This window comes from Muscardinus avellanarius, assembly GCF_963383645.1.
Source record: "Muscardinus avellanarius genome assembly, chromosome: 5".
NCBI lineage: Eukaryota > Metazoa > Chordata > Mammalia > Rodentia > Gliridae > Muscardinus > Muscardinus avellanarius.
The window spans coordinates 3,491,076-3,623,560 of NC_137790.1; the positions used below are offsets into that span (position 1 = coordinate 3,491,076).

A 132,485-nucleotide genomic window follows, 5' to 3' on the forward strand; every position below is an offset into this window, starting at 1 on the left:
TTCTTGTCATTGCACTAAACTGGATTTTTTGAGGTGGAGATAGATTGAATTAGACAATACCACACACACTCACACGTGTATGAGCTACCATCTGGTAGAGTGAGCCTAATGAGCCCAGGACGTCCGAGCCAAAGGTGGACATTGGGACGGTTTTCTGTATCTCATCTCTCTTCGTTTTCTAGATTTGGGAGGGCTGCACTTTGATGCCACTTGCAGGCTGACATATGAACCCGCTGCAGCTCCATGCTTGCTGGCAGAAGTCAGGACACCCTTGGGATCCTTGGGTTCTTCTTGGGACTTCACAAGAAATCAGGAGTTCTTGGGACTGGATTGCTCCTGGTGCAGCCAACGACATGAACAACAGGATGCCTGCGTGGATTCCCTTTCCCCAAGACCCCCAGAAAGACAGGGAGAGGCTCAGGGGCAGGCCCCACAGATGAGGCGCTGTTTTACCGGAGAGGCGCCCAGGCCCCGGGGACCCAAGGTTTCCCCGCCCTTTGCTCCAGAGGGAGGCTCCTTATCAATATTCCAAGATTATTTGCTCCAGAAACACCCTGGAAAAGATAGACCTGAAGAAAGGACGCTTTGACCAACTCTCACGTCTCAGTGTGGGGGGGAATTTCTTACTGGGGCTATGGGGCTGGCTGCTCACCCACACCCAGCACTGGACAAATGAGAAGAGTAGCAGGGAACAAGTCACAGAAGCTCGCAGCCCGGGGGGACACAGGCCCCGCCGCCCCGTGGTGCCCGTGGCGCAGAGGGCTGTGGGAGCAGCCTGCGGTATCAAGAGGGTGTGGTGGCCGTGGTTCCTGCAGGCCCCAGGGATTAGTGTGTTTAAACAGTCCTGTGGGTTGGCAGGGAACCGGAATCCGCTACTCCTGGATAAGCAGCCCTGGCCTGCTCCCTGGGAAGGAGGGTTGTTTGCCCGGGGACTTGGTCCTTGGAGCAGAGCAGGGGGCCCTGCAGTCTCCTCATTCAAGGACCGCCACATTTCAACGTGTGCCGATGTGTGTCACGGCGGGACTTAATACCCAACCTTCACTTCAGAACTTGCATCATAACCATGATTAGTTGTGCCAAAATGTAAAAAACTCACGGGGCATACTCAATATGTCATTTTCAGGATCAGATTACAGAGGAAGGAAAAAAGGCATTGAGATTTATTTTTATATCACCTAATTTATGAATATTTATGAATAAAATAAAGGACTTGCCTCCACGTTTACATTTTTTTTGGTGGTGGTGGTACTGGGGTTCCTGGAAACCTTTCTACCTCCGGGCTACACTCCCAGACCTATTTTATGCTTTTTATTTGGAAACAGGGTCTCTTAAGCCAGCGTGGCTGGCTTCAAACCTGCGCAATCCTCCTGTCTCTGCCTCCCAAGTGTGGGGATTACAAGCGTGCGCCACCACACCTGGCTACTTTTAAAATTCATATTTAGACAATTTTAAGAATATGATACAGGAGCAAGGCAAATTTTTTAAAGGGCCAGATACTAAAAGTTTCAGGTATTAAGAAGAACAACCAGATACCAGTAAAGAAACCAGCCCGCATCACTGCGATGGAGCTGCACTGGTGCCATCTTTTCTCACAGCACCAGGCTCCAGAGAGGAGGGGGACTCGGAACAGAGCTCAAAACCAGAGAGGAGACACGCTGGCCTCACGACCGAGTGTGCAACAGCAACGCCATACTGCCGGCAGCAGCGGCCAGTTCACCGGACGACTCCAGATCAGCGCACTCAACAACCCACCAGGCTCCAGAGAGGAGGGGTGGACAGCAAGCTGAGGTGAGCAGCTGCGGAACAGCTGGGTGTAATTCAGCAGTTTTTTTGGCACAAGGAGCGTCTAAAACTCCTAGGTACCAGGCTCAGCACACCCTGCAGGGACTCAGAGTGAAGCTCAAAACCAAAGAAGAAATACGGCAGCCTCATGGCCGGGGGCGTGGCAGTGGCGCCATATTGCCAGTGGCAGTAGCAGCGAATTCACTGAGTCCACAACAGCTACAGATCAGTGCACTCAACACTGAGTCAAATTGTGGCCCCTAGAGGAGAAATTTCAGTACTGCACCCCCAGGGACTTGCGCAGCTTTGATAATCTCCCTGGATCTGAGATTTTGCAGTCCAACCCAGTGGGGGAGTGGTGGTGGCAGAGATATCACACCCTAGTCACAGCTCCTCGTGGGAGAACGCTCAGCCTGGCACCCCCCCCCAAATGGTCTCAAGCAGCCTCGATTACTCCCTGGGTCTGAGACTTTACAATACAACCCAGTAAAGGAGTAGTGGTGACTGAGATACCACAGACTCGAGATGCAGAGCACCTTAAGTGAAGTCATAGTGACCCGGGGAAGAACCCAGAGAAGGCACAAACTTCTGAAATCATGGAAAAGAGGAACAACAGTAGAGCAATGAATGCCCGCAACCCCACAACATCAGAACCTGATAACACAGAAATTCAGAGATCTCTAGAAGATCAAATCAGGAAAATAACTGTAGAAATAATACAGGACCTTCGAAAAGAATTCAGAGAGAGTCTAAAAGAAATAAAGGATGCAATCATTGAAGTAAAGGCATCAATTCAAAGTATAAACAATCGATTAGACCACATGGAGAATAGAATCTCGCTCCTAGAAGATGATCACTCCAAAAATGAATGCATAGTTTATAATTTTTAGAAAAAAAATTCAACAGCAGGAATTTGACATTGAAGAAATATGGGCCCATTTTAAGAGTGCTAGCCTAAGAATAATTGGAATAGAGGAGGGAAAAGAAGGTGAAATCAAAGGGATCAATAATCTCTTCAAGGAAGTAATAGCAGAAAATTTTCCAAACATAGAGAAAGACGTTGATACACAGGTCCAGGAAACTTATAGAACTCCCTTTAGAGAAGAGGATCCCCATGCCACATAATTGTCAAAATGACTAATGTGGAAGCCAAGGAGAGAATCTTAAAGGCAACAAAAACAAAAGGCCAAGTGACATTCAGAGGACAACCAATTAGAATCACTCCAGACTTCCCAAACCAAGTCATGAAAGCCAGAAGGGCTTGGAGTAACATATTCTAAACTCTGAAAGAAAACAACTTCCAGCCAAAAAATTTCTACCCAGCAAAACTTTCTATCAAATTAGATGGGGAAATAAGAAGCTTCCATGACAAACAGAAACTGAAGGAATTTATGTCTTCAAAACCAGCGCTAGAGAAAATACTCGAGGAGACTGACTACAAAGAAGAAATAGGTAATACATGCCAGAACCAAAGAAACAAGATTTTCCATCCAGCAGACAACTAAGCAAAGAAGAATAAACAGTATCTCAAACAGAAATAAAATCTTAACATGTTAGGAATTAAAAATTATCTCTCTATAATCACACTGAATGTAAATGGCCTCAATTCCCAAATAAAAAGACATAAAGTGGCAAAATGGATTAAAAACCAGAATCCATCCATCTGCTGCTTACAAGAAACACACCTTACAAGTAAAGATAGGAACAAACTCAGGGTAAAGGGCTGGAGCAAGGTAATCCATGCTAACGGAACTCAAAGGCAAGCAGGAGTAGCAACTATGATATCAGACAAGTTAGACTTCAAACCCAAACTTAGAAGAGACAAAGAAGGTCATATTTTACTGGTAAAAGGAATAATACAACAAGAGGAAATAACAATAATGAACATCTATGCCCCAAACATAGGTGCAGCTACTTCCGTAAATCAAACTCTTTGTGACATGAAGCCACACATAAAATCCCAACACAATAATACTGGGAGACTTCAACACACCTCTCACAATACTAGACCGATCTTCCAGACAAAGGGTCAGTAAAGATGCCTCAGATCTAAAGAACACCGTTAATCAAATGGACCTGTTGGACACATATAGAATATTCCACCCAACAACAGCGGAGTTTACATTTTTCTCAGCTGCTCACGGAACCTTCTCCAAAATAGATCACATCCTGGGACACAAAATGAGCACTAGCAAATATAAAAAAAAAGTTACAAAATTCCAGGTATTGAGGGCTGCCTGGCCTTCGTCAACAACTTACCAACTGCTACTGCGGCTAGAACCCAGCCATAGAGGAATGGGTAAGGCTGTTTCAATAAAACTTTCTTTAAAAAGACAGGCAGTTGGCTCATAAGCCATCATTCCCAGTTTCTGCTCTAGTAAATCAGTTTACTTTTCTTTGGTTTAAATAGGTTTGAATTTAAAAATTGGCTAGATTACAGCTATCTCAGCATGGTGTCAAACCCACAAAACAGCTGCTCAGACACTAAGACTTTTAAAAGCAGTTCTGATCCTGACTAAAGTTTTCTGAGGAAATATGGAGAGGCATCACGAGACACATCACAGCCATGCTCGACTTTATGTCCATCTGATGAGCCCCCTCCCTACTGTGACTTGGCCAGACATCCATCATGTGAGTCCTGCCCAGACTCAGCACCAAATTCTTATCCGTGCTGGTCCATCGATTTTTTGCTCCTAACTTTGGTCAAGTTCTTTATTATGAATATAGCCTCAAGCTTTAAAAAATGTCACTATTGACCCGCTATATTGATTGGCACAACAAAATTCCAGAAGTCTGGAGCGCTGGGAGAGGAAATGGAACGTGTAAGTCATTCAGCCTTCCCTGGATTGTTCAGGAATATCTGGCTCAGTGTAAGTTTGGGTAATGAACATGCTTCCAGCCAAGGCCAGTGGCCAAGCTGGCTTTATGTATTCGCGCGTATCCAAGTCGTTTGTGTCTAGACACTCTTTTATGATTTGGGTAATGGGTGAGACGAGGTGGCAAATGCTTTTCCCAAAGTCCTGGGCTGGGTGTTACCCACTTCTCTACCCGAGTCCTCTCATTCAGAGCCTGTCCTGTGCACACAGGCGGCTGGGCGCTGGGGAGCCACGTGGATGAAGGATGAATGGGGCTTCGGTCTGGCTCTGCTGCCTCCCTCCACCGGCTTGCTGTGCTCCTGGGGCAAACTATTCCACCCACCTAGACTCCAACATGGGATGATCACTCTAATGATTAAATGAAATACAGCATATAAAATCCTTCCATATCACCTGGCATCAGTAAGCTTCCAGTGTGATCTGCTTTAAGAAAGGAACCAGAAAAGTAAGAATTCAATCACAATGTGGGTGTGGCTCAGAGATGGGCAGTGGGTGCTCTGGGGAACAGAGTGGTCCCTTTACTCCGGGGGAGGCAGAGGAAGCTGTCATGGAGGAGGAGAGCTGGGGAAAGGTTAGGGTTAGGAAAGGCAGAGCACTGCTGAGGGAGAGGCTCCCAGGAAGGCACAAAGATAAGGGTGTGTTTGGAGAAATGCAGGCGCTGATAGGCTTGCACACCCAGCAGCAGCAGCAGCAGCAGAGGGTGGAGGGGCAATTTTATACATTGGAGCCCTGACCATCAAAATGGCTCGATTTAAAGCTCTGCTGACCTGGGCCTAGGGCACCTTTTCTCTGGACTGGCCAGCTTGCTGTCACGCTGACCCTGTCTGTATCTCCACTGAGGCGGTTACCCTCAGGTGACCTCAGGCTGCTCAGAACCCCACAGTCCCAGCTCCGCAAGACCTGCACTCTCTATTTTATCTCCCCAGCAATGGTTTTTCATCCAGCAACCAGTTTTTCAGGCCTTGGGGGGCATAGGGAGCTTAGTATTTGACTAAAATCCCAGAGGACTCCCATTCACAATCTGGGGCTCCTTCCTCCCGTCTATCTTGAGAATCCAGCCACCTTGGTTGCTTCCAGCCCGGGCCTTTGCCTCCTCAGCTCAGTGAGATTGCCATGCTTGGTGGGAAACACCGGCATCTCTGGCCTTGCTCCTGCATCCTGCCCTCGGACGGCCTGCTGCCTTACTGCTGCGGGGGGCTGAGAGCAGGGTGGGGAAGGACAGGCACAGGGGTTGCATTGCCACACAGTGCCAGATGGGCTGGTGAACATGCTTCAAGAGTGCCGCAGTCATGCGGGCATCAGCCCAGCTGGGCAGAGGGCGGGTGCAGGGGACCAATGAGGTGCCCCTGGCCGGGCAGGTGGCACTGTCAGGTGGCACTGTCAGGCTGGAGAAGGAGGAGAGGGACAGGCAGGCTTTCAGAGGGAGGGCAGAGCTGCTAAGGCATTAGAGGCCAGAATTCAGACAGCGGGGTGGTGACAGCAAAGAGAAGATGCTGGAGGCAGAGGGCATCCTGAAAGAGAGCACCTCTGCACTGTGTCTGTGTGAAGCTCTTGTGGTGCGCGCCTTTGAGGGAGGGGAAACAGGGTGGGGCTGGGCGTTCCAAGAGACAAAGAAGAGATAAAAGCCACCCAGGGAGACAGGCACGGTGGCGGGTGGCACAAGTTTGTAATCCCAACATTCGGGAGGCTGAGACATGAGGATCCCAGTTCTCAGACAGCCTCAGCTACTTAGTGAGGCCCTTTGCAACTCAGTGAGACCCTGTTTCAAAATAAAGAATAAAGCCGGGCCTGGTGGTGCACGCTTGCAATCCCCACACACTTGGGAGGCGGAGACAGAAGGATCACGCAGGTTCAAAGCCAGGCTCCTTGGCTTAAGAGACCCTGTTTCCAAATAAAAATAATAATAAAATAGGTCTGGGAGTGTAGCCCAGAGGTATAAGGGCTTCCAGGAACCCCAGTACCACCAAAAAAAAAAAAAAGAATAAAAATAGGGCTGGGAATGTAGCATGTAGCTCAGAGGTAGAATGCCCCCTGGGTTCTATTCCCAGTTTAAAAAAGAAAAAAAGAAAAAAATCACTCAGGGCAGAGTGGCACTCCTGGTGCCGGCACAGCCTCCTGGCCTGCAGAAGGAGCTCATCTGGCAGAAATTATGCCCTTTTCTTATTGGCATGGAAGCAGCACATTGCGGGTGGCTGGTGCCCTGGGCGGTGGGCCTGAGCACATTCTGCTGTGGTGGATGTGAGGCAGGCAGGGTCAGGCAGATGCAGGATGCAGGCTTCTGGGTAACAGCCCACCAGATGAGTAAGATGAGTCTGTGATGGGCGAGGTGGCTTCAGCAAGAATCCTGGCAGGGCCAAGGTGGGGTGCAGAGGAGAGGGGGATGAGACTTGCAGAGACTGGTGACTCGGGTGCTTGTGTCTTGGTGGTGACTAAGGGTTGAGGGGACACGGGACAGGGAATTGGCCCTTCCGAGGTTTCCAAGGCTTGAGACCCCTGGCTGCTCATTGGTGTCAGGGTTAATCCGGAGGGATTCGAGCTGCACCCGGCAGAAGCCTGAGGACTTGGCCTGCTCTCGAAACCCCAGGGTGGAGCTTGCTCTTGACAGAGGAGTCCCGAATGCTGGATTACATCGAGCACCACCACGCCCAGCTCCCAATCTTTTAAAAAATTCCTGTGGTGGCCATTTTATCGGGAATGACACATTAATCCCTTCCTGGGTGTGAGCCCGTGAGTGCCTAGCTCCAGAGACGCAGGTGGCCCTTTTCCACGTCAGCAGCCTGGCACGACCCGGCTTTGCCAGCACAGGGGGTGGCTGTGTGCAGGAGGTCGCCGGGCGGAAGCCCGTGGGCACAGGGCAGGGCTTCCTCCACCTCCACTCTGCCTCCCCATGGGCTATCTCAGCTCCCTCTCACAAAGGATTCCGAGGTTTGGGCCATGGCGGGGGTGGGGAAGGTTATCTGAACTCATTGAACAAACAAACAGAAGATGATAAAATACCTAACACGGGCTCTGGGAACCGCACACTCTGCAGGCCAGCCTGGGGTGCAGCGCAGCAGGCATGGGACCTCGAGGTGCCCAGCTCCTGGCGATGCTCTTCCTCCTGGGGCTGTGCACCCTCGTGTGGGGCGAGAAACCCTGTAAGTGAACACCTTAGGCGACCCTCCGGGGCTCAGGGCAAAGTCATGAGTTAGCTTGAGAGGAGGAGAAGCTATCAGATCCCTGAGGTCTGGACCCCGGCATGCAGTGCTCAGCCAGGGCTTTCTGCTCTGTAGACCACCAAGAAATGCGGGGTGACCACGGGTGCCCCTGGCACACCGTGTGTTGCTCTTGGGGCCACTGGGGCCGTGGAGGGTCCCGAAGCCCCTGAGCGGGGGCCATGTGAATGCAGGGTGGGCTGATCGCGGGTCTGTCCATAGCCGCCTGCCGGTGCTCCCGGATGGACCCCCACAACAGGAAGAACTGTGGCTTCCCGGGCATCACCAGCGACCAGTGCTTCGACATGGGATGCTGCTTCGACTCCAGTGTTGTTGGGGTGCCCTGGTGTTTCTACCCCCTCCCACAGCAAGGTAACCTTCCGAGAGCCACGGCCTCCTGCTGGGCTGATGGTCAGCAGCCCAACACCCAGCTTCACAGGCAGAGTCCTGAGCAGGCACTTGTGGAGGCCTGGAACTAGAGCTAGCCCAGGCTGGCTGGTTTAGAGACAGTCCAGGCCAGCCTTCCAGAGCTAGCCCAGGCCCATTAGTCCAGAGCTAGCCCAGTCCAGTTAGTTAGAGCCAGTCCTGGCTACTGAGACTAGAGCTAGCCCCAGGGTTACAGAGCTACTCCAGTCTGGTCAGTCTAGACGGACCAGATCAGCATGAAGCAGGACACATCTTACCCATCTCTCTGCCGACACCATTTTCTCTTTCAACAGACATGTGTGGGAACCCATCAGTTTTGCTTTATATATTTGAGGGATAAAACAGTCTTAGGTGCCTGCTAGCTTTAAATCTGTAGCTTTGGAAGGAGCTTCCGAAGGGAGACGGAGGCATTTAATGGGGCCTCAGAAACGGCCCTCCAGTGCCAAGCAAGCTATGACTTCTAGGACTTCAAGGTCAGTGCACCTTGTCCAGAATCAGGTCTTAGAGGCAAGGCTGCACAGATAACAGTCCTGTGTGAAAAGCCCTGTGTATGCCTGGACCTGCCCTGCTGGGCTCACTGGTCCACACTCTTGGGAATGGCTTTCCTGCCCTGCGACTGTTGCTCAGAGTTGCTGGGCTCAGAAAGGTAACCAGACAGGCAGTTGAGGCAAGGACTCCCAATGGGCTAGAAGTGCTGGGTATCAGAGCTCTGAGCAGCACCTAAAGAGGCACTGGCAGCCTTACCTGGTCTTGGCATAGTGCCCCCTCATAGAGCAGGACTGAGTCCAGGGAGGGGGACATGACTTTCCTGCCCCAGTCCTCTGGATCTTCCCACTTAGATGGCCACACCATACAGATTTGCTCCATGGGATGACGGGCCAGTCTTGTTGTTTGGGTCCTCAGGGAAGCCACCTCCAGGCAGGTCCTTGGGATGCATGGAGTTTGCGGATTCTGGTCCCCAAGGGGGCTGGGGATGGAGGTCTGATGCGCTCTGTGCTGTTCCTCCCCGACCAGCATCCGAGCAGTGCGTCATGGAAGTGTCAGCACGCAAGAACTGTGGCTACCCGGGCATCAGCCCCGAGGACTGCGCCTCCCGCCAGTGCTGCTTCTCCGACACGGTCCCCGAGGTGCCCTGGTGTTTCTTCCCAGAGTCCGTGGAAGGTGAGGTGGCCTCGGGCGAGCCCAGCTGGGGACGGACACAAAGCAGGGGCGGGCAGTGCGAGCTGCTGGAGGCCCCGAGTCCAGCAGGGCTTCCTCTGGAAGTAAACACACTCCTGCTTAGAAAGATAAAGAACAGACCAAACTGTCCAAAACCAGGAAGAGAGGACACGGACCCTTGGGTGCTTTTCTTTTTCCTCTGAAGATATGAGGGACCCTAAGAGTAGAACGTTTAACTTCCAGAACTTTCTGAGTGATTTCTGATGTGACCTAAAGGTCCCCCTAGGACATTTCCAGTAATTTGGGGGAATAGGCCCCACAGAGAAGGCCTGGCTCAGGGGCATTGGTCCCTGTCCCTCCCCTGACCCCTCAGAAGGGACTCCTCAAAAACCCACCTGTTGGCACACAAGCCCACCCTGGCTTTGGAGATCAGGGGCTCTTGGTTTCCCCAAGCACTCACCAACCATCCTGGCTTTAAATGTCTAGACTGTCATTATTAGGAGGCGCCCGCTGCAGAGAACCCCCGGCTTGCTGGATGTGTCAAGACAAAGGAGAAAGGCCACGTCTTCGCGGCATTATAAATCCAGAGCCCCTGGGTTTTCTCAATCTTCTCTGGATCTTTTTAGTGGTTCAACATACAGTCTTTTCAAATAAAGACAATTCTTAAAATCTGCTGAGTTATTTTGGTTTCTTGGACACAGAGGAGGTGAAGGTAGTGTGCATGCGTGTGTGTGCATGGTGTGTGTACACATGTGAGTGTTTGTGCTGTTTTACACCCTTGTGTCTACTCTGAGAGCCAGCCAGCTGCAATGGAGCAGCACGTGTGCGTGAGCTAGGGAGCCCCCAGAGCTCCCTGCCGCGCTCCCCTTCAGAGCATACGATGACCTGAGCCCAGCCCCCTCCTGCAGCCACGGGATCTCAGGACGTGACCATGGAACCCCCTTGCTTTTACCAATGGCCTCGCGACCTTCTTGGTTTTGAAAGGTTCTCACGGGCTGCAGCTCAGCTCCTCTTGCTGACCTGAGCCTGAGCAGGGAGCAGCAGGGGCTGGGACTAGGTTGACAGCTGTCTCCTGACTCTGTCCACGTTTCTCCCCTCTGCCTGAGAGCAGCCTTGATAATATGCTCAGGGTGAAGGCATCGAAGTGGCCTGAATTTCACTGAGACGATACCAGCCCTGAGGGCTGCTGCGTGGATAAGTCTCTGTGTGTACTTGACGGGGCCTGGCATCCTGGGCTTGGGGAGGGGTGCAGAGTGAGGGCATGGCTGGGCTTGCGGTGGCTTTCCCCTCCTCAGTGCTCCTCCATCCCAAGCGTCACCCAGTGGCCCACCCCCTTGCCCTGGGAATCCGGGTTTCTGCCTTCCAGGGTGGGGTAGGGCCATGCCACCGCCTTAACCTGAGGGCTGGGGGTTTTAAAAGTGTTTCAAGGGATGGCCTGGCCCGGAACACCTCTGGGGACCCACACTCTGAGAAGAGGTTGCAGCTGGCTGCAAGTTACTGCTGAATCTTCACCTTGCTTTCTACATGCTCCAAAGCTCAGCGAGGGCATTGGAGGCATCAGAGGGTTCCGAAGCACCGGACACAGATGGCGGCGGAGGCCAGCTACGGGCTTGTCCTTCGCCGCGCTCTCTGAACACGTGCCTCAGAGTGAGCTGGCCCAGACCACGTCCTCTGCAAAGGGCCTCTGCCATGGGATACTGGGCTGCGTGACGGACCCGCACCAGCCCCCGATGCTGAGTGTGGCCACTCTGCTCCCCAAGTCCTCCTGTCTCAGCCTCTCAAATGCTGATATTACAAGCGTGTGCACCAGGCCTGGCTCCCCCCTACTTCTGAAGTGAGCCGAGGAGGGGCCTCGTCGGCTCAGAACTCGAGTATTTCTCGTTCCTTGGCCCCCTTTTCACTTTTCTCTCTCCTCTGCCTGGCCTCCTTCTTATCCAGGCCCCCTCAGACCTCTAGGCAGCCCCCTTGCCTGTCTTGCTTCCTTCCCTTTCCAGACCAGCTCCCTCCAGAGGCGCCTCAGTGACTGCCAGCCCACAGATGGCCTGTAGAGACAGAGGCGGCGGCGAGGGCTGGCGTTGGAGTCCAGCCACCACCGATTTGAAGGGAAGCATGATCCAGCCTCAACGCACCTGTCTTAGCCTCCCTACCTCCTTGGGCTTCCCCAGGTCTCTGGCTGGCCGGCCCAGGTGACGAAGGTGCTTTGAGAAGAATGGAGTGGAGAGGGGTTGGTCACCTCACTGGCAGAGGGGTCTAGGGGACAGATACCCCATGAACGTGAGGGTCGACTTCCTCGATGGGGCACTCAGGCTGGTTCTTCATCTCTCAGCCTCTCAGGGCTTCTGTTTGTAAAATCTGGATAATAATGACATATTTAGCAGGGTTGTAGAAGAGATTAAAAATAAAATTTAAGAGCTTCTTGGCCCAATTCAGGCCCTACTGGACAAATGCTGGCAGCTTGGACCTCTCAGTGACCATGTGCAAACAGCCTCTCTGCACACCTGCGGATGGTGGCTCCGCCTCCAGAGAGCAGGGAGCCCTGGAGAGAGTGTCCCTCCCCACCGTCGTGCTGATGTCCCCTGTGTGTGGAAGTCACCCCCTACAAAGCCACCACCATCTCCGGGCTACCAAATGCTGAGCCCTCCACCTGAGGAAACAGGGACGTCCTGCCAGCCCGGAACACTGGTGCCCACGTGGCCTTGGCCATGTGTGTGTCCACTTAAGGCACGTTAGTGAATACTGTCTCATGTGTCTGCTTAAAGGCACCTTGCTTAATATTTATTGTCCAACTGCTGATGCTGAACCCAGGCCGACAGCGCTGTCCCACTCCCTGGACAGTGTCTCTGACACACGTGTTTGCTCACTGAGGCTCGCCCCAGCCTCCTTGACTCAGGACGCTAGACCGCGCTGCGGCTCTGCACGTGGGCATAGTAAACAGCGAAAAGAAGCCTGAAATGCAAAAACCACGGCACGAAGTAGGCGGGAGGACCCTTATTTACATGAACAAAGCCAGAAACAGTGTCGCCCTTGGGAGCTGGGGCTGCGAGTGTGCGTCGGTGATCGAATGTGCGTGCGTGGTGCACGTCTGTGGTCACCCTCGGTGCCATGTGTGCTGATTTGGGGACACGGAGAGGACACGTTTCAGCAAGTGGGGCATTTACAGACAGGAAGCCCAGGAATCCCGCGGCTGATGGTGAATTGTGTTTATCAGTCCGTGTGTCCCCGGCCGTTACCCCGGCACCGGCCTCCCCATGACTATTCGCCCTCCCCAGCCTTGGCAGGAGGAGGCTGGCACATCTCCCTCCTCTCTGTGACTCCAGCCCTGGAGCCACCAGTCAGCCCTTGCAGTGAGGGTGTGTCAGCTCTGCAAACTCCGAGTAAACTACGCACGTGTGTCTGTCCTGTAGCGATTTCAACACCAGGGACCTTGGGTGGGCTTCTTGGCCAGCTCTGCCTGGTTCTGCTCAGGAGCAGCGCAAGGATGTGGCTGGTGCCTCCACTGAGGGCCCATAGTGAGGCCCGGTGGGTTAGTTCAGGGGTATTCTCTGAACAGGGTCGAGCTCAGGATGGATGCTTACTGATGCCTGTCCTTGTTAATAATACATGTCTATCCCAACATCTGAGGGATGCTAACCGGGAAAAACACCTGTGGTCCTGTTCATCTCTTAACAGTGGTCCCAGTTATTAGACACCCACCTGTCAGACCTCTGAGACCCCGCCTGCTCTCCCGGGAAGGCTGAGCCCTGCAGAGTCCCTCCCGTGCACACTTTGGGGCTTTTTCTCTGGAGGTTTTATATATCTGCAGTGCTTGCCTCTGTGTGGTCCTGGCCAATGTGGTCCCAGTGCACCATGATTCCCACTGCAGCTGGCCCCTGGTCCTGCACCTCCTCAGCAAGCCCCGGGGCCATGGCTCCCAGGAAGCCAGAGTGGCCCGCCTTCCCTCTTGCTACACTGGGTTGACGGTGGGTGACAGCAATAGTGCTTGAGCCCGGGCCCCCACACCGGGCCAGCAGTCCAGCCTCCCTTCCTGCTGAAGCAGGGCAGCCTCTAACCACTGCTGCATACCAGAGGAGGAGACCAGCCATCCCCTGCCTGCTGCAGGGAAGGTGGCCTCAACGCTGCCTCTGGGACATAGACAGAAACCCCCAGGCCTCGGGCGGGCCCGCTCCTGTCTCCAATCCCCCTCAGACCAGTGCCCCCACCTCCCTCCCCACTTCCCAAGCTTGTCTGTCTCAGGATGCCACCCTAGGAAGCACCCTGTCTCTTCCTCAGCTTCCAGGGAAGCCATTCCGGCCCCACCGGCCTCCTAGGGGAGCCATGGGACACGCTGACACCAGCCTGGCCAAGGGCTGGCTGTCCTCAAATCTCTTTCTGCTCAGCACTCAATAATGGTTCATGTAATACAGTCTGAAATGTGGCCCAGAGAAGGAGCCATTGCTTTCGACCTGCCTAGGACACAGGGCTTTCAGTCCATGGTGTGTCCTCCAGAAAACCTCAGGCCGTGGCATACTCCCGCAGCTGTCCCCACGCCCTCTGCTGGCCAACCTGAGCACAGACGTCCCACTACCACCTGCAGCCTGCGATGCTTTACTAGTACTTTGATTTTTTTGTAGCTGAGTAGTATTCCGGTGGGATTTTTTTCATGATTTGCTTACTAACTCCACAGTGGATGGACACTTGGCTCGTGTCCAGTTTTTTATTATTATGAATAAAGCTGTGATGAGCAACTGTGAGCCTGTCTTTGAACGCAGTTGGGTAAACAGTGGGCCAGTATCTTTTCTAATGGGTAAATATCTATTAGTGGGATTGCAGGGTAGAATGGTAAATGGTATGTTTCACCTTATAAGAATGTGAAAATTTGTTTTTGAGAGTGGTTATCGTTGTTTCCATCTCGTTAACAGTGGACCAGCCACCAGAGGTTCTTGGTTCTCCAGGACTTGATATCATTAGTCTTACATTGTAGCTACTAAGCACGTTTGATGTGATACTTCATTTTCATCTTAATTTACATTTCTTAATAATAAATGATGTTGAATATCTTTTTATGGGCTTATGTTTTTCATAATCTTCTCTGATAAAGTTAAAGTGTCCAAATATTTTACACTTTTTTTTTTTTTTGCAGAACTGGGGATGGAACCCAGGGGCATTCTACTTCTGAGCTGCACCCCAGCCCTATTTTCTATTTTTTATTTTGAAACAAGGTCTCACTAAGTTGCAGAGAACCTCACAAGTTTCTAAGGCTGGCTGCAAACCTGCGATCCTCCTGTCTCAGCCTCCCAAGTACTGGGATTACAAGTGTGTGCCACACGCCCAGTAATTTTACACTTGACTGTTGGCTAAATGCAGAAAGCAAAAGGAATACTGTTCAAAAGTACAAAAGACTAATGAGAATAATATTAATAATATAAATATAACATTGCAAATTCACCCTAAGACCTTTCACAGGTAAGTTATCTGATGAATTGATGTAATAGTTATTTATTTATTCTAGTGATGGAACCTAGCCGCCCCCCAGCCCTGTTTTTATTTTTATTTTTTTATTTTGAAACAGGGTCTCACTGAGTTGCAGAGGGCCTCACTAAGTGGCTGAGGCTGGCCGCAACCCTGTCACAGTCTCCCAAGTACTGGGATTACGGGTGCATGCCACCATGACCAGCTGACTTAAATTTTTTATACAGCACAAAGGTTCTTCAGAATTAATATTAAGAAGCAAAATAAGTCCATGGTAGAAATTATATTGCCAATAAGGCCCTTATCTAAAATAAAATGTGTTTGTAGCAGTTCACTCTGTCTACAATGCAGAGGCGTGGTGAATGATTTTCCTGCCAAGGATTTGAGAACGCCGATGCTGCTTTTCACCGTGCGAGGCACTCGCAGATGGAGCGGCTGGGGAACGCTGGCTGCGCCCTGTTACTATCACCCCTAAGCCTCACAATGACCCCAGGAGCTATTTATCAGCTCCAGGTCCCTCTGACCTCTGCTGTTTTATGGCTGTATTGTTCTGCCAAGTGTACCTTGGCACCCGGACAGCACTGACTTATGATCCGAATGTTTCCATTACACCAATGAGCAAGTGCAGGGCCCGCCTTCCCACCCGCCCGCCCGCCTCAGCTCCCGCTGCCCGGCTCTACACAGCCAGACGGCCGCAACTGCAGCCTGCGCCCAGACAGCCTGCTCACGCACTCCTTCCTTCCTTCCTTCCTTCCTTCCTTCCTTCCTTCCTTCCTTCCTTCCTTCCTTCTTTCTTTCCTTCTCTTTCTTGCTCCAATGTACTCTCTCCCTCCTTCCCTCCCTCCCTTCCTTCCTTTCTTTCATACTGGAGACTGAACACAAATATGTCCTACCTCTGAGCTACACCCCCTTCTATTTTGATTTTCATTTTGAGACATTAAGATCTTAAGTTACCACATGCTGGCCTCGAACCTGTGATCCTCCTGTCTCTGCCTCCCAAGTTCTGGCGTGACTGGCGTGAGCCACTGCTGGGCTCACTGATGGTCCTAATCACCAGGAGCCGTCTGGGCCAGCTGGAAGCCTGCAGCTGCTGGATGACTGCCTTCCGGCTCACAGTGCAGCGCTGTGCACAGCTGCAGATCCTCACACTCCAGGCCGGTCAGCAGCCCACATCATGGAGGCTCGTCTACTGTACTTCCACGCACACCCCTCTGCGTTGGCTTCTCTGCACCTGCAGCGGGTTCTGGGAGCCTGGAAGGGAGCAGCTTTCCCCAAGTAGAAGATGACTCTCTGGAAAAGATCTAGAAAGACCATGAAACTGAGGCTCCGACTCAGGAAGGAAGCCAGGCTGGCCTGAGCCCAGAGTGGGCGATGGCCAGGGAGTCGGGTCAGTGAGCAAGGCCAGGTCCAATAAACCTGAGTCAGAGGGACCAACCAAAAATGTCTACAGGTGTGCAGAGCAGGGTGAGCATGGCCATGACAAGCAGCAGCCCGTGTTGGTCCATAATGGCACGTCAGCACAGCTGCTAACATGTGGACCTGCTTCACGCTGCAGGCTGTGTCTGCCACCGCTGCCTACGCCCTGTGCCTACCTCCGGCGGCAGGCAAGGAAAGCACTGTGTGGTCCATCAGGAAACTCTGGCCAGGACCCAAGGACACCCACACAGCTCAAATCCCACTAGGTCCTATGGGGCAACCTGTGCCAATCCTCTAGCACCTCAGCCAAGATGAAGGAGAGGGAAATAGAGTGTCTCCAGAATAGCCACTTTGGCATAAGGGTTGTCTGGGGCTGAAGACCATTAAGAAACATCAAATTCAGACGGGGCTCTTTGTCCTTCCCCATCTTTCTCAAAGCAGGACACGCGTTTCCCTTCGTGAAGGTGTGCCTCCTCCCCCTCCTACCGCAGGAGGAGAGCAACCGCATCCCTGAGCTGGCCACCTTGAGTGTGTCTGCACGAGCGAACCTCACTGCCACGGTCTGCACCGCCATCAGTGTCCCATAGCTTTAAATCTCTACAAAGTACAACCCAAACCCCTTTTCCTTCGTCTTAGTGCTTCTCCACTTTTACCGACTTTTGTTAAGGTGGTATGACTTTTGTTAGATGCCCCCAGATCTAACCATTCTTTGGCTTCCTCCTTCTTTTCTATGAAAGCATCTAGGTGCTCAAGTATGAAAATACAAATATCGAGTAAAATGTGCATGCCTCTCTCCTGCTAATCTTCTTCTATCAGTTGCATTTGCAAACTCCAGTTGCAGAATATAACAAGGTGGAGGAAAAGTGGTTTTCGATGGTGTAGGACCCAGGCCATGACCACTGTGTGTCGGTCCATGAGCAGCTGATGCCTGTAATTTGAGTACTGGACACACATTTTCTGAATCTTAGGATGATCTGGCCTGTCCTGATGCTCTGGAGAAGGTATTTTCTTGCATCCCTCTTGGTCTGCCTCATCCTAATGTTTTAGATAACACAACTCAAGCACTCAGTCACATCCTTCTGCTTGGCAGAGCCCAATTCAGGGCCGCCGTGTCCTTTAAGACTTCCTCTGCTAAGAAGAGTGATATGCTAACATCGAGGCCCAAACACCCACATATCTTTTCTCTCAGACAACTGCTAGGGTGTCTGAATTTATTTTTGAAATTACCATTTTCACCCATGTGGCCCATCTTACCACGTGGATCCACCAGGGGGCAGTCACGAGGTCACTGTGAATGCCACTAGAGCGAAGTTCATGATGGCCCTCTGCCACAGGGCCTTATCAGCCGTGCCCACATCCTCTTCTTCCTTGTTACCTCCCAGGCTCCTGGGCTGGAGGCTGTGCACACAATAGATGTTTAATAATATTGACTGATTGTTCTTTGTTCAATGATATTTCTGCCTGTGGGAGCTCGTTAAATATTAACTCTCTGTCTCCTTAAGACATTTGAAAACAAGATATCATAGGAGTGCTATGTGAATATAGATAATCTATTAATGAACCTTGGTGTTTAGCTTCTGCCTGCTGATGGGCAAACAGGGCTATTGGGTCTGGAGATAGGCCGACGCCATTGTAAATAGAAGCCACGGGGGTCACGGTGACCAAGGCAGGCTTTTACTGGGATGTGGCTGTTTTGGGGGATCCTATACTTTGCTTTCAACTTCCTGATGGCCCTAAAGCTTAAGGAGGTGGACCCCTTATAGAATAGAACTTGGTTTTGGTGTGATGGTGAGTGGAAAGAGTCAGCTGAGAGGCTTCTGGCTTGGGTGGGAATGTCCAACCCAATGCCCATCGGCACCTTGGGCACAATTCAGTGGACTCCCTGTGGGCAGAAGCCTCTGCAGGTGGCCCACAGCAAGGGACTTATCCTTAGCTGAGTGAAACCATCTCCTCCTCCATAGCCCACGCCTCACAGGCCTTTACTACGTCAACTCATGATGCCTTGTGGGTCAGATGCAGACTTGGTCTGGGTTATCCAGTATATCCTTTCTGCAGTTTCCGTGGCTCAGTATGTTTTCGGTTCTAGCAAACAAAGTATTTCCCCTTCCTCTTTCTCCTCCTCTTCCTCTTCCTCCTCCTTCTTGTACTGGGTATTGAATCCAGGAACATTCTACCTCTCAGGCACACTCCTAGTCTATTTTGAAATAGGGTTTGGGTAAGTTGCTAAGGGTCTTGTTAAGTTGCTGAGGCTATCCTCAAACCTGTGACCTTCTTGTTTCAGCCTTCCAAGTACTGGGGTTACAGTTGTGCACCACCATGCCTAGCTAACAACGTGTTTCTTAGGGGTAGGTTCTGCTTTCAAATTCCTTTGAATTCCACAATAGCCACTCTCCACTCAGCAGGGATGACCATGGCCAAGATGTGTGGGAGAACTGGGCACCAGCTGGGGTGGCATTTTGTGAAATATGAACTTCCTTCCTTCCTTCCTTCCTTCCTTCCTTCCTTCCTTCTTTCCTTCCTTCCTTCCTTTTTTCTTCCTTCCCTTCTTCTTTTTTCTTTTCTTCCCTTCTTTCCTTTTTTTGGTGGTATTAGGGATTAAACCCAGGGGCATTCTATCTCTGAGCTACTCCCCAGGCCTTTTTATTTTTTGTTTTGGAATAGGGTCTCACTAAGTTGCTGAGACTGTCCTTGACCTTGCGATCCTCCTGTCTCAGCCTCCCAAAATACGAGGATTACAAATCTGTGCCACAACACCCGGCTAAGCATTTTCAATTCTGATCATTCTTATTCTGTGTTTTCATGAAAATCCTAATAGACATTTCTTCTTCTGACCAGAGAGTGCTAAACACTAACCTGTCTGCTCCTTGGGTAATTCGCGGCCATTCTCAAGAGCTCTGAAGTTCCTTTCCTTCGTTTCCCCCGACTCGCTCTGAGATGGCGTGAGTGTGGTGACAGGCCTGCGGTGTGCTTGACCCAGACTCCACAGCACGAACACCGGCCCCCTGTGGTGCTGCCCAGCTGATGCACAGTGCTCCCACCCACGAGCACAGCCAGGTGTTCGTCCTCGGTGGATTTGTCACTCCACTAACTTAGCCACACATTGCCTAACTACAGGGCAGGTTCCGAGAAATGCACTGTTAGGCGATTCTGTCCTTGTGAAAACATCATAAAACACACGTTCATAAACCTGGGTAGTGCCGGTCAAACACTCAGCCTGTAGCCTGGCCTCTTGGTGCTACCTAGAGACGTGGTAAGCGAGAGATACATGGTAAGAGGGCGCTGCCAGTGTAACACGCATGGCGCACTGTTTCACAGTAAATCTCTTTCCTTACTTCTTTCTCTCTTTTCTTTCCTTCCTGTGCTGGGATTGAACCTGGGGCCTTGCACATGCTAGGCAAGTGCTGTACCACTGAGCTCCGTTTCCTTTCTTCTGTTTTCTCCCTCCCTCCCTCCCTCCCTCCCTCCCTCCCTCCTTCCCTCCTTCCTTCCTTCCTCTCTTTTCTTCTTTCATTCTTTCTTTCTTCCTTGGTACTGCAGATTGACTCCAGGGATGTTCTACCACCAAGCAACACTCCTAGCCCTTTTTATATTTTAATTTTGAAACAGAGTCTCTCTAAGGTACCATGCATTGGCCTCAAACTCGACATCTTTCTGTCTCAAGCTTCTGAAGTACTAGAATTACAGGTATGCGCCACCATACCTGGCTAAATTTTTCTTTTTAATAAGTAGAAGGAAGACACACTGATGATGAAAGTGTGTTATAGTAAATACATAAACCAATAACATCATTTATTGTCATTGTAAAGTATTGTGCAACTCGCTAATTGTATATACCTATGGCGCGTTTTTACGTGGCTGGCAGTGCGGCAGGTTTGTATACACCAGCATGACCACAAACACTTGATTGAGTCAGGAATTGTGGTTACTGGGCAACAGGCATCTTCCAGCTCTGTTATAACCTTAGGGGGCCACCGCATCACATCCAGCCTGGCGTCAACATAATCTCTTATATAGGAAATCTTAAGGACGCCACTAAAAATGAATAGAATATAGTAATTCAGCAAGGTAGTAGGATACAAGGTCAATATAGGAAAGTTAAATGCATTGCTATTTGCTAACAAGGCAAAGCTGAAAATAAATTTTAAAGCAACTCCACTTATAATAGAATCCAGAAAGAATAAAATAGTTTGGGTAAGTTCAGTAAAAACACAACACTAACATATTGCACTTGTACACTAACAAAATATTGTTAAGAGGAATTAAAGAAGATCAAAACAAAAATGGAAAGGCAGCCTATATTTTCATATTGTATACTGTTAAAATGAAATATTGCTCAAATTTATGTACAAATGCAATGCAATACTTATGTATTATGCAAGCTAACTATTTTGCAGAAATTGACAGGGTGATTTTACAATTGATATGGGAGTTCAGAAAACCACATTAGTTAAAACAATACTGAAATGGAACAGAGCTAAACATCTCACGCTTTCTGACTTCAAAACATTTTATAATATAAACTATAATAAATAGGAAAATGTGATACTGGCATAAGAATAGATCAACAGAATAGAAAGTAAAGTCTAAAATATAGATCTTATCTTCATGGTCAATTAATTTTAATAGGGATTATAAAATAAATCGTTATTAACTTAAAATAGATCATAAATGTAAATATAAGCAGTAAAACCAAGAACCTCTTAGAAAACACAAAAGAGCTTTTGTGCCCTTGGGTTAGATAAAGCCTTAGATATGACATAAAAAAGGTACAATTGGGCCGGGTGTGGTGGCGCACGCTTGTAATCCCTGTGCTTGGGAGGCGGAGACAGGAGGATCGCGCTGGTTCGAAGCCAGCCACGCTGGCTGAAGAGACCCTGTTTCCAAATAAAAATATAAAAATAGGTCTGGGAGTGTAGCCCGGAGGTAAGGGCTTCCAGGAACCCCAGTACCACACACACACACACACACACACACACACACACACACACACACACACAGAGCACAATTGGCAACCCTCCTGTGCTCAGGAAGGTCAGCAGCCTACAGTGCTACACCGTGTGTGTGTGTGTGTGTGTGTGTGTGTGTGCTCGCGCGCGCACACGTGCACGCGCGTGAATTCGCATGCGCAGGGCAAGGCCAGGGCCAGAGCCCCTCAGCCCTTTTAATTTTTTATTTATTTTTATTTTCTTGCTGACGCTACCTCCGAGTGTCACCCCCAGCCCTATGTTTTATTCTTTATTTTGAAACAAGGTCTCACTGAGCTGAGGAGGGCCTCACTAAGTAGTAGCTGAAGCTGTCCGTGAACCACGATCCTCCTGTCTCAGCCTCCTAAATGCTGGGATGACAAGCATGTGCCACCATGCCTGGATTTTATTTTTTATTTGAAACAGGGTCTCACTAAGTTGCTGAAGCTGGCCTTGAACCTGTAATCCTCCTGTCTCAACCTCTCAAGTACAGGGATCACAGGTGTCTCCAAGCCACCATGCCCGGCCTGCGGTCCAAGTCTGACGTCTCTGCTCTGCTGGGCATTCCTGGGAGCCTGGGCTGATGCCACAGTCCCACCCACAGGCGCTTTGGAGCCAAGGGCATCGCAGCGGCCCCAGAGTGAGCAAGGCGTCCCCGAAAGCGCCCCCAGCTGGGAGGTGGCACCCTGTGCACCACGGGCCATCCCGAGTCTCCCCTGGGTGTGCTGGGTGGACACCAGCCCAGTACTGGGCGGGGCTCAGGGCCCGTGGGGACCCTCCTGTGGTTTCTGTGCCACATTGGCACAGCATTCAGCCTCCCTCTGGCCCCCATGGGCCACTTGCCCAGAGACAGGAGCACCCTGAGTCACCACTTTGTTTGCTTCTAGAAACTTCCGCATTCAGGTCCTGAGCACTCAGGAAGCATCTGGAAGTTCCTCTTCAGAAGCGAGGGAAACTCTGCACAGAGGGAGGGCCGCACCCAGGACAGCTGCTGAGCCGGCGGTGACAGTTGGTCTGCGGGAGCTCCCGGAGGCGTCGCCTCTCCTCCTCCCTCTGACTCAGCTGGGTCCTGTAAGGAAGAGTGACAGCCTTAGGAAACAGAGAGGCAGAGGGGATGCCGACCCTCTGTGCCACACTGACTAAGTCTGTGCGGTGGTGAGGTGGTGAGTTTGCAGTCTGGAAAGCCCTGCTGACCTGCCATGGAGGCCCTGGCCCACCCTCGGGCACCACCCTCTCTCGGGCTGGGAGAGCTGGGTGACCCTGTGGCACTGCGGGGGGGGGCAGGAGCCCACGCTGACTCAGCCCTGGTCTCCCGTGCCCACGGCAGGCACCTGTCAGGGTGGGGCTCGAGCCCCATGACCCTGGCCTGCAGCTTCTAAATCCCTGGAACTTGACCCCTGCTGGTGCCTCCCAGCTCTGCCCCCCCTGCCCCAGTCTCCCTCCTATCAGGGCCGGCCCAGAGACCCTGGCTGCAGCGCCCCACCCAACAGGTGATGAGCGTGCATCTCCGGGTGCCTGGCGTACTCTGTCCTACTAGCCGGCACTGTGACAGGACAGGACACCGAGGCACAGGCAGAGTGAATGTCACCAGGCCACGCAGTTCGGGGTTGGGAGCAGGTCTCTTGGCTTCCTGTCTTAATAAGTACAACGTGACCCTCATGGGAGACTCTCCAAGGACAAAAAGTGTTGCCTCGTGACCCGCCCCTTTCCCCCAAGCTCTGGGCGGGGTGGGGGGTGGGGCTCAGGGGGCGCTAATGGAGTTAATGAAGCAAGCTCTGCACACAGTAGGGCGGCAGGGCCAGCTTCCTGGGGTGAAGGCCACACACCTGTGCTCTCCAGCTCCCAGGCGATGCTCAGAGTGGCCAGGAGAAATGCAGCACTCAGAGATGCCCCCCTAGGCTCCTCCAAACTCTGTCCTTCTCCGCCAAACCATGGGCTGCCTGTGCCTTGCTGGAACCTGGCCCCGCTCTACAACCTGCTGAGTGGGAGGCCAAATTAGCAAGACTCTGTTTCAAAATAAAAAATAAAAAGGGTTTGGGTGTAACTCATAAGTAGAATGCCCTTGGGTTCAGTCTCCAGTACCCTCCAAAAATCATGTCTGTTTGTGAACCTGTGTCTTCTCTCTTTCTCTCTCCTTCCCATCTTTCTCTCTCCTCTCTTCTCTCTCTCCTCTCTCCTCTTTCTCTCCTCTTTCTCTCTCTCTCCTCTTTCTCTCTTCTCTCCCTCTTTCTCCCTCTCTCTCTCCCTGTCTCTCTCTCTCTCTCCCTGGAATATAAGAGTTTCAGGGAGGTGGAGGTTCAGCTTAAGAGGCGCTGTGACGAAGGGTCACATCCCAGGAGGAGGGCCCGGGACGGTCCCTTTCTGGCCTCTTCCTTCCCCCTTGCTGGCCGCAGGGGAGAGCATGCCCCAGATGTGACTGTCTGGGCACAGGCGAGGGAGCGGGAGGCACGGAATGGGATGCCCGGCTCCCAGGGTGCACGGCTGGCTTCCATTACGTGGTGGAGGAAGCTCCCCAGCACACCTGGGCGTGATTCCGGATCTTCCTGGCCACCCCACACTACTTCACCTGGGTAAGTTTGAGCAGCCCAAATGTTCTTGGGAAGATACTCAAACCACACCCCGAGGATTCCAAGTGGAGCTTGCGCAGAGCCTAGGAATAGTTTTGCTATGACCGGGCCTCAAGAACACAGGGAGGAGCCAAGCACCTGGCGGATTTGCCTGAGAGGGCAGCCCCCACTCCTGCCAGCCATGAGGCCTGCGAGCAAGGGGCTCCCATGGGTGGCCTGGGGCTGGCCAGCAACAGGCACCTTCGATGTCCGGCCTCAGTTTCCCAGGCATAATTATTCCTATCTTATCTTAATATGCTGAACTAAGAGTTTCTATGATACAGTACTTACAAAAAAGAAAGAAAGAAAGAAAGAAAAAGAAAGAAAGAAAGAAAGAGAAAGAAAGAAAGAAAGAAAGAAAGAAAGAAAGAAAGAAAGAAAGAAAGAAAGAAAGATCAGGATAAGTCAGTTCCCATTTGGGTCAAAACTTAGCTCCAAACCTAAAATGATGTTCAAAGTGGATAGCTCTGGGCAGGAGAAGTCTCTTGTATAATTTGATTTTGAAAACCAAGTGTGTATTTCATACTTATATTAAAATGCTCTGAATATATGAATGTCTATATTTTTATATTTTTATTTTTAAATATATTTTTATTGGTGCATTGTAGTCAAACATTACAATGGAATACAAGACTTGTGAGAATATCCAAGCACACATCTTCCAATTAGCCTTTATCCAATCCCCACCCCACTCCCTCCCCCTCCCTCGATCCCATGCTTGATTTAGTGTTTAACATTGACATATTCATTTATGTACATCATGTGCTTTAAAGAGATTCCATCCTCCCCCATCCTATCCCCTCTGATTGGTCACCTTAACTGCTCCTCCATAGGGCCCCTTCTTCCATTAGATTCCCTCCTATTACCCATTTCTTCCTAGTTTTGCATATTAGGGAGAGCATCTGATTTTTTTTTCTGTGAAATTTCTTTGTGTATGCTGCTTTGCAAGTTTCAATCCCACTCTTGAAGGCCCCAGCACTGGCCTGGCCACCCGGTAGACTCTGCTTCCGGCCTCGCTGTCTCCAGTACCGGCCTTGTCTTGTGGCAGGCTTCAATTCCAGCCTCAGGGGCCCCAGCACCAGCCTTGTCTTTAGGCTAGCTCCTATCTTGGCCTCGCTGACTCCAGCTACAGCCCCACAAAATGGCAGGCACCGATCCCTGCCTTGATGACCCCAGCACCGGCCTACCCCCTCAGCAGGCTCCAGTCCCAGCCTCCAAGGCCCTGGCACCGGCATTGCCTCATGGCAGACTCCAACCCCAGCCTCACTGGCCCCGGCACCAACCTCACCTCTCTGCAGGCTCTGATCTCTGCCTCCTAGGCCCCAGCAATGGTCCTGCCTAATGGCAGGCTCTGTTCCTGGCCTCACTGGCCCCAACACTGGCCTCACCCCTTGGCAGGCTCCAATCCTGGCCTCGGAGGCCATAGCACTGGCCTTGCCTCACGGTAGGCCCCAATCCTGGCCTTGCTGGCCCTGGCCTCACCCCTCAGCAAGCTCCAATCCTGGACTCGCTGGCTCCAGCACCAACCTTGCCTCATGGTAGGCTCCAATCCCAGCCTTGTTGGTCCCGACACCAGCCTCACCCCTCGGCAGGCTCCGATCCTGGCCTTGCTGACCCTGGCACTGGCCTCACCCCTTGACAGGCTTCAATCCCAGCCTCAGAGGACCCAGCACTGGCCTTGACTCATGGCAGGCCCTAATCCCAGCCTCACTGGCCCCGGCTCCCATCTCACCCCTTGGCAGGCTCCAATCCCTGCCTTGGAGGCACCAGCACCGGCCTTGCCTCACAACAGTATCTGATCCCGGCCTCGCTGGCCCTGGCACCAGCTTTGCCTCACAGCAGGCTCCGATCTCGGCCTCGCTGGTCCCAACACTGGCCTCACCCCTCGGCAGGCTCCGATCCTGGCCTTGGAGGCCCCAGCAGCACCGGCCTTGCCTCAAGGCACGCTTCGATCCCGGCCCTGCTGGCCCTGGCACCGGCCTTACCCCTTGGCAGGTTCCGGACTTGGAGGCCCCAACACCAGCCTTGCCTCATGGCAGGCTCTGATTCCGGCCTCACTGGCCCCAGCACCAGCCTTGCCTCATAGCAGGCTCTGACCCCAGCCTTGCTGGTCCTGACACCAGCTTCACCCCTCAGCAGGCTCCAATTCTGCCCTGGAGGCCCCAGCACCGACCTTGCCTCATGGCAGGCCCTGATCCCGGTCTCACTGGCCCTGGCACTGGCCTTGCCGCCTGGCAGGCTCCTGTCCTGGCCTCCGAGGCCCCACCTCCAGCTTTGCTGTCTTGCTGTGCATCGGGCTTGTTCTCTGCCACTATGAGCAGGTCGTCTACAGATGTTCACTTTTTTCTCCCCCCTTTTTTTTGGTGGTACTGGGGTTCCTGGAAACCCTCCTGCCTCCAGGCTTTACTCCCGGGGACCCACTTTTTTTCTCTTTAATATATATATTTTAATTTGGAAACAGGGTCTCTCAAGCCAGCAAGTCTTGCCTCAAGCCTGCATGATCCTTCTGTCTCCACCTCCCAAGCACTGGGATTACAAGCGTGTGCCACCATGCCCGGCATTCGTCGATTTTTTTTTTTTAAATATGAGGGAGCAGTACATGTCTTTTGCGGAAGCTGGGACCCCAGATACCCCAGGACCTCCCTCCAAAGGCAGAGGTCCACAGCCTCACTCCAGAGAGCAGGCTCTGCTGCTCCATATGTACCCTGGCTTCCCACTCTGCGCAGAGGAGCGTGGTGGCCATGGGGGCTGATGACTCCCAGAACCTGCAGTGCGGCGGCCCACCCCGACCATGCGGGGCTCCCTCTGAAACCCCCCAAACCCTTTTACCACTTAGCATGTTGTCCAGAAATCCCGATCATGTGTGGGAGGAGCAGTCTATTTTGGGGAGATTTCCTCAGAAGTTCACGGTGGACTGGATCTGACTGCCCCTCCAAACTCTGGTCACCACCATTGCCACTGCTGCCACTGCCATCTCGGTTCTCTCCCGAACACCCTTCCCACATACTTTGTTTTCCAGAATTCCCGAGCATGTATGGCATTAACGGTATACCTTTGAAGATATTTATTTCAAATTATGATATGGATTGGATTGAATCTCTGCCTCTACCCAGTGCTAACCACTGCTGCCACTGTCACAGCCATCTTGGTTCTGTTCGAGCACCCTCTTCACACAGCATGTTGTCCCAAGTTCCCGAGCGTGCGCGGTGGTAACATTCTACCTCTGGGGCTATTTCTTCAAAAGATCCAGGTGTGTTACGTCAGATCTCTGCCTCTCCTGAATACTGGCCACTGCCATTGCCACTGCGTCCACCATCTCAATTCTTTCCCAAACTCCTTTCCCACACTGCATGTTGTCCAGTATTCCTGAGCATGCGCGACGGTAGCATTCCACCTTCGGGGCAATTTCTTCAGAAGATCAGAGTGGGTTGGATCAGATCTCTGCCTCTCCCAAATACTAGCTGCCACCGCCACCGCAGCCGCTGCTTGCCGCCATCGCCTTCCTCCTAGGTCTCCGCTGAGCTCCCTCCTTACAGGTGATGTCCAGAATTTTTAAGCATGTAAGGAAGAAGCCGTCCCCCTTTGCAGGGATTTTTCCAAAAGTTCCAGGTCAGTTGGATATGTTTTGTCTGTGTCTTCAGAATCTTGGCTGCTGCCATGGCCATCTTGAACCCTCTCCAATATTTATTCTTTTTTCTTTTTTCTTTTTTTTTTTTTTAATAAGAGAAGACAGTACGTATGGTTTGAAGAGGTTGTGGAACCAGGCACTCGGTAGCAATGAATTTTTTCTCCCTTCCAAGAGCGGAGTCCCGCAGCCCCACCGCGCAGAGCAGGGTCTGTTGCTCTAAGTGCACAGCGGCACTGAGTTCCTCGGGACGCGTGGCTCGGCCTCCTGCTCGGTACTGGGCCTTCCCGGGCGCGGGCTGGGCCACCCGCCACCCGCCTGGCACCAGGCCTTCCTGGGCGCGGGCTGGGCCACCCCATCATATATTTTTAAAGATATGATAAATAATAAACGTGGTTTTACTGGGGAAAAAAGCAAAAAAACCCCAGAATTTCTACCTTTTTTTGGTGGTACTGGGGTTTCTGGAAGCCCTTCTACCTCCAGGCTACACTCCCAGACCTATTTTATACATTTTAATTTGGAAACAGGGTCTCTTAAGCCAGCACAGCTGGCTTCGAACCTGCGCGATCCTCCTGTCTCCACCTCCAAAGCGCGGGGATTACAAGTGTGCACCACCACACCTGGCTCGAATTTCTACTTTTTAAGAGTTACAGAAGCCAGGTGTGGTGGTGCATGCTTATAATCCCAGCATTTGGGAGGCTGAGACAGGAGGATCGCGGTTCATGGCCAGCCTTAGCTACTTAGTGAGGCCTCTGCAACTCAGTAAGACCATGTTTCAAAATAAAGAATAAAAAATAGGGCTGGGGTTATAGCTCGGAGGTAGAATGCCCCTGGGTTCCATCCCAGGACTGAATAAAAGACAAAAAAAAGAGTTACAGAGACGCAGCCCCTGGCTCATAGTCCTGGCTCTGCTGCCAGTGTCAGGAAGTTCCCTGAGTAGGGACCTCGACGTTCTGCGTTGCTTCTGGTGAGCGGTCCAGATGGGCAGCCCTAAGGTCTCTGCTCCACCCAGTGCCTGCAGAGGGAGCCCTGCGCCCTCCTGCTGAGCCTTCCTCCCTTCTGGTAGAGAGGACAGCCCAGCTCCCCGCTGGAGGAAGAGATGGGCGTGTCCGGGCTGTGCAAGCCTTCTGTCCACTTTACAACTATTTTTAGAAGAGAAACGGGTGGGTGCGAACTGACAGGAGCCCTCCCCAAGCAAACACGGGCAGAGAAGCTGTGCAAACACAGCGGTATAAAGAGAACCTTCTGGTGGTACGGGGCATCCCGTGAGTGTTCCTGAAGCGCGCTGTCATGGAGGTTAAAGGGCTCTGGCTGCTGCTGCTGCTGCTGGCCTTGGGGTCCCCCCGCTCGGCCGGGGAGCAGCAGTACATCGGCCTGTGTGAGTACAGCTCTGGCCCCAGGGAGGGAGGACAGATGGGGAGGTGCGCAGCAGGAGGAGCCTTAGGTGCCCTTCTGTGGCTTGAGGGCTGGGGAAGTGGGCGCCTCCACATCAGCTTAATACTTGCCCTTGCTGGATACACATTTTCTTGTGACAGCCCAACAGAGTGGGTCATACTGGTCCCATTTCACAGATGAGAAAACTGAGGCTTGAAGAAGGCAGCTCTCCCTCCTGTCAGTGATGAAATCAGGGCTTGCACCCTGGGTGGCATGGGGGGCAGCTAGTGCTCACGCCCTCCCCCTTTGCCTTTGTGCCTGGGATTCCTGAATTACAACATAGGTCTTTTTTTTTTTTTTTTTTTTTTGGTACTGGGGATGGAATCTAGGGGCATTCTACCTCCGAGCTATACCCTCAGCCCTATTTTTTATTTATTTTATTTTTAAAATTTTTTTGGTGGTACTGGGGTTCCTGGAAACCCTTCTACCTCCGGGCTACACTCCCAGACCTATTTTATACTTTTTATTTGGAAACAGGGTCTCTTAAGCCAGCGCGCTGGCTTCAAACCTGCGATCCTCCTGTCTCTGCCTCCCAAGCGTGGGGATTACAAGCGTGCGCCACCATGCCCGGCCTTATTTTTTATTTTGAAGCAGGGTCTCACTCAGTTGCAGAAGACCTCACTAAGTAGCTGAGGCTGTCCTTGAACCGCCATCCTCCATCCTCTTATCTCAGCCTCCCAAATTCTGGGATTACAAGCGTGCGCCACCAGATATGTCTTTAAACCTCATTCTGGTGCCTTTACAAAACTAAAAGGAACGACAGATGAAAAAGGGGTCCGCTCCCGGGCATTTCCATATAACCCTGATGTGGCCAAGACTGAAGGCATTATTATTCATTAGGGCCTGGCCCTCCCCAGGGGATCTGCTGAGCAGAGCGGGGAAGGCGCCCCTTTCCACCAGAATCACCCGAGGGCCTGCAAACCTTCTGCCCAGGGGCGCCAGCTACAGAAGAAGGTCTCGGGGCAGGAGCCAGGCCCCGGGCCTTTTCAGAGACCCCCACCCGGTGGATTCCAACAGGACAAAGCTTGGGAGCCCTGGAAGAAAGGACTGTGGACTGGCAGCAACGGAGGAGGATTTAGGGGAGTTTATGTGATTTTGATTCTCCCAAGGGAGAATCCAGTGAGCTGATGAGCCAGGTGGGCTCTGGCTGCACACATAGCCCCGTGGGCGGCCTGAGCGACAGATGGTGCGGATGTACAGCGGGGGCTTGACAAACCCAGTGGCACGGGCGGACCCCCAGGTTAAGAAAGCCGGCATGTCCCGTGATTCTCTTGGTGGAGTGTATATTTCTGGTCACACTTTTTATTTTAAAAAATGGGGAAAAGCCGGGCGTGGTGGCGCACGCTTTTAATCCCAGCATTCAGGAGGCCGAAACCGGAGGATATTGGTTCTCGGTCAGCCTCAGCTACTTAGTGAGGCCCTTTGCAACTCAGTGAGACCCTGTTTCAAAATAAAGAATAAAAAATAGGGCTGGGGTGTAGCCTGGAGGTAGAAGAATGCCCCTGGGTTCCATTCCAGTACTGAAAAAAAAGAGAAAGTTTTGTGGATCAAAATAGGAAGGGGAAGTTGGCTTCTGGGTCCAAACCCTGGATTCCTATGAGTCCTGAAGCTGGAGCGTACTCAGGCCCGTGTCTTTGTCTCACATGCTGACAAGGTAAGACAGAGGTGTCAGGTTCCCGTTTAACATTTAACAGACCGTTTCTCCTCCAACATCCCTGTGGGAAGCCCAGGTTCCTGAGGCAGGGTGTCCCCACCTTTGATCACAGGAGCCCGGGGGAGGGGGGTGCAAGCTCACCAACGGACTGACCCCGAGCCACTACGAGCTCTGTCCCTGACGGACTTCCTTTGGACAGCGGCAAGCCAGTGTGTGGTCCCAGCCGAGGACAGGGTGGACTGCGGCTACCCCGAGGTCACCCCGGAGCAGTGCAACAATCGAGGCTGCTGCTTTGACTCCAGCATCCCACAGGTGCCCTGGTGCTTTAAGCCTCTGCAGGAGACAGGTAAGGCCAGTGTGGCGGCACTGCAGCCGCGGGGCGGTGCCCAGCCGGTGGCCCACGGTAGCCCTGCCCTTCCTGGGTCAGAGGTGGACCCTTGAAATCCCCAGGAGGCCATGCGTGCCTGGGCAGTACACCCAGAATGGTCCCTGTCCATTGGTGGAGGTAGCTATGACTGCTGACTGCCCCCTTTGGTCTCCTGTCTAGAAAATATAAAAGCAGTGGTTTCAAAAGAGTGTTCTGGGTTAAGGTATTGCATAGAGGGAACTAATCCCAGTATTTGGGAGGCTGAGACGGGAGGCTCGCCGGTTCAAGACCAGCCTCAGCAACCTTAGCGAGATTCTGTTTCAAAAGAATAAAAAATAAGAAGGGTTGGTCTCCAGTGTCACTGAGAGAGGGTAGGGGCACTATTTTAGAGAAAAATGGAAAATATGTAGGTTTTGGAAGCTGGACCGATTTTTCAGGCTATTTTAGGCAAACCAAGCATCCAGAGCCTCATTCCTGGGGCCACGGCAGCCAGGTGACTGTGTTGGCTGCGCTGCCCTGTCCGCACCAGGACGGTGTGCCTCCTTCCCCTCCTGTACTGAAGAGGGGGTGGGGCAATTGCCCTGGGGAGCCCTCCCAGGGAGGGCAGTGTGTTTGAGCCAGCAGCAGCTGTCCGGCATGGGTGGTCTGTCTCCCGGCTCCTGCTCCCGCTCAGTCGGGCCCACCCATCACATCTTGGGTGTGGCCGCCTGCCAGCCCTCTGGCCCGCCCCAGGACCAGCTGCCTATGTTCCTCCATGGAACCCGCATCTACAAGAGCCATATTTTACCTTTGTCCTGGGGTCACAAGAAGGGAGCCAAGTTCCAGGCGCCCTGGCCTTCTGACCAAGAACAGAGGCCCCATCCTCAGAGGCCTCCCTCTTTCACCAGAGCCAGGGGAGGAGGCTGAGCCTGCAGAGGGAGCAGCCCATTGCGGTGTGGCTGGCTGTCCTGCGCCTGGCTCCCTGGGGCCTCCATCCTCTCTTTAGAGCGCTGGCCAGCGGCCCCGCCAAGGCCTGGCTCACTTATCACCTGCCCTGGCCACGCGGGTCCAGTTATCTCACTTAGTGGCCGGTATCGGGGTGTGTAGCTGTTCTCCCAAGCCACATGGGAACTTGGCATTTCCCCAGTGACTTGTGTCAGAAAGCAAGAACCCCCCAAGTTGCCCTTGGAGCCTATCCTGCCCTTGGAGCAGGCACTGCTCTCCCTAACACCTTTGCTTTTGTTCCAGAATGCACGTTTTGAAGCTCTGCTGGCCACCCGCCTGGAGATGGGGCCCCAGCACTGCCTGCGGTCCGTTGCCTGCGGTCCAGAGCCAAGGCTGCAGACAGCTCCCGGCAAGAGCGTGTGCTGAAAGTACCCGTCAAAGCCTGATACCTTAAAGAATAAAGATCCCATACTCAGCACCAGTATGCTTCTCCACGGCTGTGACTTTCTGACGCGTGTTTATTGGGCCCGCGTAGGTCTCACTCGGGGACAGTCACAGGTGGGGCAGGGCAGGGGGTCCTCCCCTGGGGAGGGTCTGCAGGGCCCAGGAGGCAAACGGTCCCCCGGGAGCCACAATGCGTGCAAATGTCCTGCTCAAGCCGGACGCCAGACAGGAAAGGCAAGAAGGAACCATCTACAGGGCCATGTAAGATGAGAGAAGACATTTCACAGGTTAGAAAAAATGTTAACGTCATTCTTGGTGAAGAGAGCAAGCCCAGAACACTATCTTAAAATTGGTGCTTTGTCCTGTATTTACTCGCAAGTCAGATTGGTCTCTGGGGTGCCTTATGTGGCGTTCTTCATTTTGTCTCGGTGCCTTTTCTTTTCCTGAGAATGTTTGAGGCTGTGTGAATAGATGAACTCGTGCCCCGGAGGAGTCCTGTCACATCCTCGGGAAGCGTCGCCCCCCTCACCCCTTCCTGGGGCGGCTTCACTGCGTCCTCACTATGAGAAGGATTTGGGACTAGTCACAGTCCTAGATGAGCCGCCTGACCCCCGCCCTGCGGCTGCCTGGCCAGTTCACACCACCTGGTCAGTCCATACCGCGCAGGCAGTTCATACCATCTGGTCAGCCCACACCGTGTGGCCAGTTCACACCACCTGGTCAGTCCACGCCACGTGTCCAGTTCACACCGCTTGGTCAGTCCGCGCTGCCTAGTCAGTCCATGCCGTGTGGCCAGTCCATGCCGTGTGGCCAGTCCACACCACCTGGCCAGTTCATACCACCACTCACAGAGGGAAAATGGTTTCTGTCTTCTCCCCCTTAAGTGGCAGTCTTCACCTTGACCTGGCACTTGGGCCCCCACTTGGAGCTCTCAGACCCCTCAGGTGAGATGCATCCGTCTTGCCTCACTGAGGAGGGGCAGCCTCACTGAGGTGCCACGCCAGGGTGTCTTGGTCTCAGAATGCGAAGCTGCGGGTGTCCCTTCCACGGTCAGCTGGGGTGACTCCTGAGACATGCTGGGACCTAGGAGGGCACTGAGCCCGCCTCCCCATTGCCACTGTGAGTAGAACCCCGACTCAGCCCAGCAGTTCTGGCCTGGGCCTCCTGAAGCTTTGGGCTCTGCCTCCCCCTTGCAGACCACACCTGGCAGGGCCACCCGAGGGCCCGGCCCGGCCTCAGGATGCTGTGCTGTGATGCCACCTTGTGCTGGGGCCGGGGCCTGAGCCCTGCCTCCCTGCACCTGTGCCCGGGGCCCAGGGCTCCGCTGCCAGCACACTCCCAGCAAGACCTTGGTCGGGAACCGCCTACCCAGACTTCCAAAGACTCCCCGCCCTGCACCTGCCCCCGTCCCTGCTCTGGTATCTCTCTGTTGACTCAGATTCCTCCTCCTGTGCCCCACCATGCCTGGACTCCTGTGTCCATCCCCTTGAGAGGGGCATGGCTCCACCCCACCGCCTGCAGCTGGGCAGCCCCGCAGACCTTGGCCGCCAGAGGCACTCCATCTCCCAGCACGTTCCTGCCCCTTTCTTATACAGGACAGTGCTTCATGCATGTTCTAGAAGTTTCACTCTCGACACCCTGGGCACGGCGGGTTAATTTGCTTCCTTAACGCTAGGCTGTGAGGTGGAGAGCTTTGCCGTGTGAGGCTGAGCTGGAAGCGTGAGGTCCGCTCACCCGGCACCACTGTGGTGTGGATGTGTCTACAAGGGTTCATGGTGGGGCTCGGTCCCCAGGGTGGTCGTGTTGAGAGGTGGTGGGGCCTGGTGGGCCATAAGCAGGTCACCAGGGTGGAGCATCGCCCTTGCAAGTGATCAATGTGGGTAGTGAGGAGTGCACTAGTCCCAGGAGAGCGGTGTCCCTGTCCACCATGTGATCTTCGCACAGCCCGCCCCCACTGTGGTGCTCTCCAAGGTCCTGTGGAGCCGGCACCACGCTCTGGACCCTAGCACCATGAGCGAAATGAACCTTCTTTCATTATAAGTGCCCAGCCTCAGGTATTTTGTTATATAACAGGAAAAAAAGACTAATAGAGGCACAGCAGTCTCTGATGTGTCCACTACCCAGGGCCAAAGAGTGAGTCCCCACCCCGGGGCCCAGGTGACTGTCCTTCATCTGCGCCCACCACACCCAGGCAGAGAAGGATTGCAGATTTGAGGCCAGCCTAAGTAACTCAGTGAGACCTCCAGCAATTTGGCAGACCATCTTTCGAAAATAAAAAGTAGAAAGGGCTAGGGGCGTAGCTTGGAGGTAGGGTCTCACTAAGTAGCTGCGGCTGTCCGCGAATCGTGATCCTCCGGTCTCAGCCTCCCGATGCTGGGATTACAAGTGTGTGTCACCACGTCAGCTATTACTTTTGATTTTTAAGCATTGCACTAAAATATTTACCTGGAAGACTGAGTTTTTAGCACCGTTGAAAGTTTTTACCTCACATCAGAGCCCATTGGCTTCACCCTGGTTTGGACTGGATAAGGTCCTTCCACTGAGATCCTCGGGCTGGGAGAAAGCCCCAGCGGGGCAGCGGTAGCTCAGAATGGTCCTTGCAGGGCATGACGCCCAGTGCCAGGACTTCAGCTGGAGAGAAGAGAAAGTGGTCAGAGGTCGCAGGACCCGGTCAGCATCCCCGGACATGCTGTGTTGAATCCATGCGGTAAGGGATGGGGCCTGGGCACTTGCTGTCCTCCAGGCCACGCTGGGCAGTCTCCTCTCCTCTTTCCCCACACTCAGGAGGTCAGAATGTGCTGAGTGTAGAGGTGAACCACACCCAAAGCCGCCTGGAATCTCTAGAACCCCGAAGCCCAGACTTAGCACACAATAAGAAAAGGAAAACCAAATATAAAGCGTCTCTTTCCATCTCCTCACAGCAGGTGGGGATTTCACGGTTACAAACCGTGTTAGCTTTTGTAACTTTATTTTTCCCATAACCAGACTTCTTGCTTTCTAAAGCTCTTGGAAGAAAATCAGGTCCGATCACCTTCTGGTACTGAGTCAAGTCCTGGGTCTGCTGCCCCTCGGGGGTGAACGTCCATTAGAGGGCCCCCGTCAGCATCTCTGGGCTGCAGTGATGGGGCTGTCCTGTTCTCCCCGGGTCCTGAGATGGAGACAGGCTTGATCCTGTCTGCCCCGGCACCCAGCCTCCTCCCCTTCCCCTACCATGGAGACTTTGGGTTGCCTCCTGCCCCACTCTGGGTCCCCAGGCAAGTGGGACTCAGGATCCAGAGTGGGGCCTATATTAGGAAAGAGGAGCAGCCCCGACGGCACCCCAGGGGGCTGTGGCACCTCATAAGTGTTCCCAGTGCTGACAAGAACCCGTTTCTCCATTTGTCTGGTCAGAACACCTACAAGGACCAAACCAAATAATGACCAAACAGCGCCCTCTCCTGGCGGCTGTGAGTGACCATCACCCTGTGTAGCCTGGCTTCTCCACCCACCTTGGAGATAAAAGGCAGACACACAGTGGCTAAATTATCCTGCCTCCTAGAGCACCCCATCCTACACCTCCCCCAGGCCACTGAGGCGACCCTGAACCTGAGGGTCGACCCTTCCTAACAGTCTCCTGGGCACCGCCTCAACTCTGCCCCAAGCCCGACTCTGCCCGCAGAGCTCCCACAGTCTCCAGTGTGAGACATCGCCACACCCGGCGGGAGCTACTGGCCTCCCGACTGCAAGCCCTTCTGGGCTGCCTGGGCTCCATCCGTGCCCTCGTCCTGGGCTTGGTGGTGTGATCCCCAGAGGCACAGGCTCTAGCCCAGCGGAGGGGTGTTTGGAAGTCTGGGGACATATTTCTTAGTGCCATATAAATGTCACATAAGTAGACACGAGCCATGCCTCCTCCCTGCGGACTCTCTGATGTCCTGTCGGGCGCTCCTCCTCCCTGCGGACTCTCTGATGTCCTGTCGGGCACTCCTCCTGGCTACACACCTGTGAGTGGGATTTGAGCCCAGGGCCTGTTCTGTGTTTCATCCTAATCACAGCTGCTGTTTGGTTTGCAGGGTTTGAACACACATACACTTCGTGATGCCTCCCACGGGGAAGCCTGTGTTTATGGACCGAGGAGCTGTGGCTGAGGCCACTCATCCCAGCCTGCGACGGCACACGGGCTGCCCAGCAGCTCCCGGCTCCTGCCTCTGCAGGGGACCCCTCCCCGTGACTGCAGCGGTCCTGTGCAGGGGCTCAAGCCCTCGCTCCTTCATGACTCCCCTGGGGCAACTCAGAGCCTCAGCATGCAGAAATAATATTGTGTTAGACGATACTTTCCTTTTAAAGCTCATGTGTTTATAGGGCATCGTGTGTATTTACTTTTTTAAAGTTTGTGTGTAGACTTGTCTATGAAGCACCACGACCTTCATAGGGTAGCAAAGGAAGTCTGACTCCATCTGGTGTGAAGTGGGAAGGATTTGGCCAGGGCGGGCGTCTCCCAGAGGGGCCCTTTCTTTCCCCTTTGCCCCATCCTGGGAGGACGGTCCTTGGAGGAGACTTTTGCCCACCTCAGTCTGTGTCTGTTTCTGTCTTTTCTATTTTAACCCTGGATTTCTTTTTTCTGTTCTTTCTTTCTCTTTCTTTCTTTCTTTCTTTCTTTCTTTCTTTCTTTCTTTCTTTTTTTGTGTGGTACTGGGGATTGAACCCAGGGGCATTCTACCTCCAAGCTACACCTCCAGCCCTATTTTTTATTCCCTATTTTGAGATGGGGTCTCACTACATTGCAGAGGGCCTCACTATATAGCTGAGACTGGCCAGAAACCTGCAATCCCCTGTCTCGTCCTCCCAAGTACTGGGATCACAGGCTTGTCCGGAGCAGACGGAATCCTGCAGCACCACGGCCCAGCCCTGCCTTCCTCTGCCCAAGTGATGGCTCAGAGAGCTTGGTTCCCATCCCAGGAAATCCTGGTGCTCACCTGCACCAGGGTGTGGGGCTGGGCCCCTGGCCCTCTCGTTCACCGCTGGTTTGCAAATTAATCCCCCCACCCTGGCTCCTGCTAACTAAGGACAAGCCTCATCTTTGCAGAAAGCCTGGAGTTTTCGCTCATCACCCCTTCCCCGAGTTTGGGTCTGATCCCGGGTGTGGGCTGCACACCGCCCCCACCCCTACTCCAGATGCCCTCCAGGGGGGAACCTGCTGGAGGACCCCGCCTTGCCGAGTCCACGCCTGGGACTCCCCAGCACTTCTCGGGGGCGGCAGGTGGAGCAGGGCTCACTGGTGGGCTTCGGCACGAGGAGCCCACAGACGCCAGCTGCCCACGGCCCCAGTGGCCTTCTACCCAGCCACAACCCCACCTCCTGGTGTGTGTGCCCCTAAGGTTCACAGCCACTAGTGCCCCAGGGGGATTCAACAATGAACTGTGGCCTGCTGGATCCAGAGATCGTTAGGATATGACGTACTTTCCTCATTGACCTGGAAGTATTACACATTTCTGGAATCTTCTAGAACCATAGAATGAGAGTTTTGACTTGCCCAGAAGAAGCCAGATGCCAAACCTGGTTGGGCCCTTGGCTGCAGGCAAAGAGAAACACCAGCCCTGGCCAGGCGTGAACCCCAGGCTGCTCTCGCTGGCTGGCGTTAGTTGTGTCCCTCCTCCTGTGGCCGCCATTCCTCCCAGGACTGTGGGACAGACCCAAGTCCTTGAATTCCTCACTCTGTCCCAAGAACTCTTCAACTTTAGTGGCAGAGAGAGGAGGATTTTGCTTCAGATTCAGACACAGAGACAGGATTTTATGAACAGCAGACTTATTGGGGACCCCCGACTAAGAAGCCCTGCGTCCCTGCAGGGGCTCTGGGTCTGTGGGAATGGGCCAGCTGGAAGCAGCCCTGGTGGAAGTGTGGCCCCATGTGAATGCCAGGGCAGATCCCAAGGGGTGCTGCGGGCATGTCAGTCACCTGGGCTCCTGAGGCAGGCTGGCCGGGGTGCCTCGGAGCCCCTCGCTCTGCAGGAGCCTGCCTCCTCCAGAGCCTGGACATCCTCCCTGGCCCTCCATCTTTAGACCCAAGAGGCACTGGGAGGTGTGAGAAAGAGCCAGAGACCCGCTGGGCTTCGAGCCTCCATCAGTAAACCAGGGACAGCTACGGTGGCTGCATCAGGACAATAGCCGGGAAAGCAAGGTGCTGGGGTGAAGCCCCTCTGTGTGCTGGCCCCGGAGGCCAGAGCCTGCGCTGCGCTCAGCCCCAGTTTGCACCCGCGCCTCTCCCGCTCTGTGGCCTGGGAGGGCCTCTCTCCTCCTCCTCAGGTTTGGTTTTGTTTTGTTTTTGTTTGTTTGCTTGCGGTACTGAGGATGGAACCCAGGAGCATTCTATCTCCGGGCTACACCCCCAGCCCTATTTTTTATTCTGTATGTATATATGTATGTATGTATGTATGTATGTATGTATGTATGTATTTGGTGGTACTGGGGATGGAACCCTGGCTACACTCCCAGACTTATTTTACATTTTTTATTTGGAAACAGGGTCTCTTAAGCCAGTGAGGCTGGCTTCGAACCCATGCGATCCTCCTGTCTCTGCCTCCCAAGCATGGGGATTACAAGCGTGCACCACCATGCCCGGCTTTATTCTTTATATTAAAATATGTTTTCACTGAGTTGCAGAGGGTCTCACTAAGTATCTGAGGCTATCCACCATCCTCCTGTCTCAGCCTCCAAAGCACTGGGATTACAAGCGTGCGCCACCACACTCAGCCTCCTCAGGTTTTATTTGGTTTTTAAAATCTCAACATATGAGCCAGGTGTGGTGGTGGACGCTTGTAATCCCAGTGCTTTGGAGGCTGAGACAGGAGGATCGCACAAGCTCGAAGCCAGCCTCTCAGCAACTTGGTGAGATCCTGTTTCCAAATAAAGTATAAAAATAGGTCTGGAAGTATAGCCCAGAGGTAGAAAAGCCCCTGGGTTCCACCCAGTAGCACACACACACACACACACACACACACACACACACACACACACATCTCAACATACACATTCACAGTGTTATTTCAACGGTTACAATCTCTGGCTTGGCCCCCCTCCCCGTCACTCCCCTGGAGCCTCTGTCCATCCCCTGATGGCCCTTTCTTTCCATTACCTCAAGGGTACCAAGAGCCACGGCATGGGTTTTTCTGACATTCTGTACCTCAAAAGGATGTAAAAACATCATGCACCAAATAAAATAAATAAATGCAATAAAATCTAAACGTGTTCTATGCTGAGTGAAAGAAGCCAGATGCAGAAGCCCCCATGCTGTGCGATTCTCCTTACAGGAGACCTGAGAGAGGCAGCTCCGCAGGAGAAGTGGGCAGTGGTCTGCGGCCGGGGAGATGGCCCTCAGTGTTACGGAGCGCGGGCTTCCTCGGCATGATGTAAAGGACCCGGGTTAGTAGTAGTGACGGCTGTAATTCTACACAGCACTAGGTACTAAGGACGACAGCACTGGATGCTTGAAAAGAAAGGATTTTGCATTTGTGAGTGATGTCAAATACATTCCTATGTCTGTACACTTTGGCAACCTCTGACTTCTGGCGTGGAGAACTGAGTTCACTCCCAAGGGCGTGCACACCACGCACTGGCGGGTGGGCCAGCCCATCTCTCTCTGGACGCGGTGGGTCCTGCCTGGTGCCTTCTGAGGTGGCCTCAGAGCTGCGCCCGGGGACCACACTCGGGGCTCAGGAGTCACATGCTCTTCTCTCTGCCGCAGTCCCGGCCCTGCTGGTCTCCATGCTCTCTTGCTGACCCTCCATTTCCCGCGCCACACCGCCTCCCACGCCGTCCTCCAGGAGGCCGCCTGCCCCGCCCCTGTGCTCTGGCGCCCTCTGAGGGAGCCCTGGAACTGATTGCCTGGCCACTGCTCAGCGCCTCTCCCCACCCAACCAACCCAGAGCAGGGGAGATCCCGTTTCCTTCTGACACCTTCTACCCAAAATGGCAGCTGGGCTGCTGTGGATGAATGAATTAGGAGAAACCAAGGCCTGGAGCTCGTGAAGTCACAGAGCTATGAGTGGCCAGGTCATGGGTCACTCCTGCAAGGAGTCGGCCAGATGGCTGGCCACATTAGTTATCTTCAGAGCAGGACAGTGTCTAGTGCAGCGCAACGTAGGGGTACTGCTGACCCGGGGACCAGCAAGGAGAGGCCAGCAAGGGAATCGGCCGATTCCCGTTTCTGACTCCATGGTCCTCCTGCAGAATGAGGCACTCACAGGGACACTGGCTGTGGGGCCAGGGCCCCAGCGAGGCCGGGGAGCTCAGCGCCCCTGGGCAACACTGCTGCCACTCTCCCCGGCAGGGCCTCAGGCTGTGCAGGACCCGTCACTGGACACTGCTCTAACAGTTGCAGTCTGGGGGCATCAGGCGCCCCACACAGCTGGAGTCCTGAGAGCCACTGTCTCCAGGTGTCACCTGGAGGCTGGGCTGAGAGGCGATGCCCTCGTCAAGTGGGCAGGCCCCCAGGTACCAAGCCCCTTGGGCAGGTGGGAGCCAGCGATCAGAGAGGGTCTGCAGCGCACCTGCGGGCGGGCTCGCCTCTGAGCACCTGTTTTACATCTTGGATTATTTTCCCCCGGGGTTTCCAGAAAGGCGTCTGTGGCTTGAACAGAGGTTCTAAGGACAGAATGATGTTTGCCAAATTTTCAGACTTATTAAAGCGTGGTTTATCGCAGAAACAACCACAGTGATATCTGTCAGAAGGGAAATGGCAGCATGGGTTCTGGAACGTCCCAGCGATGCTGTCCACAGCTGCTAACGACAGGACGAGGAGCACCCCGCCTCTGGCGTGGAGCGCTGGCTGCCATCGGCCCGGGAAGGGAGGCTCCTGGAGGAGGACGTGAGGGTGGGTGCCACTTCTTGAGTGGTGCAGGAGGGGCTGGGTGAGGTTATTAGCTGTCGAATTATTTGTTCCACTACTGTGCAGAATACTGGTAAGTTTAATATTCTAATAGAGCTACTTTGACCAAGTGGGGGGTGGTGGGATTTTGATGGGGAAGACAGTGGACAGAAGCCTGGTCAAGGGGCAGAGCCAAGGTGCGGGCGGGTCAGTGGGTGGGGAGACCTGTCCTCAGCTGGCTCCGATGTTTGTGAGGGGCGAGGCCTGTGTGTCAGTGGTCGCCCCCTCACACACACACACAGCTCTTACCTTCTCAAGGATGACACAGTCCTCCCCAGGAGGCTGTGCCCCACCTGATGCCCCCAGAGTGACACTTGGATCCAGGGCTGACCCACCCCTGAGGCCCTGATGGCAGAAGGACCCCAAGCTTGGTGACAACTTCACATCCTTAAATGAAGTGTGCAGGGGCAGTCTGGGTGTGAGGGACACACCTCCCTAGAGCACTTTCTGGGACACAAGAGGATGAACTGTCCTCTTGAGCCAGCAGGTCCTAAATGCCTTCTTCCCAGGGAAGGCAGGAGGGCAAAGTGGACGGGAGCCCCAGCTCCGCTAGACCTCTGAGGCCTGGGCCCGGCCTCCGCTCCGTGCCGCTCTGTGACCTTTGCGGAAGTCGTCTGCTGCCCTTGGAACCACAGCGTCCCCCAGAAGGCTCCGCAGCAATAGTCAGAGGCGACACGGCTGAGCCAAGGGCTCGAACCTCATCGCCGAGGCATTCGGATTTGGAACAGATTTACTGGGTGCTAACTGCTGGCAGGCGTGGCCTCGCTGGAGGAGCTGCGTCACTGGGTGTGGCCTTGCGATTTGATCATTCCTGGCCCCTTGTCTGTATCTGTTTCTCCGCTGCCTTGAGCCCAGCCTTCCTCCACCAAGTCTGCCGCCACGATGTTTCTGCCTTGAAGGCAGCCAGCCCTGGACGGAGCCTCTGAAACCATGAGCCTGAATACAATTCTTCCTCTAAGTTGTTCTCGTTAAGTACTGTGGTCACAGCAACAGAACAGCTGGCTAATATGTTACCTAATCGCTCAGAGCCTCAGACTGCTCACCTCTAGAGATAGTGAAATCAGATGAGACATAGGAGGGGCCTTGACACGTACTACCTCCTAAGAGCCGGGTGCCTCCCGACCCCTCTGAATCCAACTTAACATCTCGAGTGCCACCGCTCCATTAGGAGCAAGGTGTGCAAGGAGGAATACCCCAGAGCTCTGCTGGACCCTGGTCTCGGTTGTGTTGGAAGCAAAAAGGAAGAAGTCGAAATCTGAAAATATTGATGTTTTATTTGATATAGGTCACATTTTCATAAATGGCATCTAATTTCAGAAACAGAGTTCAAGTCTGCAAAAATGCAGGTACAAATCTAAAGAGATAAGTAGAGAAAGATCCCAGGCGGGTCCGTGGGCCGCACATTTAGAAAGCTCACACCCAGGAGCCACCTGGTTCGCTGTTCCGGGGGGGGGGGGGCATCGGTTAAGGGCCTGAGGGGCCCGCAGAGCTGCTGTGATTTGGATCATAGAACACTTCTGTCCAGACGCACACAGCTCATGATTATCTCTAGCAGCGCAAACCTCCCACAGCGCAGGAACAGTGTTTCCTAAGGTAACGGGACTAAACCAATGTAAAGTTATCATACAGCATTATAAAAACATACACAATTCCATGTTAGATAGATCTATGTACACTTTGCACGCTGATTACAAAGTTACTTGCATTGATGTTTGCTTTGGAAGGAGTATCAGAGGGAAACATTAAATACTTCCTCATCAGATAAAAGGCAGCAATTCTCAATCAACTGGACCATGTCGGGAAACGCACCACGAAGACCACAAAGCACAAAATGAGGAGGAAGGAGGGTCAGGCTCCTGCACGTGCTAAGCCCGTGAACACGGGAGTCTTATCAAAGCCTGCCCCACTTTCCAGCAGGAGCCCAGGCCAGGAAAATGCTCTATTTTATTAGCAATTTGGATGACGGGATGTTTTGTGACTTTTTTTTTTTAACTGGCTGATGACTTAACAGTGAGATATTTATGATCAAGCTTTGGAAATCCATGTTCCAAAAGTGATGAGAGGCGTACGAAAGGTCAAGGTATAAAAACCACGTAGCTACCATGGTCAGTGAAACGTTTTTAGAAAAACAAAACCGGATACCGCTCAGATGAAATGGCCTCCTGGGTGTTCGGGAAGAGAAGAGGGCTTTTCCCATACCCTACGGTTTCCCAACTTTCCCTTCAATGCCTGGCACATCTCAGTCAACAGGAAAGGGCATTTGGGGTGCCCTAAGGGGCGATGGATGAGCCTGGCGTCCCCACTGCTCAGCACATTTTAGGAAGCTCCATGTGCCCGCCATGCACGCTGGGTAATCCGCACCTGGGCAGTGTAGCAGAAAGGGCTTCAGGGCATCTTTCAGAGCGACTGGGGATGTGAGGACTCACTCCTTGTCGGCCTCCAGGAGGGCGGCATCTCCCCACTTGGGCTCCTGGCTGAGCCTCTACACGTCTGCCTCCCACTCCCATCTTGAGGAGGGGCCACACCTGCCTACAGAGGTCAGCTCTCACGACACAGTGAACATAAAACAAGCATCATCCCTATCCATGGCCACTCTCAGGCAAGGTTTAGCCCCAGGGCACCCAAAGAGATCTGCAAGTCTCTCTCATGTTTATTCAGCATGGGTATGCAAATGAGAATGGGACTGCCCAATGAGAGAAAATCTTAGCTGTGTGAACCGTTTTGATGTTTGTTGTTTGGTATTCACGTGGCCAGGGCTCATGCCTTTCCCAAGGGGCTCAAAGACTGTCCCCAAACCATGGCTTCCCCCCAGATGAAACTAACCGGCCTGTACCTGTTCCCGCATCTTTGATGTGCACCTGGAACGTGGGGGCTGCGGGTGGCTCCCCAGGAATCAGGGCAGCGTGGACAAGCTCAACCCCACAGTTGCGGGACCCCAACAGCAGGCTCTGTCTCCACTGCACAAGGAGCCCCAAAGACAGAGCGCAGGCCCAGCTGCGGTCTCGCTGTGCCGGCAATGAACAGGAGAGCCTCTGTGCCTCCTCCTGCCTCTCCAGCCTCACAGCGGCCATCCGAGCATGGAGAAGCCCCGAGCCTGTGCTAACAGCACTGCCCCCTTGGCCGCAGCCGAGGCACTGTCCTTAGGGGCATGAAGTATCAGGGTCCTTGCTCTGTGTATTACATGCAAACTTCATGCAAAGTGGGCTTCCTCTTACACTGGGGAGCTGCTAATGCCTGTCTGTGGAAGAACTCCAAATTGGGGGATTCAGATACAACACAGAAACCAGAGCTAAGGCTAACCCCTCTGCTTCCTCCAAGATGAGAAGAGGAAAGGGTGGAATTGATAGCACAAAATGTAGGCTGGCATGGCAGGGTGAGCGCCCAGGTGGGTCTCACGGTTCCCTCCGGATCAGGAGGGGGATTCTCAGGTTCAGCCATTTGTCCTTACCCCAAGCTTCCCTTCCACACTTTCAGTTATCTGTGGTCAACCGTGGTCCAAAAATACAGAAGATATTTTGAGAGAGAGAGAGCGAGAGAGCACACACACGCATAACTTTCACCCCAGCACGTTGGTAGAATTTTTCTATATTATCGTTACTTGCTCTTAGTCTCTTATGCACCCCATTTATAAATGAAAATTTATCACAGGCGGCATCGTAGTATGCATAGGGCTCTGTACCACCTGCAGTTCTGGGCATCTGCTAGGGGTCTCAGGATGTATTCCCCCGCCTCTGGACAGGGAGCAGCACTCACAGGCTGAGCCGAGATTGCAAGAGTGAGCTGGCCCGGAGTGGGGTGGGGGGTCCTCACTCTTCCCTGCTCCCAGGGAGGTTTCCGAAGGAAGGCAGCCCCAAAGGTGAACATCAGAAGCCCCTTCTTTGCAAAGTGGGGTCATCTCTGATGCAGAAGGCCAGAAGGACCATGACTGCAGGGTTAGCTGGACCTGCGCGGAGGAGGGAGGGAGGTCAGAGGATAGAGGGGGATGTGAAGCCACTGTGAGGACATGGCCATGTGGGTCCACACCCAGGCCCCCACCCATCGGGGCCCCTGCCACCCTTCACCCCAACACAGAACTGCATGTGGCTTCTGTGACCTTGCCCAGCCCGCCCTCTGCTGTGTCCTGGAGATGGGAGAACAGCCCAGCCCTAGGCCACCGCTGCCCTCGGCAAGGGACCTTCCCAGTGTGTCCCTGCCAATGTGCGGGGGGCCAGGAGCTAGTGCAGCCCTTGACCCCACTCCCCCAGGTCCTGGTCACCTCGGCTTGGGGCCAAACCCCATGCGGGACTCCTTTCCTGCAGAAGGGGGTCAGCCCACGAGATGTCCCCAGCTGGAGCTGTCCCTGGAGCCACTGACAGCGGCCACTGTAGCGGTGGACAGAACTGAGGGGCCGGGCTGTCAGCAGGCCCAGCTGGGCTGCTGCCAAGGGCCAGGGCAGCGGCTCACAGCAGGATCCTCTGAGCCTGGAGCCTCGTGTGGCATTTTCTGAGGTTAGGGGCACATGAGCTCAGCGGTGGAGGTGGGTGTGGGGTCTGGGAATGAAGGGAAATCTCCCAACCAGGGGGACAACTCCGCGTAAGACCTGAATGTTCTGGGGCAAGGAGGCGACTATTCACAGCAAAGCCAGGCCACACAAGAAATCAGAAACTGTCCCCGGACAGACCACAGGGCATCCCCAGTGCAACCTGACGAGCAATCCCACTCGGCAAGGATCCAGCCAGTCCCTTAAAACACTGACATTGAATGCAAGTCAAAGGTTTTATAGAAAATGTTTTATTAGCAGTCTTTATTTCTCAGAAGTAGCTAACCTCACAGTCATACATTCTACCTTCCCGCTGCCCCGTCGGGTTCCTTTGACTTCTGTAGCATTCTAACTTAGCTGGCGCCTGACGGCAGCCTGGCTGCGTCCCCACCACGCTGTCGCCATCTGCACCACAGGCACAAGACAAGAGAAGGGTCTTTTTGGAGTGGCGGGAAATGAGGGTTTTGAGGCAGGTGCTACTGAGATGGAGAAAATCCACAGAATAACACTTGGACACGCACCTGGAGCGGTTCTGCACACGGGCAAGGATGTGTGTGTGTGTGCACGTGTGTGTGCAGGTACCGAGACACAGACAGGCACACCAGACCCCAGATCTGAAGCTGGCCCGTGGGGGTGCTGCGCTGGGGAGCGAGACCAGGCGTGGAGGGTGGCCCCTCTCCTGAGATAAGGGGCGAGCGCAGCCCCAGGCCAGCTGGAAATGCCCTATGGGCACTCGGATGCCAGGCCACGAGGGGCGAGAGGCACGGGCTGCCCTCTTGTGGCAGCCATAATGAATAACTGAACCAACGGCTGCTAAACTAATATTGCACTTTACACCGGCCGCACCTGGGCGGTGAACGGGAGGTGGGGCAAAGCAGCAGGGCAGGGGCGTGGGGTCTGGCCTGGGCGACACCGAAACCCAAGCTGGGGGGCAGCGGGCGTGTCGCTGAGCTACCTTCTGCAGATGCGGCTTCCACATCTGCAGGATGCAGACAGCCAGGCCTCCATGCACCACCGGGGCGAGCCCGGAGTTCCCTCCTCCCCCGGCCCCAGGAACGGTTCTGTGAAGGCTGAGGAGTGAGTGACAGGAGCCGGGGAGCCGGGAGAGCTCCAGCGCGAGGAAGGACGCTTCACTCCATAAGCAGAATCTCGCATTTTCTCTTCTCACTAAGACTCCAAAGATAAAGTCTGTCTCCTTGACCTCAGACGGAGAAAATGACCTTTCTATGGGTTTCTGAGATGCGTTTTTAACCTAAAAGCTTTCTAGTCCATTTCCTGGAAGTGCCCCCCAAGGTGACAGATCAAATCCCAGCACCCACTGGGAGAGGTGTTCACAGGGTAACTCCCTCCGGGGACAGCCCCCTTCCCCAGGAACTCAAGTCACTGGGCGATATTTAGCAGAGTAGAAGGAAGAGGCAGGAAAGCTTTGATGGTGGGTCCCGGGAGGCCAGCAAGCCTGTGGGATCTGAGCGAGAGCCTGGTCAGGGCCACCTCCCCTTCCTCCCCAGCTAGCTGTCCTGGAAAGGACGCTTTCCACCTCACTGCTGGGGAGGCCACAGGGCCTCTGCCAAGTTTTCATCAACATCCTTTAAAAAATAACCCTGTGTCACCTGATACAGGCCAATCCTCCCAGCAGGCGATCAGCCCTCACCTCCCTGATCTATCCCCTGGAAGAGCCCCCACCAGGTCCTCATTTACTAGGGCATAAAAAGAACCTGTTCACAGTGGAAGCTGGGCACGGGAAGCACGGTCTTCCAGGCAAAGCGTTCCTCCAGAGGGCTTCAGCACCCTTGCAAATCAGATGTCAAACCTCACTATTCCTTTCTGAAATTGTCAAGACACAGCACCATGGTCTCTGCTGAGGGGGAAGCTGTTTTTGGAGCAGAGAGGTGAGCCCTACATAGTTGGGTTCCTGACACGCAAGAACCCCAGACCCACGACGCTCCCCCACGCAGGGAAAGGGCTAGTCAGTCCTGGCCTCACCTTGTAGCTTCTGAGGCACAGCCGACAATCATTTGCTCCCTCCAGCTGTTTTCCCAGCCATCACTACGCAGGCCATCTGTGTGTGCAATGCCCTATGCTTTAAATTAAATGAAGACTTTTTGTGACCCTGGTTACAAACTAAATCTAGAAGGCTATGCCATATCCGTGCAGAACAAGCAAACTCTGCGTGGCCATACTATGTCTTTCATTCCTGTTAACCAAATCAAGATCTAGGAGCTAAGAGATAAAAATAAAAATAAGAATCTCTAAGTATTTTCAAACTGAATTCATTTCTAAGTAAGTCGGGCATTTTGGCCGCCCAGCATCCCAGCTCACACCTGGAATTTCCCTAAGCTCAGCTTCCCAGGTTTGGTGGAGGTAGATGACATGGTCCATGAAGAAAGGAAATGTTCTTTAAAATGAACAGGATGAATCTTTTTCGACACTTTTTTTTTTTTTTAGGCAAAAATGAAGGTGGTCAGGAAGGAAGAAACCATCTGTTTTGCTTAAAATAAGGCGCGCTGGGAAAAGCAAGGGTCTTGCTCGAGCCGGCCGATTCCATCTTAGGACTTTGGGGGAACAGGTTCCTGCCTGGCTTCCTGCAGACCGCCCAGGTCTTGCCTTCCCTGGGGCCGCCATGCTGCGCTGGCAACGAGCGGCGTGTGGCAGAGCCCCTTCAACCTCTACACAGAGTGCGTCCTTCACCCTGGACAAGTCCTCAGCAAGTGCTCAAAAGGTACAATTTCTGAAAAAGAATGACATTTATCGACTTTTGGCTCGGAAAGTGACTTGGTCAGGAAAAAAAAAGAGACAAACCTTAGAAAGACGAAACCAGGAGAAACGACAATCACAGAATGAAATCGTTCCGCTTGGCCTTTCGGCCCAAGACACCCTGCTCTCCAGTGGCCGCCGAGAGGCCTGCTTCCGGGGCCCTCGGGCCAGCGCGCTCCACCCAGAAGGCCGCTCCTCGCCGGCTGCGCCGCAGTTTCAAATTGTGCCCCGGTTGTGGTATTTTTAAATCCCGCGTGTAAAAAAACAACATCTTCCTAGTTAAAGCTAGAAAAAGTAGTGGAGAGAGGAGATCCGACCCGGCCGGCAGAGGAGCCCAGCCCGAGGCCCCAGGCGCCGACGGCATGGCTTCCGGAATCGGGTCAGAGCGGTCTCTGCCATTGACTGCGACTCCCGCAGGCCCGGGCCACAGTCTCATTTGCCTTCTTCCCGGCGGGCGGGCATCCGGCTGTTTTACCTCTCTGCCCGGATTTTGTACCTCAGGACGAGATAGGCGATGAGGCGCAGAGAGATGAAGAAGATGCCCAGCACGATGAAGTCCAGGTAGAGCTTGGCGTTCTCCACGTCCAGCTCCCTGAGGATGGCCTCTGACTTCTGAAAGTGGCACGTGTCATCAATGTCGCAGTGCAGGTCTTCTCGATCCAGGCCGTAGATGGAGAGGATGACGCCCTCAAAGCCATATCTAGGGGGGAAAGCGTGGCGTGAGGGAGGCCTCGCCCAGCTCGGCACCCTTGGCCCGGCCCGGTTCTCCTCCCCACCTGGAGAGCATCCTTCCCTGGAATGCCTTCGCCCCTCTCACCCGCTTCCTACCATCAGCACCTACCACAGCCCCACCAGCTTCCTTTCCTCCCAGCCTCCAGCCCAGACCCTGATGGAAGCAACAGAGGCACTGATTTGGTGCCAAAATGAATCGATGGACCTGGGGTTTCTTCTGAGGCTGCGCACTTTTCAAGGGCTAGACAGGACAGCAGGTCAAGTACTCTGGCCAGGACTTAGGAGCACTTTAACGAAGCCCTCTGTACACCTGTGGCTCTACTCCAGCCCCGCCTGGCCAGAACAAAAGCACTGCTTTTCACAAGAAAGACACTGGCCTCTGGTTTCTTGGCATTGGCGAGCATGCAGATTATCGAAACTGCGTACGAGGGTTTTGTGTCAATTTTGTTTTCCTGAACAATGAGCCTGGTCTGAGCTGGCCTTCTGGAAATGGAGCACTTGTTCCTAACTTGGATCCTGGGTGTTACGTGCGATGGCTGCAGCTGGGGATGGGCAGAGCCCGAGGTGGGCACCGTCCATGCAAGCGCAGCCACGCACTGAGCCACTCAGCACAGGGGAAGAAATCCCACGGCCCAAGGCCCAGAATATTCTTTTTTGAGGATATTTTGGTGCTTATAATTGGTTTCTTCCTGAATTTCTTCTTCTTTTTGTGGTGCTGGGGATGAAACCCAGGGGCATTCTACCTCCAAGCTATACCCCTAGCGTTATTTTTTATTCTTTATTTCGAAACAGGGTCTCATGAGTTGCAAAGGGCCCCACTAAGTAGTAGCTGAGGCTGTCTGCAAACCCTGATCCTCCTGTCTCAGTCTCCCAAATGCTGGGATTACAAGCATGTGCCACCACGCCTGGCTTCCTCCTGGATTTTTTCTTAAGTTTTTACAGACAACCATAACCTTATTGTAGAGCTTTCTTATTTATTAAAAATAATTTTTTTGTAGCACTGGGAATGAAACCCAGGGGCATTCTACATTTGAGCTACACCCCCAGCCCTATTTTTTCCCATTGGTTTATGCAACTTTATTGAAGAAAAATAAATCAATTACTAGCAGAGCTATTAGTTGATCACTCATCCATTGACAACTTGCATCACTTATTCAGTGCTATATTAAACAGTGTATTGGGAGATAGATTAACTAATAGCTCCAAGCCTCCTAACAATTTAAATGAAAATTACAAAATGTTTTGAGACCCTATTTTGGAATACAAAGGGTGTTTGACTTCCAATTTCCATTCTCTGTAGAACAAGAGCAGGTCATTCCTTTATTGACATGCATAAAATACACCACATTTTCTGTTCTGCTGACGCTATGAATTCAACACCAGTTCTCCAGCCACATCAGTTACGAGCATAAAGTATATCATGTAACCTCAAATCTGACAGGATGGAGGCTGCTGGAGCAACGCTGCTTCCTTGGATGTGACACCTGCGCACCCATCCCTGCCCTCAATGGCATCCTCAGCATGTTAGAGCAGCCAGGAGTGGTTCAGTCTCCTAACCAAGTTAGTGAAGACATTGGCCACATAGCACACACGCTGCATTTTTTAAAAAGTTCTGACTCTTGGGCAGCTGTCCTCTTGTAACTACTTTACCGTTCCTAAAAGCAGTTATTGTCCAAAGCTGGAAGAATGTAAGTCTTCTCAGGTGAGCACGTGAATGAATGGAGGGAGGTAAACAAAAAATAAAATTAAAGAAGACGAGGCCTGATAGGGGAGCAGCCGGATAAGAAAATCCAGAAAAGGAACAGTAATTTAAAGTTTATTCCAGCTGTAATGCAGGTTATTCCGACTTCAAGGCAGCATCACATGGCACACTTCTGAGTCCATTCCTGAGATCTTCTGTTGTACTTATCCCCGTCTGTTTTACAGATCCGTGCAATCTCTGGCACTAAGGGGTCACTGGGATTTGGATCACACAGCAGTGAACAAATGGATAAAGGAACTTTAAAAATAGAGCAGGAGACCACTGTGATCTTAGAATACGGAGACAAATGGGGCCATTACTGTTGATATTTGGATGATAAATTCTTGTAAATGCAACCTTAGGGGTAGTCTGTAGGAAAATGAATTGTCAAAAAGAATACACCGCCTTGATATGGACTGTCATTAGGTCCCATAAGTGTGGCTTGCCAATGAAACATATCATCCCCGACTGGACCTGCGGAGCACTGTGCTGGAGGGCCGCGGGCCAAATCACCAAGTTCCTTACTAATCCGTTTCAGCGCCACAGTCTGTGATTTTCGTCTAGCTCCTCACTATCTGGTTTGTGGTCAAAGGTCCGGCCAAAACTCTTGATTATCCGGGCTGCGGGAAGGATGGTCTCTCCGACTCACATCGGCTCTCCAGACACAGGCGCAGAGGGGCCGGGGCCTCCCTCAAGCTGCGGCCTCGGCCTCCTCCCCGTGCAGCAGCTGGTGCCTCCCCGGCCAAAAGGGGCTCACGCGCACGGCACAGCCACAGATGTCCGCTCTGACGGGCCCAGCCCTATTTTTTAAATTCATTTTTTTAAATTATTTTTTAAAGTTTGGGACAGGGTCTTGCTAAATTGCCAAAGGTCTCACTAAGTTACTGAAGCTGGCCTCAAACCTGTGATCTTCCTGTCTCAGTCTCCCAAGTACTGGGGTTACAGACATTTGCCACCATGACCCAGCTAGAACACGCATATAAAATATGGAAACACTCCCACTTAAGGCAGCCCTCAGACATGTCCGTAAAGGAGAGAGGCTCACCATGGCCTCTTCAGGGGGTGACTGGCTATTGTTTATTCTGTCTTCTGTGTGTGCGTGTGTGTGTGTGTGCGTGTGTGGTGTTGGGAAGGGCAGGCCACTCAAAACTAGAGAAAACACGAAAGACATCAACCCTTCCGATCCAGGACCCATGCTTGGCTGACAGCTAAAATGGCTTATTTTTTTTAAAAAAATATATTTATTATCCATAGCTTGAGTAAACATCAGGCTGGTATATATTCAGATTTTAAGTTTAATTTTTTGTGTGTGTGTTTGTGTTTTGGGATGAAACACAGGGGCATTTGACCTCCAAGCTACACCCCCAGCCCTATATTTTGAAACAGGTCTCACTAAGTTGCAGAGCCTAAGTAGCTGAGGCTGTCTATGAACAGTGATCCTCCAGTCTCAGCCTCCCGAATGCTGGGATTACAAGTGTGTGCTACCACGCCCGGCTTTAATTTAATTTTATTTTTGTACTAGGGATTGAACCCAGAAGCATTCTATCTCTAAGTTATACCCCCCAGCCCAATTTTATTTCTTATTTGGGAACAGGATCTCACTAAGTTGCAGAGGGCCTTGCTAAGTTACTGAGGCTGGCTTTGAACCTGTGATCCTCCTGTCTTGGCCTCCCAAGTACTGGGATTACAAGTGTGTGCCACCATGCATGGCGGGTATGAGTGTCTAAAATGATGAATATTTGTAATCCTGGCAGGTCAAGCTCCACAGTGGCTTCTGTGGGCCCTGGCGCTTGAGCCCTGGCACCTGCCCGCCCCACCACTGCTCAGCCCCCGCTGCCAGCCCACCTGACGTAGGAGATGTAAGACATCCACTGCAGGTACGCCGGGATCGTGTCGAAGCTCACGAAGAAGCCCGAGAACAGGAGGACGGGGATGGCCGTCACGGGGCCCACAAACGTCGCCACCTGCGGAGAGGAGGGCCACAGAGAGAGCTTACAGAGGGGAAGGGGAGCCGCCCGGGCCCTGGCTGGAAGGGCTGAGCCCTGAGGGCAGTCCTGGGCTGACCGGGGCCAGGGTGGCACTGAGCACGTCCTCGCCTCCTGCAGAGGGGCCTTACCCCGCCCGGGAGCAGGGGAGTCAAAGAAGAGCCCTGGGGGCCTGGGAGGGAACTTGGGGTGTGGGGGGCACATCAGGAGCCCCATGGCCCCACTGCAGGGCAGCCTCCTGGGCCCGCTCCCCGGGCACTGGGGCAGTACGCCGGCCTCCCCTCAGTGTGGCCACCTCAGCGGGTGCTGCCACCCTGGGCAGGCGGGCTCGAGCTGGACAAAAGCAACCCAGCATGGTGGCCCTGGACTCGGGGACAAGAGTCTCCCAGGCCCTTGTGTGTGTGCGCATGGGTGGTGCAGCGTGTGCGGTGTGTGTGTGCATGGGTGGTGTGGCGTGTTGCATGTGCATGAGTATATGTGATATGCATGTGGTACAGTGTATGTTCATTAGTGTCCTGCGTGGTGTGTGTAATGTGTGGAGTATGTACATATGTGGTGTGTGTATGGTATGTGTTGTGTGGTACATGCATGGTGTACATATGTGTGCATTTGTGTGTTGTGTGTGTGATGTGTGATGCGTGCCGTGGGTGGTGTGCGTGTCTCTATGGTATACAGATGACGAGTGCTGTGGGGTATGTGTGTACGTGTGGTGAGTGTACGTGTGTGGAGTGTTATGTGTGGTGTGTGCAGTGTGGCGTGTATGTGTAGTGTGTGTACGTGTGTGTGGTATATATGTATGATGTGTGAGGTATGTAGGAGTGTAAGTGGGCACCGCAGCCCCTGGCAGATGTGCCTGGTAGCCTGGCCACTCATGTACGTGGTAGGGATGCCCAAGGGGCTCAGGGATACCACTGAGGCAGCGATACGTGGGCTCGGAGCTTGGCCAAGCCAGCTGTGTGACGCCAGCAAACTGCTTCTCGTGCCTCAGTCTCCCCACCTGTGAGATGGGATGGCAAAGCACCAAACCCGTGGGTGTGCTCAGGGCTGAGTGGATACTTCGGGAGTGTGGAGAAGTGCCATGGTGTGCGCGGGCACTCCGCGAGTGCTGCTGTGCAGCCACGGTCTGTGGCAAGCTCACCCATCCTGACCACCCAGGACTGACCACGTGATTCCTGCCCGTGGGAACAACTTATGAGGCTCTGGGAAGCTGGGGACAGAATGACGGGCAGTCTGAGTGGGCAGCCAGACTCCATCTGGTGAGGCGGCACGGGGCCGGCCCGCGGCGCTCCTTGGCTGTACCTGCAGGGATGTGGAGGCCGCGCCGATCAGCAGCCCCAGGGACTGGGCCACAAGCGAGGTCATGGTGCCCAGAGCGGCAAACAGGACGAACCGCACGGCGTCGGAGGGCTGCGACGTCATCCAGTACACGATGCTGCAGTAGGCCACGGGGAACATTATCTGCGGGACGGAGGCCGTCACTGTAGGCTCCCCTCACCCGGCTCCCGCCCCCCGGCTCCTGCCCAGGTCACCTCCCCACCCCTCAGCAGACCCCTGTGCTGGGAACCCGTGTGGCCCACCCTTCTGTGGGGAGCCAAGAGTCTCCACCCTTCCTCCACTGGGCCTGGCCAACACACCTGGAAGGGGACGTCGGCCATGGTCTTGGCTAGGTAGTAGGCCTTCAGGCTGTACCAGTAGTTGAGATGCTCTCTCAGGAAGACCCCCATCTCCAGGGGAACTAGAGACAGGAAAGGGAACAGGGGTCAGGTGGCGACCTGGGCCGCGCCACGTGTGCCCCCGTAAGTATGCAGCGTCCATGCTAAGTGGACCTCCCAACACTCAGAGCACTCAGGGTTTGAGTGGAATGCAGGCTGGAAAGATCGTCAGCCATTTCTACTGCCCCGTCATCGCCTGGAGACCGGGTGCAGTGGTCAGGCGCACACTGAGCCATCCACCGGCCCTCCGCACGCGCAGTTTGCCTGTCCTCTGAGTGCAGCCCCTTCCTGTGGCTGCCTGCCATGCTGCTCTTACTGAGGGCTCCCGGAGGAGCAGCAGCTCTCTATCCCATCCACATCAAGTGACAGAGAGCAGCCCGTGTGTGAGCAGACTAGAGTGGCCTGGAATTCCATCATGAGTCCATCCACTCCAAAGTGAGCTGTCCCAGGCTGCCAGGACAACTGAGCTAGGTAGCTGCAGGAGCAGAATGCAAGGGGCTCCTGGTTAGTAAACCTCGGGATGCCCCTTCTCTCTGCGTTCACCATGCTTAGCAGTCTTCCATTAGAGAGTCAGTTCTTTGGCTTAAACACAGCAAATATAGTAAAACCTGTATCTGACCAGACCTAAAATAGAATTTGGGAACACAAGACCCTGTGTGCTCAGAAAACACATCTATGGGTCACAGCCAGCCCTCACGGCCTCACCCAGCTGATGAGGAGGGGTGGGTCTTCACTCACAGGTCAGGACGGTGGGCATGAGGGCGGCAAACATTAGGAACAGCATGGAGAAGAAGAGGAAGCCGGAGTTGCTCAGGACCTTCTTGGCCTCGTTCCCGATCCCCAGGTAGAGCAGGCCGATGAGGAGGCCAATGCCAATGTGCGAGGTAATCCGCAGGTGCGTCAGGACCTGGGGCAGACACGGCTCTTACCCAGGGCCCCGGAAGCCCATGCGAGGCCTGGGCCTGGGAGCCTCGGCCCTGACTTCTGAGACAGTGGGTCTTATGCTTTACCCTCCCTGTCCTCCAGAGAGAGAAGATGGAGCCCCAGCTCACTCACACCTGCTTATGCACATGCATGGGCAGCTCTGCTGCTATACAAACCAGAGTAATTAGGACCCTCTGTTTTATTCCCTTTAGCACTGGCACACAGAGAACGCTCCCTTCAGAGGAGCGACGTGGAGGTGAAGGCAGGGAGTGGAGATGCCGGAAGCTCCGGCATGAGTGCGATGGGCGCTTGTCGAGAGTTTTGATTCTTTCAACTTATGTCCCAGAGGCATACCCTGCAGCCTCTCCTAGGTAGGTGGCCAGATGTTCACCCACATAGGGGCGTTATTAGGGCTCCTACTCAATCCTCCTCCTTCTCGAAGGGATGGCCTGACCCTGTCCATTCCTCACACCCTGGAGTGCTCTTATGAAGGTGAATGCAGCCCCTCACTGAGGTCAGGCTGGGCCACCTGACCTGTTTGGCTGCTGAGGTTATGAGCGTGGCTGACCACGCCCCACTTCTAACCAGACTGAAGAGCTGCCCTCTGTCTGGCTTCCCTTTTGCACTTTCCTTCACCATGTTCTTTCAGAAGGACAGGTCTGGATGGGAGCCATTCCTCCACCCACAGCCCCCAGATGAGAAGACGGATGGGGCGAGCCACCACCCAACTCCAGCATAACGCAGGAGCAAGACACACACTGACTGTGGTGGACATTGACATCTTGGGATTGTTTGTTACTGTGGCAAATCAGTGATAGCTGACTCATACAAATGGAGGAGAAGCAACCAGAATACTGGGTCAGAGTGAGCCCTGGGGAGATGGTCCCATGGGAGAGCACCAAAGATAACCTTACCGAGTCCCTCATGATGCTGAGGAAGGTCCGCTTAAAGAGGATGCAGAACTGGGTGAGGCAGCTGGCAGAGAAGCTGTGGCAGCCTTCCATGGTTGTGGAATCCTGGAGAAACACCCAAGAGGGAACAGGTGAGACTGAGCTGGGGCCACGTCCTCCATGCTAAGCAAGAGAGTACATGCAGCGGGTGCCCAGTGCTCATGCAGTGCCCTTGTGATGCTACATTACCTTTCCCAGCCCCTTTAATCGTCCTGCCTGCTTTACCTCTTCAGAGGGCCGGTGCCAGAGGAAGGGGTTCACCTCGCCATCCCCCACCAGGTCTCTCTTGTAGTCGGAGTCGCACATGCCCTCCCGCACAGCTCTCACCAGGCGGCCATTCTGATCTCCATACTCGCCGGAGGCCACCTCCATGACTGTGGGGACACAGAAGATGGGTCAGGCCTGGCTCCAGGGAAGATGTGCTGCAGCGCGGAGGGGCCACAGGTCTGTGTTGTTCTACAAAGCCACGCCATTGCCCAGCAGAGCGTTTTTACACAGATGCCTCGTGATGATCACAGAAGGAGATGCCAGGTCATTTATCAACCAGCTCTTAACTCCTGGCAAGCCATCTATCATGTCAGGAGACTGTTTTGTTTTGTTTACTTGGGATTGAATTTAGAGGATGTCTACCTCTGAGCTACACCACCACCCCATTTTATGTTTCGTTTTGAAACAGTCTCACTGCATTTCTGAGGCTGTCCTCAAACCTACAATCCTCCTGTCTCTGCCACCTAAGTACTGGGATTACAGGCCTGTGCTACCACACCCAGCTAGAAGACTGGAAATTCACACACATAGTCAGATAGCCTGAGAAGCATAAGCTCACACAACCACTGGCCATTCTTCCATCCGGTACCCACTGAACGCCTGCTCCAGGCCAGCATCTGGGTTGGAGCTGGGGAGGTGAGCGGAGGGCAGTGGGTTCCTTTGGGGGAGCTCAGCACAGCAAGTGTGATGAGCGCTATGGCAGTCCCAGGAGACCGCAGACCCCACCTGGTGTCCATGACGCCCAAGGACTCTGAGGTTAGGTACCGCCCACAACACTGAGGGTTGCTGGCTCCGCCCCTCTGCCTCCATGGCCTCTTTGTCAGCTCCGCCATGACCACTCTGTCTCCTAACCTCTGTGTTCTCCTTCCTTCCCCCTCCCTGTGTGCTACCCCCTCTCTGGGCCCTCTCCTCAGTACCATCCTGGCTCATGTCCAAAGCTCCTCTGTCCTCCCCCACACCCACCTCCCCCTACCCACCAAGACCAGCTCTCTGCTCTTCCGAGCTGGCACCAGGGCTGCCGAGCCTCGTCTGCCCAGCCACGAGCCAGGACACACTAGGCCACAGAAAGCCACCATCAACGGCTCCAAGTGAGGCCCTGTGCTGCCAGGCAGAGCCGCCCCGTGCCTCTGGTCACCTGCCCCACCTCAGGCACCCAGCTCCCTGGCCCCTGCCCTCTCTGCACAGGATGAGAGAAATGGAAGGCACTAGAAGGGCCCGCCTCACCTCCCAGGACCCCGCCTTCTTCTGTCCGTCCATCCCTGTCCGCGTTCCCACCATGGTGCTGGCTCCAGAGCCCACCTCCCTTCCCCGCAGCACCTGTCACCAGCTGTCAAACAAGCAACTCTAAAGTGGGTCCTTTTTAAAGTGGCTTTAAAAGAATAATCAGGCAACTCCCAACTTGGGGTGTCAGATCAGAGTGAAGCCCACGGAGCGTGGGGGACTCTCTTCTTTTTTGGCTTTACTTACCAAAATCTGCCGGGTTGTGGTAGGTGGGGCAGTTCAGACCTAAACCCCTCAAGTACGGCACAAGATTGGAGACCTTCCCCCGGTACACACACTGCCCTTGACTTAGGACGTAAAGCTGGAAGACAGTGAGGAAAAAAATACCATCAGCCTCAGCCTTCCCTGGCAGAGCGGCCAGAGCCCCCCTCCACTGGTTAGCCACAGGGACCGAGGGCAGGCGAGTGGCCGGGTCTGCCCTTTCCAGGTGGACCCAGCCCACTGTGGGGCGTGGGGTGGGCAGCTGGACTAGGGCTCAGGTTGAGGTTTAGGTGGGAATCCAGAGTGGGGGGCCGGGCAGGGCTGGGCGGGCATCTGGGCAGAAACTGAGGCCTGTGTACCTGGTCAAAGAGCTCAAAGAGCTTGGCGCTGGGCTGGTGGATGGTGCAGACGATGGAGCGGCCGCCCTGAGCCAGGCCTTTCATCAGAGACACCACCTGGAAGCAGGAGGCACTGTCCAGGCCGCTGCAAGACAAGGGCACCGTGAGACACGCAGGTGGCAAGACAATTCCCAGGTCTTGGGGATCTGGAAGGCACTGTCTGGAGGGACCTGTAGCTGCCCCCTTCACTGCTAAAGCCAGCCTCTGCTTTACTGGTCGAAGTGTCTGTGGTGGGGGCCGAGGGGCTCACAGTGCTGCCCACTGTGGGAAGAGCGGGGCTGTTCGAGGGGACAGAATCGATGGAGCTTCCAGAGCATACAGGATGACAGGCCCCACGAGCAGTGTCCACATCTCTGGCCTCCAGCATGACTGTGTTACAGGGAACTCGGACGGTAGAGAGATGGGCACCCCGAGGGGGCGTTCCCCCAGTGCTCAAGTTCAGTCCCCGGGCCTGTGATCCCACAGCAGATGGGACAGCCCACGTTGCCCCCTCTGAGGCCAGTCAGGACGGCGGGGCCCCCTGGAAGGACCTCAGAGCAGAGGAGCCCCTGCCGCCCTGCGCGGGCCAGCAGCCCAGATGTCCCCAGCTCTGGCTCACCTGGTGGGTTCATCGAAGAACATGACTGGTGGGTTGTTGACCAGCTCCAGAGCGATGGCCAGGCGCTTCCGCTGGCCACCTGACAGGCTCCCCGTCCGTGTGTTGGCACAGGACAGCAAGCCCAGTGCGGTCAGGATCTCCTTGACCTAAGGCAGCCGGAGCAGAGTTCCTGTTAGGAGTCATCCTCCCAACCTCACTGCCCACTGGGGCCCATGTGCAAAGCCCTGCCCGCTGCTCCAACCTGCTGGACACATCTCACTGGTCTACAAGGGGCCTGCAAATCGGGGCCACCTTGGGCTGGCCCGGCTGAGCGGCAGGGGTCGTTTCCAAATCCATGGTGCTCTGAGGGCCATGGAGGAGCCACTGTCCGGAGACTGAAAAGCAGCGATGGCGGCAGATCTGAGAGCTAGAGCGTCCTCTCGGGCCCCACTGCTGACCAGGGCACTGACCGCATGTCTTTACCTTTAAGCCTTTCTTAGCACAATACACAGGTGTCCAATAAATATTTGACCAACAGAAGGATTAATGGCCACACAAGTGGATGGATGGTTGGGTTTCTTATTTTTTATTGGAGATGGAACCCAGGGAAATTGTACCTCTGAGCTATACCCCCAGCCCTGTTTTTTAGTCTTTTTATTTCTGAAACAGGGTCTCATGAGTTGCAAAGGGCCTTGCTAAGTAGCTGAGGCCATCCGTGAGCCACAATCCTCCTGTCTCAGCCTCCCAAATACTGAGATTACAAGCATGTGCCACCACGCCCATTTTTTGAATGTTTGGGTTTCTGACCAGCACAAAGAGTTGCTGTAACCATTAAATGAAGCAATGGCTGCAAAGGGCCTGGTGTGACGCTTGGCCCACCTAAGCTCATCACCATTTGCAGCCACGGCCTGCTGCTCACGCGGGGCACGTGAACACAGCACCCACAGGCTGGCCAGACAAGCCCGGCTCTCAGAAAGCCGCCTCTGTATTTATTTATAGGAAAACAGTCCCTGAAATGGCACAGGGCGGCGACCAGGGCTGCGAGTCTGACCAAAGCAGTGATCGCCCCATGCCTGGGCCCTTGGGAAGTGCATGGAGCCCTGAGGTAGGAGAGTCCACTGTGCCCCAGTCCTCCATGTTGGCTGGGATGGGCCACCCAGCATCAGTTTAGTTCAGCCGACTTCGGGCCGGCGTGGGCTGGTTCCGGCCACAGTGACCAGTGCACAGGCCTCTTCTCAGGTGCAGGCACATGGGAAGCGGTGGTCAGGTCAGCGGCCACCTCAGAGTTTGCTCCACAGTTCCCCCCACCTTGTCCCTGCCTGGCAGGGCAAACCTGTGCCTGGCCACTTGTGGTCACTGGAAGTGGACCCCAGGCCAGCGGCTTCTCTAGTGAGATGAGGTCATTCAAAAGGTGGAAGGACTCGTGAGGATGGAAATTTCCACTCTGGACTTCTGAATTATTTATGTGTGGTCAAAGGCGGAGCACCGGTCACAGAGAAAAGCGGAGGCTGCTGCGGGGGGTGGTGAGTGGCCACCGCGGGGGCAGAGACAGGGGTACAAATCCTGCCCGGCCTCCTTCTGAATGCCTGGCGGGTGGTGGGGGGCAGCCTGGTAAGAACCCGGTGTGGCTGTCTGGACGGCCAGCAGGGCGGCGCTGTGGCCTGCAGGGCTCCCGTCCTGCAGTTTCCTCTCCTCGCACACGTCTGCTGGTTTTCCCAGACAGAGGCTGCTGAGGTCTTCCTGAACCATGGGCCAAGGCGGCCGGACGAGAGTGGCTCCAGGCTCACGCTGGGGGCAATCTGCAAATACAGCGCATTCCTTTCCCACCGGTCTTCCCAGAGGTCAGGCTGGAAATGGAGGTCGTGGGGACTGTCCCTCTGTCCACCCTGCACCCCACCGCAGGCCTGGCCCACTTCTCCAGCACTGGCTCAGCATCCACGCTGCTCAGGCTGGCTTTGCAGCTTCCAAAGCAGCGTGAGTAAACAGAAACACTAAGACCTCAAAGCCTCTGGGGCCCAATGGCCAGGGGCCAGGCCGGGCAGCTGCACGTACCCAGGAGACCGACCTCCTAAGGAGGCAGCCTCGTCAAAGGGCTCCCCAGGCCAAGCCGCCTTTTCTGGGAAACCAGGAAGGCCGTGAACAACACATTCTGGTACCCTCTAGAACATTCCATGCCACTGTGCTCTCATGAGATAGAAAGGATTTCCACCTGGGCACACCAGGGGGTTGGCGGGAAATGAGTCAGGGCATGGAACTCTTTGAGCTTTACCCTTGACACCACCCTGTGGGATGGTTCTTGGGGGCAGGAGTCTGCGCCTGACTGAGGGGAGAGGGTGGGTGCAAGCTGGGCCTCAGGTGAGGGGCAGGCGAGGACGCAGAACCGCTTGGACCTGTGGCCGGCTGGGCATGACCTCCGACCTAGCGGTGGGCAAGCTGGAGGAGCGCCTAGCGTCCTAGGATGGCGGGGAACATTTCCTCAGACACTCGTTCCTACAGACCCAGCCAAGAATGGCACAAGGCTCCCTTGGGTCTGTGTCAAAGACCAGGTCTGTGTCTTCCTGAGGCCCGGCTGTGGCTCCGCCCGGCAGGCCCTCCATTCCCCATGGAAATACCACCTGGCTCCGGTCCCTTGAAGTCCAGCAGGCAGCTCAGTTCCCCGTGGTTCTCCCCCAGAGGCTGACCCGGGGCCTGGGAGGTGGGGGCCTGGCTGTTGCTCACCGACGACAGTCTGTGGGAGGCACGCTCTCTCCTGCCCGCCCTGACACCTGTTCTCCCAGCTGCGAGTAGGAGCCAGGCCCACAGAGCTGCGGTGCAGGGCAGCCGCCCACGGCCTCATCCTGGGATCACACTGGCCCTGTGGAGCTCAGACTAAAAGCCGTCGTCCAATTCAGCTGACGTGGCCCAGAAGGCCTTGCAGCCCGAGTCAGAGGAAGCTCAGGGTGCTGGGCAGCGGCTCTGGGAGCCCAAGGGCTCCCCGTGCTCAGCTTTGCTTCACTGTGTGATCCTGTGCATCCATCGCGACGCCCTCTGACACCCCTGGTCTGCTCACCTCCACAGCTGTGATTCTGCAGTCAGCCCCAGCCTTGGGCCTTTGGTTGGGTCCAAGGAGAGAAGCCCCTCTGCCCAGCTGCTTACCCTCCGGAGAGCCCAGGTCCCCCCGGGCTATGGAATGGTGGCCGGTCTGCGGCCTCTTCTTGGAACCTCTGTGGCTGTCACTTAAGCAGGAGCAGCCGTCTGAAGGGCCCACAGGACCCTGGTGGGGCGTCTGCCTCCAAGAGACTGAGCTGCATGCACTTCCAGCCTCTGTGGAAGCTGGGAGGCTGGAGGATGGGGTGACTGGTGTCACAGGTGGTCCTGGCTGGACTGTCCAGTGAGAACCACTTCCAGGCTTTCAGACAGGAAAGGCCATTGCCACTTGGTGCCTCCGGCTCCTGCCAGTCCCACTCCTGGCCCTGTGGCTTTCTTGATCGCTGGTGGACAGGGAACGCTGGTTCAAGTGCAGGACCCTCCTCCTATTGGCCAAGATCCTCACAGGCCCACCCTGCAGACAGTGCTTTGGCCCTTGGTTTCCCCTTGGTCCTCCCTCCTGCTGGGGACCAAGGCTTGTTTTTATCTTTCTTTCATCTAAACGGTTGCATGAGTCAGCGCAGGCAGCTGTAACAAAGCGCCCCAAATTGGAGCTTAAGCAACGGCAATGATTATCTCAGAATCCTGGAGGCTGAAGTCTGAGATCAAAAGTGCTGCAGGGCTGCTCCCTGCTGCGGCAGTCTCCTTGGCGTGCAGACGGCGTCTTCTCCCTGTGCCCTGACATGCTTGCCCTCTGTGCACCTGCGTCCCGAGCTCTTCTTATAAGGACCAGTGAGTTGGGTCGAGGCTGCGCTGATGACCTTTGCCACCTCCATGAAACCCTGTCCAAAAGTTGTCACTTTTGGAGTGATGGATTAGGATCCCGCACATCTTTGGGGGATTCTGCTCATAAGCCTGGTCTTGCTCTCGGCTACAGCCATGGGGAGACATGGGGCTGGTGTGTGGTATCTGTGTCACACTGATTAGAAAAGACTGGAGACCACAGCGGGTCTGTCTCTCTTCACCTACACAGTAAGGTCATACATCCCCTGCCTCTGCGAAGTGACAGGCACACATGTGGCTCCTACCCTGCTCACATCTGTTTTGAGTTTGACTGTTCCATTTCCTTCCCTGCAATCTCAGAATAAAAGAGTTCCATCCACACCAAACATTTCCTAGAGCAACAGGAGTGATTTTAATTCTCAGACACGGTCCCTTCCATCTGCGCGGCGCATTTCACCCCACCCGCATTTCAGGTGACGTGGGCTGGAGCCCGAGAGTTTGTGGGGTCCTGGAGAAGGGGAGAAAGGAACCCTAAGGCTGCCCAATACATTCATTCCCGATCAAGGTGGTTTAAGTTTACTAAGTATGAACAATCCTATGCAACAGGGCCAGGAGAAGGGCGAGGGTAAAACTGCAATGACTATTTCTTCGGCATCTTTTTCTTTCTTTCTTTCTTTCTTTCTTTCTTTCTTTCTTTCTTCCTTTCTTTCTTTTCTTTTTTTTTTTTTTTTTTTGCAGTACTGGAGATGGAACCCAGGAGCATTCCACCTCCAAGCTACACCGCCAGCCTCACTTTTTATTTTTTATTCTGAAACGGTCTCACTAAGTTGTGGAGGGCCTCACTAAGTGGCTGAGGCTGGCTGTGAACCTGCGATCCTCCTGTCTCAGCCTCCTGAGTACTGGGATTACAAGCGTGCGCCACCACACTCAGGTTTCCTCAGCGTATTTAACTCTGGCTTACTAATAATCCCAGCGACACCAAGACACGAGGCACCGCATCACGCCACTGCGCCAACCTGCCCGTCCGCCCCTCTTAGCTGCTGACCCATGGCACTGAAAGGGTGTCAAAAGGCAGAGATGATATTGCAAAAGTGAGGTTTCACCAAACTGATCGTATGCCAGCAGTGTGGCAGGCGAGTAAAGAGGAGGTAAGCGGAGCCCCCCTCAAGTGAGGGGTAAACTGTGCTAGGCACCTGTCCTCGGTGGCTTCTGGGGTGCCTGCTGCGTAGGGTCGCTGCACATCTCTGCTCCCTGGCGGGCGTGAGAAAGTCTCTATCATGCTCAGAACTTGTTTATTTTCTTTTTTAAAGAGGCTGGCTAAAAACATGTAAGAACAAAATTTCTTCTTGCAAGTGTGTGTGGGTGAAGGGTGGTTATTTTTAAACCAACGGCTAATGACTAACCATCTTTATTATTAGTGTTTCGTAAAAAAAGTGTTTCATCTAAAGTGAATTAAACCCCGAAGAGCACAGCACTGCCCCGACCCTGAAGGCAGCGTCTCTGGCCGCCTGAGTGCGGGGGCCGCTGCCCTCCAGGATCTAGGTGAGTCAGAGCCTGGACGCTGGCCTCAGCGCCCGCTGGCCCAGCACCTGGATTCTGGTTGCTGCGGCCCATGGCACACCCTGAGGTGCTCCTTCCCAACAGAGAAGGAGAAGCCAGGGCAGATCAAGCAGAAGCCAGCGCCAAAAGCCCCACCGCACGCTCTGCGGTGGACTCCACGTGCCCTCTGGAGGCCAGAGGCATACTCACCATCTCTCTCCGGCCTTCATCCTTCTCCTGCAGCTTCAGGTGTGCAGACACCTGTGGGGACAAGATAAGAGTGTGGATGGTGGTCGGCGAGGCAAGCCTCAGGGCCACACCACGGCCCCGGAGCCAGGCTACGAGAAACCCCGGGGGTCTGGATTTCCACTTCCCTTGCTGAATAAAGGCAGGGTCATGGGAGAACAGCTTGGGTCTCAGATGCCTCTGGTTATCTCAGATGAATCCCTCTGTACCCACGAGAGACCCCAGGGACCGGGGCCTGGGAGACCTGTCTAGCCAGAGACCCAGGCTGTATATCTAGAATCCCGCAGGCCGCTTCTTATCAGTAGCTGTGCATTACCCGCAGTGGGAGCATTCACACCACAGGGATGGGCAAAGGCTGCCTCTCAGTACCTCTTGTGGATCTTGTTTACCAGCCCAGCACTGGGCCCCAAACTCTGCCTTGTAAGACCCTGGATAAGACTCAGTTCAAATCCACCGCTGTCTGTGTTCAGGGCAACCGGGAGCTCGGTTTCCTCGGGAGCACAATGGGAACATTAAAGCCCGCTCTGGATAACTTTCCAAGGCTCCTTTTCATGGACGGCTTCCACTGCCCACATTTACATCAGGTGGTCTCAGTCACTGTGGGTCGGGCCTTTAAAATAAAAGTGGCCCTGGAAGCCCAGAACCCTGGCACCGTAGTGGGGTCCTGGCCTACCCACAGAGTGTATCCAGACAGTGAGAACCCACTATACAGGCCACCTGGACACTTCTGTGGCCCCCAAAGGTGAAGGGATTTTTAAACTTCCCCTAATACTGCACTTATCCAGAGGACTCACAAGAAGATGCTACAGGAAAACTGCTTAGGAGCGAATCAGGACTGGTGAGCAGGACTGGCCGGGCTTGTGGCCCTGCTTTCTCACACTATCGCACCCCCTACTCCAGCCAGACAGGGCCCGGACCCATAGGTGCTCAATAATCACTGATTTGTTTTTGTACCTGGTGGGCAGGTGGGTTGGAGGGTGAGACCCTCCGGGGCCTAACCAGGTACCACGTGAGCTAAGACTTGGCCAAAGACACGGAAAAGCTCAAGGATGGGTGATGGAGGAAAGTTCCTCAGCCTATGGGGAGCAGGATTTGTGGTCACCATGGAAACAAACACCCATTTCTGTGACCAGAAACCTGACTATGACTTTGCCAAACAAGGTCCATTAAAACTCAGGGTCTTGGAAGTTTATGTTTCAGGCTGCTGATCCAAACAGTGGGCCTGTAGTTGGAAGTCCACTAGGTGAGGTGTTTGAGTGTGTACAGGTACAGGGGCCTCCAAGAGCACCTGGCCCACCTGCAACCATGCCCGGTGGCCCGGTGGCCCGGTGCACGGAGCTCTGTGCTGGTAGCAACTCACCATCATGGCCTCCTGCACGGTGAGGTGTGGCAGCAGCATGTCATCCTGCATGATGTAACAGGACACCTTCCGGAAGCAGCGCAGGTCCCGGGGCATGCCATTGATAAGGACAGCCCCTTTCATGCCGGTCTCCCTGCAGAGCCCAGGAGAGAAGACATCAGCCTAGCTCCTGCACCTCTGCCTCCAAGGCTTGTGGAGGGTGAGCCAGAGAGGTGGGCCCTGTCCCCCCTCCCACCCGCTTCCCAGATACACCATTCGCTCCAGAGACCCTAGAGGCAGAGAGGGATGGAGACTCAAAAAGGACCTAAGGAACCCAGAGAGAGACATGCAGGGGAAAGCGGCGTGTCCATACGAGGCTCTCTGGGATGGCACGTGTACCCTTCTTTGCAAGGCCTCTCTGGGATGGCATGTTTACCCTTCTTTGCAAGGCCTCTCTGGGATGGCACGTGTACCCTTCTTTGCAAGGCCTCTCTGGGATGGCATGTTTACCCTTCTTTGCCTGCCTAACAAAGACATCTGCGGATGCTCCTAAATGCAGCTTCAAGGTGGAGGTGCATACCCCCGCTTTGCAGGGTTAATAAGATTGGCATTTGTTTGGCTTCCAGGACAGACATGTCCACAGTCAGGGCAGGGAAGGAGCCGGGAGGTGCCGTGTGCTCAATGGGTTCCAAAAGACAGGGCCCAGCCTGGACCCACCCCGCCAGGCATGTGGCCCTGCTGCAAGGGCGGGATTCGCTGTGCCCGCAGGTGGGCAGGCTGGCTTGTGCCAATGCGGGGAAGGGGAGGGACCTGGCCCTGCAGCCACTTGTCACGCCCAGACCTGCAGCGTTCTTATTGCTACCACGTGCTGAAGGCAGCAATGGAGTCCAGGAGAGAGCACTGGCTTTAGGAAGGCATTTTTAAATGCTTCTACAGATCCCAGACTAACATTCACAACTGAATGATACTGGCCCTGGCCCCGGGGCCATGAGCTCAAAAGTTCTAAGTAACTGACAAAATCGCAATTCCCCCCATTCTCTTCTGAACACTTTTAATGTGCAATCCTATCTCTTCTCTCAGAATCTCTTCCTAACCTTCACCCTCCTGCTTCTTCCTGTCCCAGAAGTGCTGGCCAAGGGTGGAGTCCATTCAGGATGCCTCCTTGTCCTTCTGCCGGGTGGCCTTTACTGTCACCCACTGTGTGGCCGCCAGCCTGTCGGCACCCTGCGATGTCTCCCTCACAGGTCCCAAAGCTGTGGATGCCAGCACACAGCTGCGCTCTCTGGACTGGGCGAGCACAGCCTCCAGCAGCTCTGCCATGGACAGCAGGTTGCCCTGGAGATGGACACGTGGAGGTGGCTCCATGGCTCTGTCGTCCCCATAGCCAGGTGAGAACTTGGCCCTCCTGGCAGGGCTCGCTCACCTGTATCCGGCCAGAATGTTCATGAGCGTGGACTTCCCGGCCCCGGAGGGACCCATGATGGCCACCAGCTCTCCGCTGTTGAACTTCCCGGAGATTCCTTTCAGAAGGGTCTTGTATCCTGCAGGAAAGCAAATCATGTTGGTGTTCTGACTGTCATGGGACTCACGTCGTTGACTCCCGACGTGGAGCAGGGACGCACACAGCACGCCCGAGCGGGCAGAGGCGTCTCTCTTGCCCAGGTGGAAAAGCCACAGCCTCGGCCAGCACTGGGCCTCCCGTCTGTCCCACACCCTTGCTGGCTCCATTTCACAGGTTTTAATAAGCACGTGCGCAGCACTTCAGCGCGCAGAGCACCCCCCTGTATGCTCCCTCGTCCACGAGGAGCCACCACTCCGACTTCAGGATGGTGCGGCCTGGGCCCCAGGGTGGGTGAGCCCAGCTCCGGCCCCGGGCTGGCTGCTCCTCCCCTACAACGGTGCCAGGTGCCATATTAATCAAACCATTCGCTTAGCATTTCATTTCCAGATCATCTATGCTTTGTATATTTATATAAAAATAAATTATTTATGATTTATTTATAAATAGTTGCTTTATAATTAAATAATCAATATATTATTAATTCCTTAATAAATAATTTAAAGAGCATGTCATCATGCAATAACTTCAGCTGGCTTTGGAATTCCTGCCAAGTCTCTCATCTGATAGCGCCCTATGGGGAAGGGCCATGCGTCCCAAGCAAAGCCACACTAGCTATCCTTTGGGTAGACTTCTAAAAGGTATTACGAGGGGTTAGACAGAGCGAGCGGATGCACGGATATATTACCCAACGCGGAAATGTGGCTCATTGTAGTATTAGATCAAATGAACCTGCGCATGATCGAGAGTCACAGAAACATGACTCTAGTGCCCACACACACTGTTTGAAGGGGCCTCGTGACACAGCGCCAGGCAGGGTACCTGCCGCCCTCGGCTTAGCTCTCCACCAGGCACACGTGCAGGCTCAGCCCGCAGGTTTTCCCCCCTGACTCCTCCCTCACAGCCAGGACGTGAACATTCCACGCCGTCACCCGGTGCCACTTAATTTGGACAGGGAGCCCCTGAGGCCTTGTTTAGGTGAGGTGGAGAGAGCGGAAGTGAGAGGACGCTGGTGGCCCTGCCACTCTGCCTCATTAAGGACAAGAGGGCAGCTGTTGCCCCAGGAGGCCAGGAGTGTCATCCCGGCGGGGAAGAGGCCCAGGAGCAGAGGGAGGCCACCGAATCAGAGCGGCACATGGATCAGCTCCCACTATGACAACGGGCTAGCTGAAACACGCAGGGGAGAGCTGAAGGAGGGAAACTGAGGCAGGCAGGGTGCCCCCAAACCAGCTTCTCACTTAGTAAGACCTGCTCTCGGTAGACGATGGACAGAGGAGCTGGGGATGACAGAGACCCTTCCTATAGGAGGCCAAGCTCCCAGCACAGTGCTCAGCAGACAGAGCTCTGTGGCTTGGGGCCAGGTGCTGGGGAAGTGGCCCCAGGGGCCCAGGTGACCTCACCTGGGAGTGCTGGACACCAAGCATTACCACCCAGGGTCTCTCCAGGCCAGCCTGGGGTCACTCCCGAGCAAACCTTCCTTGAGGCTGCTGCCTTGAGAAGTTCAGCTGGGCCCTGCAAGCCAGAGGCTGCCGAGGTGATGGCTGGGTCTCTACATGGGGTCATGATGCCCCCGCAAGCAGCCTCACACCCAGGAGCTCTGAGAAGACCCATCCCCACAGCCCCTGGGCAGCACCCATCTGTCCACCCAGGCACAGCCTCAGGGCTCTCAGGTCCAGCAGTGTTCTCGGCATGGGCTCACGCTGGGACACCAGATGGCAGTACTGGCTGGAGGAAGCTCACACAGGCTTCGATGCCCCGTGCAATGCCCCAGAACAGGATGGAGTCAGGACGCTGGGGGCATCCAGCCCTTGCATAGAAAAGGTGTGGTAGGGGCACAGGCAGTGGGTGGTCTCTCTACTGAAAGCCACCAGCTGGAGTCGCCAGGCCTATCCCTAGTAAACTGAGGGCAAGGGTCATGTTCTCTGACAGCTCTCTCCTTAGGGAGGGATGCTGTCTCTACAGTAACAAAGGGCAAGTGATTGTGGGGCAGTGGGGTCCCTCATGCAGCCCGTGCACAGCCCAGGAGAGGGTGGGCTCCAGCCCTGCAGGGGCACATCTATCATGCTAGAAGCAGAGCGTGGTGGCACACGCTTGTAATCCCAGCATTTGAGAGGCGGAGACAGGAGGATCGCACCTCAGCTACTTAGTGATGCCGTTTGCAACTTGGTGAAACGCTGTTTCAAAATAAAGAATAAAAAACAGGGCTGGGGGGTGTTGCTCGGAGGTAGAATGCCCCTGGGTTCCATTCCCAGTATGGCAAAAAAAAAAAAAAGAAAGAAAGAAAAGAGAGAAAGGAAAGAAAGAAAGAAAAGAAAGGAAAAGAAAAAAGAAACTTGCTAGACACATTTTGAGACTGGTGAGAATTCAAAGTGGCCCTGGAGGCCTGAGCTGAGTGAACGCCATTCTGTTGGACCCAGGGCAGCCAGGGAGCCCTTAGTGAGGCCCGCGAAGCGTCCAGCTGGAATCGGCCTGCATCACAAGGCCTCACCTCTGGTGCTCAGAGAAGACAGAAAGGTGGAGATGGGCCTCGCTGCCCCTCCACACTGGGACTCCGCTCAGCCCAGTACGATCCAGTGGCCGTGCTACCCCGTCCTGCCCCTCCTTGGCCAAGGAGCATGGGACAGCCCTGAGTTATCATGGACAGAAGTCCTTGGGAGCTGGAGCCTCAAGGCCAAAGATGGACTTGGCTTTCCTCGGCCGCCTTTCCCAGTGTTGCCAGGGATCCCCGGTACACATCCCTGCCCCGCCGGTGCCTCGGGCCACGCTGGCTCAGGATAGACAGGCCCCCGCCTCCTGGGGCTCCCTCCAGCCCCTCTTGTCTCCCAAGGACTTGTCTCACTTTCATCTCTCTCCCCCATCTGTCTTCTCTTCTCTCTCTCCTCCATCTGCCTCTGCTCCTCTCTCCTCTCTCCCTTCTTTTGCCTGAGAAGCAGAAAGCTGCTCACCTTTCCATCTCTGAACATGGGACCCAGGCCTGTGTGGACCCTCAGTACGCACTGCGGGGTGGGTGGGTGGGAGTTTAGCAACCCTGCACATTTAGTACACTAAATGGCACTGAGACTGACAGGCTTCCTCCGTTCTGTCTTCAGTATGGGTCCCTTGTAGACCACCGGGGTTCAGAGAGCTGTCCAGAGCCTGGATGGTGAGGGAAAGCCCACCATGCTAGAACAAGGCTGCTTCTCCTTAAGGGCTGCCAGCCACACCTCCACTGAGGGCTGCTGGGGCCTGGAACCTGACTACTGCCCCAGCATGCACTTGACCTTGCTTCCTGGCCCTGTCTCTGTCCTGAAGGCCCCGAGAAGGCCAGCTCCAGGAGGACATGCCCAGGGCTGACTTCTTCATCACCAAGGCTGGGGTGCCTGGAGCCGTGCCTGGCACACGTGTTATTAAATCAGAACTCACAGAGCTCATGAGCAGAAGGTGGGCCGGGTGCACACTGGAACCCAGAGGGACAGGCGCTGTCGGGGTGTCCCCTTGTCCCTCCTAGCAGGAGCCCTGCAGGCCCAGCTGCCTGCCCATCCCAAGGGTCCAGCCACAGGACACATCACTGCTTCACAGGGGCCACTGGTGCAGGCCCAGACCACCCCGAGTGGATAATAAGACTGAGGAGGATGACAATCAAACGTGCCCACTGGCGTTATATCAGGGGAACGACTTCCTGAAGCCGCCGTCCTGAAGTACAGTCCAGAAGCAGACAAGTTGCAGATCATCCGTGCACAACCCAACTCTGTCCGCATCGGCACACCGGTGTCCCCAGCCTGATCACAAGTCAACCGGGCCACACTGGAAGCCCACAGGCCCTCCCCATCATCTCAGGGGGACTGCTTTGGAATCCCACCTGAGCCCAGGACTGTTGGCTTCTTTTCTTTTCTTTTCTTTTCTTTTCTTTTCTTTTCTTTTCTTTTCGCGGCACTGGGGATTGAAACCAGTGCCATTCTACCTCCAAGCTACACCACCAGCCCTATTTTTTATTCTTTATTTTGAAACAGGGTCTCACTAAGTTGCAGAGGGCCTCACTAAGTAGCTGAGGCTGGCTCTGAACCTGTGATCCTCCTGTCTCTGCCTCCCAAGTACTGGGATTACAAGTGTGCACCACCTTGCCTGGCCCAGGGCTGTTGATTTCTAAACATAGGAATGTATATTTTTCCTAAAAATAAAATCATAACAATGGTTTCTTCCCTTAGAAATCAAGACAACATTCCTGTGCCCATACAAACAAAGGAACGCGTCCGAGAGCCCTTCCTCTGTGGACCACAAACGCTCCCTCTTCCTTCCCTGGGAGCCTGTGTGCTGCGTGCCCCCCCTGCCCAGTCGCTGCCCCCATGGGCAGCATCCTCCTTGGGGGCTGGTCGGGGCCACGTTTGTTTCTGGAAGCCATGAGAAGCAGAAGAGAAGCATTCCCACCCCAACTTTAACTATCAGTGCTTTACAAGAATCTGTACCATCAACGCCCTCGGAGACTCAGCGGACAAACGGCATTGTGACTTGGGTTGGGCTCTTCCCCCATTTTGTAGAAACATGCACCATGCGCTGCCAGGTGTCACGAAGGGGCAGCGCCGAGCTCTGCTCACTAGGGGCAGGCCTGCTGCCAGCTGGGCTGATGCCCTGCAGCAAGCTGAGTACCATGTTCTCAAGCCAGGCGTGGTGGCACATGCTTGTAATCCTAGTACTTAGGAGGCTGAGAAAGGAGGATTGCAGGTTCAAAGACAGCCTCCACAATTTAGTGAGGCCCTCTGCAACTTAGTAAGACCCTGTTTCTAAATAAGAAATAAAATTGGGCTGGGAGTTTAGCTTGGAGGTAGAATGCCTCTGGGTTCCATCCCCAGTGCCACCAAAAAAAAAAAAAAAAAAATACTATGTTCTCCATATGTTTCAGACAGCATATAAAAGCTCAGAGAGGGTTTGTGATAGTCCAAAGCCACATAGCAGGTCTGCAGAGGAGCCAACCCCAAGGCGGCCCCTCTTTTCACCCAGAGGCACTGTGTCTTTGTCAGTCCGGCAGAGGTGTCCTTGGGTCTCAGCAACCACTCTTTTCTCTTGCCTCCCTCCTCTCCGAGAGGGCTCATTCCCTCCAACCCAGCCCAGGAGTGTGCATCTAATCTGCGGCCACAGGGCCTATTTTACAGATGAAAGAAATCACACACTGTTCCCCAGGAAGACGAACCCTCAGGCCACCCAGCGCCAAGCCAGCCACCTGTGGGCAGGCGTCCCCAGAAGCCAAGGTAGTGGGGCCTTCTAAAAGCTGAAGCCAGACATCCCCCTGCCATGCCCATCCAGATGGCTCTCACTCATCCGATGGACTGTCTTCCTTCTATTCATCTTCATCCTCCAAACACCCCCAATTTATAAAGGAATTCTTGACATGGGGTGGGAAGGTCTTCTGTCTCTTAGAAACACCCCCGCCTGTTCATGTTAGGGACCCAGTGGGTGCTCTTGGTGGCCACTTGGGATAAAAACCTCTCCTGGCTCTGGCCGCCACAGGCTACCCAGCAAGGGCCCTGAGCGGACGAGGCCTTGCAGCAGCAGTGGAAAACGGGGCCTGCTGGCTGAGCCCCTGGGAGCCATTAGGCCCCCGATCCTGGTTACCTGCGGAGATAATAAGCAAGCAGCTCAGCCACGCCGGTTTCACTTAACGAGCTGCAGCGTGGGGAGGGGCACGTTTCTGGAGAGATCCTGGAGTGGGTCAGCTGAGACAACAGAGGTGTGCAGTCTCCTGGGCTGGGCCGGGCCAGGTGGAGAGGGCGCCCCAGAGAAGCAAGCCCTTGTTTTGTGATTGAGCAAACGTCAAATGCCACACTGACAGCTCAGGGTCCTGACGACTCCAGGCGTCAAGGATGCTGTAAATGTGACTGTGGATCGACAACAGGGACACGCCCTCCCACTCACAGTCAGGGTCAACTTGAGTTCCTCCTGCAGAGCACCGTGGTTCCTTATTACCCGTGTTTTCTTACTCGGCAGCCTGCCAAGGTGGCCAGGACAGGAAAAAAATACTCCTCCCGGGAAGCACAAATCAGGGTCCCCACCCTTGCAGTGAGCAGCTCGGGTCTTCTGCAGGGACAGCGTGACACGGAGCCGCCTCAGTTTCCCTCTCTCGCACCTGCAGCCAGGGGGTCCGAGATGGACATTTAAATCCCGCCCCCCCCATGTGCTCAGCAAGGGACATCCTCTCCCCTGGAGGCGACCAGCCCTGCCCCCAGCTCTCCACTGCCACAGGTCACATTCCAACCAGGAAGACTCAACCCCGTCCTCGTGCCCAAGCCCACGAGGCCCTCTGAAATCCCCTTACAAACGCCTTCGGGCTCTGGGCAGCCAGACAGGGGCCAAGAATTTGAAGGGAAGAGCGGGTTCCAGCTGGGGAGGAACTGGGACTCGCGGGGACAGGGCGAGGGCTGACTTTCAGGCCCTGGGTGTCTGTGTTTTCTTCTGGCTGATGGGTGGTTCTCTGCAGAAGGTGGGGCGGGGCTGTGTAGAGGAACCTGGGGGGAATAAAACCCATCCTGCCCCTCTGCCGTCTTGAATGTCACCAGTTGGCTACAGGGGGCTGGGAGGGCTTGGTGGGTTTAGACACTCTGGCCACCCGGGCTCTTTAGATGCCACCGTGTCTAAGCCGTGCCATCTCTACTTCTGTGAACAGTACCATTCAGAGCTTCTGATGAGCCTAGAACTCACCTCAGCTGCAGAAAGCCACAGGGAAGGCGTTTGGCAGGACCCTGGGGAGGGAGGACAGCAGTCTCTGTAACCTCCTGCTGTCCCCAGTCCCCGTTTCACAAGTGATGAGCCCCCCGGGGAAAGCAGAAAGGTGGAAAATCTCAGCCTCCAGGTCTCCAGAGAGGTGTCCAGGGCCAGATGTCCAGGGCCAGCCAGCCACCATCCAGAAACGCCTGGTACCCAGTCTCCCAATCCCAGTGGCGGCGTTGAGCTGGTTTCTGCTCTGAATATCATTATGACTGGGTCTCCAGCTTTACCCAGAAGGCAACAGGAAGCATTCTCACCCTCCTGGGGACTGCTGGGAAAATCCAAGCCCCATGCCCTCACTGGCTGCAACCACTGCTGTGACTTTGTTGTTGATAGAACCACACACCCCCGCCGGGCATGGTGGCGCATGCTTGTAATCCCCGCGCTTGGGAGGCAGAAACAGGAGGATCGCGCAGGTTCGAAGCCAGCCCCGCGCGCTGGTTTAGGAGACCCTGTTTCCAAATAAAAATGTAAAAATAGGTCTGGGAGTGTAGCCCGGAGGTAGAAGGGCTTCCAGGAACCCCAGTACCACCAAAAAAAAAAAAAAAAAGAACCACACCCCTAAGAGTTGACCCTTCCCCCAGCTGGAAGCCCGCCCAAGCGCGGGCCTCTGGGACTTTCTTGTGTAGCCCACAAGGCACACAGTCTCTCTGGAGCTCATCCCCAGTGTAGACACTTCTTACAGAGGCTAAAGAAGCAGGCTGAGGTCACTCTTGCATGTAAAAAATAGAGCAACTGGCCTCAGAGCTCCCAGAGACCACTGAGGGGAAATGAGTGAGATGTAGGAGTGTGTGGCCCTGGGCCCTGCCAGCCAAGCTCTCGGGGAGCAATGGTCATGGCCAGGCCTCCACCCCTGGCCTCAGCTCCCCCTCCGTGAAGGAGGCCCTGCGCCCGAGCCCCTTTCAGCAGAGAAGTCATAAGTCACCTGTGGCTGGATCATCTTTGGAAGCCGAGGGCAATGCCAGCTTCCTATGGAAAGACCCAACAAGGGCTGGGGCTGGGGAAGTTCCCTGCAAACATTCCATGTAAAATTTCACCTCCAGAAGTTCGCTGTCTCTCAGAGCTCAGAGAGATTTCTCTCCCACTAGAGGCAGGTCTTGCATTTCACACAGATGCTGTTCAGTTGACTCCAAGCAAAGACTAAAAAGAAAATGTGTATCTCCCAAGCAAACGATAAAAAGGTGATATACAGAGATCACTGGCTATCTTTAAACAAATGCGTGTCTACATGTTCTCAAAATGGCCAAAGTCCGTATAACCTGTTCATGGAATTCTAGAGCCAGGCAATTCCTAGCCCTGCCAGGTGAGACTCCACCAAACCTCATACCATATACCCCAGGGACCCTCCGTGACGCAGAACTGTGCTCTCCGGAGCCTTCGCTCTTTGCCACAAGGTAGAGGCGCAGCCAGACGTCCCCGCCCTCCTGAGGAAAATCAATACAGACGTCATGGGATGTGAAAATTACAGCAATCACAAGAGTGTCTGATCCGGTTAACACTGAGATACTTCTGATCTCTCCCAAGGCCGGAAACCAGGAGCAGCCGTCAGTTGTGTGATGGGAAAGAGAGGGCAGGTGGGGTTGGGAGACATCACCTGCATTCCGTAGGGGCTACTCGGGTGAGGGCCGGCCATGTTCTGACTGTCCATACCACCGCCCATGTGACTGTCTCCTGTGGTCACCAGTGGTGTCCCTTAGTAACTGGATTGTGTGTAGCCTGGTTTAGACACACTAACATGTCCACCTTGGTACATTCTCCCCACTCCTTCCAAAGAATGCCTGTCTCAGCGGGAGACCATGCTTCACCTCAGCATGCAGTCTAATCATGCCCTAAAGTGGGTGCCGGTCCCCTTCGCCTCTAACTTAAATGCATTCTGCTCTCTGGACCCCAGATGCAGAGTCTGAAAGAGCTAGCTCTCAAACCCGCCTGTGCTCCCAGGGAGCTTGGACACACAGCCCTGTGGGAAGGGTCTGGAGTATGGCCCAGGAGGTTCTGGGGCCAAAGTTTCCAAATCCCAGCACTGGAGCTGTTGCTATAATTAGCTGTGTGACCTTGGGCAAGTTCCTTCAGTTTTCTCAACTGTTTTCCTCATCAGATAATGAGCATGAAATGAGCCCTGGAACTCGCGGGTGTCTGCCAAGACCCAGTGAGACACTGCCTTTGAAGCGCCTCACAGGGAGCCTGGAGCAGGGAAGGTGCCCAACAAATGGCTGCTGGAGTCACAGAGACAAGCCATTGTATCAGAGGCATGCTGGAAAAAGCAAACTGTGTTCAAGAGGGCAAAAGGTCCCTCTTCATTCAGGGAGCAGCAGCTGAATGGCCTCGACACTGCAAGTGAAGAATCGCCCGGGTCTCGCGTGCGTGCAGGGCACGAGGCCCGGCCCCGGCAAGGCGGGCCACCCCTGTGGCAGCTATTTTGGATCTGATTGCTTAAGCCTGAAATCATCACCAAACAGAGGGACACTCTTGACTCCTCACTGGCTGCACAGATGCTGCCGGTCTCTGTGAGTCAGCCCCAGATCTGATTTGCCCTGTGGTAGCCGTGAGAACCACAGTCTCTCCGTGGGCCCATGGTCCAGACAGCCCTGCTAGGATATTACCTGTGACATTGTTACCTGTTGCCCAGGGCAGCAGATCACCTGTAACCATAGCCACCCGTAGCTGGCACTCTTGGGCCCAGGTGCTCACCATCTCCCTGATACTGATAGAGACCTTTGGGGTCTTTAGACACACAGACACTACAGTAGATAGCAGCTTGGGCAGACAACCCTTTCTAGAACCATTCCCGACCCCCACCTCCCACAGCTACAATTGAAAGCCCACACCCATGGGCGGGAAGGCAGCAGGCATCCTGCAGGTGCACTGTTAATACCTCTGTTGGGTGGGGAACTATTAGGGGGCTAAGCTCTCACGTGTGGAATTCAACCTGCCACAATGATGTAATGACCATGGTAGGCCCAGAGGGAAGGAACACACCCTTGTTTCAAAGGACTGGAGACAGGGAGCCCTGGGGAAGGAGTGTCTACCTGACTCCCCAGTAGCTCCGCCTTGTGACGCCTTGTGACGGGTCCACCAAGCTCCAGCTGCCTCGCCCTGGGGCAGGCGGGAGGTGGACAAGAAGCAAACCAGATGCTTGTCAGACCAAGAACTCCCACAGGCCACAGGACCAATCCTGCCCTGCGCTCAGGGGAGGCAGGACAGCCAGGAGTCATCCGGGAAGAAGGGGCCAATCCCGAATGTGCACCTGAGAGGCAGAGGCTGCGAGAACTTGAAGGGGCTTTAGGGGAAAGTGAGGCCCCTCCCCAGGCAGCGGAGGCCCAGGAGCTTGGGCTCAGGAAAAACAACCAAGACAAACAGAAACAAGGAGCCACTCTGCAGTATCCACCCAACACTTCAGCCTCCAGTGAGGCAGAGAAAAGCTCACAAATTTAATTCTAATCCCATTTCAGCCTACTGGTGCCCTCTTCCTATCAGCCATCTCTAAAGGAGCATCGGCCATGGGCACACACATACTCACATAGGCCATGTGCACACACAGATGCACATGTGCACGTACACACAGCACCTGGTGCATACCATGACAGACACATACCATGCACACACACAGACACAGACACCATGGTCACACACATGCCTTGAGCACATTCATGCCATGGGCACACACATGAACACTGTGTACACGCACGCACACACACACACACACACACACACACACACACACACACCATGCTAGTTTATCAAATCGCTGGCCTTGCAGCCCTGCCCCATGCAGCTACTAAAATATAGCTGGAAGTCATTTTCATCTGCCTTTCAGGCATGAAGCAGTTTTCTAAGCCCTGCAGTATTTTTATACTTCCAAAAGCAGAACTGGTCATTTTCCAGGCTTCTAAACCTGGCTAGAACAATTGGGGAAAAAAATCCCTCCAATTGTTCAAATCACGCCAACAGCAGCAAAAGGGCTGCCAGACGGTCTCCAAGCATATCAACTGCTGTGGGGAAAGCACACAGCCATGCCCAGTGATGGCACCCACAGCCAAGGCTCGTCTCCCAGGCCTGAACTGGTAGGAGGAGGCCAGGATTTATCTTCTTCCCTCCCCTTCTCCTTGGTCTCACCCTTGAAACCACCTACCCATCCACACATGTGTCTATCCATCCACCCATTCACTCATCCACCCATCCATTGGTCCATCATCTATCTATCCATCTATCCATCCATCCATCCATCCATCCACCTATCTACCCATCCACCTGTCCATCGGTCCATACATCTATCTGTCTATCCATTCATCAGTCTACCCATCCACTTGTCCATCTATCCACCTATCCATCCATTCACCCATTAATCTACCCATCCACCCATTCACCATCCATCTACCCATTCATTGGTCCATTTATCCATCTATCCACTCATCCACCTGTCCACCCATCTACCCATCTACCCATTCACCATTCTCCCATCCAACCATTCACCATCCATCCATCCATCCATCCATCCATCCATCCATCCACTTATCTACCCACCCACCTGTACATTGGTCCATCCATCTATCCATCTATCCATCCATTCATCCATACCTCCATCCATCCATCCACCCACCCATCCATTGATCCATCTATCCATCCATCTACTCATCCACCCATTCACCATCCATTCATCCATCTACCCATACATACATACATACATACATACATACATACATACCTCTATCCATACATCTGTTCACCCATTCACCCATCCATTGGTCCATCCATCTCCTGGTGCCTTCTCACTGTGCCCTCTCCTTTCTTGGCTTCCTGATCTCCTGAGTTTCTCTCTAGGCAGAAGCCCTTCTCCTCCTTTTTCTACCCTACTTGGATCCAGGTATTTTGAACAGGTATTATTCAAAAAGTAATAGGAAATACATCAATAAACACCCCCAGGAGGCACACATGACCTCCTTGCTTAGTTCTTTCCTTGCTGTCCAGCAGGATTAGCTGACAAACCCACTTACCACCCCTGAAGCAGTGCCCCTCCCTGTCTTGCTGACAAGCAGGGGCACGGTGATGTCACAGCAGGCCTCCCCAGGAACCAGGCAGAGTCTCTGGTGCTACTCCAACCCTCCAAGCTCCAGCTCCCTGTGAGGGGACCTTACCTGAGGGCCAAGGCACGCTGAGGGCAACTGCAGGGGGCTGGCCTAAGGCAGCCTCAGCTCGCTCCCTAACCTGACCACAGGGGCTCCTTCCATGGAGGGCTTCAGGAGGGGACAGGAAACCATAAATTCCAATGATGTGCATTCTCCTGCACCTGGCTGGACTGAATCTGTACACTTTATCCTTTCCTGTCATTTTTTTTTTTCAGTACTGGGGATGGAACCCAGGACATTCTACCTCTGAGCTACACCTCCAGCCCTATTTTTTATTTTTTATTTGAAAACAAGTCTCACTGGGTTTCAAGGGGCATTAAGCTGAGGCTGGCTACGAACCTCAGCCTCCCGAATGCTGGGATTACAGGTGTGCACCACCACGCCTGGCTTCTATCCTGTCATTTTAGAGCCAGTTACTTGGTCCCAGAAAGCAGAGCTACTGGTCAGGGCGACTGGCCCTGGCTCAAATTATATATCCAGTCCTCACATACCATGCTGGGTCCCCACCTCTCACCTCGTGCTGCTGGGACCCAGGGAAAGGGGCATGTGGCACATGGAGGGACACATAGGTCCCTCCTTGTCTCCACCCAGGCCAAGGTAATTTCTTCCTCCCTCAGTGGACCAGAGACACCTATTGGTTCAACTTGCCCATCACCACTGCATTACCTGTACAGTCAGAACAGCAGGCCCTGGAAGCAATGGGTTTGATCTGAATCCCATCTCCCTCCCTCCCAGGCAGGAGAAAGAGCCCTGTGTCCTAGAAAAGATCAGCAACTATGACAGAAATCACAGGCTGCAGTCAGGCTGCAGTAAGCCCGGGCCTGCAGGCGTGAGGATAGGCTGAGTCAGGCACCATCATGGCCTTGGCATGGCAGTCACTGGATAATAGCTCTGCTCCGCTACCATTCCCCACAGGTGTCTGGGGCTGGGGACTCTAGGATTCCAAACAAGTTACACATACACTGGCTCTTGGCCCAACTCCAAGCTGGTCATACAGCAAGACAGAGGGTAAAGGTATAATGGGAATTTTTTTTTTTTTTTTTTTTTTTTTTTTGGTGGTACTGGGGATGGAACCCAGGGTCCTTCTACCTCTGGGTTACACTCCCAGACCTATTTTATATTTTATTTGGAAACAGGGTCTCTTAAGCCAGCAAGGCTGGCTTCGAATCTGTGTGATCCTCCTATCTCCACCTCCCAAGTGCAGGGATTACAAGCATGTGCCAACACTCCCGGCGCAAGGGAGATTTTTTAAAAAATAGCTTGCGTTATCTTCAGTTCAGTGCAAATGACTGAGAAACAGCCCCGACTAATGGTACCATGAGAGGGACCCAGATGAGGGCCAGCATCCTGTCCACTCTTGCCAAGGTGTGTGGGACCCGAGAACTGACTCCAGTGGTCAGGGGTCTCCCGCGGTGTGAGCCAGTGGGCAGGCCCGGGGGTGGGCTGCTGGCTGTACATTGCCTAGGAAGGCCTGGGCCACCTTCCGGGGCCCTTCTTGCACCAGGCTCTGTGTGTGCCTCGGCCTGGGAGCATCACGGCACACACTGGCCATTCTGGGGAGCTTAGGGCCCCTCTGGTCAGGATGCTCAGGGCACTACAGGAAGGCAGACTGATAGGGGTGGGGACACAGACATATCCCTTTGGAGGGTCACCATGACACCATTCTGGTTCAAGATTTTTACCCAAATGGCTGCAAAACACTTTTGAATGGTTCTCTGGTCTCTCCTGATGGTGCCCCGTGGACTCTGGGGTAGGTTCCCCTGGAAGTCCACGTCTGCCTCTGCCCGCCGCTGCCCTCTCCTCTGCTAACGCTGCAGCCCTGGCCTGCCCATGGGCAGCGTTTACACCCACCCCTCCTGGCTGCCAGGTCTGTCTCAGAGACCCCTGGCCCAAGGGTCTGGGCCCCTTGTGCCCATAAGTTATAAACTTAGCAAGGGCCAGGCTGTATCCACTTTCTCTTTCATAAGACGTAGCAAAAAATGCTTTGCAAATGACAGATAATAAAAGGTGGTGGGAGAAAAGATGCTTTATCCTCATAGTGAAAACAGAAATATTTTTCATCCAGAAAATTAGTCAGATGGAGAAAGAAGGAACTTCACCAAGTAGAAACAAGGTCAAGAGGAGTCATTCTCGGAAGGTTATAACCGCTCCCATTTTGCACCTGACACATGCTTGTCCAGTTTGAAACAGAGCAAGAGTCTACTGGCACAGTTCCAAGCTCATGGTCAAGTCTGATGGCGTTAACTGTGGGAATATTTTTTAAAGTCTTTTTAAAAAAATTATTTGTTCTAATCCAGTTATAGGAAACTTTGCAGTGATGCTCAGAACAAAATAAATATATGCCTATACGATACAAACGTAAATGTAATAGGATCAAATCTCAAAATTGGTTTATCCTAAGCTAAAAATTTGTCAGTCTTGATGGAGAAGGAGCGTGGCTCAGTGGTAGAGTGCTTGCCTGACAGGCACAGGGCACTGGGTTCCATCCCCAGCACCCAAAACAAAAACAAACAAACAAACAAAAACTTGGCCTTGGCCTTGCTTTCTAATTTTAAAAATGAACAGACTGGACTATATGAATCTTTAAGGTCTTTTCCTAACTCTTGAGAAATACTCTCATTATAAATATAGCCATAGATATATGCATTCATATACACAAGCACATATATACATACATGCCACTGAATCTTAAATTACATTTCTCACTCTGCAAGGAAAAATTGGGAAAAACTAAAAAGCTCATGGGGTTACAACCCCACTCCTTTACTCCAAGGAGGAAGAGTTATGACTGTGAATCTCTTTGTCTCTCTGTGTCTGTCTGTCTATCCGTCCGTGTCTCCCTCTCCCCTCCCCTCCCCCTCCCCCTCCCCCCTCTCCCTCTCCCCTCTCCCCTCTCCCCTCTCCCTCTCCCTCTCCCTCTCCCTCTCCCCTCTCCCTCTCCCCCTCTCTCTCTGTCCCTGGAGCAAAGAAGCTTGTTTATTATCTGTGCACACAGACTGAAACTATTTGGTGAAATATTTATTGTCAGGTAAATTACCAGAACAGCTTTAGAGTATCTTACACAGGTGAAAACAGTCTCACTAATAATCCCTTCCACAGCTACTTTATACCCACCAACGGTTCTATCTCCCTGCAAGAAACTGCTTCCAGCAGACAGCCTCAGTGCAGACCCTCACAGTACAGACCCTCTTTGACACACCAGATTCGCCATCTAGAATCCACACCTGCAACCCAATCAGGTCTGCAGATGTCGGGGCCACCGCTGAGAGGTGACCTCCCTCTCTTTCCTGTCCCCACCACCGTCTCCACCTGCCTGGAGCTGCACTTCCTCCAGCGCAGCACCCACCTGCCCCGGCCTCTCTGGATGCTCCTGCGGGGACAAAGCTCTGGCCAGAGTCCAGGCCCTTGAGGGAGAAAGGAGGCAGGTGGATCGAGTGCAGCTACAGCCAGACTTCCCTGGCCCGCCACCTTTCCCCTTACCCTTGGCAGCAGGGTTGCCCCAGCACTTCTGGGTACAGATATTCCCAGAAGGGTAGGCCTTGGAACAGACAAGGAAATGTGCGTGAGTTGCTTGTCTGTCTCCACAAGGGTTTGGCCCAGTGACATTACTTCCAGCCCAGACCCCCCGGCCTCATCTCAGCCTTGAGCTGCTCCCTCTCTGGCTCTGATGTGACTCCGTTTGGGTGTCTAGAGTCATTTCTGCTTCATCGCCTGCCCTGTTCTCTTCCTGGTCCCGCAGTCGCCCAGGGGGCCACCTCATCTGTGCTGGGTCTCAGGATGCATAGCACCTTCCCAGAATGCTCCAGCCAGGGAGTCCCTTGATCATGCAAACGTGGTTAAGACAGTCTCTTCTCCTGGCTTCCCAACCTTCTTATCTGGACCGAATGCCAAAAGTTAATCAGAGAAGTACAGAACTTTCTGGTTCATTAGTCGTGTAAATAACTGCAAACTCCACTACCTTATAAATAAGACTGGTCTGCAAGTCTGTGGAAAGGCGTGACCCTCTCTGTAAACCCCATGTCCTCTGCCTCCCCCACCTGTGTTGTGATCCAGAAGTTTATTAATCCTGCCCGGATCCCAGGGAGGCCGCCAAGGTGGCTGCAGGGAAGGGGTCCAGACACCCTACCATGACTCCATGTGCCTGAGTCCCATGGAGCACATGGGGGCAGAGCTGGGCTGGGGACCGGGGAGTGCTGGGCCCTGTGGGCACAGGGGACTTACTCACAGGTCATGGCCAGTGAGCTGGAGGTCGCAGGGAGAGCTCACAGCCCAGCTCTTACCTTGCCCCGTGTGCCAGGCCGCCCTCCCTACGCTCCCACTCTGCCCGCAAGCCTGGACTTTTCTCTGCCCTTCCCCGCCATCCTTCCTGTAGGAGCATGCTTCCCATGGTAAAGGGGACTCTCAGGCCTAAGCAGGTGTTTCTCAGGCCTTCCAGGGCCGGGAACTGGTTGTCGGAAACAGCCTCACCCTTCAGCAGCCGTGGCAAGGACCTCCGGCACCCATGGCATGTTGGGACCAGTGTGGCCGTGTCCACCTTCCAAGGATGCACATGATTTTGTCACCTGCAGTGATATTGCAGCCCAAACGAGCAACATTTTTCCTCTGGCCAAATACAAGGAGGGTTTACAGACAAGGAAAGGAACGTACCGGGTCAGAACTGCTCTTCTTTTGGCTTCCTTCCTGCCCCGCTATGGAGAACGTTCCTCGGGAGTCCTGCGACAGATCTGTCTCTAATCACACAATATTTATCTATGAAACCCACGGAGCGGGCTCTTTCTTTATTCCTAAGGAGAACTGGCCACTGGGTAAGTCAAGACAGTGATGGAGGCTGCAAAGACTTTATTTGTGGGCTTGGATGCAGAGCAAATGCCATCTACAAACAAAAGAAGCTCCTCGCCAAGTGCTCCACCCAGGCAGAACTGGGAAGCAGGTTTTACAGGTCAGCAGAAAGAGAGCTTATCTTCTTTACCCTACCCGCCTGGTGATGCTGCAGAGTATACAGAAACTTACACAGAGTTTAAAACCAGATAAAGCATGGCGCTAAGAGTCAGATTAGGAAAAAATATAAAGTCTACAGACTCTTAAATATAATAACAATAGAAGCTGTGGAATCTGGGCATCCAAAGCCTGCTGTCCCCGGATAGATATCCCGGGGACAGTGAGTTTTAACTCTGATCCCCAGGGAAAGAAGAGACCCAACACGCCCCCCAGGTTCAGAGGGGAGCTCCTGCGATGGTGCTGTCCACACCAAGCAGCTGTCTGCATCTTTGCTGGACTGCCCATGATGGGGAATATGCCGGTATTGGAAAATTGCTTTGGTATTAATTTCAAAATGTAAAAGTGTAGTCAGGGCCTGGGTGCTGTGCAGACACTCAGGCAGGGAGGGGAAGTAGCGGTTACAAGAAGTGATGACCAAGTACATGAAAGAGTTGTAGCCCAGGGCCTTCATGTTTTAAAGACAAGTTTACATAATAAATAACTCCTAGAAGATAGAGGTAACGAGGCTTTTGGTCAAGCAGGATGGGAGATAGTGAATCCTCATAATCATACCAAAAGGCTTACATCATATGTTGGGTTAGGAGTAGATAGACTTTATAAAAACTGTTATATGTTCAAAAACCTCAGTGTCTTATTTTCAAGGCAGTCCGCTGCGTACCTCTGATGTGGTGCTTTATTATTCTGTCTCTTCTTTCTACCTTTGTAATAATAAAAACTGCTTACAGCAGTATAGTTCCAGCTACTTTTTCTAAACTAGCTAAGAACAAGAACCCACGTCAACATCTCAATCCATTACAGTCCAGGCTCACCAAGAGAGCTCTCTTTGAAGCCCTGGGAGCTGCTGAGATGCTGAGACCACCTGAACCTCTCCAAGCACCGCCGCTCCACCTCCTCCTGCCTCCAGTGGAAGGGTGGGCAAGCCACCTCCTGCTCCTGCGGTTAAAGGGTCGTGTGTGGCTCCCTCGTGGCCATCTACTCCTCTCCGCTCTGAATCAACAGTTCTCAAAGAGGGGTCCCTGGCCAGCAGCACAGGTGCGGCCTTGGCACCTGTTAGAAGTGTTAAGTCTGAGCCACCCCACACCCACTAACTCAGCTGCTGGGGTGGGGCCCGGCCACCTGCACTCATAAGCCCTGGGGCCATGCTGGGCTTCCCTCCGGGTTGGGATGGTGACTCCAATTGCCTCATTTCCCTTTAGCTTCTGGAGGTGTGCAAAAACAGCAGACACACAAACAGTCCCCGGGTCACACTCTGCCTTGCACAACTCTAAGGACTGTGCTGGGGAAAATGAACGAGCCCCCAAGGGCTGGTGGGTCTCCCCAGCACCGAGATCACTGCGCTCATCTCCTTTCTACTCGACATCACCTCCTGCTCCTAGGGTCACACAGCTATGCCCTCAGTTGGTACAGCATCCATTCCTCTCTCAGCCTCCTGCTGCTGCTGCTGCTGCTGCTGCTGTCTTCTGCGAGTCTGGGGATGGAACCCAGGGGCATTTGACCTCCAAGTTACACCCCCAGCTGTATTTTTTATTCTTTATTTTGAAACAGGGTCTCACTAGGTTGCGAAGGGCCTCATTAAGTAGCTGAGGCTGGTTGTGAACTACGATCCTCCGGTTTCAGCCTCCCGAATGCTGGGATGACAAGCGTGCGCCACCGCGCCCGGCTCCACTGCTGCTGCTGTTTTAAAGCTAGTATTTCCTAACGGGAGCCCAGAAAGTCAAAGTACAGCGGTCAGAACTGCACGTGCTTTGATGACTTTGCTGTCAGTACAATACACCAGGGCCTACCTTAGCACGGGCTCCCATGGCTTAGAACCGGGTCTCATTCGGCACTGTCAATGGCAGGCGCATTTAGAAAGCAAGCAGCCGACCCCAGAGGGAATTCTGGTACAGCAGGGTTTCTTAGGAAACAGTATAAAATTATAAATGTCTAAGAGTTTTTTTACTCCCCACAGAAACACGCCCTGATGTGTTTTCCCTTTTCTTCTATGCCGAGCTTGCTGCCGTCCAGGGAAAAGAGGATGTCCACTTGTTCTTGGTCGTCATGACGAATGGATGCTGAAACCTGATGGGCCGGCCTGGGTCCTGGCCAGCATCCTACAAGCAGCCACCTCTGAGGGCAGGTGATGCTCCCACCGCCTGTCTGTGAAAGTCGGACTGGTGAGATTCCCAGAGCTCATAAACTCCATCGCTGCCCTTGACCTCAGGGCTGGAGTGGCCGTCGCCGCCCCACATCAGGTGAAGTCCTTCTGAGACCCTGCCCACACCTGCAGGCTTCCTACCTGCCCATCTGTGCCCTCGTGGCAGAGAGCAGGCGTGCACGTGGAAGCACCTGGCACATGCTGCTCTTGCTTCCTACTCTCCCCGAGGGGTTCGGAGGCATGCTACCCGGGCCAGCGCTGACACCGGCCCAGAGCCCTCCACTGCCCGCGCCACCGGCGCTCACCAGGCCTGTCTCCTGCGACACTGCTTCACCCTTGGTGAAAATGTCTGAGGCCCAGCACAAGCAGTGAGCGTGGGAAGGTTCGGGTTCACTGGAAATGGCCGAGGCCCTGGGAAGTCGCGTGCCCTCGGGCTGAGCTTGTCACTCACAGGGACTCTGAGCTCCAAGCTGCCACTCCTTCCTCAATGACCAGGAAACCGCACCTTGCCCAGCTGCTGGGGACCTGGCCTGCCAGGCGCCGTGGCCTGGCCCAGCGCTGTGCCCCCTCCTCTTTCTCCAGTGCCCAAGATGAACACAAACAGGGCTCCCCAACACCCTGTGAAGGGCACCATGGGCTGCCAAGGCCCTGGCACAGAAGACAAGATGGCACCCACTCCCCTCCTGGGGCTCAGATTTGAAGAGTGGGATGGTAGGAGCCTGGCAGACATCCCAAATGACCACACAGAGGAACCTTCTAGAGATTACACCCTTTACCCTGCAACCTGAGTCTGAAGAAGCCATTGAACAAACTTGTCGCTGAGTATGGTATGCATCTGTTTATGGCAGGTGGCACTGAAAGGGTGTGTCCAGGGGGCTAGCCAGGGGCTGGGTGGGGGGGTCCTCTGCTCCAAGCCTGGAGGCCAGCTCTGGGAACACACGTTAACCAGAAAGGGACAGAGGTGAGGCACAGCCCAAGGGGCACTGGGCTGCAGCTCTGCAGGCAGCTGCCTGGTCCCCCTGGGCTTTACCACACAAAGTGCAAGAGCCTGGGAAAGCCCTGAGCACCTCCCTCCTTTCCCTTCCTCCATCACAGAAGGAAGTGCACACGTGTGGGGCACAGAGAACTCTGCAGCCCCCAGGAAATGCCAAGCCATGTGCTATAAACTGTGGGCTGGTTCTTCCTCTTTTACTTCTTAAAGCCTGAGCCTGTGCACCAAACTTCCTGTTCCAATGATAACTAAAGGGCTTTGACCCATGGCATCAGTTCTAAGCTATTACTGTTAGCTGGTTATATCTGCTATAACACTCCTACGGATGATGGCTACAGATCTGGCACGGTGCTGACGGGCATCGAGCTATTTGATTCACACGATGTAGATTATGACTGTCAACACATCCCTCTTTTACAAGGAGGGTAACTCGCTCCCTCGGTTGCCCAGTAAGTCAGTGGGAGAGTTGGTTTTGTACCCTGATCTGGAGCCCATGACCCCAACTGCCGCGCAAACCAACTCCCTCTTTGACCAAGAGCATTTTGCTAAAAGGTGCTAGACCTGGAATCATTGTATTAACACAAATAGAGAGAGAAAGAAGAAAAATTGTGACTCAGCCCCGAGTATAAATTAATTTCTCTTAACCTCTTTTTGTTACATATTTAGGATTGCCACAAAGCATTTGAAACATATTTTTTTATAAAACTACAAGATTCCAGGATTCATAGCAAATACTTACAAACCTAAGAACTACATTCATGCGTGGCCTCCCCTCTGGTGGTGGGGGCTCAGGCTCACCCCAACACCTGCACTGCTGGGGTCCCACCAAGGGCTGCCTCTTGGGGTGGGTACAACATCGCCCATGGTCAGTCCTGAAAATGTAGCCACAAGACCAAAATACACAGGGCCTGATACAATCTCACAGCCTCCTAAGACGCCCTACATTCACCTCTCGTGAGGCAGATTCTGAAGTGTAATGTTGCTGATGGAGCTTTGTTTCAATGGTGGAAATTTCCACCCAGCCACTCACAAATTAGGCTTGAATACAAATAGTCTCAGAGATTCAAGGCTCATCATCCATGCCCTCCAAGTTCTCAAAGCTCTGCCATAAGCAACGAGGCTGTTATCTGTCTTCTGCATGTCTGTGTATACGTTTAAATAAGAGGCACTTATCAACATCTCTGAAATGAGGGTTGATTTGGTCCAGATATTAGCTAGGAGTGGAAACCAGGGAACGTCTTGGAAGAGGAGCAGCAAATCTCAGAGGACAGCTTCAGGAAGCTCATAAACTGCCTTAGAGGTAGCAGAGAGCTCACAGTAGGAAGATACCCCGGGTCCTGGGTGGAGACGCATGCTGGCTGCCTAGCCAGCTGCCACCACACTGGAGCCCCGGCATTTCCATCCCTCTCCAGACTGCTAAGGAAAACTTCCATGGGGAAGGCATGAAGTCACTGCTCGTGGGCAAAAAGACCAAGCTAGTGCTATTATGACCAGTAATAGTAAAAATTCTTAATGACCCCAAGAATGTAAAAATCAGTGCTTTAGCTGGGCATGGTGGTGCACACTTGTAATTCCAGCATTCGGGAGGCTGAGACAGAAGGACCGTGGTTCACAGACAGCCTCGGCTACTTAGTGAAGCCCTCCACAACTTAGTGAGACCCTGTTTCAAAAATAAAGAATAAAAAATAAGTCAGGGGGTGTAGCTTGGAGGTCGAATGCCCCCTGGGTTCCACCCCCAGACCCGCAAAAATAAATACATACATACATACATAAATAAGTATATAAATACAATTTAAAAACAGTGCTTTAGCAAAATTTGAGCTATAACATCAAAAGCGCTGAGCAGTGGCCTCTGATTTCCCCGCTGTGACCCCGAGACTGTCATTCTCAGTAGCCCCTGCAGAAATCGAGGCCCAGGGTCACGGGGTTAATCCGGGAAGGAAACCAGAAGGCAGGCGGCCCGTCCCAGAAGGCAGGCTCCCACCACTGCCCCACTCCCCATTTGCTGACCTCTCTGCAGTGGCGGAGGCCAGCGGACGGTGTGGCCCTAGGAAATGACACCTGGAAACTGCTGCCATGACAGTCAAGCAGGGTCAAAGCACGGACAGGCCAGGGAAGATCACACTGCCCCCCACCCCGAGCGTCTCCCTCCACACTCGGAAGCTCTCTGTTGGGTACAGGAATACGCCGTGCCGTGAGCTGTGCGGTGACTGCATTCCTTCGTCTGTGTGCCAACCGTGAGCCTGAGCCAGGCACTGAGCCAGCCAGCAGGATCCAAGGACGACGGCCGACACAGTCTGTTTGCAGAAGCTCCGAAAAAGTAAAGCATAAACCGCAGGACAAATGTCACCGTTCCAGGGGCAGAGAGCCATGAAGGTGCCCTGGTGGGCCCGCGGGCCACAGACACCAGGGAGCATAAAGTAAGTCTTCCCCCAGCTTGGGAGGCCAGGGGCTTCCCGGCTAAGGGCCAAGGAAACACCCGTTCTAGAAAGAGAGGACCCCTTCCCAAAAGGCAGATCTGCAGGCCGGGCCCCAGGGCCCTAGGAGCTGCTGCAGGGAGAGGAGCAGGGAGGGAGAGCGGGAGCGTCCGTGCAGTGCAGGCTCACAAAAATGCCAACTCCACAACCGCAAAACCAGACAAGCAACCAAGCAATGACAGCCAAGACGGAGAAAACCCTTCCTCCCCATGGTCTCCTTGCGTTCCATCTGGGACCCAGCAGGCAGAGCAAAGCAGTTGAAGGGTGGCGTTTAACATTTCACAAGGCACCTAAATTAAGCCCAGAGGAATAGGCCGGTGTCTAGAGAGGGCCCTGGGCCCCAGGGAGGCACCTCCCTTTCTACCCAGGGGTTGCAGGCCTTCCAGATATCCGAATAGAGCAAGGCTGGTAAGAATCATGTTTACATTGTGGCTACACACATACACACACACACACACACACACACACACACACACACACACACACGCTGATGTCATAGATGCTACAGAAAACACACCCAAAGTTCAGCTGCTGTTTGTTCTCGCCTCCTCTGTGACTCAGCGGGGGGCAGGGAAGCTGTCACTTGGAAGAGGTCACCTGGCCCCTGACCCTCTGCATTCCTGCCGGCTTAGCTGACCCAGGGTTCCAGAACCAGCCCCGGTCCTTTTCCAGCCCCTAAGGAGGAAGGCAGAGGCCCGGGCTGGCCGCCTTCTGCCCACTGCGGAAGCCCTGGTTCTTATCGCTTCCCCCACACCGAATTTAAGACAAACATGAACTTTAAAAGGAGTCAGAATCAACGGCCTCACAGAAGGTGGACCCGCCGCGATGACGCCCTCTGACTCTGAGCGGAAGTCTGGAAATCGCAGGAAATCTGCTCTCTCTGGTCAGAGCGACAAGGGCACAGACAACAGCGGACCTGGCGGCTTCCTGAGGTTGGCCACTGATGTCTGCGAACTCTCATTCCGGTCAAGCCGCCCAACTAAACCCAAACAGAAAATCAGCCTGGGGAGGAAAATAGCCAGGTGATCACAGCTCCATCCACCAGACCCTTCTTAGGGTCACCTTCCCACTGGGACGGGTCACACATCTGGGTGTTCTTTGGAATGCAGAACGTGAGCAGGGGTCTCTGCACTCCTGGTCGTTCTCTGTGTTGGGGAGGCCCCGCTGCAGGAGGCCAAGAGCTCTGCCTGGGACAGAGAAGCCCAGCATCCGGACCCGGGCGCCACCAGCATCCTCTTCCTCCTTAGCAACAGCGCCGGCAGCCAATCTCGCCGCGCCCCGCCGCCGCCTCAGAGCCGCAGCAGAGGTTACTAGCGAGCATTGACCGAGAGTAACCCCGGCTCGGCGGAGCTGCCTTTGCCAGCGCACAGGGCGCAGGCGCACAGAAGCGCACCTGCCCCGCCCGCACCTGCGTGGGGGAGGCTGCGCCGCTGTTTCCTTCTAGTCTTTCAAGATTTAGAGTTCCCGAAGAACTCGAAAATCTTCAGGCAGCCCGATCTGCTTCTGAGCAAAAGGAAGCCACGACGGAGCAGGTGTGTCCGGCCGCCTGCAGGGTGCGCACACGTGATGCTGGCCCCCAGCCCACGGCCAGCAACTGCACAGGCCAAAGAAAGGAGGCTTTCTCCCCAATAAAGCCCCTTAGGGCTGCCACTGGGGGGCTAGCGCCGCCACTTCCGGGAGCCCGCAGATGCAAAGAACTATCCCAGTGAATGAAGTCTGTCACCCCTCCCCGGAGGCCCAGCGCAGCCCCCAGCAGGGGCCGGGAGGGGTCTGGACACTGGTCAGAAGGCAAGCTGTACCCAAACCTGTGAACGGTGTTTTGGGAACTCGTGCCCCAGGATGCAGAGATGACTGTCACCCACCCTCACTGCCAGCAGGGCCTGGCGCTAGCTTATCTCATGGACCAGGAAAGCTCAACGCAGCTCGTTTTACACGGATCTGAGAAGCCACAACTGGAGAGGAGACAGGACTGAAGATGAGATGGGTCTGGATCCCCCACCCCTGCCCTTATTTGCAAGTGGATTGGGCTTCCCAGCTTCCTCGCGAGTCAGGTGGCCATGCCTGCCTCCCGCAGGTCTCCCAGAGGACTTAATGGGGCCATGTGCTAAAACAAATAGCTTCTGCTCAGTAAACATCAGTTGTCTGTAATGAAAAAAAATAAACACCTCTCCCCCAAAAAGTAGGAGGGGAGAAATAGCAACTGCAAAAACCCATAAAACTCCTGCCAAAAGGTTTACCAGGCAGCCAGGGTAGGAGGGTGAGGGACTTTTGGTGGGTGTGCACCAAGTCGCCTTAAGACAAGAAACAGAAAATGTGACTCATCTCTTCTCCCATGAAGCTCCACCCTTCCCAGTGTCTGAGCAGAGAGCAGACGCCTTCTGCAGGGAAACTGCCACTGCCGGGCCCTGGGTGCTCCTGGGATGCCCACCCCTCGAGCAGGGCTCTGACCTGTCTCAAGGGCCACGCGCACCTGTTTCCTCCTTCACAGTAGCTCTGGTTCCCGTGCACGTGTTCTTTTGTGCTTGGTTAGACTTGCCCCTCATTGGTGAGCTCCTGTAGGGACGAAGAGTACTTGTTCTGCGAAGTTGCAGAAAGCAAAACTTGGATCCGCTCGTGAGCGTTACTTGAACCAACGGGCAGAAGCATTTTCTAAGAACCAGAGTTGTGCAAACCTAGCCCTGCTGCTGACCAGTGGGTCTCAGTTCCTGGCCGTGGAGGTGCTCAGACAGGCTGGCTGTCCATGGTCGGGGATGGTGCAAGAGGGCTTGTTCTACTGCGTGGGAGGTCAGATAGGGCAGCTCCAAGGGCCCAGTTGGCTCCAAGATTGGGAGTCTAAATATAGGTCTCAGCTGGACGTAATCACAGCCTAGAAATCTCTTGTGTACATCTTACTTTTGACACCGAATGCCATTTGCCCTACAGAACACCACCAACGAAGTGGGAAGTAGGACTCCTGACTGCCCGGCAGCTCGTCGGCCCGAGCCCTGACCCTGGCCGGTGCTCCTGGGGTTTTTCTCACTGAACAAACACTGGGTGTCAGTCACACCGATTTGACTGTAGCCTTCTCCACTCATTAGACTTCCTTAGCGTGAGCTTGCCTCATGACAAACTCCGGGTTTGTATGGTATGGTCGCTCTAAATATCTCTAATCTGACCCACATGGTTACCTTTGTTTCTTAAATAAGCAGATCTGTTGATTCTAGAGCTGAACTCCAACAACGGAGCAGGTGTGTGATTACTAAACGCTCTTCTCCTCCCAGTTTATAAACAAAAGAAATGGTTTCATGTTCAACAAAATGTCACCTGTGGTTAGTTCTCGCACCGGCAGATCAGGTTCTGGTTTAAAGGGAGAATACGGAGTTTTCAAGGTACAGGCCTAGAGGTCTGAAGGGCAGGCAGACGCCTACCACGCGGGGACAACGAGCCAGTGACACCGTTGCACCCGAGCAGAGCTCACTTCTCCAAAGTCCTCCCCGAGGAGGCCAGGTGGCTTGGACAGGAGAGCACCCTCTCAGAAAGTGACCAGATATTAGCATGTAGAAGAAAGGACCTACCAGTCAGAGAGGCCAGAGCAGAAGACGAGGCCCGAGGCAGGGCCATCTGAGCCTCTCCTGGAGACCGCCCAGCCAGAGAAATAATGCTTTGGAACCACAGACCTCCCATCTGGGTTGCAGTTGGGGATGGGTTGGCTTCCTGGGCAGTTCAAGGGAGAAGATGTGCCTGCTGTGGTGGGGGCTGGGGTGGGGTGGCCAGACCCCTGGATGTGAGGACTCCTTGTAAACCAGCAAACACACAGCCACTGTGCACCCGTCTCACTGTGCACGTGTGAGAGCGGATCTCTGCACAAAGCTGAAGGCAGAGGCTCAGGACAGATCCAGAAGACCTTATCACTAGGGTGCTGTTCCTCGGGGCCCTGAGTGGGTGGCCTGCCCATCAACCCCCTGGGGGCCACCAAATACTGAGAACCTAAGAACTGGCCCCAGCAGGGTAGAGAGGAGCTCTCCATTCTGTCCTCTGAGTTCACCAAGAGCCACTGGGCTTGTCATTGTAAACACGCCGCCCAACACAAGGACTCTCTGCCATAGCCTGAAACCACCACGCTGCACCGAAAAGAATTATCGACAGCCTTAAATAAAGACCAAGGCAAAGTATTAAAGCAATTTCTTTGGGGATCCTAAAGAAAGCCACCTTAACATGATGGTTCCCAAGGACAAATTGGAACAAGTTCTTCCCTACTAGGGAACAACAAATCCCTCCAACCTAAGCAACCGTTCCTCTAACCGCCCGCCCCCCATGTCCTGGGAATCTCAGTGGTCTTCCTTCAACTGGCCGTCCCTTCCCATCCCTGTGCTACCAGCACTTGGCTGGAATCCAGGCTTCCTGAAAGGGAAAAAATTCCTGACGGAATTCCTGGAAGGGATTTATTAATGGTACATTCCGCTCATTTTAGCCAACCTTTGTAAAGACAGGCCTTGTGAAATCGTTGTGGAACTTGAGAAGAAAAGCCAGCTTTGATCTGGGAAGGGTTTCAGTGGCACCTTTATAGCTCAGATAATCTGACCTGGAGCTGTCCAGAATGTTTTAACTCCTTCCTGGTGTTTGGGAGGATGAGACTGGGGATTGGGTTTAAGCTGGAGTGGTATTCCAGCCCGTCCAAGCATGACCACGTGGAGACAATGGCCCGATTAGACAGTAAACACTCTACACCCCGGTGTGGTTACTGTGTTCCCAGCCTGAACCTCCCCACAGATCATCTCAGGAGGTACGTTTTCATTTCTAAGAATCTTCCCGCCATGCCATGAGACTCCAGAGTCTCTGCAGAGGAGCGTGGAATTCCTTCATGTGTGCCCCACCCATGGCCGGAAACAGCTGCATCCAGCAGGGACCAGGGGGAGAGGATGGTGAACCCTCGAGAAGAACCCCGACCATCCCATCCACGCTTAGTCAAGCGTGAGCCACCTAAGGGCGACGTCTTCCAAGTGGTGTAGAAATTCTCTGGAATGATGGACCCAACGCCAGTTAGGGTGGAAAAGAGGAAGTTTATTACCCGGGGCCGGCCGAGGCTAGAATAATTCCTGAACCCTGGCCCCGAGCTCAATGTGAGCTCTATTTATAGATTTGTCCCATCTTATAGGGTTTGAAATGTGACAGTCATCAAAGCTGGGAAATGGGAAGGCAGAGAGGGGAGTTCCTGAACAAGTTCCTGACATCTGTCTTTCCTCCTCCTCCTCCTCCTCCTCCTCCTCCTCCTCCTCCTCCTCTTCTTCTTTCCTCCTCCTCCTCCTCCTCCTCCTCTTCCTCTTCCTCCTCCTCCTCCTCCTCCTCCTCCTCCTCCTCTTCTTCTTCTTCTCCTCCTCCTCCTCCTCCTCCTCCTCCTCCTCCTCCTCCTCCTCCGGTACTGGGGATGGAACCCAGGGGCATTCCACCTCCAAGCTACACCCTCAGCCCTACTTTTATTCTTTATTTTGAAACAGGGTCTCACTGAGTTGCAAAGGGCCTCACTAAGTAGCCGAGGCTGTCTTTGAACTGTGGTCCTCCTGTCCCAGCCTCCCAAATGCCGGGTGACACGCATACACCGGCACGCCCGGTTCATCGGTATCTTTTACAGGCAATTGCCTGGACACCTGTCCTCCTACAAGTTGCTTATCTGCAGTTACACTCTTAGTAAAGAGTTCAGGTTTAGGAAATTATAAGACAGGCCTGCTAGGTGTAGCCCCCTTTCCTCCTCTGAGTGGACTGTCTATGGCCCAGGGGCTGGAGAGCCAAAGTTAACCCGCTCATCAGCCTCTGGCTTCTGGAGTGGCCTTTCTCTCTGAGATCTGGCTATTGGGAGCACTCTCCTGCAACACAGAGGAAGGGGGATGTCAGCCTTTTATTTTGGGAACTTTTGGGGGGCTACTACACAAGGTTCCCGTGGGTGGCTGGCCTTGGCCTGAAATCCCACAGCTCTGGTTCCAGCCCCATCTTCCTCTCTCCCTAGACCTGGGAGGCATCCTAACCTCATCATCTAACCAAGGTAGAATGGACCGAATCCCTCCCGACTCAGCTCATGAGCCAAGCAAACTGAGGAACTGCCTTAATGTACTGGACAACAAACGGAGACCATTAAGATGTTCTGGGCGTGAGGCGAGGGGACCTGCAGCGCACCCCAAGCACTGCGCCTGCCCATTGTGGCCAATCCTATCCTGACACAAATGAGCACCGTGCAAGTGACCCACAGCTCTGCATGCAGAGTCCACCCCAGCTCCACCTCAAGGTTTGGTCACAGGGATTCTCTTCTTAACAAGGGTCCTAAATGCTACCAATGTGGTGTCTCCCTTGTAGGGAATGTAGGCTGTTTAAAAAGAGTCACTCACGGCAGGATCTGGACCAGACGGAGCTGGTCCCTCCCCTGATACGGCAGCTCCTGTGACGCCACTACAGGTCATCATGGTTCAAATCATCTGTCCCGTCAGCTCATGCTACGTGAGAGAATTCCTTGAGGGAAAGTAATTACTGTATCAGAAGCCGGTGAAATTATCCTTGGGGTGCGTGCTTTCCTCCCGAGAATCGCTTCTTTCACAATTACGTTCTCTACGAGGAATCTATTATATGATCTACTTTTTCCTCCAAAGACATCATTAATCATAGAGTGAAAACTGTAACTACAATTGAAAACACGAGGTGTTTTGTTAAACGCCATATTCGACACTCTGCCGTGATCAGGCTCAGAGAGGCTAAAAAATCGGCGCCTTCATCTCTTTCTGAAATGACAGCTATCGATCCCATCACCTCCTTTCTTCTGAGGATAGTGAAGTTCTCTCTTCTCTGTCCACTTTCTGTCAAACAATCACGTGGGACTACATGGTGTCACTCAAGTCACCGGCCCCGCTTGGCCCAATATTCTGCGTTGGGTTTCTGTGGTAGCACCATGTACTCCTATGAGGAAGAGGCTTTCCTGGAACCTATGGGTGTTCCAGTGTCTCAGACATGGAAAAGAACTGTCGGCCCCAGCCTTGGCTCTGACTCTGGGCTAACGACTTGTCCTCATGGTTTCTGTTTCCTTCACCAGACTCCAAAGCAGGCAGATCCAGGGCCCTCAGCACTCCTTCACCCCTTAGCTTCCCCTCGAGTAATTCCGACACAGTAATGGCGTTCCCTCAAGGGCTGCTATCCAGCCCTGGAGTGACCCTTACAATCAGCTCAAGCCTCCAAGTGGGATCTTAAAAACTGAAAACAATCAACTCGATCCAGACAGCGAAACGAATTGGCACCTTTTGAAGAGCGCAGCCCCTCCTGTACTGGAGGTCGCCCTCGGTCACCCAGAGAGGACGCCAGATCCCAAGTGGCCACTGTGAGGGAGGAGAAATGCACAGAATGGCTGGGATTCCACCCCCTGCTCAGTGCAGTCATTCCCAGGGGCTGAGAAGGTCACCAGCGATCAGAGGGACAGAGGCAGGAAAAGGGAGAACCCGCGTGGGGTGCGGGCAGATTTTGTGGACAAGCAGGAGCAGGGACAGAGGATGGGGACCCTCGAGTACAGGCGCCCAGGGGAACTCCCCCAGGGCCCCCTGGTGATTTTCTGCGTGCTCCCGTCTTTATCCCAGGGGAGGCTGCGGTACCCAGGTCTAAATCAACCAGATCAGCACCAAGGAGCGAGCTGGTGAGAACTGTGAGCAGGGCCCAGGGCTTCTGCAGCTAACTCCCTCTGGCAGAGAAAACTAGGCTTCCCTGGCTGTGGTAACCAGGCCACCATGACACCCTGGGACACCTGCGCCTCCAGGGAGGGGCTGGCACCCCGAAGGCCATGCGCTAGGCAGGACAAGGCCACCATGTTGGACTGCAGAGTAAAAAATCACCACCTAGTCCCAGGCCTGCCTGCCCCTCCCTAGTTCAGGAGCATGGGCAAGCCCCTTAGCCACGCACGCCTAGCCTCAGTTTCCTTTCTATGTCGTGAGAATAGGTGGCTAATTATTTTTCCCCTAAGTGCACACTGGAATGGTAAGCTATCTAGACTCTGCTTTGTAGGTCCCAGGGACAACGGAAAGGACGAGAACACGGAGAGGAAGGCAGGGCTGGAAGGTCCAGCCAGGAGCTGCTGCCGGGGAGGGGCGGAGCCCAGGAGGAAGTCCAGACAACAAAAGAGGAAGTCGGGCAGCAAAATCACACCCCACCAGTTGAGAAACCAACACCTGGGCCGCACCAGGCCGAGCGTGTCTGCCATCCCTCTGGCTCTACCATCTCTGACTCATGGCCAAGTCCCGCAGGGGCATTTCAGAATCCTCCCCCATGTGAGCCCACAGAGGTTACTACAGGGCAAGTGTCTGCTGGTGGCACCCGGCTGAACTTCCCTGAGGGCCACCAAGGAGCAGACAGCCATGGACCTCCATCACTAAGAAGCCAGCTCCCATGGCTGACTCTGATGGTGTGACCAGTTTGACACTCAGTGGACACAGGGTGGAGAGGCCACAGAGCTGGTGAAGGGAACTGCCTCTTGCAAACATCAGCTGAGGACCTCCATGTGCCAGGCCTAACACGCTGGGCTTCAGACACGACGCTGCCAGGTTTTCCAAGAGGCCGCACTCTGCACAGTGAGCCTCGCGTCCCTGGCAGGACCCCAGCCCACATCTTCAGCCCTCACAATGGCATCTCCAGGGCCACATGTAGCAGACAGAAATTGCCTGATACCTCTTACAGGTTTGCCGCCATTTAACTACATAAACGGACGAGGCTCAAACATAACAACTCCCCCCTCAACCCATACACAATTTCCTTGGTGCATTTTTGTGTAAAATCTCCCTTCAAGTTGAGAAGGAAAGGTTATAGCCCTATGTTGAAATTCTAACAGGCTTAAAAGAATGGGTTCAAACCTGAGCTTGGCAGAGAATCTCTTTTTCAACAAAACAAACTGGCATGTTCTGAAAATGTAAGTATCAGGTAACGTGCTGTACAATCAGCCCTTGAGAGGCTGCAGGAACTCCTCCTGGTTGTACCAATTCAGGAACAATCACCCAGCAATTGGGCTCACAGCTCCATCGAGACAGCTCAGTTTATCAAGGTCCCAAACTCATGTTTACAACCAAGTCCAGACTGCCCACATCGCTGATCTCAAAGGCTTAGTTTCCAGAGAGCAGGAAAACAAACAAGGAGAGAAAAAGCAGAAAAAAAATAAAGGCCGAGATTCTTGGTTGTTCCTCTTCAAAAAGAAAAGGGCTGAGTTCAGATTTGAGAATCCTAAAAAATTAGAGTGCTCCAGTCATACCAAAGTCGTCTTTGCTGCCACCAATTCCTCTCGGTGGAAACCAGAGGCCATCATTTCTTGGTGATGTCTGGCCTGCCCCCATCCTCAGCTACCCCCACGTGACGGAGAGATTCACCTCTGAATCTCTCTGTGGTGGGAACAGAGGGAGATGAAGAATAAGGTCCACACACAGAGGTCAGGATGGAAAATGAAGTTCCCAGGGGCACTGACTCCACCCTTTGGATTTCTCGAGCTACGAAGGGTTGTTGAGAAACTCAAAATGCCAGTCCAGCAGCCCCCTCAACTTGCAAAGAAACTAGTAGCAATGCCCCACGCCTGTGGCTTTCCAGGGACCTCCTCAGTGCTATTTTCCTGACTTCTTCTGTTTTTGTTTTTGTGGTTCACTTTACAGCAGTTGATTTACTCTCTGGCCCACTGGCACCACCCACCAAAGACTCCTTCCAAAATTCTGAAATAAAAACTATTGGTTCTCAGAGAGGCCAGGCCAGACCCCTGGCTGCTTTTACCACTTCGGACCTGGGAGGCAGCACCCGCCTTCTGGAACATCATTCCATTTTTACAAGCTAACGTGCATGATGCTCAGTAAGAGGACCCTCTAAGCACATGCTAGAAACAAGCCCACCTGGAAACTTGGCCAGATTTGTCAAATTCTCTACGCAGGCTGAGCATTCCTTATCTGAAAATCTGGAATAAAAAATGCCCCCAAATCTCCAATTTTTGAGCACTATGTTAACACTGCAAGTAGAAAATTTCATACCTGACCTCATGAGACACATCCCAGGTGCACTAAAAATATTGCATACAATCGCCCTAGGCTACACGTAGGAGGTATATAGGAAGCTGCATGTCAGGCTTAGGTTAGGGTTCCATCTCTAAGCCACTATGCAAATGCAAAGATTCTAAACTCTGGGTGAAAAAATCACAAATCTGAAATACTTCTTATCTCAAGCACTTCCAGTAAGGGACACTCGACCTGTAACAGTATGACAGAATTTTAGAGCCACCGTGTTGGATGAGATCACTTAATCTGACCTCTTCATTTAATAGATGAGAAGAAGTCAGACAGAAAGCCCCTACATAGATTGTCCTGGGCAGCATCGGCCTCGGCAGGGACTCTCCAGACCCTGACTTCCTCGCGGGCCTCCCAGCTCCCTGACCAGCGTGGCCTCCCTCCCTACCTTTCTTCCTCCACCAGGGGCCTTCGGGAACGGAGTAGGAAAGGTCCTTGAACTCGATGTTCACGGCTGCCCTCCGAGGGAGGGAGGAGAAGCGCTGGGCCTCTGTGAGGTGATTGTCCACTTTCTTTAGATGTCCATTCAGCAGGTCCGTCTCGGCGTCATCCACGTTGCTGGAGACGACCTCGTCCACCGAGACGCACACGGACTTGGGCTCCGTCATCGCTGCAGAGTAACTGCCAGCATTCTAGAAAAACACAGAGGCAGCAGGACGCGTTAGGGGGTTAGGGAGAGCAGAGCATCAAGACAGTCATCCTTAGGCTCAGGGTCATCAATTATTAACACCTCTCACACTGCAAGACTGCCTGCGGCGGCTGAGGAGAAATGCCTCCTCCCGGGCTGCCGTCACCCACCATCACATTTTTTCTTCATTTAAAAGATGCTTAGCTCAAATGTTAACCTGATCTTACTTTGAAATCATGAAGTCTAATCACAAAACCACAAATAGTGAATCACTTGTCTCAATGAAGGAGTCAGTGGCCACCATGAAAAAATTATAGTGTACTCAAAGGAAAACCTCCACAAGATACACAAGGCTCCTAAGAATTGTATCAACTGAAAAAGGTCTGTTTAAAAGGAGCTGGCCTTTAGGATTTGTAATCCTGGTACCTGGGAGGCTGAGACAAGAGGACCACGGGTTCTAGGCCAGCCTCAACAACTTAGCGAGACTATCATCAACTTAGTGAGACTCTGGTTCAGACAAACAAACTAACAAAAATAGGGAGGGGGTTGTTGGGGTTGTAGCTTGGAGGTAGAATGCCCACATTTTTTGCCTGAAAATGTGCACCACCCTTTTTACATGAATGTACGTGGTACCTCAGTACTAAAATCAATAAATGGGAGTTATCTTAATGACTTTCTTGAGTATCTCATAATTTCTCAGGAGTAATAACATAACCTGAGCTGCTGGAGTTACTGGGGGCTGGTCTTTGTATTTAACTTTTTAATGTGTGCTCCGGGGATATGGACCCAGAGTCGTTCTACCTCCGAGCTAACCCCCAGCCCTTTTTTCTTTTTGTTTTTGAAATAAGGTTTTGCTAGGTTGTAGAGTCTCCCTATGTTGCTGAGACTGTCCTCAAACCTGTGATCCTCCCGTGTCTCTCCCAAGTACTGGGATTACAGGCGTGCAGCACCACACCTTGTATTTCACTTTCAAATTTCCAAATCTACAACTCTGCTGTCTCACTGTGCCTTCACATGGCACCGAAGAGCTGGAAGGGTTAATATTATTTGTGATCCGGACAAGGAAACTGGGGCACAGAATTGAAGGGACCTGCTCCAGGCCCCACAATCAAATGAGGAGCAGATGTGGCCCCCACATTTGAGTCATACAAACACATCCAGGTGTCCATTTGTCTGCATCACGAGGGGGCCTAATATTTTTGTAGCTAGCACTGGCATCTTATGCATGAGGTAAGTGCCCACCCAGGCCTGCGCTGCACTCTAAGCCCCTGGCACAGGCTTGTAAAGCTTCTGAGGGAAGTCAGGCAAACCTTAGCAGACGGGCCAAGACCCAAAACTTTTATGCAAAGAAAGGGATATGCTTTTCTAATGGCTTGGCAACCCTGACCCAATCAATAAGCCTCGGGAACCTTCGAACCCAGAAGGACCCTAGGAGGAGGCAAAGATGACACCGAGCTTTTTCCAGAAGTTTCCTGAGTCAAGGAATGCCCCCAGAGTGGCCAAGGTAGGGGCTTCCTCGCACCCCGCCACACTGTGCGGACAGTCGGCCCCTGCGGAAGCGGCTGCTGCTCTCCATGCCTGGCCACCTGGTCAGGAGACACTGCCCCTGCCATTTGTTCTAAAGCAGGAACACCTCGGCTGTCCTTCCATAGCTGTTTTAATTCCTGAGGGCTGCTTGCCATTTTTATTGCTTTTACTTATCAAAACCCCAAAATAAAACTGGAGAGTGCATATTCCCCACAGGCCCAGCAGCTCATCCCCTGCTCACAGTAGCTCGTCCCCCTGAGCACAGGCGCCTGAGCTGTAAGGAGCCAGCCTATGTGATACCACTGTGATATTTAAGGGTTCGAAACTTTTCTCTGTCCAAGCATGGGAGCTTCGAATACTTGAAACGCAAGTGGGGGTGGGGAGAGAGGCAAGCACAGGAATTCGGAATCTCTTCATGATGGAAAATTTGGCTTCTTGTTTAAGAAAAGCATGTGTGAAGACACAAATACACACCGGGCACGCCTACCTCTGACATCCTTCCCCAAGTCAAAACTTAACTCACAGACTCCAACACTATGTGAAAGGAACTACAGTGGCAAAGCAAACCTGTGGGTGCTGAGCAAAGTGTGCTGTGGGTGCTGAGCTCGGTGTGCTGTGGGTGTTGGAGACCCTGCTCCCAGTAGGGGCTCTGCAGGGGCCTCTGCACCCACCACACCTGCACCTTCCATGTTGGGCCTCTTGAAGGGGTCCCAGCACACCCCATCCTAGCTCAGCAGCCCTGAGCCTCGGTGCCAGGCACCGAGCCAGCCATGAACCTGCAGCCCAGAGCCCTCCGCGCAGGCGGGGGCCTTCCCTCTGCGCGCTCCACCTGCCCGTTAGGGCCACACGTGCTGCTATAGGTTTTAAACCCACAGGAATGCCAAAGGAGCTGGCAGGCACCAGGCCTGGGCTCTGGGGTGAGCCAGTCTGCTCAGGCCTGGTCCCAAAGCCCTCCCAGCCCCACCTTGCCACATACAGAAAGTCAGTGGGCTGGTGCCAAGTCCACTCCCGCTGTGGCCCGGCTCCTGCCCAGAGCTCCAAGCACTGGAGTTCCCTGGGGTAGGGCAGGGTAGGGATCCAGTCACCCCCCCCCAGCGAGGCCCTGTTGACCCCTGCCCCTTGGTGACCACTGCAATAGACCACCCACCCCTCCCCACGGGCGCCCACCCCAAGGAAGCCCAGGGTAGTGACTCCTTGTTGAGGAATAGCCCAGGAAGAGCGGAGGGGGCAGCCACCAGCTGGGGCAGGGATTCGACATCAGACCTAGGTGGCGACGAGGGCCTGGATTTTCCCCAGGTCCCAAGTCCATGTGGTCACTCACACATTCCATTCATTCATACACTCATTCACACATTCATTGATTCATTCATCCACGCACTCATTCATTCACTTGACAAACCCGACACCAGATAAAGCCGGACGGCCAGACAGACGTGGCTTCTGGACTCAGCAAGGCCAAGCTCAAGACCGGCCCCTGGCAAGGAAACTGGCAACCACAATGGTGAAGCAAACGCCATGCAGACCCAGAGGGCACACCTTGTGCAGAGGCCCTGGCATGGAGGGCTCAGGGCAAAGGCTGAGATCAGCAAGGTGAGATGGGTGCAGGTGTGAGACTCCCACCTGGGGGCAGCAACAAGAGAAACCGGAAGAGTGCATGGCCTGGGGGGCTTTGCCGTCAGAGACTGGGGAAGGAAGGGGCAATGGGTGCACTCTGGAAGCCAGCGGCAGCCACAGAGGCCCACCCTGGGGGGCAGGACTGGAGCCTCAGAACAAAGCCCAGCCCCCGCAGGCTGCAGGGTGGGGGGCGGGCTGGCCGCCAGCCAGCAGGCAAGGCAAATGGACAGGCCAGCGGGCCAAAGCTGGGCGACCAAACTGACCCGTGAGTGCGAGGAGCCAGAGTCAGGGATGTACACTGTAAAGCACTGAAGAACTGGCCTCACGCATCCTCGGCAAGGACAGTAAACAGCTATTGATCAGTCAACGGAGACATGTCTATGAACTCCAGCCTGTGTAGAGCAGGCCTCTTACCACTCCCACACGCTGTGTGTGTGTGTGTGTGTGTGTGTGTGTGTGTGTGTGCACGCGCGCACGACTGTCTCTGGTGTGGGAAGCACACAGAGGTGGCCTGCCTGGACCACCACGTCTCTAGGAAGTGTCCGTTCTGGGGTGCAGCTCCTGGGCCGGCATCCCTGTGCTCCACCCCCTGGAGCATTCGGAGCAAGGCTCAACTCCCTAAAACCACACTTGGCGCTGCTTCTGGTCTCTTGTTGCAGGAAAATCTACGAAAACCTGAGGAAGCCGCGAAGCCCCTGCCCCAGCCTGCACGGGCTCCCACCCTTCCTCTCTGGCCACCCGGTGGCCTCGCCCAATTAATAAAATCACAGAGACCTGTGTGATGGGAGGCAGCGACCTGTCACTCTAAAATAGACCAGCTCTCTGGAAGCACATCTCAGATGAGAGCCACCCGCAATGTAGGTTACAGCTAGCTAGCTCTTCCCGAGCCTCCTGAGCTCATTAAAAATAAAACAAACACCTATCCCCCCCCCATCCTCTGCTCTGTCCCGATCAAGCGCTGGCTGCCTCTGCCCTCCCCACACACGCCCACTTGGTGCCAGCAGCGCATGGTAAATAAGTCAGCACATTCCTGGGGGTGAACGCTGAGGAGACCCTATTTGGATCGTTCCTGGCAGCAAACACTGGGACCGTTTTCCCAGGCATTGAGCAGAATGGCCGGTGAGCCCAGTTGGGATGAGGGACCCGCTGAGCTGCCCGTGAGGGTGGAAAGAGTCTCCAGCAGCCATCAAGCCCCAGCCTGGCCATCGGGAGATTCCTCATTCACACAGAGGCACAGGCAAAAACTTCTGGAGAGGTGGAGGCAGGAGGAGGAGCCGGCCACACCGGTGCTGTCCCAAGGGTCCACCTCTTCCCGCTGCTCACGGCCTGGCCCCTGGTGCCTGCCCAGGCTCAGGCACCCACTGCTCCAGGCAACCACTGCTCACCCCCTCAGCCAGCATCCGCGGGACCCCAGGGCAGAGAAATGGTAGAAAGCAAAGCCCAGGGCGCTGGGCATTTCTCATTGGCTCTTTGCTCAAAAGTTGGGCGGAATTTATTTTTATTATTATTAGTAGTAGTAGTACTAAGGATTGACCGTCCCAGGGGTGTTCTACCTCTGAGCTATACCCTCAGACCTATTTTTAATTTTTTCTTTCTTTCCCTTTTTCCTTCTTTCTTTCTTTCTCTCTTTCTCTCTCTCTCTCTCTCTCTCTCTCTCTCTCTTTTCTTTCTTCATGTTGTTGTTGTTGTTGTTTTGATTCTTTATTTTTTAAACAGGGTCTCACTAAGTTGCTTAGGGCCTCACTAAGCAGCTGAGGCTGGCCATGAACCTGAGATCCTCCTATCTCAGCTTCCCAAGTACTGGGATTACAAGCATGTGCCACCACGCCTGGCTAATTTATTATTTTTTAACATGTTTTCTTACTAGGTCTATAGCACCTAGTAGTCTCAGTTGGTCTCCTCTCCTAGAACCAACCAGGTCCAACCCTGCTTAGCTTGCATGATCAGCCCAGACTGAGCGTTGGGGGTATGGCTGCTGAGGAATAGAAATCTTTAAATCATTATATAAAAAAAAATAGAGTATTAGGTTTTCAGGGAGGAAAATGATTTTCAAACAAAACAAGTTTCCCTGACAAAAACAGGGCCGGTCATTAGCATCTTCTCATGAGAACGCACGGGGCAGCAAAGCACAGCATTAAAAAACGAGTATGAAAATCTGTATCTGGAAACATCCCACTTTTTCCTTCCCAGTGAACTGGCCTCCTCAGCTAAAGGTGCTAAAAGGATCCGAAGAGTAACCCTGCATTTAAAAACGAGAACTTCCTCTGCCTGCTGGGGGCATCAATAATCTTATATTTCACTAGCAGTATAATTGCAGGAAGGAGGTCCAGGTGCTCCCCCCAAACGAACTAGACAAAAGAAAATGTCAGGAGGGACTGGCTTTTCTGTTTGTTTTTGTCATCTCTTCTGTGGAGCCTGTCCAGAGAGGGAAGCTAATCTAGGGGTCTCCCCGCCTGCTCGCCCCACCCGGCTGCCAACCGCCTGGATGATGGGTCTTCGCCCATTCTATCGGTTTACACGAAATCATTATATAATGAGCTGGCGAGGCTCGGTATGTTCTACAGTAACCTGTTTGGAATCATAGGATGCAGTTGTCAGAACAGAGCATGCGCACAAAGCCGGCTTCGCTTTTTTTTTCTTGAGCTCAAGGCAAGAGGTAACTGTCGGTCAAATCCTGCTGAGCTCTGCTGACTTCAAATACAGGATGCTAAAAATGAAATAAAGGGGAAGGGGGTGGGGACCGGCGCATGCCATGCACTGTGGGGCTCACGGCCTATGGGAAGGAACTGCCAAGATAGTAAGACTGCGATCGCCGGTGGAGAACCGGGTGATGCAAATGGCATGCCGAGGACTTGCTATTTTGCAACTCTAGGTGGTCTGAAATATAGCCTCGGTACCTAACTGCAATGTCGGCCTGCTAAGCGGAGAAGTGGAGGGTCCGGGAAGAGGCTATGGGCGGCGGGCTGTGGTTAGTTTGTTTCTTTCCTGGTGTGAGTAAACGCGCCTGGGGAGGTGCCCGACCACCCGGGGGCAGCGCCTGCGGTAACTAACAATAAATTCGCCCGCACCGATCCACCGCTGGGGCTGGTACCTAGGGAGGGGACGCGCGCCTCCGCCCCACCCGGGTCTCCCCAGCGCGCAGAAGGGCAGAAGCAGGGATCCGGGCTGGCCCCTCTCTCGCGCCCGGGGACTCGCCACCCCCCTCTCGGTAGCCGTCCGTCCCGGAGCCAAGGGGCAGCGCAGGCTGGCCCTCCAAAGCCGCTCTCCCTTTTGTCTCCCAGACTGTGCCAGAGCTCCCGAGGGCCGCAGAGCTCGGACCCTGCCTTCTCCCAGGCCCAAAGGCTCGGGTCCCCAGGGCCCACGCCCCTCTCCCCAGGAGGGCGAGGCAAGGCCATCTGTCCACTTGTGGGCTGCCGCTCCTCGCTGCCCACTCCTGGCCCTCCACCTCCCCGGCATCCTCGGCAGGTGCAAGCAGCATCCTCGGCGCCAGGTGGCCAGGGCGGGCCGGGGCGGTCGGAGCCGGGCATCGCACCGGCGCCTTGGGTCAGCGCCCAGAGGGCGGGCGCTCCCGGCAGCGGTGCGAGGACGAGCTCGGTCTCTGTGCCTTTCCTGCCCTCCGTGCAGATAAAACCCGGCCAGGAGCCCACTCACCATGGCGGTGCCGACCGAGAAAGCGGCCATCAGACAGGCCATGCCCCGGGGGCGGCGGCGAGGACCAGGCAGCGGGCTGCGGGCGGCTGCTGGCGACGGCGGCTGCTCGGCTCTGCTCGGCCGCCCCTCCGCCCCGCCCCCGGCGCGCCCGGCCCCGCCCCGCGCTGCGATTGGCCGGCGCCGAGGGGGCGGCCGGCCGGCAGGTGCGCGTGCTCTTGTTTTGTTCCTGCGGGCTGGGGGCGGCCAGCCCGGGCCCCCAGAGCCGCCCGCGCAGGGAGGGTCGAGGCTCGCCCCCGGCCCGCCGCAGCCCCGAGGGCGGGGTCCAGAACCCTCGGGGGCTGGCGCACCACAGCTTCGGGGCACCTTGCTGATGGCGGGGGTCCTGGGCTCAGAACCGCTGCCTCCAGCCTGGGGGTGTCTTGCAGATCCCGCAGGAGGGGGACGCGGGCGCGAGGGGAGGGGCAGGTGGAAGGAGACGGTCGGAGGAAGAAAACACCGGCCAGCCCACCACAGTCCAGGGCGGGTGACCCCACCTCGAGGTAGCACAGGCCCTCACTCGGTGCAGCGCTAAGTGCTGGCTGCCCACAGCCAGAGGAGACGTGCGGACCTCTGTCCTGCGACCTCTCCCCTTATTGAAGAACGGCTCGGGGTTTTGTGTTTGGTTTGGTTTTGCAGAGGCGTTTTAGTGCCTCTTACCAGCCGTTCACGTAACTGCATGCGCACTGACAGGGCACCCTCTCATCTGGCCCCAGACTGTAATATCAGATGGCCTGAGCGCTGAACCCTCATTATATACAAAGTGGCCATTTCCTGATAACCATGGCGACAGGCATTCTTTAGCCCGGCCTCAGAAGGTAAAGCTTTTGTTCACTTGTTTGCATGTTAGGACAAAAGACAGGAGCGTTTCTCTCACCTGCAGCACACCTGGGCCATTTCCCATCTCACCTCTCTCTCACCAGGGAAGGAGGCCGGGAGGTGGGCCCCACACCCCAGCTCAGTGACCGGAGGAGGGAAAGCAAGTGGCCATGGTTTTAAGGAGAGGGCCTGCTTTCACCTGAATGCCTTCCTGAGGAGTGGGCATGTTATCTCTATTTTATACTAGCTGCGATGAAGAAAATCTACATTTTTTTGGAAGACATTGTTAGATGCCAGGCAAGAGCGTTCTGCAAAGAAGATTAGAATCTATAAACCTGGGGAGAGAGAAAGCGCCTCACCGCTGGAGACCAGGACCACTGTCCATCCCTGGGGCCACCACTTGCTCCAGAGGCAAGAGGGACACAGGGAAGAGGACACAGGACACAGACAAAGAGGACGTGTGTGACCAGGGCAAGGACTTCAGGGCGCTGCTTCAGGGACATCCACTTGCTGTCAGTGGCCATTCTCCACGCTTCCAGAAATGCAGCCAGAATTTCCTTCTGATACTTTCTCCTCCCCCTTTTTCTTCCAATTTTAGGCCGTTTGGCTTCGGCCGCCAAGCCGGGCCTCGGTGATTGGTGGAGAACTGAAGGTGCACAAGGCCACGCGTACGGGGCCTCGGAGAGTGACCGGGAATGGTGTGGAGGCGGGGAGGAGACAGAGGGCCGGCAGCCACATGCAGGGTCCTTGCTGCCTGGCTTGGGCTGTTGGACTTCCAGTACAGACTTATCCATCCGAGGGGTAGTGACCACCCCAGCTACCTGAGAACAACACTGGAGGCCTGTCCATCACACGTAGTGCACAGTAGGCATCCAGCTCTCGGCCTTACTGATGACGGCCTCATGCCCAAGCGGAGACACGTGTGCAGTAGAGTTGGACAGATCAGATGTTTATACTGGGACACTTGGTTGAAGTGACAGAAAGCCAACTCTGACTGGCCTGAGGGACACCTTGCCTTCTGTAATAGAAAGGCCCGAGGGGCACTGTCGGGCCTGCCAAGGCCAGCGACCCGCACCACCACCTCAGTCCCTGTCTCACTCTCTCTGTGACCCTGGCTTCCTCTCTGATAGAATGTCCACACACAGATCCCCAGAAGCTCCTGTGAGCTGGCAGCAGACACCCGCCCAGGAGCGCCTCACCTTGCCTGGCCCAGACCACCGGAGGGGAATCTGAGGGTAGCCCTAACAGATCCACCTGGGAGGATTGGGCATCAGTGCTCGGCCAGGACCACTGTGGGGCGTCCTCAGCCGAAGTGTGAGCGTCAGGCCAGCAAATGCAAGAGAAACTCATCCGCAACTGTCTGGTCTAGACCCTATCCCAACAGGAATTTCTACCCAAACAGGACCAACGGGTGGGCACAGCTGGCCTTGACGACTTCTGCCGGGGAGCTCTTCCTGTCTCAACAGGAAAATGGTTCCACTACTAAGTGCAGTCACTCCTGGCGAGACCCCTCTCCAGCACCCAGATCTGAGATGCTCAAGTCCTTTATGGAAAATGGCCATGGATTTGCATAGAACCTGCACATACCCCCAACCTCAGATCATCTCTAGTGTACTTGTAACACCCAAAACTATGTACGTAGTTGCTAAACTATATTGTTTGGGGAAAATGACAAAAGAATTCTGTACATGTACAGAATACAGTTTTAAATATTTTTGATCCAAGTTCACTTCAGTCCACAGACCCAGGACTAAAGGTGCATGGACCCACTGTATTGGCAGCTGTCCTTGGGCATGAGGGACCCTCGGTCACCCTGACTGCTGTGCACCATGGCAACCTGTCAGTGAGCTTCTCTTGGAACCGTGGGCCCTGGCTAGGCAACAGGACAGGAGTGACCTCACCAGCCTCAATCCTCTGCCCAAACACCCCGGTCTTCCAGCGTGGCTTCCAGGAGGTCCCTTCATCTTCTACCAGTCCTCAGGGCTACTTTCTGCGTGAAACTTAGGTCCATCACAGAACACAGACTCAGCATGTGATCAGAACATAGCAATCCAGGAGCCCCCACTCCCTGGCTCTGGACACCGTTCAACCAGCGCAGCCCCAGTCCCCATAGACGAGGGCGGCAGCAGGCACCCCTCCGGCAGAGTCCACTCTCGCAGGTGGACTTTGAGCAGCGCTGCAGCCCACTGAGGCAGGCTGGTGTGGAGACTGTTTTCTACCCAGTCCCTGTAGAGATCACGTGTTTGGGTGATTTTGTCAGAGCCTGAGCCCCCGCTCCACCTTTCAGTCTAAGCAGTGTGCTCCTGTGTCTCGTCCCTCCATCTCCCTGCCCTGGCATTGCCCCCCTCGCTATGACTGTGCACTCGGGTCTCTGCACAAACCTCTGGTGTGTGCTGAGCAGCAGGAGCAGGCCCAGCGCCATCGGCTGGGCCGCCCTGCCGCAGGCCACCTACCCGGTACCTCAGGCCTGCAGCTTCAGTTGTACCTGGCGCCGGCTAGGGTGGGTCCAGGGGGCCTGCCACCGGGCTTCGAACAGACCCCAGTGAGCAGCTGCAGCCAGGCAGCCCCAAGGTGAGACACTGGCTTGGCTTCTTGGGTTGCCAGTGTCTGAGGGTCCCAGCAACAGGTCTTAGGACCTGTTGAAACCTTTGGGGTCACCATGTCTTCCCGGCATCCCCACCTGCTAAAGAGAATTCTGACAAATGGGCTCCTCATGAATAAGGTCTTCCCCTGAGCACGGTGGTACACGCTCGTCATCCCAGCACTCGTGAGGCTGAGACCAGAGGATCACAGTTCGCAGACAGCCTTAGCTACTTAGGCCCTTTTCAACTCAGTGAGACCCTGCTTCAAAATAAAGAATAAAAAATAGGGCTGGGTGTGCAGCTTGGAGGTAGAATTAAATAAATAAGTAAATAAATAAATAAATAAATAAATAAATAAATAAAGTCTTCCTGCAGCCTGCTGGCATGACCTTCAGCCCTTTGACCTGGAGTAGAGGGCCAGCTGCTCCGGGTTCATCTGAGAGCAGCACTGAGCAGGCTTGCTCCTGCCCACTACAGCTCTGCACCTGAACTTCACTGCAGAGCCCCCAGCTCCAGCCTGCAGCTCACCCCACACTGCTCTGCTGGTGCGGGAGCCAGGGCGCACTCAGCAGGCAGAGGCCCAGCCCCGAGGTGGCAGACAGTAGCAGGAGGCATTGGCAGCTACAGCTTCCGACCTGGACCAGGCAGGTGCGCGCTCCTTCCAGGAGCCTGATCCAAGCTAATATCAGTCCTGGCTTAGGAGGGGACTCCTGTGTAGATGGGGGAGAGCCAGCCAGGGACAGACTGGGGACACTGTCTCTGGTCTTCAGCACTCTGCTCTTTTGGGGCAAACCCTTCAGGTGCCCACCTTGGGGACTTGATCTCTACAGTTGTGACTCCAAGTCTCTGCTCCTGATGCCAGGCCTCTAGCCTGTGAGTGGCAGAGTCCAGCTGGTTGTCCTGTCTCCTGTCACCCCCTTGAAATGTCAGCTCCAGGAAGGCAGGCATGTTCAGCCATGGTTAGATCCCAGCCAGCTCCGTGGACAGCTGGGGAAGGATTTTTAGCTGGTCATCTCATGGGTTGAGTGGTGAGCCAGGGTTTTGCTCTGGGTCCCCTGACTCCCAGACTTGGCAACTGCTGGTGTATGTGGAGCCTGCCAGTGTGGACACACTGCTTGCCAGTGTGGACATGTGCTCATCAGTGTAGACACTGCCTACCAGTGTGGACACACACTTGTCAGTGTGGCTATCCTGCCTGCTGTGTGCTGTAGGGAGTGGCTGGGGGACACCGTTCTCATTTGACATGGCTCCATTTCATGAAAGTAAACAACAACAACAACAACTAAACTCCACCCTCCCTGGCTCTGCTTCCATCGTGGGCTGCTGCTGTTGGCTCGGGGAGGATGGCAAGCGAGGGGCTTTCTTTCCCTGAGCCAGAGCTGGCTGGAGCGGTGGGCACTTGTTGCCTGCTTTGCGTTTAACAATCCAAAGCTCAAGTTTCCCAGTCAAGAGCACAACCTGATATGCCCCCCTCCATCCCATCCAGAGAGGAGCCCCCGTCCCCAGCACAGGGATGGGCAGGAGACCGCGAGACAAAGAAACCAAAGAGGAGGTCCAGGACGGAGGGTGGGAGGGAAGGCTGAGATGGAAGATGCGGTTAGCCAGGGCTGTTTTGGGAGACAGAAAAATTCAAGTAAATATTCCACAAGCTAAGTGAGAAAGAGGCGAGTTAAGTGTTCCAAAAGGATTGTTTCTGTTTTCTCCCACTAGCATGAAATCGAGAATGGTGGGGAAAGAGCTAGGAAATGGTCATTCAAATGAAGAAATATTGTCTGGCAATGGGATGGCCTTGGAGGTCGAAGGTCAAGATGGAGGTTGAAGGTCAAGATGGAGTTCCTGGGGGGCTTCCTGCCCTACACAATTAAGGCCTCTTCGCCCTGGAAAGGTCCACCAGGAAGCAGCTGGTGGCCGTGGCCCATTGTGTGCTCTACTCTGCTCCAGAGGAATACCCTCCCCTGACTCCTCAGAGTCCACCCTGGAACACCCCCCCCCCCCCGCGAGCCAGGCGGCCTCCCAGCCCTCTGGATCTGGAGGAGACTTGCCTGCACTCCCAGAGGGAGAGTTCTCTTTCCCTGTGCCATCTAGAAATTGACGAGCCAAGACAGCGGCCCACTCTCTTGCCCTAAGGACAGTATTGTGCTGACATCAAAGTAAGTAGAAGTTCCCCCTTCTCCATGAGGGAGACTTTCCAAGACCCCAGGAAGATGTCCGCAACTGCGGATGGTACTAAGCTCTCTATATAGACCATGGTGGGTTTTTTTTAATACATGCATACTCGTGATAAAGCTTAATGTTTAAGTCCAGCACAATAGCCACAACTAGTAATACAAAGAACAATCATAACAATACGCTGTAATAAAAGTTACAGCATGCAGTTTCTCTCTCTCTCTTAAAAGAGTCTAAACAAATATCAATATTTTCAGACCTTGGTTGACCATCAGTAACTGCAACCTAGAAACCGCAGGGACGCAGAGCGGGCTGAGAGATAGAGGAAATGGCAAAGACCTTTGGCCGCCAGAGCTCCCAGACAGCCTTCCCCCTCCCTGGGTTCCAGTGAGTTCAAACGTGTCATTGACCCTTTCTCAGAGGCTGGGAATCCCAGTGGTAAGCTCCAGGCACCAGAGCAGGGGCAATATCCTTAAAGGGACACCCATCTCTCAGTGTCCTGGACCCTAGCCATGAAGGGGGCTAACCATCCTGGATGAGTCGGTATTCGAAAACTACGTGTGGGGCAAAGAGTGCATCTTTTAAATGTTAACCCTTGAGGCCAGTGTGGTGGCGCACGCTTGTAATCCCTGAGACAGGAGGATCACAGTTCGCAGGCAGCCTCAACTACTTTAGTGAGGCTGTTTACAACTCGGTGAGACCCTGTTTCAAAATAAAGAGTAAAAAATAGGGCTGGGGGTGTAGCTCGGAGGTAGATGCCCCTGGGTTCCATCCCCAGTACCACACAAAAAAGTTATCCCTCATCATTAGCAACATCCCTGTCATGAAAGCCCTTTGACTTGAACTGGCCTGAAGGAGGTTTCAGTCACTTGCAGCCCAAGACCTGGATCAGGACCAGCAGCCATTCTGACACAGGGGTCGGAAGTCAGGGGCCCAGAGCCTGGGCTGAGAAAGCCCTTCAACCGCGTTTCTGGATCAGCCCTGCAGCCTGTACTGCCCTGCTTGCTGCTCACCGGCTCCTCTGCCCCTGAGCAGATGATAAAGCCCAGCGTCTCCCCAGCACTTCTTACCTGGACCTCAGTTCCAGCATGGCGCGTGGCCATCACAGGCGCGGCGTCATAAAAACCAGACGTTGGCTCTGGGATGTAGCTCAATGGTAAAGAACTCTCTTCGCAAGCGCAACATCCTGAGTTGGGTCCTCAGTACCAAAAAGAAAAGCAAAAGAAAAAAAAATACATAAGATGAACAACCCCTAAAGCTTTGGATTGTGCTACAAAGTGCATCTGACACCCCCCCCCCCCCGAGGGAGGAACACACGTGGGTTTTAATCCCGAATGCCAGGACAGGGTTATTTCTGTTAGCTGGATCCTTTACCTCTGGTTCCTTGAAAGCTTTCTCGACCCTGCCCAGGCGGGCACAGACCAACCCTGCGTGGCTCCGAAGAACAGAACTCGAGGGTCTGTGTGCCAGAACCCAGGGAGCCAAGCAGATCTCCTCTTGCCCTCCTGGGCTCTGCACGCCCCACACCTCCCTCCCTCCCCGGGCTGTGGGAAGCTGGTTCTGAACAGTAGGAAGATCTGGGTGGCTACCTTGTTGACCATCAGCTTTTGAAAATAAGTCTGGTTAGTGGGAGTTTGCCAGGAAACTTCTGCCTAGGACCCTACAACCTAGAAATTTCCAAGGAAGATAAAGTAAGGAGAGAGAGAGCAAGAGCGAGAGAGAGCGAGAGAGAGAGAGAGAGAGAGAGAGAGAGAGAGAGAGAGAGAAGAGAGAGAGAAAGAGAGAAAGAGAGAGAGGGAGAGAGAGGGGGAGAGAGGGGGAGAGAGAGGGGGAGAGAGAGGGGGAGAGAGAGAGAGAGAGAGAGAGAGAGGGAGAGAGAGAGAGAGAGAGAGGGAGAGAGAGGGAGAGAGGGAGAGGGAGAGAGAGTGCAACCTTGGCTACTTTTTTTTAAGGGGAAGGGGAAATAGCTTGGGCTGGGTAGATTAAGATCATAAATCATCCCAGTAAATTAACCCGCCACACAAGGAAAAAGGAAATGAAAGTTCCTTGTATCTGTAACCCTCCTTGGGCCGCAGCCCCAGGCAAGGCCCAGGGCCACCTGGCTCCTGGCTGGGCGCCTTCTTCACTCTTCTGCAAGTGGCAAGTGTTTGTCGAGTGAACAGGTCAGACAGACCGAGGTAGCCCCTTCGAGGAAAAAGACCTGCAGTCCCCGCGCTCAGCCTGTGAAGTCACAGCACAGTGCCTGGGGAAGTGGGGCTGCCCTGCCATCTTCTGAGCCTCCCTCCAAACACAGCTGGAAACTGGGGCATCGCACAAAGGAGACCCAAGGAAAGAGGCACTGGCCAGAGTCCTGGGACCCAAAGGCTGTGTAGTAGCGAGGGCGCTGGTTTCTTTTTGCATCATGTATTCCAGACTTGGAGGTGAAGAGGCTGTGAATCTGGAAGTACCGAGGCTCACATACCATATAGTGTTAGAGAAAACCAAATGGAACTCTGGATTCCCACCCCATAGGGCAGTACTGAGAAGCCCCCCCCACCCCCGGCTGGTGACAGAGGAGACCCAGTACAAATGACATTTCACCACTGCCCAGTGGTGGCAAGAATACTCCCTGCTCTGAGGTGCCCAGAAGACAACCTGGGGAGCAGTAATGACATGTCCTACCTCTCCCAGCTAGGCAGATATCAGTGAAGGCTGAACAGAGGGCTGGGGTGTTGCTCAAAGGTAGAATGACCCTGAGTTCCATCCCCAGTGCCAAAAAAAAATTTACATGTTTGGGGGTAAACTTAAACAAATATATGGCTTGCATACTGAAAACTTCAAAATGCTGATTTAAAAATCAAAGAACTAAGCCTCTTTAAAAAGCAGGAGGTACATAAACATATGTATCAAAGTTAATCACCAAACAAGCATAGGATCGAGGGAGGGGAGGGAATGGGATGGGGACTGGATGAGGGCTAATTGGATGATGTGTGCTTGTATATCCTCTCAAGTCTTATATTCCAATGTGATGTATGATTACAATGCACCAATAAAAAAATAAAATTAAAAAAATAAAAATCAAAGAACTAAAAAGATGAAAGAAAGAAAAGAAAACAAAAAAGACATACCATGTTCATGGATTAGAAAACTTAATATACTGAAGATGTTAATCTTCAAATTGATAAGCAGGTTTAATATGATTTCTATTAAAATCACAGCAAGATTTTCCATAGACATAAGCAAGATTTGCCTAAAGAAAAACAAGGGAATTTGAATAGTTACAATTTAAAAAAAATAATAAAGGAGAAAACAACCTACCTAATTTCAAAAGCTAGGATAATCAAGACTATTTGATATTAGCAGAAAGATAAGATAGACATTAAGATCAATGGAATAAAATAGAAAATCTAGATATATATATATATATATATATATATATATATATATATATATATATATATAATCATATACATACAAATCCAATTGGGTTTTGACAAAGATGAAAATGAAAATGCCTGGAGTAAGGATAAATTTTTTCAACAAATTATACTAAAGCAATTAGATACCCATAGGCAAAAAGAAAAAAGAAAAAAGAAAGAAAAATAAAGAAAGGAAAAATCTAGGCTTAAATCTCATATCTTAACAAAAATTAACTCAAAATAGATTGTGGACTTAAAAATAAAAAACAAATCTCTTAGAAAAAATAATAATAAGAGTAAATCTGTAGGACCTACAGTCAGATAAGGAATTCTTAAACTTGACACCTAAAATATGATCCATGAAATGAAAAATTGATAAATTAGACTACATTAAAATGAAAACTGTTGACTGTGAAAAAGAGCGTTAAGAAGATGAAAAAACAATTTATAGACCAGGAAAAAAATATTTGGAAACCTCATATGCAACAAAGGAGTAGGATCTAGAAAATTCAACAGTGGAAAAAAGCCAATCCAACTCTAAAACAATCAAAAAACATAAGCAGACATTTTACTGGAAGATATACAAATAACAAATATACCCATGAAAAGTTGAGCATGATTAGCCACTGCAGGATGCAAATTAAACCCAGGAGACAGCAGCACACACCCATCAGAAGGCTAGAATAGGTGACAGCTTCAGAGGCGAGGGCGCCAAAACCCCCTCCCTCACACACCGCTGGGGATGGAGACACGGCCACTTCAGAAAAGAGCTGAACAGGTTCTTTAAACAAAACAACGTAAGACAAAGCAAAACAAAGCAAACAAACAACCCCTCCCCACCATGCCAGGGTTTAATTACCATTCACCCCAGCAATGCGCGTCAGGGCTTGTATTGCAGAGAAATGAAAATTCACATTTACACACACACACACACACACACACACACACACACACACACACTGTATGCAGATGTTTAAATCAGGTTTATCTGTAACAACCAAAACCAGAAAATAATCCAGATGTTCTTTACAGTGAATAGTCAAGCAGTGGCCTGCCAGTATGTGGACTACTACTCAGCAATGAAAAGTTCCATTCAGGAGGCTGAGACAGGAGGATCATGGTTCGTGGACAGCCTCAGCTACTTAGTGAGGCCCTTTGCAACTCAGTGAGACCCTGCTTCAAAATAAAGAATAAAAATAGGGCTGGGGGTATAGCTCAAAGGTAGAATGCCCTTGGGCTCAATCCCCAGTATCACAAAAAAAAAAAAAAAAAAAGAAGGAAGGAAGGAAGGAAGGAAGGAGAGAGTTATAGAAACATAACACCTGAACAATCTCCAGAGAATTCTGGAAAAAGCCGATCCCAAGAGGATAAATGCTGTTGGGGCACAGGAGGGATGGGGTGGAAGAAAAAGAGGTGAAGCTGAACAGCACAGCGGAAGGGAGCCCGTGGGGCGAGAGCTGTCCTGCGCCTCGTCTGCTGCCAGCGTCAATATCCTGGTTGTGACCCTGGGCTGAGTTGTGCAAGAGGATTCTACTGGGGGAAACTGGGCCAAGGCCACATGGGATATCCTGTGTTTCCTTCTTTCTTCCTTCCTTTCTTCCTTTCTCTTTTTAAATATTAAGCTACAATTGTCTCAAGATAAAAGGTTTAACTTTTTAAAAACAATCCCAGGACAGTCATGTCTGAGGCTCAACCCAACCTGGGAAGAGAATAGACGTCACGGAGCCGGGGTCGGGAAGGAAGAGGGGAGCTACAGGAGGAAGGGGGAGAGGGTGGGAGCAGGTCGCACAGACCCAGAAGCAGGAGGCCGCAGAGCAAGGGGCCACTGCGGCTGCCCTCTATCAGCGGTCACCTCGATCCAGCCCAGCGAGGGCCGGGCCCCCTGGCAGCAGCAGGAGGAACCAAATAGAAAGATTGTAAGTCACGCAGGGATTCTCTGCTCCTGTGAGAAGTGTGTGTTGTATCCCAGAGAGATCAGCTGACCCAGAGTGCTGGGGACACCAGCCCTCGTCCCTGGCTTGCTGTGCCGGGCTAGGGCAGTCCCTGGTCCCAAAGTCTTAGACTTCATCAATAAGATGAGAACAAGAAGACCCTGTGGCTGATGGTAAGAAGCAGTGAAGGCTAGTGGAAGACAGAGGATGCAGGAGGGCGCTCACACCCTCCATGGGGCCCCAGGCCCTGCCCGCCCCCCGCCACCTGCATGTCTCCACTGCCCAGGCCCCACACGGCTCTGCCCCTTGCTGCCTGTGCTGAACCGCTGAGCCGTGGGATAGGAAGTTCTACCAGGAAACTCTGGGTGGACAGATGTGCAAGGAACGGCTGGGTCTCTAACTCAGATTAGCAATAGTATGTGTGTGTGTGTGTGTGTGTGTGCTTGTGTGCGTGTGTGTTACTGGGGACAGAACCCGGGGCATTCTACCTCTGAGCTACACTTCCAGGCCTATGTTTTATTTTGAAACTGGGTCTCACTGAGTTGGAAAGGGCCTCACTGAGTAGTAGCTGAGGCTGGCCACAAACCACGATCCTCCTGTCTCAGCCTCCCAAATGCTGGGATTAAAAGCCTGCACCACCATGCCCAGCTAGCAATAATTTGATATGAAAAATGAGGGTGCCTTGATTTTTGCTGACACTCAACCCATCTGAATTCACATACTCATGGTCGGGTTCCCTAATGCATCTGTAGAAACGGCCTGGGTGGGAGCCAGAGGGATCCGGGGTAAAATCCTGGCTACGAACTCAACAGCTGAGACACCCAAGCAAAACCCTTCCCCAGCTGTGTCTGGGGCTGGGATCCAGCTACAGATCAACTCCCGATGTTCAGGGAGGTGCCAGGAGCCAGGACAAGCAGCAGGACCCTGCTCCTCACAGGGGGAGGCCTGGCATCAGGGTCAGGGCCCTGGAGTCACAACTACAGAGACCAAGTCCCCAGAATGGGCACCTGAAGATCTACCCCAAAAAGCGGAGTGCTGAAGATCAGAGACAGTGTCCCCAGTGTCCCTGGCTGGCTCTCCCCCGTCCACACAGGAGTCCCCTCCTAAGCCAGGACTGATGTTAGCTCGGATCAGGCTCCTGGAAGGAGCGCACACCTGAGCTACGGGGAAGATGACAAGCGTGCACCACGACGCCCGGCTCCCCCCAAAGGTTTCTAAGGGGGATCCCTAAGACCTGTTGCTGGGACCCTCAGACAGGGGCAACCCCAAAAGACAAGCCAGTGTCTCCCCTTGCGGCTGGCTGGCTGCGGCTGCTCACTGGGGTCTGTTCACAGGCCTGTGGCAGGCCCCCTGGACACGTGCCTGCCTGGACCCACCCCAGCCAGGCACCAGGTGCAGATATTCAAGCCCTCAGGGTCCCCGACCCCACTCATTTTTTCGACTCCTACTTGTTCTCACTAGATCCGCAGAGGAGATGCCTTCCTCCTAAGTAGCTCCCCAGACTCTGATGACTGACTCAAGTCCCAGATCCTTCCCTTCCCAGTCAGTATCCCAGGTGACTGTCTGCTGGCTGGACTAGGAGACCCGGTTCACGTTTGCCGTGATTTGTACCTGGCTAGTTAGGCTTAGCCCATGCGGCTATATTTCTTTACTTCTTTTTACTAGAAAGCATTTTATCAGTGACTTGTGCTCAGACTTGGACTTCACACCTCCCAGGAAGTCCGGCTGCTGGGCCCCGAGCCCCAGTTCTCTCTGTCTGGTGGTTGGTACAGGGCAGGACCCTCCTTGGGTGGGACCCTGGTTCAGCCGCCTCCGCTGCAGACAGATGGAAACCCCAGGCCACAGGGAGGGCTCCATTTCTGCTTTCTGCTCCACGGGGACGGTGTTGAAATACGTGCACGTGGGAAGCTATTGCTCCAGGCCAGGGTGGCTGCAGCTGGGCAGCGGGGTTACTAGGGGCCAGTCCCAGGTACCAGGCACAACATAATCCCAACAACCTGCAGCCACCCAGGCGGGACCATCCACGCCCTTCCCCCCCTGCTCATGGTGTCTAGGATAACAAAAGGTGAGTGGGTGCTGTTTGGAACCTCAGCTCTCAAAGGGAGCTCGGCATACTCTGTTAAGCGTGCCCGATCCACACACTTCACCCTCATGACCCATCGCTGACATTATCCACAAGGGAGAAGAGGGGCACAGAGAGGTTATCTAACTCCCCAAGATCACACAGCAAGAAAGTACCCAGAGACTCAAAACAGGCAGGCCAGAGGCCAGAGCTTTGATCTCTTTTCTTCCTGTGCAAAGAATTCTTGTCTTTTCTTAAGTACGCAAACCTTGTTGGAAGTCGTTGATATTTATATGCCGACACACCTGTATACTCACCACCCGAATGTAGAACATCTCCACGGCGGGAGAACGCCTTTTGTTCCTATCTCTAGGAACAAACCCGCCCTGGCTTCGAGCATCACAGACAAGTTATTTATGTATTTATTTAGGTACTGGGGATTGAAACCAGGGCCTTCTACCTTTCAACGATACCTCCAGCCCTTTTTTGTTTTGTTTTGTTTGTGTTGCTGTTTTCCGAAGCAGGGTCTTGCTCGGTTACTGAGGCTGTCCTCCCACTGTGATCCTCCTGTCTCGGCCTTCCCATTTCATTTATTTTTAATGTTCAGGTAATTGGAGTGCAGCCTCGCCACTTTCTGTCTGGCCTCTTTCGCTCAGATGTGTTTGCGGTTCATCTTCGTGGCTGTATATATTCATAGTTGATTTATTTACACCCTGGCTTAACCTTCCTCTCTCCTCGTGGATGGGATCGTTTCCAGGTTGGGACTAAGCACAGCTGCAGGCAGCACTTTCTTCCGTGTCTCTTGGATGATGTGAACATCCATTTGTCTGGCATACAGATCTAGCAGAGGAGCTGCAGGCTGTGGAATAAGATTTTTCTCCCCTTAGGAGCTATTGCCAGCCCACTTGCCAAACGTATACCAGTTTCTACCCCCACCCAAGCCTAACCTGTTAGCGTTCTCAGTCATCTTTGCATTATTATTATTATTATTATTATTATTATTATTATTATTATTTTGCAGTACTGGGGATGGAACCCAGAGGCATTCTGTCTCCGAGCTACACCCCCAGCCCTATTTTTTTATTCCTTATTTTGAAACAGGGTCTCAATGAGTTGCAAAGGGCCTCACTGAGTAGCTGAAACTGTCCTCAAACCACGATCCTCCTGTCTCAGCCTCCCAAATGCTGGGATTACAAGCGTGCACCACCACACCTGGCTATTTTTTTTTCCAGTACTGGAGATGGAACCCAGGGGCATTCTACCTCCAAGCTACACCTCCCCCAGCCCTATTTTTTATCCTTTAGTTTAAAACAGTCTCACTAAGTTATGGAGGGCCTCACTAAGTAGCTGAGGCTGGCGGCAAACCTGAGATCCTCCGGTCTCAGCCTCCTGCATTGTTGATTTTTTAATTGTTGATTGTGAGTGCTGACCATTGCTGAGGCCCTCACTCACCTTTCTTTTTTTATTTAATATATATTTATTGGTGCATTGTAGTCAAACATCTCAATGGAATACAAGATTTGTGAGGATATACAAGCACACATCATCCAATTGGCCTTTATCCGATCCCCATCCCATTCCCTCCCCCTCCCTCCATCCCATGCTTGATTTAGTGATTAACTTTGATATATCTGTTTAAGTCCATCATGTGCTCTGAAGAGATCCCATCTTCCCCATCCCATCCCCTCAGATGGGTCACCTTAACTGCTCCTCCGCAGCTCACTTTCTGCAGGCTCACGGATGCACCGATCCCGCCTTCTCCTCGTCTTTACTTGCAATTGTTTTGCTTCTACCCCTGACCAGCGGGCTGCTCTGGGCCTGAGTTCTCTGTCACACAGCCCTGCTGTGATTAGGTTTTTCCAGTCTGCTGCTGAAAAGCCACGCGGTTTCCAAATGGTGGTCTTGTTTTGTTTAGGATCACAGCAGTTCTTAGTGTTGACGAAATCAAACTAATCAATGCTTTATGTTATGGTTAGTTAAGAGTGGTGCACACGTGCGTGTGTCTTCTTTCAGAAATCTCTGCTTATCACAAGAATTTAAAAATACTAGTCACAGCTATGTTTTCATCCTAAATGGTTTTTTTTTGCTTTCTTTTCTTCTCTCTCTCTCTCTCTCTCTCTCTCTCTCTCTCTCTCTCTCTCTCTCTCATTTTTAAAGGCACTGGAGGTTGACCCCAGATACATTCTACCTCTGACCTACTGAGCAATCCACTCTTTGCTCTATTTTTTTTTTTTTAACAGGGTCTCACTGAGTTGCGGAGGGCCTCGCTAAGTTGCAGAGTCTGGTCTCGAACCTGTGACCCTCCTGTCTCAGCCTCCCAGGTCCTGGGATTCCAGGCTAGGGTTCACTTAGGAGCTCCTTTACGGACTGATTAGCTCAGACGCCTACGAATCTCAAGTTCAGCTGTAGCCAGTCGCTATAGCTGCCTGGACTCTCCCTTACTTCAAACATCTATTTGTGTTTTTAGCTGTGCAGCTCATGATGTCAGTGGATCCCATTCTTTGGCATCCATGCCATCCATCTTTGACTATTTTGATGTATTTATCCCAGTTGTTTTCGAGCCTGTGGCTGACTGCCCCATCCTCTGGACCTCACACCGGCCTCTGAGCACACGGCCTTTCCCTGGGCTGCTGAAGGGGGGCCCCGGCCGTCACCTCTCACCCACAGCCCTGCCGTCTGGCCGGCCGTCCACGAGGCCCCATTTCTCAGAGCTCTGCTGCCTGTTCCTGGTAACCAGCTGGTATGTGGGTGTCCCAGCACCGTGCAATCGCCCGCGGGCCGCGAGGTCACCAGCCCGTGGCACCAGGCCAGGGGCGCCTTCCTTTCCCACAAGGGATTCAGAAAGCTTCCACAAGCTTAGTCTATCCATAAAAACCATCCTCACCGCTCACTTTTGGAATTGACCCATCCTTGTTGAAGACTGCCAGTCTGCCCAACTACAACACGCAATTTGAGTCAGATGTGTGTGTGTGTATGTGTGTGTGTGTGTATGTGTGTGTGTGTGAGTGGTACTGAGGACTGAACCCAGAGGCATTCTACCTTTGAGCTACACCCCCAGCCCTATTTTATTTTTTTGAAAAAGGGTCTCACTAAGTTGTAGAGGGTGGCCTTGAACCTTCAATCCTCCTGCCTCAGCCTCCCAAGTACTGGGATTATAGGTGTGCACTGGCTGGCTCACAATGTCTTTACTTTAGGAAAATGACCAGAAACTTAAACTTAGTGTCCATCTAATTAGAGTGGCAATGTTGTGTGTGTTACAAATTCTATATTCTCTCTCTCTCTCTCTCTCTCTCTTCTATTAGGGATTGAACCTAGGGGGTATTCTACCTCCAAGCTATATCCCAAGCATACTTTTTCTATTTGTATTTTTTAATTTTGAAACAGGGTCTCACTGAGTCGCTAGGGTCTCTCAAAGTTTCTGAGGCTTATCTAGAACCTGAAATCCTTCTGTCTCAGCCTCCCAAGTACTCTGATTACACCAGTCATAAACTCTATTATCTTAAGAACAAAAGTGATGTCCCACACAACATCCTCTGTTTCTGAGGAAGACAGACACCGTTGCCGTGGCCTGGGATCAGCTGGCTCTCCGCAGTTTTGCATGTCAGGTATTTGGGTCATGGGGTGAGAATCAGGACTGAAACAAAGAGCAAGGCCACCCGTCCAACCCAGGAGCCCAGAGGAGAGACAGAAGCAGACCTCCAGGTTCTCCCAGGCGGGGAGGATGTGAGGGCTGAGCGAGGGTCTCACTCGCTGTGCCCTGAACCTCCTGTTCACTGCCGTATATGGATGGCTCTTTGTTATCATCTGGGCTCCAGGAACAGAAGGCAGAGCCGAGTGGAGTTGGGGCAGGGGGCAGGCGGGACAGAGAGAAGACAAGGCCACAGAAAACTCACTGGGCTTTTAGAACCAACCAGAACCTGGACACAGCACAGTGGGCTCTGCACACCCCCTTCAGACCATGGGTTCTGCATCTGTGAATTCACCAGTCTGGAACAAAAACATTTGGGAAAACAATTGTATCTGCACTAAACATGCACAGACTTTTGTTTTCTAATTATCCCCTAAACAATACAGCAACCACGTTTGTGTAGCATCTACATTGTATCAGGCATCATAAACAACCCGGAGATGACTGAAAACATAAGGAGAAGAGGGGCCTGGGTTATATGCAAAGACTTCACCATTTAAGTAAGGGACTTGGATTTCTGTGGGCATTGTTGTGCTGGGGATCCTAGAACCCATCCCCAAGCACCCCAAGGGATGAATGTTCCTAGGAAAACTCAGCCTGGGGCGGGGGAGCAGCTCTGCTCTGACAAAGCGGGTTGGAAGCAGCGGACCTACTGCACACACACAGCAGCCTCCAGCTCCTGGCCCTGCTCCTTGAAGGTCAAACGGGGACCTGGAACAAAGTACATTAAGACATCAGATTCCAAAGGCCTTGTGTTTTGGAACACAGACACGCTAACTTAGAAATGGAGTAGGAAGGCTGGGCGTGGTGGCGCACGCTTGTAATCCCCGCGCTTGGGAGGCGGAGACAGGAGGATCGCGCAGGTTCGAAGCCAGCCGCGCTGGCGTAAGAGACCCTGTTTCAGAAATATAAAATAGGTCTGGGAGTGTAGCCCGGAGGTAGAAGGGCTTCCAGGAACCCCAGTACCACCACCAAAAAAAAAAAAAAAAAAAAAAAAATGGAGTAGGAAATCACTTTAAAAAGGCCGAAGGTGCCTTGGAGAGAGAGTCCCTAGTCACCATCAAAAAGCCGAGAGAGCTCAGCTTGATCGGGAGGGCTGACAGTTGATGACCAAGTCCAGACTCAGCAAGAGCCATTCCCTGATCGATTAGTGATGTCTGCCACGGGAAGGGGCAAGAAGAGTGTGCTGGGCTTTGCAATCCTAGCTGCACTTTCACCAGGAAAGGCAGGACCTGCCATGTTTTTAGAACTCTCCACAGAAAGAAGTGCTCTTTGGCACAGGAAGACTCTTGGACCCTTTTCAGAAGTTCATAATGGAAGCATTGGTTGTCAAGGTCTTTACAATTGGGCACATATTATTTTAAAATGTTCTAAACCAATTAAAGTCTAGGCAAGGGGGAAAAGCAGTCATGTTCCGAGGAAAGGATTCTGCTTTTCTGTGCATAAAATTATCTATCGTCTAGAAAGCTGAGGTTCCCAGTGGTGGATGTTGTGTTTCTTACGTTAGTGTCTGGAGGAACTCAGCTCCACGGCCCTCGTCTGGCCGCTGTGCCTAGCACCCGGCCCTGCACGACAGCCCCGTCTTCAATACTTTCTGTTTGTGCCCTTCAAAGTTGTGTAGCCATGATCGTAGTCAGGGAAGTTAAGTTATGCCATCAATCGGTTCACAACATAGTTCAAGAGATGCGTTATCTCTAAACTGTTATGATTCTGTTACTGCTGTCATTTACAAATGTTTTTCCATCTGCAACTTCTCCCTGGAACTCAGCAGGGCTGGAAATGTCCCCCTAAGTGGGTTTGGGGGTGCCAGCAGGTGTGAACAGGTTTCAAAGGCGGTTTACTGGGAAACCTGGAGGTTTCAATATATAGGATCCCCTCGTAAGATTGCAGCTTGGTGCTGAGCCAGGACCACTGAGTAGAAGGAGGTGCAGGCTTGGCACCAGCGCTCCCGCAGGGCCCTGGGTGTCGGGCCTAGGGCTGGGTAAAGGGCTGGCTCCTGACCTTACAGAAGTCAGCTCTGCTGAAATCCACTGTCGATTTTCATGTTTTTTATATAAAAGGGAACAATCTTTTTAGTCGTTTAAGATGGATCAGCTGTATAAAGCAACCATATTCAGGGCATGTTTTTAAATGCAGAAAAGAGTGACAGGTGGGTGGATGGAGAGAGAGAGAGAGAGAGAGAGAGAGAGAGAGAGAGAGAGAGAGAGATGAAGAAGTGCCTAGCCTGGGGGCCTACTTTCTGGGCCCTATCTCACGTCTCTTTTGGGTTACAGTTCTATCTGGTAGCCACAGCTCCTGCAGGTTGAAGGTTTTCTTGGCACTTAAGAACCAGCTTTTTTTTTTTTTTTTTTTTTTTTTTTTTTTTTGGTGATGGTGGTGGGGCTTGAACCCAGGGGCATTCTAACTCTGAGTCACACACCCAGACTTATGGTATTGTTTTTATTTTGAAACAGAGTCTCACTAAGTTGCTGAGCCTGTCCTTGAACCTGCAATCCTTCAGTCTCAGCCTTCCATGTGCTGGGATTATAGGTGTGTGCTACCACGCCCAGCTTGAGTGCCAAATTCCAATCACCACAGCCTGCTTGTCCAGGCTGAAGCTTTGTGAGTGCATTGCACTCTGGTCTCACTGTTTGGCCCCATTGCTAGCATTCCCTGCAGGGTTTACCCACAGAGGAAAAAGTGCTGAGGCCCAACAGCCCTTGGACTGGAGGGGCAGCCGGCTGGCTTCCTCCTCCTTCAGGGCTGCAATCCCAGAATAGTTGCTTTGTGATGAGCAGTGGCTGCAGAACATAGAACAGATGCCTGGTGGAGAAGCCGTGTGCCCTGGAGGAGCCAAGCGGACCTTCTGGCTGCTCGCTGGCTTCAAATGGAAGTATGAATAGGGGCTTCGGATAAGCCACTTGGAATGGCTTCTTATTATCAGGACCTTTTCTGTGAACCAGACTTTGATATTTCATACTTGGTGGCCAGCCTCAGGACTTAGTGAAGCCCTTTGCAACTCAGTGAGACTCTGTTTTAAAATAAAAGAAAAATAAATAAAAAATAGGGCTGGGGGAATAGCTTGGAGGTAGAATGACCCAGGGCTCCATCCCTGGTACCACACACACACAAAAAAAAAATTAAGAAAAATTGGCCAGGAGTGGTGATGCATGCTTGTAATCCAAGCATTCGAGAAGCTGAGACAGGAGGATTGTAGTATTTGGACAGCCTCAGTTACTTAGTGAGGCCCTCTGCAACTCAGTGAGACTCTGTTTCAAAATAAAGAATAAAAAATAGGGATGGGGGTGTAGCTCAGAAGTAGAATGCCCCTGGGTTCAATCCCTGGTATTGCAAATAAATAAATAAATAAATAAATAAATAAATAAATAAGCCAGGTGTGGTACTGCATGCTTGTAATCCCAGCATTTGAGAGACTGAGACAGGAGGACTTAGTGAGGCCCTTTGCAACTCAGTGAGTCCCTCTTTCAAAATAAAGAATAGAGGAGGAAAGGTAAAGAAGGAGCTGAAGTGAGCAGCTGCGGATCATTCAGGTATAATTCAGCAGTTCTTTCAGTGCAAAGGACATCTAAAACTTACAGTGGCCAAGCTCATTGTGCCCTCCAGGGATTAAGAATGGAGCTCAAAACCAGAAAAGAAATACACCAGCTTCGCACCCGAGGGCATGACAGCGGCACCATATTTCCAGAAGTGGTGGACAGTTCACCACCCCCGCGACAGCTCCAGATCAGCATGCACAACAACCGTAAGTGAAATTGCGGCACCTAAAGGAGGAATCCCAGCACTGCACCCCCAAGGACTTGCTCATCTTTGATAATCTCCCTGGGTCTGAGATTTTGCAGTCCAACCCAGTGAAGGAGTAGTGGTGGAAGAGATACCACACCCTAGTCGCAGCTCCCCATGGGAAAATGCCCAGCCCGGCACCCCCACAGTATCGCACAGCTTCATTAACTCTCTGGGTCTGAGACTTTGCGATACAACCCAGGAAAGGAGTAGTGGCGGCCGAGATTACCACAAACTCCAGGGACCCAGAGCACCATAAGTGAAGTCATGGTGACCCAGAGAAGAACCCAGAGAAGACACAAACTTCTGAAATCATGGGAAAGAGGAATAACAATGGAGCAATGAATGCCCACAACCCCACAACATCAGAACCTGATAGCGCAGAAATGCAGAGATCTCCAGAAGATCAAATCAGGAATATAACTAGAAATAATACAGGACCTTCGAAAAGAATTTAGAGAGAGTATAAAAGAAATAAAGGGCCGGGCGTGGTGGTTCACGCTTGTAATTCCAGCATTTGAGAGGCTGAGACCAGAGGATCGTGGTTTGCGGACAGCCTTAGCTACTTAGTGAGGCCCTCTGCAACTTAGTGAGACCCTGTTTCAAAATAAAGAATAAAAAATAGGGCAGGGGATGTAGCTCGGAGGTCAAATGCCCCTGGGTTGCATCCCCAAACCCACACACACAAAAAAAGAAATAAAGAAAGGATGCAATCATTGAAGTAAAGGCATCAATTCAAGCTATAAACAATTAGAACACATGGAGAATAGAATCTCACTCCTAGAAGATGATCAATCCAAAAACAAACACATAGTTTATAACTTAGAAAAAAAATCCGACAGCAGAAATTTGACATTGAAGAAAGATGGGCCCATTTTAAGAGAGCTAACCTAGGAATAATCAGAATAGAGGAGGGAAAAGAAGGTGAAACCAAAGGAATCAATAATCTCTTCAAAGAAGTAATAGTAGAAAATTTTCCAAACATAGAGCAAGTGGTCAATACACAGGTCCAGGAAACTTATAGAACTACCTTTAGACAGGATCAGAGAAAAAGTTCCCCACACCACATAATTGTCAAAATGACCAATGTGGAAGCCAAAGAGAGAAACTTAAAAGCAACAAAAACAAAGGGCCAAGTGACATTCAGAGGCAAACCAATTAGAATCACTCCAGACTTCCCAACCAAGTCATGAAAGCCAGAAGGGCTTGGAGTAACATATTCCAAACTCTAAAAGAAAACAACTTCCAGCCAAAAACTTCCTACCCAGCAAAACTACCTATCAAATTAGATGGGGGAAATAAGAAGCTTCCATGACAAACAGAAACTGAAGGAATTTATGTCTTCAAAACCAGCGCTAGAGCCAGGCACGGTGGTGCATGCTTGTAATCCCCGCACTTGGGAGGCAGAGACAGGAGGATCACACAGGTTCACAGCCAGTTGCACTGGCTTAAGAGACCCTGTTTCCAAATAAAAAGTATAAAATAGGTCTGGGAGCATAGCCCGGAGGTAGAAGGGTTTCCAGGAACCCCAGTACCATAAAAAAAGTGCTAGAGAAAATACTAAAAAAGATAAAATACAAAGAAGCAATAGGTAATACACACCAGAACCAGAGAAACAAGATTTTCCATCCAGCAGACAATTAAGCAAAGAAGAATACATAGTATTTCAAACAGAAACAAAATCTTAAGATGCTAGGAATTAAAAATTGTCTCTCAGTAATCACACTGAATGTAAATGGCCTCAATTCTCCAATAAAAAGACATAAAGTGGCAAAATGGATTAAAAACCAGAATCCATCCATCTGCTACTTACAAGAAACACACCTTACAAGTAAAGATAGGAACAAACTCAAGGTAAAGGGCTGGAGCAAGGTAATCCATGCTAATGGTACTCGAAGGCAAGCAGGAGTAGCAACTATGATATCAGACAAGTTAGACTTCAAACCCAAACTTATTAGAATAGACAAAGAAGGTCATATTTTACTGGTAAAAAGGAATAATCCAGCAATAGGAAATAACAATAATGAACATCTATGCCCCAAACATAGGTGCAGCTACTTCCATAAAATAAACTCTATGTGACATGAAATCACACATAAATCCCAACACAATAATCCTGGGAAACTTCAACACACTTCTCACAATACTAGACCAATCTTCCAGACAAAGGGTCAGTAAAGATGCCTCAGAACTAAAGAACACCATTAATCAAATGGACCTGTTGGACACATATAGAATATTTCTCCCAACTACAGTGAAGTTTACACTTTTCTCACTGCTCACAGCATCTTATCCAAAATAGATCACATCCTGGGCCACAAAATGGGCACTAGCAAATTCAGAAAACATGACATACTTTCCTGTGTCATTTCAGACCATAATGGAATGGAATGAAACTAGAAATCAACTATAAGAAGACCCAGAAAAACAACATAAACATGTGGAGACTGAACACCACACTTCTGAATGAAGAATGGGTCAAAGAAAATGTAAGAGGTGAAATCAAGAAATTTCTAGGAACAAAAATAAAAATACAATATATCAAAATGTCTGGGACACTTTGGAGGCAGTATTAAGAGGAAAATGTATAGCACTTACTGCTCACATAAGAAAAACAGAAAATCTACAAATAAATAACCTAATGACACACCTCAAAGCCCTTGAAAAACAGGAACTATAACCCCAAAGCCAGTAGAAGACAGGAAATTATTAAAATTAGAGCAGAAATTAATGAAGTAGAGAATAAAAAAATACAGAAAATAAAAAAACCAAAAGCTGGTTTCTCGAAAAAATTAACAAGATAGATAAACCACTAGCCCACCTAACTAAAAAGAATAAGAAAATCAACTCAAATTATGAAGATAAGAGATGAAAAAGGAGACATTACTACTGACAGTGTAGAATTCCAGAGGATTATCAGAAACTACTTTGAAAAACTATACTCCAACAAAATGGAAAATCTGGAAGAAATTGACAACTTTCTAGATAAATACAAACTTCCTAAACTGAGTCAAGAAGATATAGAAAATTTAAACCAACCAACATCAATCAAAGAAATTGAAACAGCAATAAAGAGCTTACCATTAAAGAAAAGCCCAGCACCAGATGGTTTTCCAAGTGAATTCTATAAAACCTTTATAGAAGAGCTAACCCCAATACTCCTCAAACTATTTCATGAAATAGAAAAAAGTGGGACTCTCCCAAATACATTCTATGAAGCCAACATCACACTAATACCAAAATCGAATAAAGACAGTTCAAGGAAGGAAGACTACAGGCCTATATCGTTGATGAACTTGGATGCAAAAATACTAAACAAAATACTAGCAACACGCATTCAAAACCACATAAAGAAAATCATACACCATGACCAGGTAGGGTTCATCCCAGGGATGCAAGGCTGGTTCAACATACAAAAATCAATCCATGTAATTCATCATATAAACAGAATCAAACAGAAAAATCACATGATCACTTCAATAGATGTCTAAAGAAATGTTTGATAAAATCCAACATCCATTTTTTATTTAAAAAAAAAACACTGCAGAGAACTGGAATAGAAGGAACTTATTTCAATATCATAAAGGCAATCTTCAATAAGCCCACTGCCAACATCATATTAAGTGGGGAAAAACTTTGAGAATTCCCCCTAAAAACAGGAACAAGACACAGATGTCCATTATCACCACTTCTCTTCAATATAATACTAGAGACTCTAGCCAGAGCAATAAGACAAGAAAAGGAAATCAAAGGAATACAAATAGGAAAAAGAAGAACTTAAACTTGCACTATTTTCAGATGACATGATACATGTCATGATATATGATACATGTTCATGATACATGAACCCAACAAACTCAACCAAAAGGCTTATAAAACTGATCAACAAATTCAGGAAAGTGTCTGGATACAAAATCAATCTTAAAAAAATTAGAGGCTTTTCTGTACACCAACCATAAATCCACTGAAAAAGAAATTCACTTCCACTCAGGATCTCCCACAAAAAAATAAAATACTTAGGAATAAGTTTAACCAAGGAGGTAAAAGATCTCTTCAAAGAAAATTATAAAACATTGAAAAAAGAAATTGAAGAAGATCATAAAAGATGGAAAGATCTTCCATGTTCATGGATAGGCAGAATAAATATTAAAATGGCCATCCTTCTAAAAGTGACCTACAGATTCAACACAATGCCCATTAAACTACCAAGATCATTCCTCACAGACATAGAAAAATCAGTCCTTAAATTTATTTGGAATAACATAAAGCCCAGAATAGCCAAAGTAGTTCTCAGCAACAAAAACCATACAGGAGGAATCACAA

The 132,485-nt window shown here is 52.9% G+C and overlaps 2 protein-coding genes and 1 pseudogene across 5 annotated transcripts; 1 reads left to right on the plus strand and 2 right to left on the minus strand.

Moving 5' to 3' along the window:
* Nucleotides 1-7,716: 7,716 nt before the first annotated feature.
* On the plus strand, nt 7,717-10,325 carry LOC308263187 (trefoil factor 2-like; the record flags this gene model as incomplete). The annotated part of the gene is made up of 4 exons (XM_080696076.1): nt 7,717-7,795; nt 8,075-8,224; nt 9,293-9,439; nt 10,231-10,325. The coding sequence occupies 4 exons, from the start codon at nt 7,717-7,719 to the stop codon at nt 10,323-10,325; spliced, it is 471 nt and encodes a 156-aa protein (XP_080552202.1).
* Nucleotides 10,326-48,960: 38,635 nt separating this feature from the next.
* Nucleotides 48,961-107,742, minus strand: ABCG1 (ATP binding cassette subfamily G member 1; the record flags this gene model as incomplete). Of its 3 annotated transcripts, none has more annotated exons than XM_080695993.1 (15): nt 48,961-49,189; nt 52,808-52,926; nt 54,247-54,405; nt 54,582-54,682; nt 55,398-55,566; nt 56,498-56,599; nt 56,759-56,907; nt 58,268-58,382; nt 58,642-58,765; nt 59,279-59,424; nt 64,856-64,906; nt 66,252-66,384; nt 67,654-67,771; nt 100,669-100,912; nt 107,701-107,742. In XM_080695993.1, 15 exons carry the CDS (start codon nt 107,740-107,742, stop codon nt 48,961-48,963), a joined length of 2,001 nt encoding a protein of 666 aa, XP_080552119.1. The 3 variants fall into 3 exon arrangements, with proteins under 3 accessions (XP_080552119.1, XP_080552118.1, XP_080552117.1); XM_080695992.1 differs by having other exon boundaries at nt 56,750-56,907; XM_080695991.1 differs by having other exon boundaries at nt 56,723-56,907.
* Nucleotides 51,081-51,419, minus strand: LOC308263253 (ubiquitin-conjugating enzyme E2 D3-like; annotated as a pseudogene). The gene has a single exon. The product of its transcript is annotated as a ubiquitin-conjugating enzyme E2 D3-like (transcript).
* Nucleotides 107,743-132,485: the final 24,743 nt, after the last annotated feature.